Source organism: Diospyros lotus, chromosome 7 (genome assembly GCF_014633365.1).
Source record: "Diospyros lotus cultivar Yz01 chromosome 7, ASM1463336v1, whole genome shotgun sequence".
NCBI lineage: Eukaryota > Viridiplantae > Streptophyta > Magnoliopsida > Ericales > Ebenaceae > Diospyros > Diospyros lotus.
In genome coordinates this window covers 15,563,117-15,707,295 of record NC_068344.1, presented here as the reverse complement: position 1 = coordinate 15,707,295, position 144,179 = coordinate 15,563,117, and the positions used below count along the sequence as shown (strand labels likewise).

Genomic DNA, 144,179 nt, shown 5'->3' with positions numbered 1-144,179 from the left:
CAAACGAACCTTTGGGTGAGATCTCAGATAGGCCCTTGAGTGCATTTTCGATAGAGGATTAATCCATTCGGGAAGAGCCTCCTGTGTGTTCGGGGTAGAATTGCACTCACAAGAACAAGTTAGGAGGCACACGGGGATTCCTCACCCACATATGCCTTTCGATGCTTAAGTTAGTTTGTGAAGGAAATGGTTATCCAGGAGAACTTGTAGAGGTTCCACCGGGTGCACAATAAATAAAGAATGTAATTAATGAATATAAAAGAGGTACATTTTCCAATGAGATAAGGGCTTTTATAGTGTTTTTACTAGATGTCGAGGATGATCATGTACCCATTGGGCATGAGGACTGTGGTCCTAGGTCAAATCCGAATGGGCTTAAGAGGAATCCCCCTTGAGGACTTAGTGGCTTAGGGATTCCTCCAGGGGAAGATGATCCTTATGACGAGCTGCAGGAACAAGTTCTTAGCCTTTAGGTGGCTTGCCCAGGAAAAATTCTAGGATGATAGATGATGCTTTTAGGTGTTGTCTATTATTTTGAATTTAGTATGATATTTATGAGGTTACATCCCCATTGCACAAGGTATGAATTAATTCCTTCGAGAAAAGTTATAGTGCAACTAGATAGGCTTATAACTTAATTGATATCTCCCCATTTAGCTTAGTTAATTATATACATATTATGTGCTTAATTAATTATGTACATGCAATGTACTTATTAGTAGTGTCAGTGCCCTAATGCTAGATTTAGATGACATCTGGTGACTGTAATCATGGAACTAATAATGTAATTCTTACAAATGTAATAAAATATGTTTTCATATTTTAAGATCATATTTACAGTCGTATTTTTCCAACTGTTGTGCCATAGATTTTTCAGAAAAAAGTCCACCTAGGGGTATTTTTAGTGAATAAATACAAGTTAGCGTATTTCTAATGAATAAATCTAAGTGGGTGTATTTTAAATGAGTAATTCCAAGTTGGAGTATTTTTTTCAAAGAATAAATCATGAGTAAATGGCAAGAAAATAATTAATAATGCTTATAATGTAAATATTCATGATTTTGGGGGCAAAATGGTCCAAGAGAAAATGTGGCACTATTCCCTATAAATTGCATAGTAAATTAACAATATGGGGATTTTTTGGCATGGTTCCCAAAGCTCCTCCTTATCTTCTTGTCGCCACATTCCAATATTCCTATATTCCTTGCGATAGTCTGCCACTACATTCCTTCTAGCCTCCTTGTAGCAACATATCCTGGTCCTACATTCCTCCTTGCGACAACACATCCTCTCGACAGCACCTTCTTGCGGTAGTCTTGCCGCAACATTCCTTCTTATTGTAACGTTTCCCTTCGTACCTAAGTTTCTCTCTGCAACATTTTCCTTGTGGCAACCCACATTCCTTGTTGCAACTCCTCTCGATAAGGCAGCAATACAAGGGGTCTTGCGGCAACTCCTCTCGACAAGGCCTTCTCTCTCAACACTATCTTCCTTTTCTCAGCAATGACAACATGTTTTTCTTCCCCAAGGTTGTGGTTTTCTCCATGCCCACTTTTTTTCTTGCAAGGCCTCGTCACAAGCTTCATGAAGCTAGTGTGACCTTTTGTCCTAGTTGCTTCCAACCATCGTCTTCTTCATGCACACTGTTTCCCCTATGACAACCTCGCAAATTGCCTGTTTCCTCCCATGGCAGTGTGAGCCAGCATTCTCTTGCAAGCCACAAGTGCTGCCCCTCTCTTGTCGTGCCAAGCTTCCTGCTTAGGCCACGTGTGCTTCATGCCACCAATTCCAATAATTCCTCCTTCATAGCAAGCCATTTCTGTCCTCAAGCCATAATGCCTGGTGGGCCCTTTTAAACTATGTTATACCTTACAATATTCTAATTTCAATCCGTAATGATGTATATAATTAATTAAATATATAATATTCATAATCTCCCAAGCACTCCCCCTTGCAATCGGGTTGCACATGTATTACATTATGCCTTACAATATTCTAATTGCATCCCATAAATCATGTATATGATTAATTAAAAATATAGAATACATATCATATAGACTTACTCACATAGCATGCACCATTGATTGAATCCGTGCATTCCTCTCAGGCAAAGGCCCAGTGGGCCCACATTGGGCTTAGTTCATGCACTCTCCAATTGCCCTTCACATTTAATATATGTATATCGCATTGGTATAATTAATTAATTATACATTGTGTATGCAATTAATTAAGTTAAATAGGGAGGAATTAATTAACTGCATTGCGACACCTCCTAAAGGAATTAATTCATACTTTGCGTAAATGGGATGTAATCTCGAATATATGCTAAAATTCAGAGTAACATACAATATCTAGATGTATTCCCTGTCACCCCAGGGTTTTGCCCGGGTAAGCCACTCAAAGGCTAAGAACTTGCTTTGGCAGCTCGCCGTAAGACCCACCTTTGCCCCGAGGACTCCCTAAGCTGTTCAGTCCTCCAGGAGGGATTCCTCTTAAGCCTATCCGAGTGCTCCTAACATAAAGGTTCGTCTTTCGCATCTATTAAAACTACTATGACCGGATTCTCTCTTGCCAAGAAAGATACATCTTTATATTCATTAATGGCATTCTTTATTTATTGCACTATTTTCTGTCACGTACTGACTTAAGCATCAGAGGGTATACGTAGGTGAGGAATCCCTACGTGCTTTCTAACTTGTTCTTGTGAGCGCAGTTATGCCTTAAACACACAATAGGCTACTCACGGATGGATTAATCAGCTACCAAAAATACTCCCGAGGGCTTATTCAAAACTTCGCCCAGATAATAGTAGAACAGATCTACCTGACTCACACTTCTACAAGCAGACACCTGCCAGCTGTTCGCCTCCGTCTGCTACAACTCCAACATTCCCACATTTCAAATTATAATTATTATATTTTTGGTAACAACACCAATCAATCATATGAATGAACCCTTAGTTTTCCTGAAAATAGTCTTATTTTTAAGTGTTAAAAATATGTGATAAAGATTTTTGAGTTAAGGTTTTCTTAAAGGTTAATTCTCAGTACTTAGATATCTCAGAAGTGGGCTATGATTAATCAATTACGAATTGACACATGAACTATTATCTTTGATTAGTATGAGATATTAATGATAAAAGATGGTTAGTCACATGCCATAATGTATGCGATGGATATAGTAGACATGTGGGTAAATGTTAGTTGAACGTTTATCGAATGTGATGCATGTGATGGATCACATGGCTGAGAGGATCTATTGTAACACCCTTGATTTCCAGTGCGTTAAATAGCTTAGGATTTCAAGAATTTCCTTTTTTTTTTTCACCACATCCATTGATGTACAACTTATGATTCCTAAAAATCCCAATCTCACCATCTTAGCCTAACAAGCCCAATAAACAAATAACTAAAACAGGTGATATAATTACGAATACGGAAGCTAGATCGAACCTGATATTGTACAGAACCATAATGCTTTATTTATCATATAGGAAACCGTTCAAGATGTCTATAAAACGAATTACATGGATATCATCTCTTGAAATGATAACCGAACGTCTCAAATATAATCAAAACACACTAAGGTTCGCATTAACTGAATTTCTCATACATACTTAAAAACATGTTAAAACATGCTACAATCAGCAAAACTAGCTTATTCTTCAACCATTTCTTTTCCCTTAAAGCCATTTGTTGAACCTGGAACGTTTGAATATTCTAGGGAAACAGTCCAATTAGAAGATGAACCTTCTAGTGATAACTCCAAAACAGTTTATAAAAATGCATTAACAAGTATAAAACGTATGAGTAAACAACGAGGACTATTCCGAAGTGCCTCGTGAACATGTCATCCTTCTCTAACGAGAGCTTTTTCAACGGTGCACACATAGTGTCTCTTGGGAGGTCCCGAACCATTTCACCTCGACCAGACCTCATAGAACTCATGCAAACACCACATCCGTTGTCCCTTAGACTCACTGTCTTCCCCACGAGAGATTTCTCGATGGCGCATGCATAATGCCTCTCGGGGGATATCCATACTTTTGTCCTTGGGCAACAACAAATAGGTACAATAGTATAGCCACACGAATTTTATAAATGCAATAGTTGAAAGCCAACAACATATATTTCTAGTAAAACACATTTCATATATATAACATGATTTCATGCAAGAGAACAATAGGAGTTTTCATACAGGAATGTTACACAAAATATGTTTCATGTAATAGGACCTTTACACAAAAATTAGACTTTGAGTACCGAAGTCTCACCTTGAACTTAATTCAAGATTCCTCGAAATTCATGCCTGATCTCGATTCTCGTGCCTAGACGATTTCTTGGCTTCTGGCATGCCCCTCTAACCCCAAATAAATTCCTAGATTTTCCTGGAATTTCTCAAAAAATTTCTCCATTTTTCCTCATTTTCTTCTATTTTCTTTTTCCTGTTTCTTTTTCTTTTTTTTCTCTTTTCTTCTTCCTTCTTCTCTTTCCTCATTTCTTCTTCTTCCAGCACATTATCTGGTTCGCCATGCCCAGCCGCCGCATAACACTACCAACTATCCTCGCCGGACCACCGCCAAACTCGCCGACCATCATTGCAGCCATTGCCGACCGCCGTTGGTTGCTGTCCAGCCACAACAACTTGGGGTTATGGATGCTTCTTTCTATTGCGGCCCATTCCAGCTACCTTCGAACACCCTCTACCGGCCAACCGGTCCCTATCTTGACTGCCACCGGCCACCAACATGCCACTGCTACCTTGCATAGCTTGTTACCCTGCCATGACCGCCCCTGCTAGCTGCCTTCGTTGCTTCCATTTCCCCTCTTCTTCCTTTCCATTTCTCTCCAAAATCTCACAACTTCTTTGTAACTCCCCACTTTTCCAAATACGCAATAACTTGAAATATTATTAAAACATCACCTATGGGCGTTATGGAAACCCTTACCAAAGGAAGCATTGGATTGAACCTGCAAGCTTAACCAAAGCTGAATAAAGGGGTTTCCACTAGATTTCATTTCCAAGTACAAGAAATGCTTATGACTTCCAACATTCCAAAAAAATGACTCATCACATCATTATAGGTACAGATATAGAACACCCACATACACACACACCTCTTACAACCTTGAGTACCCTAACTGCTATTCACAATATATCACTTAGGTTACAAGGGTACATAATAAAACCAAAACCCCAAAGCTAGCGAAGCTCCATCTCCTTGCCCACGCTTTGAATCTTGCAACCTGAAACACTTGATACTTTTGACAAAGCTGGACGATGAATGTCTTAGGGGTATGAAACACCCAAGTTAGATAATTACATCTAAGTGAGCGGTACAAGGAAAGAAACTATGCATGCAAGAGCAATATGTAGCTTTTCCAGGAAACATGCAAAAATAAGTATAAACCTCCAAGATCATATCAATATAAAACCTCCCCGAGTCACCATCATCCCTCCCAACACTTGTGTCACACATCTCAGCCTCACCTCTAGGCTAAGCCCCACCTCTGGGCACGTGATCGTGGTCTAACCCCTCACGTCCGTCGGCACTTGTGTGAAACATCTCAGCCCCACCTGTAGGCACGTGATCGTGGTTCAATCCCTCAGCCTCACCTCTAGGCACGACCCCACCTCTAGGCACGAGATTGCTCCCCGATCATCGTGACATTTCACAAATAAGCAGCCAACCATCATATACAAGTTCCCGATCCACTAATAGCGACTATCACTAAATAACATGTTGAAGACAAAGTAGAAGGAATATGTACAAACTAAGAAATATTAAGTAGGCACGGCCTCACCTGTAGGCATGGTGCACAAACCAAGGAAAATATGATATGCAATCCACAAGTTACGAGCAAGAGTAGTCATGTTTAATCCCATCGTCGAACCATAATAATAAATTCCGTGATGTAAGCAAAATAGGAAAGAAATGCTCGAAAATAAGGAAACATGAGATGTAAGCAACAACCATCCACAAGTGGAAACCAAGAGTGATCAATAGGAATCAAGGAGCATGCACAAGAGGAAGGATGCACAAATGAAACCAAGAATGATCAAGAGGAAGCATGCACGAGAACCACTCACCTTGACCGTTTCCCCTTCGATAGCATGGTTTTACAGCCCGATTTCGAGCACTAGGGGTTGTTCTGCAGAAATCATGCATTTAGGTGAACCAAACCTTAAATATTTCTACATGGGGATTGTATATAATTAAATTAGGAGAATAACAGTGAAAATTTCAGGACAAACGGAGCCCGGACACGCCCTCACGTGCCCTCGGAAGGGTGGTCACGAGCCTCCTCCTTCCTTGTTTTGGATTTTGCAACTTAAGATTAAAACAGCTATATCTTGCTCATTTTAACTCCGATTTGCTCTCTATTTGAACCTACGGACTCCTATTTTCATGCTCTACGATTTTATGGAAAGAAAATTAGCTTACCTCTTCGAATTCCCTTCTGTTTTGGAGGTTTTCCATCCAAGTCTCTCTTTCCTTTCTTCTTTGGTTTTTCTTTGATTTTTCTTGCACTTACTTTCTTTCCTCTTTCCTTAGCTTTCGCGTGGCCTTAACTCCTTCCCTTTATATAGCCTTTAATTTCCCAGATCCTCAAGATTTTACTTGGCCTCCAAGTTTCTCATTTTCCACCCAAGTAATTATTACACTTTGAAATTCTTCCAATCTTCCAATGCAAGCTTCTACTTCTTCCAATCCTAGGCCTCCAAATATACCTTTAAGATAAGCTCCATCATCTTCTTCCTTTGCAAGCTAATTCCTAGCCAATCCTAATCTTCCAACTTTAGACTTTTTAGGATAAAAATCCATCATTACAAACTTTGAAATTTCCTTCTTTGATTCTATCTTCCAAAACAAGCCTCCATTTCTTCCAATCCAAACCCTCACGTGGCCTTAACTTGAAATTTCCTCTTCTTTTGCAAGCCAACACAAGTCTTCTAAATTAAGTCTTCCAAGTCAAGTCTTCCAAGTTAAGCCATTCCAAGACTTTTGGTGTAAGATTAATCATTACAATCATAAGACTTTAAGACTTTAGGAAAATTCTCAACCAATCCTATCTCTCCAACACATGGCTTCTAGGATAAGGATTCATTATTCCTTTTGTTGGGAACAAGCTATCCCTTTTACAAGTTGTGGTATTTGCATTTGGGTCCTAGAACCATTCATGTTCACACTTTAATTCCAAACTTCCATTTGAAATACTTTATTGCAACATCCAAGCTTTACATTAAATTTTGGCCACGCACACACGCACATATATATGTATACATTATACATCAATCTTGTCTTCAATCTTTTACCTCAACTACTCCAGATTTCTTATAGATTTTCGTCAAATCTTGCCGCTAATAGCTTACCATCTTGTAGCAAATCTTGGCCATTGAAGCTTCACAGAAGATTGGCCGCACATGCACATATATATTACACTATGCTATAAGGGAACTTACACATTAGAACCCAAATTTCATCCTTATTTCATTTAGGTAATTCTCTAATTGCAATTACGTCCTCAAACATCAAATTAATTTGCATTACGATACTTAAAATACAAAATTAATAACTCCAAGGCTTACTCGATAAGGATGATTCTGTCCTTGCACCCTCACAAGACCTTTGTTTCATCTCAAAACCACCTCAAGGTTGATTCTTACATAAAACTGGAGCCCCCTTAGGGTTTCATTGATTTCTCAGAGGTCCCTTATGATCATTCGATTTTCAAGGCTGAATCACAGTTGTACCGAAAACTATTTCGAATCCAATTTCTGTTGGCATCATAAATCTTGCCTTGAGATGCTCGTCAATGATATACCTTTTTCCTTAGGTATCAAAGCTCCAATTGATATTTTAAACTCACTTAAATTATGTGGCAACTGGGGGTGTGCGCAATACGATTTGATCAGTCTGAACCTTTTTTAGCATGCCAAACCGCTGGTGTGATTTTTTGACCAAACCAAACTGTCTAGTTTGGGTGCGATTTACCGTGGTTTGAAAATCTGGTACAAGTGAGCCTTAAAACCACTAAAAATGCTACTTTAAAATGGTAAATAAAGACACAAATATTGGTATATAGAGACAATCAAAGGTAAATAACTAGGTGCAGAAAATAAAGATAAAATAGTGTAATTCAACATACAACATTTCAATATTGAAAGTAGAAAATAACATGTTTAGCAATGAATTATGCAATTAACCTATTTAGAAAATAAACAAATTATCAAATTAACCTGTTTAGTAATGAATTATGAAAATAGCCTGTTGGGGATGGCTTTTATAATAATAAATTTTTTATATTTTCTTGGGCAGTTCAGTTTTAAACTGAACTGCCAATTGTACAAATCATGAACTGCGCGGTTTGTACAGCATTCAAACCGTTTTCAACTGCAAAATAAAAAATTGACTGGTTCAGTCTGGTTTGGTTTGGTTCGGTCTGGTCGGTTTTCGCGGTGCACTGGTTGTTTTGAACACCCCTAGTGGCAACCTCACAAAAATATGGGGTATTACATCTATGATCTATCACAGACTTTAATTGTGTTATTGTTAGACCAGAGGTGACACAATTGTCTTGTATGTTAGTGCCAAAAATTTGTCATTACTAAGAACCATCATGTTACTGGATGGGAGATGCATTGTGTGGTCTCTATGTAGTAGTGTATGGAAGTAAGTGATTGCTAATGGAATTCGTTGACCTCCGGCATGAGGTGAACATCCTATGCAATCAATGGTAGTTTTGATTGGAGAAATCCCTCTCCAGGGCACACTTGATTGGAAAGTGTTTTCATTGTCGAAAGGAGTTCCAATGTGTCATCTTAATCACACCACATTGATTCTTGACATAGTTATCGAGTTAGTGAGTTCGATAAGTCTATGACTCTCACTCGATCGAGATGTTAGTCGATGGAGGGATTATAGTACATGGGAATTAGAAGCCTTAATAGGTTCTCAAAAAAGTTAGACTTCATTACTGGTAGGGTCACCCAGACATAATGCTTGTTATCAATTAAGGTCTTTTAGGGTACATTGAGGAGATAGAGAGATCCTCATTGTAGACCAAAGTGTTTGGTAAGCGTCAAAGAGTTTGACATGTCTCAATTGCTATTTAGTAGTAAACTTAGAAGGTCACACACATATCTAGGTGTAGTAGTTGACTAAACGATGAAAATTGTAATCATCATTAAGAGTTAATGATGTCACCATTAAGAGTTAATGGATTAGGCTCAATAATTAAATCAATAGGAGCAATTGTCAAGAGTTAATAGGCATGCCGTTAATAGTTAACAGGGGGCCTCAATTTCATCATGAGATGACAAAAGGGTCATTAAGAGTTAATGGCGGGTCTAAATGCAATTTGCAAAAACTTGACAAAATTGGTCTACAGTTCCTTAGAAGTTGTTGATCGGTTCTTACCAAGCGGTTGAACTGTTGACCATTTCTATTGCAAAGGGTTGTGAATCTCACAACCCATTTTCTTGTTTCTACTTTGGAATGGAAAAGATAGCCTATGAGAGAATGATTAAGGGGATGGGGTGTGCTCTTTATGATGTGGGCTTGTCTCCCACTTTTTCCCTCTCTCTTTCTCTCCTTGGCTATTGACCGATTATTGAGCATATTAGGGTTTTTAAGGCTTGGTATATAAGAGAAGAAGAAGAAGAAGAAGAAGAAGAAGAAGAAGAAAGGTTTGGGGGTTGCGACTGCATTTGATGCCCTGTTTTTCTCTCTTGGTTGTTCTATCTTTTTCTCATTCTAGAGCCTACTTCCTTTCCTATTGCTCTCTTTCTTGCTCCACTAATCCCTTGATTCTTAGAGTAGCAATCCCATCCAAAGAGATTGTCTATTGGATCGGGTATCCTTTTCTGGAACCCATTTCCAGCTTGGATCACCAATAAGAAGCCTGGCTAGCACATATGAATTCTTGTTAGTTTCATCTTTTACTTGGAGCGTGGACTAACTAGGTCCCTTGTATTTTTGGGGGTAAGATTAGTCATTCGAATGAGTGTTCAAAAGTTATTTGAAAGAAAGCCATTGCTACCAAAGGGAGGATTCTAACCTCTACATTAGATGTAAAATCAACATGAGGTATATTACTAAACACCCTATGGTATGGTTTCAGTTGTAATGCATAAGATCATTTGATATCGAGTCTTGCAAGGTGATTCTAGCTTTTATTTCTACTACATTTGTATGGTTTATCTAAAAAGTTTTGAAAATTGATAAAACCCTTGCATTGATACACCAAGAGTTGGCTTAACCTATCAGTGGTATTAGAGCCTTGGCTCAATTTCATCGATCTATGGTTGTGTTTTTGCAATATGTATGTGTTTTTATGGAAAAATTGCTCTCTATTCTGAAGATCATGCACTGTCGGTCAATAGTTTGGAGCCATCGATCAACAGATCTTGGCTTTAACCTTGCAAATTTGTCGACTAGAGGCAGATCTATCGATAGTCAAAAGAGTATCGGTCGACAGAAGTTGTCGACTATTCCGAGCAAAACCTAGAATCGATTGATAGCTTACCTTAGATCGGTCGACAATTTCTTTGAACTATCGACCGTTATAAGCACTGTTAGAAAATTTTGAGATTTTTGGTTTCTATTTTGATGTAATGAGATTGCTATGATACAAAACTAATTAATGCTCATGATATGAGATATTAATAGCCCAAAAAATTATGCATATTACATTAACACGAATTTTATATCAAATTTCCATATTTTTCAATGCGATTAAATGGACGGATGATCATGGACTTAGATGCAATGTGATTGTATGTATGTATGAATGGATGGATGTTATAGGTATTTGAGAAATGGTCTGTAATAATTTATTTTATTCCATTCGGGATTGTAATGAGACATAAGTCATTATTTTTTTCAATTTTGTCTTAGAAAAATGTATGGTATGTTTCTCTATGTAAAATGAAGATAAAGCCATCAAGAGTTGGTGATGCTAAGGAGCAAGAAGGCCAAAAGAGTGTTGTGCTCATGAGATGTATGTCGTGCACATATGATGTGCATTGAATGAATGTCTCTAGGAATGCTATTAATTAAGTCTAGAGGCTCAGATTTAATTAATAAGCATAAAGTCAATGATCATTCTACTTTGTATGTATGTATAAGTTTGTTATGTATGAGATATATGATGGAAAACTTAAATGCACGTGCAAAGTGAAACCTCCAAAATAAATTAGATTTATTTTTGAATGCATGAGTTAGTTATATATGTGATACGTAATGAAAAAAAAAAAATTAATGCATGTGCAAAGTGAGACCTTTCAAAAATAAAGATCGAAATCTTCCCAAAAATGTGCAAACCAATATTAGAAAGGTAAATAAAATTTATCGTGGCCCTCCATCATCGTAGGAATTCGTCACTCGATTGGGTGGACCCAAGAAACCACCATGCATTGAGGGTGCATTTCGTGAGAGTTGACTGGATTGCCTATCTAAGTATGAGATGTTGCTGGTTAGCCCACATGGATATGGCCTAGAAACCAGCATAGTGTTGTGATCATAGGTGTTCAAATGGATCACTGGCTGAGACGATATGTCAAATCTAAACATGTCATCATCCTAAAAACCACCACAGTGTTGTGGATGGGTGGCATGGGGGTCAGTGGATCAAACCTCGCATGAGAAGTGATAGGCAAGAGTTGTTTACTTAAATATATGAGTATCCCTAGAAACCACCATAGCGTTGTAGGGTATTCATGTAGGAGAGAACTTTATCACCCGCCACGAGTCTCCTCAAGGATTTACGTTCTTCACCATGGGAACTGTCGGATTTGAAATATTGAGTAGGAGGTACCATTTGGTTTAAGATTGAAACTAAATCAATTATGCAAGATAAATCAAACTAACAATCATTTATTCATTTATGCAGTATTTTTCAAAAATGACACTTTCAAACCCTATCGCGCTTCTTTTAGACAAAAATACTTTAACTGGACTAAATTTCAAGGATTGGTTTTTCAACCTAAAACTTGTTTTAGAAATGGAGAAAATTCAAGATATTTTGGATAACCATGTCCTTGAGACTCTTCCTAAGGAGTCAAGTGAGGAGCAGTGAGCAAAATGAGAAATAATGAGGGATCAAGATCTAAGGGCTAGGGCATATATCTTGGCATCCATGAGTAACGAGCTCCAACATCAACATGAGCATATGACTAATGCAGCTAGCATGATTTTGAATCTGTGAGAGCTTTATGGAGAGTAGAGTCGAACAATTAGATATGAGATATCTAAGCAATTGTTCAAAGCTAGGATGGCAGAGGGCATTGATGTGGGAGACTATGTACTAAAGATGATCAATTTGATTGGTCAGCTAGAAGTACTTGAATTCTATATGGATGCCAAGCTATAGGTTGACCTGATCCTCCAATTTCTCTCGAAATCATTTGCCCCATTCATACTTAACTTCAATATGAACAAACTTGAACGCTTGCTCCTCGAGCTATTAAATATGTTAACAACTGCTCAGGCTCAGATAAAGGGCAAGAAACAAGAAGGAGATCTTTCTATAGCTTCATCATTAAAGACTTCTAAAAAGAAGAAGAGTTCTTCCAACAAAAAGAAAAAGATCGGGCAGAAGAGGAACATTTCCAAGAACAAGCACAAAGAGAATGAGGTAAAGGGAAAGTGTTTCCGCTACTAGAAGGATGGGCATTGGAAGAGAAACTGCCCGTTTTATCTCTATAGCTTGAAGGTCAAGTTCTTGGAGAACTAGGGTTCAAGTATACCTTATTTCTATGTTATTGAAATGATTAATGCGATTGGTGATTCTCCCATCTCATTGATTCTTGATTCAAGAGCAACTTCTCATATTTATGTTTGCTTGCATGTAGGATCTAGATGGGAGTAGTCCACTTGGGAAGTAGGAAGTTGTCCTCAGAGTGGGGAATAGAGCTCTTGTAGAGCCATTAGCTACAGGGATAAATTTTGTTTCTCTTCATTTTGGGCATGTAATAACTCTAAAAGACTGTTTATTTTTACCTAATACTTTTCAGAATGTAGTTTCCATTCCAAGGTTTGTATGAGACAATTATGAATTATCCTTTTCAAGCAATGCATGTTTTATTCATTATGGTAATGAGATGATTGGCATGGGCATTATGGTGAATGATCTTTATATATTAGAGTTGCATGAACGTGTAAGATAGAGGGATATAAAAGTTGCATCTTCTAGCAACAAGAAACGTTCTTGTGGTAATAGTGTTGACCCTAAACACTTATGGCATCTAAGACTCAGCCACATTAATGAGAGAAGGATAAGCGAATTGGCCAAAAGAGGATTAATTGATCCAGTAGGTTCTAAACCAGGGCCAACTTGTGAATCCTGTCTCTTCGAGAAAATGGCTAAGTTACCCTTTGTTGGATAGAGTAGGAGAGCCAATGAATTGTTAGGGCTAATCCACACAGATGTCTATGAGTCTTTGTCTGTAATGGCAAGAGGTGGTTTTCACTACTTCATTTTCACTACTTCATAACCTTTAATGATGACTTGTCACAGTATGGTTATGTGTACTTAATGAAGTACAAGTTTGAAGCCTTTGAAAAGTTCAAAGAGTTTAAGGCTGAAGTAGAGAACTAGACCGAAAATAGTATCAAAATACTTCGATTAGATCGATACTTGAGTAAGGAGTTCAATGACTACCTTAAGTCCAATGGCATAATATCTCAGTTATCTCCTCTTTCTACTCCATAGTTGAATGGTGTTTCTGAGAGAAGAAACTGTATCTTGTTGGACATGGTATGTTCAATGATTGTAACACCCCGCTCCTACCTACGGGCGCTACCAGTGAATAATCGCCCAGATTACTCACACGACAAACCAAGAACTGAAGGGTTGGATTATGTTTCAATAGGAAACGCCCTAGGTGGGCACTAGGCTTCGTCCTTATCTTCGCTCTACTCGAGGAATCGGTCCCAAACAAACAAGGAAGCACAACGGAACGGGATCTGAAACCTGAGTGAGCTTCTCTTTCTTCAGCTCGCCACACAGTAAGCCAAAAGTGACCAAGGCACAAAACTAGCGCATCAAACATCTACTGAGTCTTGGCTCCTCCAACTAAAGCCATATACATCATGCAATCCCACAATCACCTACCACATTATGATGATTACAATAACTAGATACATCTAGCGATCAACAACATTTACATTCAATCACATGACAATAACCATATCTTAGGCAACAACGCTAGTTGCCGTTACATCCTCCCTACTCCATCCTTGTTTGCATCTGGACATGAATCATCTACAACACAAGGTAAAACCTCATGAGTTATAAAGACTCAGTAAGGGTGCAATGCATGTCAATATGAATATAAACATGATTAAGTATGCCAAGTGCATGCAACTGAGGCTAGGTTATTTCATCTTCACAATTTGGCTTAAGGAATTGAGGATTTGTGTAAATTTTGAGGCTAGCACGCATATCGAGGAAATGAGATTTGTTATTTGAAGGTGAGTGGTACTACCCTATCTAGTGATTGACTTACCTATATTCACGGTATTCCATTTCAAATACTTTAGCTTGTGAGAGGCTTAATTGTTTCCACATTCATATTATTTTACGCATATTAATCATTATGTGATGCATTAACTGGACATGATATTTTGATATGCATGGCACATGATTTATATGTTATTACCATATTCAAATCATGCCATTGTTATGATCGGTGGGTCAGGATTTGGGGTCTCCTTATGGACGAGGCGATGTTCATTCCTATGAAAAGCGTGCGAATGGTGGTTCCCACATGCGGTGGCTAAATTACTTTCCAGGGATAAAGTATGCCAAGGTGATGTTCCAAGGTTGACATGTTGAGTCTGATTTATGCCATGCACATGATCACTCAGGCATTTCATGGAAATTGCTTTTATGCCATTCACTTAGATAATTCAACATCTAACCTGGGTTATGCCCATGGAATATTCAATGTTCCAACTGGGGCTTGCAGTAAAGAGAAAAACGTGGCCAATTAGTTGAAGAAAAGGACCAAGCATGTTAAATTACTTCCGTTATTACATTTTGTACGATTGGCATGTAATCCTTATTTTGGTCTTATTTTAATCACAAGATAATTATGTATGAACATGATATGTTAAGGTAATGCATGACAATCTATTAGAATTTTGATCCTATTATTTCCATTGTACACTTGAAATGCCTTACTTAGCTTCAGCCTTTAATCCTTCTTAGCTAAATAGGTATGGTTAGGGGATTTTTGGATTTTGGGCATGCGAAGATTGTGGTTTTTAAGATTGGTTGGATGGAAAAAGAAGATTAATAAATCTCTTGAATGTAAAAAAAAAAAAAAAAAAAAAAAATCTCGAGATTTCCCAAGTAACGGCTTGATTGGGAGAATGGGTCGTTACATTTGGTATCAGAGCTCTAGGTTGTTTAAGTACCTAGGAAGTCTAAGTTATGAATTTGGTGTACCTAGAATTGATTACAAAACTTGGGTTATGAATTTTGAACCCTAGTGCATCACTAAAAACTTGGGGAAAACTTTAGAGAATGGCTTGAGGATTCCCAACTAAGAATTTATTTATGAGACGAAATGGCTCATTTGATTTTATATGGACATTGGGCACACCGAATCAATGCTCAAGAGAATCCACTCGGAGAAGGACTTTTCGATTAACTAGATGACATTAAAGATCATAACTAGCCATTGGATCCATTCTTCTTCCAAGACTCAAGCACAACCATTGGATCACTTGGGAATTTTCACTTTATTTTCAATTAATTTAATTTGACCATTTTCAAGACAAGTCTTGAAAGACATAAATCACTTATTTCCCATTTAAGAAATTCTCTCCATTTTCACACCATTAATGGATGACTAATTTCTTTTATTTTTCAATTTCTTTTTAGGCAACATCACCATGGCTTGCGTTAAATGCTTGAAAGACCATTATCTCTCCATTTTTGAATTTTCTTTAAATGCTTATTCTTGCTCCAAAAGATTATGCCATGTGTCACCACCCACCATGTTCCAGTTTCTCATTTCTTTAATTTCTCCTTCTCATTAAAAGAGAATTTGCCATGTGTCACCACTAGACACAAGTCTTTGCCTCCAAGTTTCCATCTCAACCATCCATGTGGCTTCACCACATTAATCCACTATTTTAGGGAAAATTAATTATTTTCTCAAATAATTGAATATTTATCATTTTCCCTATTTTCCATAATCAAATTGCTTTATGGAATTTACTCCAAAATTACCAAAATACCCTTTATTGGACTTCATTATCCAAATTACCAAAATACCCCTCTCCTAGGGCACCCTTATTCTTAAGAATCCATTACCTTCTTAAGGGCATTTTTGGAAGTTTCTCACTTCCTTTCTTATTCTCTTAACACCGGTAACACCAAGTGTTACATTTAAACTCGAGCTTGGGACCACTTTTGGGGTTCACTCACCTAGGCTAAATGACAAAAATACCCCCAGATGCCCAATGACCAAAACAGCCTTAGGTGGGTGTTCGGGAATTCTATGGCATAACAAGCATGCATATCGAGAAAAGACGATTTGTTATTCGAAGGTGAGTGGTACTACCCTATGTAATGATTGACCTACCTATATTCACAGTATTCCATTTCAAATGCTTTAGCTTGTGAGAGGCTTAATTATTTCCAAATTCATATTATTTTACGCATATTGATCATTATGTGATGCATTAACTGGACATGATATTCTGATATGCATGGCACATGATTTATATGTTATTATCAATTGTTATGACTGGTGGGTCAGGATTTGGGGTCTTCTTGTGGACGCGGCGATGTTCGTTTCTACGGAAAGCGTGGGAATGGTGGTTCGCACAGGCGGTGGCCAAATTACTTTATAGGGACTAAGTATGCCAAGTTGATGTCCTAAGGTTGACATGTTGAGTCTGATTTATGCCATGCACATGATCACTCATGCATTCATGGAAATTGTTTTTATGCCATTCACTTAGATGATTCAGCATCTAATCTGGGTTATGCCCCTAGAACATTCAACGTTCCTGCCGAGGCTTGCAGGAAAGAGAAATTCGTGGCTAGTAGTTGAAGAAAGGGACCAAGCATGTTAAATTACTTCCGTTGTTACATTTTGTACGATTGGCATGTAATCCTTATTTTGGTCTTATTTTAGTCACGAGACAATTATGTATGAACATGATATGTTAAGGTAATACATAACGATCTATTAGAATTTTGATCCTATTATTTCCATTGTAGACTTGAAATGACTTACTTAGCTTGAGCCTTTAATCTTTGTTTGATAAATATGTATGGTTAGGGCATTTTGGGATTTTGAGCATGGGAAGATTGTGGTTTTTAAGATTGGTTGGATGGAAAAAGAAAATTTATAAATCTTGTGAATGTAAAAAAAAGAATCCTGAGATTTCCCGAGTAACGGCTTGACTGGGAGAACGAGTCGGTACACCAATTCTGTCTACCCATAGGCTGCCTTGGAACCCTTCACTGGACTCGTGTTAGAACCATCTTAACAAAGGTGAATGAGAGTTGGGACTAATCTTCCAAAGGGACTGTCCATGTCATGAACCTAAATAGGGATATCACAGAAGGGGCTATGGTTGTAAATGCACCACCGAAAACTCTTGCTAGATATGTAACACCATGCTTTTCCAAGGTGTGTCACTATGCTGGGATTCAACATATAAATACATATTCTCTTTTCACGATACCTCTCTTAACACCTTAAGTATTGTATTTCAAAGAAAATCCCAACATATCATCACATATGTGGAAGCAAGAATCGAAACATAAAGTATATCAAAATTTTAAAATGTTGTGCCATGGGAATCAGGGAGGAAGAAATTGAGAATTTTTAGAGAAAAATTACAATTATGATTGCAGCAATATGAGGCGAGCTGGCAGCAGTGTGCTACGTCACAAGCTCACGACACACTGCCGCAAGTAATAAGTAGGCAAGGGGACTTTCGAGTACCCTTGTGGCAAGCCCAATGGAGCCTTGCCGCAAGGGTCTTGCAGCAAACCAAGCAACCTTGCAGTAGGAAGCCTCTTCCAAGCAAGGCCAAGAGCCCTATTTAGCAAGCGCCACATGTCAACACCAAGCATCCTTGAGAATCGCACCCTATAAATACCCAACTATAGGACATTGAAATGAACTTTTCGATTTCGGTAAAATTTTGACACATTGACTGCATTTTCACGGTTTGCAAGAATAGTTATCTGCATTTGATACTGACTTAGGCATCGAAGGGTTATCATGGGCGAGAATTCCCGTGAGCCTTCTAATCTATTTCTGAATATCAACAGGTTAAAATTCTTGCGACGAGACCTTGTGGCGAAGTCAGATCCTAGCGGCAAAGTTAACTCCTTGCGCTGGAGTCAAATCCTTGTGGCAAAGGAGCTTGTGGCAAAATCCTTGCTGTAAGACAGACCCGTGGGGCAAAGGAGCTTGTGGCGAAATCCTTGGGGCGAGATAGACCGTTTGGGTAAAGGAGTTTGTGGCGAAATCCTTGTGATGGGATAGATCCTTATGGTAAAGGAGCTTGTGGCGAAATCCTTGCGATGAGACAAATCTTTGTGGCAAAGGAGCTTGTGGCAAAATCCTTGTGGTAAAGGATCTTGTGGCGAAATCCTTGTGTCAAGACATATCCTTGTGGTAATGGAGCTCGTGGTGAAATCCTTGTGGCAAGATAGATCCTTATGGCAAAGGAGCTTGTGGCGAAATCCTTGCGGCAAGACAAATCCTTGTGGCAAAGGATCTTGTGGCGAGCATCTTTGTGGCGAACTCTTATGAGGCAACTTCTCTCACGACAACCTTACTTCACTAGATGCCGAGCTTGAGCGGACCCCACATCATAAATTTTAATTATTGTATTTTTTGCAACAACACATAATAACATCAAACAACATTGTTCCCAACAGCTAATAGATTACAATATCCAGAAGGTAAAACAACATGTAAATCCACTTCAGACTTAAGATAACAACTAGATACCTCTAACATACTCAAAAGATACCTCCAAATGATATTGAACCATAACAATATTACATGATCATTTCTCAAACATCATTCCTAATACATAACGTTCTTTTATTTTATGAGACTGTTCACCAACGAAACATAAGTTTCTCAACATGACTAAAAAATATCTGAACCTTCATGAAGAAGCAAAATACCGAAACAACTTGCCAAACCCAATGGACACGTTGTAAAGGCCCGCCTCTTGAAGCCCCCGCTAGCATAGAGGATTCGTGAGAGAGTCGTTAATAGAATGATATAAAATCCACCTGTAACCAAATTCCCATACATGCCACACACAAACTCTCACATGCACCACCATAATGAAGTAACTACACATATACATCTTCCAAAAAGAAGGGTTACATCCTTTTTAACGATACATCATGTCACAAGCATCAACCATAACACATACATATACACACATTCTCGCTTGAGGGCCTAGATGACACTAGCCCCTCAACACAAAAGTCGCCAGGACCTTTTTCTAGGTGAGCTCTGTACACGCTTATCCACCCAAAGATCATCCCTTACTAGACTCGCGCTTGGCCTTATCCTTGTCCTTACTTGGAATGATGCAAAGCAAAGGAATGAGCCACAAGGCCCAACAAGTATAACAACGAAGAATATGAGATACGAAGAAGCATGGATAAGTTACAAAAACGTAATATAAGCAACCCAACCGGGTAAGATAGGAGTAAAGTCAACAAATCATGCCCATGTCATGCATATAAGAAACCACATGTAATTAAAATCATGAGGCAAATATTCCATCACACCGTAACTCTCTTCTATCACCACAACCGACTCTCGGGGCTAGAAAGCTCACGCCCAGGGCCGTGCTCCCTCGCCACACAACCCTACATAACATTCAGCTCCCACCTAAGGTCAAATCCATACCACATACCATAAGGTCATTGGGGCTAGAAAGCTCATTCCTAGGGTTATGATCCCTCGCCATTCAACCTTAGAGGAAATTCATCTCCTACCCAATGTCTTAATCTACCCACTTATCATACCACATACCATACAGTGGGATCCGTGCATGCACCTCATGCGCATTATCTTTTTCAGTAGCCACTTCACGGCCAGTGACCTCTAGCTTGCTCGGATACCCAATTTCTTCCTTCCTTCTTGGCCTATAGACTATTCCAAACCCCATGGAACCAACCTTGGCTTGAAACAACCGGCCGAGGTGGCCCAAATTGGCCGTTTACAATATGTCTCCGGCGAAGCTTTCTTTTTTCAGCCAAGCTTCATATCCCATCCAAAACTTGATGAAACTTGCTGAAATTCTCCTGAAACAACCCTCTAGACATGGGGAACAAAAGCCCCTTATCCTCTTCCCTCAATTCTTCCACAAAACTCCTGAATTTTTGAGTTTAAACTTTCAATTTTTCAATCATCTCTTAACCCTTATTTATACACGATTTTTCGCCGCAAACTATGTCCTGAATTTCCTTGTTGTGCGCCGCTCTCCTATTTCCTTGCTATGCACCGCTCTCCTATTAATTGAAATCACGGAAAGAAACCCAATTAATAAAAATCAGGATTTCATAACAAGTTTCATCTCAAACCCTAGATAAATAAAATTAGTTCATGATGAAATTATTAAAATAAAAATAAAAAATGAATGAAGAATGGAAAAGAGAATGTTCCTACGCCGCTGTAATTACATGAGCGGCTTTCACTATGTCCATCGTTCTCTTTTTTCCTTGTTGTGCACCGCTCTCCAAGCTTCCTCTAATCCGCATAAGTCTCTGCCTCCAGCCTCCCTACCAAATCAATTCTCCTCCAAGTCCCCTGCTCCCTTCTCTTATTATGTATATATATAATAATGTATGATGCACGACCGCTACAATCCTTCATCCCCTAACTACCTTTATTATTATATTATATATTTAAGATGCATATGGCAGCCCTAGTCCAAGTTCTCCATCTCACGCCACTGCCATAATATTATATATAAATAAATAATATTATATATATAAATAATATAAGATAATATATAATATGTAATGTAATACATATATATAAATATTATAATTTAATTTATAGTATAATATATAATATCTAATATACTATTAATTATAATAGCTTTGATTATATTATAATAATAAAAATTATATAAAATATTTATTTCTTTTTATTTATTTTAAAATATTAATTTTGAAATTAACTTTATAATCTTTTTCTCTTTTTTTTTTTCTTTTTACGCCCAAATCTTCGAAATAATATCAATTGTAGGGTTCCTACAAAAAAAGATTAAAATGATGTAAAATTCATATAATCACACATTTTATGTAGGAAAAATCACATAAGGTTAAGATGAAAAATAGATAAAAATATGCATACAATTAAGCCCTATCAGTAATCCAACCCGACATGAAACCCTAGGCAGTCATTTCCAGACTCCTGTACGTTATTCTGACAAACACCCTTGGAGAATTATGACAACACTATCAGGGCAACATCTCATCCCGACACAAGTATCGATATGCCAATAACATTATGCCAAATGAAATATCACAACTATCGATGAAACAATACATGTACAAATATGTCAAGATGCACATAAATTACATATAACTTTGCAACCTTCCTGAATATCATGCTCAATATAGGCAAAACATAACATGTATAAGTTTGTTGGGAAAACCACATGCAACAAAACTAGTCTTTGGGTAGAACTACTCATCTCGAACATATCTTAGAACATCTTGATTCTCGTGCTCAACCTCGATTTTCGTGCTAGACCTCAATAATTGTACTATTACTCAATTTTGAGCTTCAACGTACCATAGTTGTCATATTTATTCAAAAAAAATATCACCATCTATTTCTCATAATTTTCTCTTATTTTTTCCTGGATAATTCCAAAATAAATACATTCTCAAGGTTTTTTTTCCAATTTGTTTCCCACCATAATTCATAAAATAATTTCAAAAAAAATATTTTAAAAAAATTCTAGAATTACCCCAAGCTTCACCCACCCTTATGCGCTATCGTGTGGGCTACGGTGGGATCCGCGTGTGCACCTCACACGCATTATTTTTTCCGGCAACCACTTCACGATCGACGACCTCTAGCTTGCTTCGATACTTGATTTCTTGCTTCCTTCTTGGCCTACAGACTATTTCGAACCCCATTGAACCAAGCTTGGCTTGAAACAACCGGTCGAGGTGGCGCAAATTAGCCGTTTACAGTCCGTTTTCGGTGAAGCTTGTTTTTTTCGGCCAAGCTTTATATCCCACCCAAACCTTGATGAAACTTGCTCAAATTCTCCAGAAACAACCCTCTAGACATGGGGAACAAAAACCCCTTATCCTCTTCCCTCAATTATTCCTCAAAACTCTGGAATTTTTTAGTTTAAACTTTCAATTTTTCAATCATCTCTTAACTCTTATTTATACACGATTCTTCGCCTCAAAACGTTTACTCCTAACAAATCCTTTGCCCCTTTCATCATTTCAGCCATTTAATGGCCTCAGAGCCTCTTGAAATAATTGAGATTTACCTCGAAATGGGCTCAATTTTTCGACGATCTCATAGCCAAAATTTCGAGCAAATCGGCCACCCCCGTGGCCTATTCTCATCCAAGGGCTAGCCATAATGGCCCAAGGCCTAGCCCTGGAGCTCCTGCAACCTGTTGGAGACCCATCTATGATTGAAATTGGCGATGGGAGAGGCAGCTGGCAACTGGCAGTGTTCACATTCCTAGCTTTTTGAAAACTTACACTTTAGCCCTTTCAATTTTCTAAATTACAGTTTGGACCTTTTCTTGAAGCCCTTGAGCTATCCAACAATTCCATTAGGACCCATAAGTTCTAAACTCTCCATTTCATCCCCCAGAATTCAGGAATAACTTCTTTTAGACCTCTCTCGGGCAAAATTAAGAAATTACACTTAAGCCCGAATGTATGTTTTGACCGTGAATCTTTTTGTTTCATCCCGAAACCACTTTAGAGTTGTTTTTTATGCAAAACTTGAGTCCCAAATGTCCCTTACGATCATTCAGTCCTTTTGGGTGAATCACAAGTATACTAGAAATCGTATATGTTCTGACCGCTTTCTGTGCTATAAATCACATCTCTAGACACTCATCAATGACATACATTTTTCCCGCGATATTTACATACTGGGTATTTTCTGTAGTTAATTCGATCACTCATAACTGTGAGAAATTACACTATAACCTCAAAGCTTTTGAAAATTTTATTTTTTCCCCAAGATAAATTACTTTTGAGTCCTTTAGAAATTCTCAGGTATTATAGGATAGCCGCACCAGAAGCTCGTCAGAAACCCCAATTGTTGTCATCGTTGGCAACTCTTATTGTCACAACTACTGGGCTTGTTGGAGAACGAACCATAACCTCCACGGGCTACTTGTTATAGTACGCTATCAATCACTAGCAATTCTTGCCACACCATAGACACTGTTTGCTGGCTGCTCGCATTGGCCTTTTGCAATGACCACGATGAAATTTTTCGTCGGATCTTCTTATTGTTGTCCGTTCTACCAGGTATTAATTTTCTAACTGCATCTCTTCTTCTCTTAATAGATTGTCCAACAACCCCAACTTCATCCACCATCTTACCTCCCACATGATATACATATATATCGCATATATATAAAAAATAAAGAAGGAAAGAAGATGAAACTAAGAGAAGAAGACGTGTGAAAAGTGTCGGTCCCTTAGGATATGGCTACTCAAGAGAGGGTGCATTGAGTGTTTAAAATTTTTGGCAATTTACTTAATTAAAATTATTTTTATTTTATTTTAAACAAATTAAGCTTTTGTAACTATGTATATGTGAGTTTGAGATTAATGAATTGCAAGCTAGAAGATATAGCAAGAATAAATAAATGAAGCATAAGACAATTTATAGTGGCTCGGTATCTGCACACATATCTACTCCACTCTCTTAAAGTCTCAACTACTCTTGGGGTTCCACTAATCTCACCAAGGGTTCCATACTAGTTTACCTTGAAAACTAGATAAACTCCTAGATTACAAAGGGTTTTAGAAAAACCACCACCAAAGTTTTCTCCATAGCTTATATTGAAAACTAGATACACCTAGATTTTAATGGTTCTAGGAAACTAACACAATCCACAAGAACTTTTATGGATACAAATATTTGTCCATAATTGGACCCAAATAAATAAGCAATTATGCACAAATATACTAGGTAATGAAATATAAATAATTAAATCAATAACCTCGGTTGGAGAAATTTGGATTTGTCGTAGAACACTTGAAATGCTTTTTTGCTATTTCCTTGCGACTCTTTGATGGATGTGAAATGTAGCTTTGAGAGCTTTGGACTGCTTGAATTTTTATTTGAGAGCGTTTGGGAGCTTGTGGGTGCTTCAGATATGCAAAATGAGCAATGAATTGATCTCCAAAACGAGTTTGAGGCTATTTATAGACATTCTAAAAAATACTGTTAAAAAACGGTCGGATGTGAAAACAACCTTCTTGAATAGAGATCTAAGTAAAGAGGTTTATATGAAGCAACTTGAAGGTTTTGAGGTAGAGGGAAAAACATGTTAGGTGTGCAAGTTGTAGAAGTCCATTTGTGGGTTGAAGTAAGCTTCATGACAATGGTACCTAAAATTTGATGAAAAAGTTTCATCTTTGGGTTTCGTGGAAAACAAGGTTGATCAGTGCATCTATTTTAAGGTCAGTGGAAGCAAGTTCACTTTTCTCATATTGTATGTCGATAACATATTACTTGCCAATAATGACCTTGGTATGCTCTTTGAGATTAAACAAATGTTATCAAACAATTTTGATATTGATATGCCTTATAAAACAAGTGGACATAGTGGATTAGCAAAAGTAAACGAAAGAATCAAAGAAAGGAGACAACGTCATGTGGTTAGGCAGGGAGCCCCCGTATGCATAGCCACGACTTGCCATGCAGGCCTTATATAAACCATGCCTGCCCCCATGCCTGGCCAGCACCTCCGAGTGACGTCACCCAGAGTGCCTTGAGCCCGCACGGCCATGCGCAAATAAAGCTTATGAGAAAACTTTTATGAAAATCAATTATGTATGAAAAAACCTTTTTTTTTTTTTTATAAAACTCAATTGAATATTACTCAACATACTTTCAAAAACAATCGAGTATGTGAATTGGTCTGATCGACTATCATAGGTTCCTACTAGAGTATGTTATGCAAATTTTTGTTATCTTGAAACTAAATTGAGTAAGGATCTTTCATCACTCGAGTGAAATTTTCTGAAAAATTGAGTATCTCCAAAGCTATATAATCTAAGCACATTTTTACTCTAGTGAAGCTTATTTCTCAATTGACAAATGTATTTTATTAATTGAGTAAATATATGTTTTAGTCGAATAAAGATAGGTTGGTTTCTAGCTAAGTCTCTAGACCTAAATGCAATCAAGTAACATATGTTGGTACTCGAGTGAAGTCTTATATTAGTCAAGTAAAACTAGCCTTGTAATCAAGTGCATTATGAAAAGTTTTTGTGGCTTCTTTGTTAGTCGAGTAATGATTTAGTCATACTCGAGTAAGCCCTTTATAGAATTGATTACATTATATAGCCAATTGAGCAAACTTCTATATTAGTTGATTAAGCCAAAATATTAATCGAGTATTATGTGTCTTTTTTTGAAAAATATAGCCATTGGACTCATTAAATGCTTGTCAATTTCAACTTTTCAGTTCATTAAATGCATTTCAGACAACATGGACATACTTTTGTAAATTTATATATGTTGTTTAATGCTCATAGAGACAAAAAATGGCAATTGTGATACAATTGAAACATTTCAATTGTAACTGCCATGTCAGCTATCATTCAATGCAAAAAATCTATAAATAAGATATGAAACTGCTTGAAGAAGGTTAGAAGAATTGAATACAAACTAAAAGAGCTACCTTCAAAAGCCTCCAGCAAACATTTTCAAAATTCTCTTGCTTCTGACGAGCTTATTTGTAATGACCCTAAACTGGGTCTAGGTGTTTTTAATATTTAATTTTAGCTCAAGGGCATTGTAGATGTGGGTCTAAGTATTTTAATATTTAATGAAACTTCTTTGAGGGCGTAGCAATAATTTTAGGTTGAACAATTTTATTTTATAATTCATGTGGTCGAAAGATAAGTGTGTGGGTTTAATTTTTAGAATTTAGAAATAATGTAGTGGGCCACAATTAACTAGTTAACGAGGTCACGAGTTTGACCAGGGTTGGAAATTAAGCCTAATGGGCTTGATATATATATATATATATATGGAGTACATGTGGCTTGGGCTTAGGCCCATGGTGATAAATAATTCGAAAATAATGAAATTAGTGGTGTAATAAAAATAAAATAAAATAAAATAATAATAATAATAATAAATAAAATAAAATAAAGAAAAAGAAGAAAATAAATTAAGTTAGCATTTGTCAATAAAGCCCCTAGATATTTTTGTCTATTATATGAGAAGAGGGGCATGTTGGTAAAATTTCAGAATTGGCGTGCAATTTGCACATCCTTTCTGTGTGCAGAGATTTTCTACTTTAAGTGTATATCGCCCTTTCCTTTTCTTCACTGTGTCATTTCTTTCCTCACTCCCCACGTCTTCTTATACTTCACCTTCCCCTTCTATTTCTATTCAACTTACTGTTGCCTTCCATTTTTGCTCTAGTGGAGCTTTTCTTGCTTGCATCTTTATCAGGCAAGTTTCTTACTCAACCTCTATTACATTGTCTACATTTCGTACTTAACTTCTTAGCATTTTGCAATTTGCTAGCATGCTGTAAGCCCTTTGATGTAAATACATACAAATTTGTTGAGTTATAGTGGGGACTCGGATCGCCCTATTTATTTCAAGTGAATGGCTCCTTGGTAGATAAGGATGCAAATCTTCATTCATTGAATCCGTAGCTGCTAAATTATATAGAGATGTATATATACACATATTTATATATATGCACCACCTCTGTCGAATGCGTTAGCCAGAAGAGCAAACCCATTTGTATATATATATTGTTGTAGCTGTATCAGCCGTTGGATGTCTTGTTCCAAGCAAACCATCTATATTTACATATATATATATATATACACATACACAGTTCGGCCATGGATGCCCTGTTCCCAGCAGACCCATTTACATCTTCATACATATATACTTCTGTGCGTAACAGAGTAGCTGCTCACTGGAAGTTCTCTCTTTCTCTTTCTCTATATATATATACATATATGAACAACCATTGTTGCCCAGCCGAGTGACCCACTTGTATCTCTATATATATACATATACAAACAGCCTCCATTGATGGCCCAGTCGAGTGACCCACATATATTTTTGTATACATATACATACCCAATCAGCTCCATTATTATCCCAGCCGAGTGACCCACATATACATCTATACACATATACATAACCGATTAGCTATCTTTGAATGCCCTATTTTTATCCCAGCCAACCCATCATTTATATACTCATACATATGTTCAAATATGCGCGTCAGTGCAGCCTCTTTATCTCCCTCTCTGTTTTATTTAAATCCCTCCCAGCACACTCACTGTAAACGTAAGGCACTTAATAATATATATATATATATATATATGTTATGTATGTTTAATAGTCTCTGTAAGTTAAAAGTAAACATAAGGCACTTAAATAATATATATATGTTATATATGTTTAATAGTCTTTGTAAGTTAAAAGTAAACATAAGGCACTTAAATAATATGTATATATATATGTTATATATATTTAATACTCTCTATAAGTTAAAAGTAAGCGTAAGGCACTTAAAATATATATATTTATATATATATATATATATGTTTAATACTCTTTGTAAGTTTAAAAGCACCCAAATAATATATATATGTATACACATGTTTAACACCCACGCACCCATCTTATATTACCATGAGCATAATTTAATTATCGATTAAATAATTTTTGAATATGCCCAAATTTATGAGAATTCATATCAAAATTTTCCTTGCATTTTTTTTTAAATAGTCATTATAATGTGACCAGTAAATTAAATGCCACTTTGTGTAAAGATTAATAGAGCCAATGTACTTGATGTGGTTCTTTTAATTGCATGGGAACTCAAATCATAAATTTGAGACTTTTTGTGGAGGTGTACTTGTCATCAATACGTGGTATTAAACCATGTGAATACTTATTTATGCATTTGAGAGCATGACATCAAGGTGGGTAACATTGCGTGATTTCATAAATGGCATGTCAAAATATGATATATATACTATTGTTATTAAATTTTGTGCACCTATTATTTTGCGCGAAGGAAAGGGTACCCTAGAGCACCTAGCGCGGGAGGAGGTGGCCATAGCCCGACAGGTTGGCTCCATATTTATTTGTGAGTTTCTATTTACATGATGCACTTGGGCTTGGGCATGTGTGAATTGATGGCTTGCGAGCCTATGAGATTTGATACTAACATTAATTTATATGCACATTTGCATAATAGTACATGGTGTCATGATACATTTAACTTGGAATTGATCAAGTCTTAAATTGTGATACTTGTATACGTCAGTCGAGTTCTGGAGTACTCTTTTTGGTGTCACCTTACTCTTGATTCATGATCATTGTTTATTGTCCTAGAACTTGCTGAGCCTTGTGTCTCACTTGATCTTCTTTGCCATTCCAGGTAAAGGGAAAGCTATTATTGGAGGTGAGTCCAATGGGACTAAGGCCTAAGGATAGTGGTGTACAGGAACGAGTCCTAACTTGAAGATCCTGTTTAGCATTTTGGTGAGACTTGAGATGAAATGACTCTTATTTTGTTAGTTAACATTAGAGTCTCTTATCTATTTTGTATGGCCGTTGAGCCCAAACTCTTGAGATATTGGAAGTGTAATTGAATCTTAATTTAGTTTCCGCTGCTAGTAATAAATTGAGTGGTTTGTTTTATTATGGTTTGTTCTATATCATCTCTGTGATGACCTCCTTTCGAATATTCTATGCTAGAGGGAATATTCGAGAGTGGGCCCTTACATTATCTTTCAAAAATCTTTTAGTGAGACTATTTTTTAAGAGAGTGATGATTTTCATTCAAATCTTATAACTCTCATTCAAGAGAAAAACTTAAGTACTTATTGTTTCATTTCATATTTTTCTCTTGAGAAATCATTTCACAATATTTGTGAAACTTGTAAAAGGTTACATGATCCTTTGAAAGGCTATGTATTGGTTTTGGCTAAGCCAAGTATAAAAAGCCAACTATAATAGGTTATGCCTTATCTTGGAAAGACAATGATTGTGGTTGAGACTTGTGAGAAAAAACCAACTATAAAAGTTGTGTAGCTGAGCATGTTAAAAGTTACAAAATATAATAAAATATACTTGGTGTGTGTTTGTCAAATCCTTAGTTGTGAACCAAGGTAGTAGTTGTACCACTCAAAATTGGGGGAATTGAAATTTTTTTCGAACAAATAGAAAATGACTCGCGACAAGAAAGTTCTCTTTGGAGAGAGGTTCTCTTCGAAGATGGGTTGTTTTCGGATAGAGCTTTTCTTCGGGTATCGAGTTATTCTTCATAGAGAGAGTCTCTCTGGACAAGCAACCTGTTCCTCAAGCAAGCAGGTTTCTTTCCGGAGAGGGATTCTCTTCAGCTAGTAGGTTTTTTTTCAAGAGAATTCTTTCTGAGAAGCAACGTTTTCTCCGGAAAGGGTTTTTCTTTCAATAACAGGTTTCTTTCTAGAAAGGGATTTTTTTTTTTATAAAAGGATTCTTTTTGGGAAGCAAGGTTCTTTCCTGAAAGGGTTTCTCTTTGAATGTAAGTTTCTTTCCAGAGGGAAGGATTCTCTCCCCGGGCATGTCCACCCTTCTTGGGATGTGCGACACGTGATCCTCGAGAGCTTGGCAACGTAGCACACATGTCCCACTAAGAACCTCAGGATTTACGCCCTATAAATACCTAACTACAGGACTAAAAAAAGGACTTCCTCATTTGGTAAAATCTATACACATTTACTGCATTTTGATTTACAACTATCTATGTTTGGTACCGACTTAAGCATTGGAGGGTCATCGTGGGTGAGAGATCCTCGCGAGCCTTCTAACATTTTGTTGGTGTAACGACCCGCTCCCACTTACGAGCGCCATCGGTAAATAATCGACCAGATTACTCACCTATCAAACTACAACTGAAGGGTTGGACTATGTTTCAATAGGAAACGCCCTAGGTGGGAACTAGGCTTCGTCCTTCCCTTCGCTCCACTCAAGAATCGGTCTCAACACAAACAAGAAAAAATTCAGCGGACCGAGACCCGAAACCCGAGTGAGCTTCACCTCTCTTCAGCTCGCCCCATAGCAAGCCAGAGGTGACCCAGGCACAAAGCTAGCATAATAAACATTTCGCTGAGTATTGGGGATTTATGAGAACATACCTCGATGATTTTTACTCGGACGAAACTCGGCCTCTCCAACTAAGCCATATACCACGAACAATCTCACAATCATTTATCACACTACGATGATTTCAACCATTAAATACATCTAGTGCTCAATATCGTTTACATTCGATTACATGAATACATATAAAAATTACAAGAGATTACACAACAACACATCTCAGGCAACAAGCTAATTGCCACAACAGCCTCCCGGCACCATCCCTGCTTGCATCTGGACTTGTATCATCTACACATGAGGTAAAACCTCACGAGTCATAAGACTCAGTAAGGGTGCAATGCATGTAAATATGAATATATTCATGTTTATGTATGCCAAATGCATGCAAATGAGGATAGGTCCACTCATCCTCACAACCCACTAAGGTTTGAGGCATCAACCTATCAGCCCCCACCACACTAGTCCTCCATATGGCCACAGGTCCACTAGTTCTTGCATCACACAAGGTATAACCACTACATGCCAATGCAACATAAAAACATTATCAGACATATTTACCCACTTGCTAGGCCACCTCCACATGGGGCCGTCCCTTACCTGGCTCGAAGCCTTATCTCTGCCTCAGCGAGAACGCCAGCCCGAACTCCGAGCTCTTCTAGGATTATCGCCTTCCCGGTCGAACCTAGAGGCAAACACACAAAAACTCAACCCGTTAACATCCGGCTTTAACCCAATGCCCTCAATTTCGCCACACATCGCAAAATCACCATCAACACTATCTCCAAACAACCAACCACGGCATACATCAGCCGTTTAATAATTTCCAAACAACCCCACCCGAGGGTTCAATTCAATCAATACTACGCAATTCAGCATCTCAAATAAGGGGAAATTAATTCGAAAAGAATTTTAATTAATTACCTTAACCAATCTGGAGGACAATTTCGAAAAATGCCCAACCCGGCAATGCCTCATGGGAGGCCACCTTGTGCTCAAAACTCCATTTCCGAGCTTCTGGCATGCTCATCGAGCCCCAAAATACTTCTGAAGATTATTCCAGAATTTTCTGGAATTTTTGGACATTTTTCCTCTATTTTCTCATTTTCTTTTCATTATTTCTTTTATTTTATTTTTCTTTTCTTTTATTTTTCTCTTCTCCTTTCTTCTTCACCGCTGGCTTCTCCCCCGCGCGCACTATTCATCATCTTTTTCACTGCGCATGGCCGCTGGCCACACATGCTGCCGCCGTCCACTCGCTTCCGCCGGCCGCTCTTGGCTACCGCACGACCGCCCGCCACCATCGCCTTAGGCGTCAACCGCCGTAGCCCGCGTGCACAGCCCTCCAACGCTGCCTCTGATCCCCATTTGCAGCTACTGTGCGCTGCCATGGCCGTGCCTAGCTGCTGCAACAACAGCTTCGCGCTGCCATGGCCGCGTCTTCGGTCATCTCCGATGCTTCCTCGAGCCTTTGAGACTGCAACCAGCCTCCTCCGTGCTTCCCCTACCACTGACCAGCAACTAGAACAACAGCGAAGCTGCTGCCATGGCCACTCGGTTTTGCTGCTTTCCGCCCACATCGACGCCTCCGCGCGCCACCGCACGACCATGGCTGATTCCCCTACAAGCCACCAGTCACTTGCAGCCACCAAGCTTGCCGTCGCATCCCCCAGCCATGGCTGCCTCTGCTTCGCTGCGTTGCGGCTTCCATGACCGCCACCGATCATGATTTCAGGCCGGCCCATCACCATCTCGAGCAACTCTCTTTCACTCCCTCGCAAGCTCTCTCTCTCGCTCTTGCGATCTCTCTCTCTCTCTCGACTCTCCCTCACGATTTCTCACTCTCCCTCTTTGATCTTTGAATTCAAAATTTTAATTTTTGATGGCAGAGCCCGCGGCTCTCCTATATATATATTCACGCCTATATATATATATATCCATATATATCTTAATCACACACTTAATCCCCCCAATTTCTCAATAATTTCACTTTCCAATATCCTTAATCCCACTTAAGGGATTTATATTACACTTGAGACTTTTAATAATAACACTTTGACCCTCCAAGGCTTAATTAAATTATCATCAAGCCACACCACATCTCGATTTATCAAAAATTAATAGCCGACCGCTACTCGGGAATACCAACTTCGTCCCTACGCCCACACGGGACCTTTATTCGACCCGAAAAAACTTAAGGGTTGCCTTACTCAGAAAACCGAACCACCCTTAGGGTCCCCTCAGCTTCCAGGAGGTCCCCTCCGACTATTAGGTATTCGCATCCACTCGGGCTTATACAAAATTTATTTCAAAAATTATTCCCGATCGGACTGCTTTCAGCGCCATTATCTTCATCCCGAGATGCTCATCAATCTCTTGCCCACTTCCCTGGACATCCAAGTCCCGAGGCACTCCCAGTCGCCAATTCTGAAATTGTATTAATTAGTTTATCGGGATTGACCCTTGGGCTTTCCAGACCACCCGAGCCCTGACAAAATAATCAAAAATTATTTATTTTCAATACCATGCAATACCGGGTATTACAGTTGGTATTGGCAAGGATGTAGAGGAAGATATTCGAGCGAAAAATCCTTCCCGAGAGAAGGCAATTCTCTCAGAAAATCGATCACATACTTCTTTCCAGAGAAAAGCCAATCCTCTCCGGAAGCTAATCACATTCGTCCCAAGAGAAGCCCTTTCTCTTCGAAAGCCAACTGCATAATTCTCGAGAGAAGCTAGTTCTCTTCGGAAGCCAATCACCTCATTCTTGGAAGTACCTCCACTCTTTTTGGAAGTTATTCCTTCGAAGCAAACTTAACACAAAGAAGTACCCTTTCTAGAGAGACAAGCATCTCCGAAGTCATACTTCTTTACAGGTCGACTCATCTCCGAAGGCCCAATTCTCTCAGGTCATCGATCGGAGTCAACTATAGATATACAATAACCCTTCCCACGTTATAAATCTTGATTATTGTAGTTTTGGCAACCACAGTAATGAACTAAGCATTAAGGTTGAACCACTTTACATCTAGTGTATTCCAATTTTTTATTCTTTTTACTACATTCTTATTTCAATTCCATTTATTTAAGTTTAAATTTTAAAAGGGTGAAAAAGCTTAACTCACCCTCTCTCTTAAGCTAATATTTCTATCAAGTTAGTATTCGTCGTCGTGTGAATTTGGTTGGTATTCGCCAAAGAAATTTATTCTTTGTAATTTTGTTGGAAGAAATAATTATGAATAATTCATAATAAAGTGGAGCTTGTTATAATTGTGATTTAGAATTTAAATTTGACTGTAATTAAGATGTCAAATTTGACTGTGATTGGGACTACATCTACAATTGAAGATTTATATTTTTTTAAGCTCATCAAGATTTATCTTTTTCGTAGTTCATTTTCTGATTAGAATATGAATTTGTTTAAATCATTTTTTGTATACATCTATAAATGGGCGGTAAATTTTTAAATAAGTATCCAATACCCTAAAATCATCATTATTATTGTATCAATATCATAATAGTGATATTTTTGTTCTTTCTGCTTGTGATTTTTCCCAATTTGAGTTTTCCACATTAAATTATGTATTCATTTGTGTGGTCTGATCCAAAATCATAACAATCTATATATAAACAGGTCGATAAATTTTACTTGAAAACTTTCTTTAAAAGGATCATTAAGCATTCAATCACTAGATATCTCTCTCTTTGGTTAATAGTTTTGACAAAATCTATCGTTTGTTTTGAAATGGGAAATTAGCACCAAAAAACCAAACGTTTTCGGGTTTTTGCGATTATATCCAATCGTTTTAATTTTGGCAAAAAGTACCGATTTTATGAAATTAGTTGCAATTTTAGCCAGCTCTCTAAATCGAATTCTCGTGCGGCATATGTGGCACACCACGTGGCTTTATAAAAACCACGTTGACTGAAGTAAAAACAAAAGTAAAATAAAAAACCACATGGGTTAACCGCGGTTAAACCCACAGGGAATCAGAACATTCAAACCAAACCCTGGAAGAGAAAGAGCCTGAATAGTCGATCAACGTGAAGAGGAATCAGAGGCTGACGGCGATGTCCTTGAGGAAGCAATCGAAGGACGAAAAGGACGAGACCGAGGAGTGACATCGGCGAACAGATTTCTTAACAAGGTGGAGTAAGGAGATGAAACGTAAGTGGCTTACTATTCATCAGACTATTCATCATTGTGACTCTTTAGTCATTTTAATCTTCGTCCGAATAAGAGTTCGATCAGACTTGTCTACTTTTTTTTTTTATTTTGCATTAAATTTGTAAAAAAGAATTTATACATTTTTTTCTTTTGAATGTGGGATGAGATTTCAGTTTTGTTGAAGTAGTTTTTTGCATTTGTGGATGTAAAATACTGAAATGTAATCCAATCGGACTTGTCTTCAAGTTGTTTTGGTTGGGGTGTTTTTGAGAAACCCAAAATACCAAAATGAATCGAACAAAACCATTTGGATTTGAAAGTGATCGGAATAGTTCGATCAAGCAGATGGACAGTCCAATCAGAAATTATTCTTCTATTGATAATAGTCCGATCGGGCTTATTAATAGTTCGATCAGACCTTTAGGTGAAGTTGTTTTCTTGAGTTTTTTTTTTAATTTCTCTTCTACTGATAATGATTCTTCTATTGTTGTTGTTGTTAAAGTGGGGTTTAACATGAGCATTTGTGGCTGAAACGCATTATTAGTAGTTCTGATTATTTTCATCAAGAGTTCGATGACAATAGTTTGATCAGGCTTATGAATAATCCGATCGGTGAAGTTTTTTTGAGTTGAGTTTTTATTTCTCATTTAATTTATAAACTCTTGTATTGTTGTTGTTGTTGTTAAAGTGTGGTTTAGTATTATAATTTGTGACTGGAACTCATTAAACCATGGATCCGAAATGATTTATCAAGAGTCCGGTGACAATAGTCCGATCTGAACTTTAAGTGAATTTTTTTTTTGAGTTGATTTTTTTTATTTCTCATTTAATTTCTAAACTCTTGTATCATTGTTGTTGTTGTTGTTAAAGTGTGGTTTTAGTATTAGAATATGTGGTTGACACTCATTAAACCATGGATAGGAAATGATTAATCAAGAGTCCGATGACAATAGTCCGATCAGCTAATGAATAGTTTAATCGGACCTTTAAGTGAAGTTGTTTTGTATTTATTTCTCATTTAATTTCTAAACTCTTATATACTCTTATATTGTTGTTGTTGAGAAAGTGGAGTGGCTTAGCATTAGAATTTGTGGGTGAAACTCATTAAACCATTGATCGAGGAATGATTCATCAAGAGTCCGATGACAACAGTCCGATCGGGCTGATGAATAGTTTGATTGAGTTCGATGAAAATAGTCAACTCGTTGATTTTTAAAATTAATGTTTATTTTTTGTTTTTTGTTTTTTTTTTACAAATGGATGTTCAGAAGAAGAAACAGACATTTACTTATGTCCATGCTAGCTGGGTACCACCACCCGGTACGCAAGCAACTACTCACGTTGCATCAATAATCTTGCCTTAGTTTGTGAGTCCTTTGTGAAGTATGGTGTGTTGGAGGATTTCATTCGAGGCCCACTAGGACATTTGATGCAGATCCCCCACTCATCCCAAGCTACTGCACCACAATTGATTCTTCAGGTGCTTCTAAGGGAGGTGAAATTTCCCAGCGCTCGCCCCGATGAGATGTGGTTCGAGCTGGGCAGCGTGGCATGTCGATATGGGAAGTAGGAGTTCACCCTCATAACTAGACTTAGATTCGGCCCAATTAACTGGGAAATCTCTCAAGCGAGGCCTGCCAAGGATGGTAGTTTACGGGCACGTTTATTCCCACATAAAGAGGTTGTTTATGTGGAAGACATAAATGAACTACTTGATACGAAGCTTAACCTGGATAAAGATGATGCACTGAAGATGGGATACCTTGTCGTGGTCAACATGCTATTAATGGGCCACGACGAGTGGGCAAGTGTAGAAGATTTCCATTGGAGCTTGGTGGAGGATTTAGAATCATTTAGGTTGTTCCCTTGGGAAACGTACGTATATAGTCAGGGACTACATTACTTTTGTCTAGCTACCACCGGGTGGAAGTTGAATGCTCAGGTTGGGAACAAAGTCAACCTCTATGGATTTGTTTTGGCGTTTCAGGTACAATCCTCACTTGATTTGTATATACAAACATTTTTTTTTTTGGTTAGTTGAAATTTTTTATTATAATTCTTTCACATTTTACAGTGGTGGTTAATCGAAACAACCCCATGGGTGGCGAGTATGTGGGTTGTACCAATAAAAGGCATAGTCAAGATCTCTAGATGCATGAAGTGGTTATACAAAAAGAGACCCAAACAAATAAGTTACGATGAATGTCTTTCCATGTTGGTAAGTGTTTGACGTAAATTTCAATGAATGTCTCTCTGCCTATCTTTTTTTTTTTTTTTTTGTTTACAGAAATAGCTGTGTAAATATTTCAATATTACAGTCACTTAAACCAAGTTCGACTATCGAATCAACAGATACAGAGTGGGACACTAATTTTTGGAGGTCTTTTAACCCTCTGCACTTGGTTGGACCCGACATCTTTAAGAATGAGGGTGGGGGGAAGGATGTGGTGGAGACTAGTGGTGTTAGGGAGGGTGGGATTGAGGAGGAGCGTGATGGATGCAGGGAGGGATTTAAGGTTAAGGAGGAGGCTGATGGATGCAGGGAAGGATTTAAGGATGAGAAGGAGGAGGCTAGTGGGATGGAGAACGGGGAGGGAGTGGACAAGGAGAATGAGGAGGAGTCCGTCGGTAAGGGACTCCTTTCATCACGCAGCCTGTCCAGAACAAGCCTATGGTATGATTATTATCATAATGTTTCTCTTGTATGCAAACAATTCGCTTGTTTGTAATTGTTTTTAGTTTCGACTTTTAACCTTGTATAGGTGACTGAGATGCTCAGTGAGGCGCTACAATTGTTGAGGAGTCTGGAAGCACAGGTGGGCCAATTGGATATACGGGTGGACTGTTTGGACACATGGGTTGGCCAATTGGACAAATGGGTGGGCCAATTCGACACACATTTGGAGCGATTGGATACGATGGTTGAATCAGTGTTAACTATTTACTCACCCCAGCCAGTCCAGCTTTCCAGCAACACGTCGATCATGATGATAATTAGTATCGAGACGGTTATAATCAGCCAGTTGGTGGAGATCAGCTCCAGCATGTTCATGTCAATAAGGACCAGACACCTCTTTTTGTTGTAAGATACAAATTAACTTGTATATGTTAAAACCATATTCTAACGATTAATTTCTGTTGAGTTGTAGGAGTAGCCAGATAGTGGTGATCACACCCAGCCTGATCGTATGCACGAGGAGGACTATCCATGTAATGTAAGTCATAAGATGCAATTAACTTCGATGCACTTGCATATGATTACTGTGAATTTTTTGTTCAGATGCAGGAGAAGCTAGATGCTGGTGATAACTTCCTGTAAGCTCATGATCATGAGGCGGACCAAACATCTCCTTCTATCGTAAGAAAAAAAAATACATTTCTATATGACTACATATCAGTCAACTCTACCGAATTAACACGTATTTTTGTTGATTTGCAAGAGGAGGTGGACGAACGAACAGTACGAAAGCGGAATCCATCCAAATTTTGTCTAACACCATTCACCGATCCCATTCCACGAAAGAGGAGAAAGACAAATGTAGTGGTGGGGGAGATAGATCATGGTGAAAATATGATCGCCCATGAAGTATCCAAGCAACACATTGGGGCTGATGGAGAGGATGATGTTAGTCCTATACCCCCATCGGGATACATCCAGTACGTAGGCTCAAAAGATGAGATCCAGTATGTCAGAAAAAGTCTCTACCTTTTCTTTATACATCAGCAATATGAGTACCCATATATAATAATTCATGCTCGTTGTAGGCGTACCATTGGGCACATATACCACATTGTGCCAAGTATGCTCTGCCAGATAAAGGGAGAGATGACCTGGTTGGAAGGGCAACACTTTGACAACTACTTGTGTTGAATAGAGATATGCAGTCACCGCCTAGTTCTATATATGATGAAAACTACGCCGTTGTGTTGTCATCGCTTTTCGTTAGTGTTGAACTCAAATTATATTACTGTTTTACCTTTTTTGTTATTTGTTAGTAAAGTTAAACTTTTTTTTTCTTCACAGGGGTATATGCAATATGTATGGGATACCGAATTCGAGAAGGGAAATAAACACTTTATGCCTGATGAGGTGAAGCTCTCCAAGGAATGGTCTCGTTATGTCTCAGGGGAGAATGACAAAGATTTCCCCTAGTGGGCAGTAGACCACATAAGTGTTTTGCATATCATTTCGTTTTATTTATTTAGTAAAACATAACTAATGTGTTCATGTTACAAGCAAGCATGGCTCCCATGTGCTGTAGAAAACGAGCACTGGGTCCTGGCGAATATCTACTTCAAAGATAGGATAATCATTGTATATGACCCTGGGTCAATGTCCATTGAAAGCAGGCAGAAAAGACTCAAGAAATTGAAGCCATTGTCTAAACTCCTACCCATTCTCCTATTTCAGAGTGATTATTATAAGCACTGTACGGCAATTGGTCGTTCATACGAAAAATGGGAGGTGGATGTTCCTGATCCGGTGTAGGGGCCGATCCCTCAGCAGCAGGACGGGTACTACATTTATTTAAAGTATTGTAACTGATTCCCCCCCAAAAAAAAAAATTCTTTAACTAATATATTACTTTCATTATTTTTCTATTACAGGAGTAGCTGCAGGTGCTTTGTAATCAAATACGTGGATGACATATTGCATCATAGGGAGCATACATGGGAGATGCACCATATGAAAGAGGACACTCATAAACTTCGGAAGGTCATTGCCTTTTACTTGTATAAACATAGTAATCCAGTTGATGGGGATACATAGTAATCAAATTATTTTAGGCCGATAATTGTTGTTCTGTGTAAATGGGATGTATTGGTCTCATAATTGATTAGCTAGTGATTATTTGATAAGTGATTACAATCTCAATGGACTTATTTGTATGCGTTATCTGTAGTACAATGCGGACCGTGAATAGTCCGATCGGACTCTTCATGTGGAATGATCAGTCCGATCGAATAATGCACACTTAACAAACACTTAACACTTAAGTGTTAACAATTACTTGGAACTTTATTTAATATGAATTAATTTGAAGAATGAAAATAATTTAAATTATTTTTTGCAGTTTTTAGATATTCTAATTTAATATAATTTGATTTTTTTAATTCTTAAGCAAATGCTTACTTTTGATTAATTTCAAAAATTATTTGAGTTTAATAGATTTTTATATTTTTATACAAAAACTTTACAAATTTAGAAGGATTAGTCTGATCGGACAATTCACATTTACTTAATGCTAATGCGGACCGTGAATAGTCCAATCGAACACATGAAGAGGCCCATCACACATGAATCAAACTCTTTATGTGAATTATTAGTCCGATCGGACAATTCACTCTTCTTCACGCGACATGGATGGTTAAAATCCGATCGGACTCTTCATGTGAAGGATCAGTCCGATCGAATAATTCACACTTCACACTTAACACAGATTGTAGTCCGATCAGAGTCGATGAAGAGTCCAATCATGTGAAGGATCAGTCCGATCGAACAATTCACACTTCACACTTAAAGCTGACCGTGAATAGTCCCTATCGGACACATTAAGATCCCAATCGGGCTATACAATACATAAATAGTCTGATCGGGCTATACAATAATGTTCTCGTTTGAATGAATTGACAACAACACAATACTATCTCAAATTTACATAAATCCTCCAAATTTAAATTCATTCCAATCCCAATAACATAAATCTTCCAAATATCCAACACATCCAAATCTCAATACCGTCTAAAATTACACGTCCCAAATGACCAAATGTGATAAACCATCTCAAATTACACAACCTAAATGACATAATTACCAAAATCCAAATTAAAATTAGTCACCGCGGATCTTGTTGTTGTCTTCTTGGTCTTCTAGGTGCAGCAACTTCTGATGCAGTGGATGTCTGATGGGATTGCCCTATTGGTGGTGGTGTAAATGACCGAGCTTCTTCTTGAGACACCATGGGTTGTGATCCATTAGTTGCTTGAACTTCATGTCGTTGGGAGTGCAGCAGATTCCTTGCCACTGCAGATATTAATGCAAATCCACTTACATATCTAGCTCGTTTTTCCCCTGGCATTTGAATGGGAAAGAAAAAAAAGATGATAATTAGATGGCCATTATAAATGCTATTACATGGGCAAGCTTAGAATAAAGAGTATGTACCCTTGCATAAAAATTGCTTGATTCTGATGAGAACATCAATCCGTAGACTTGATTTGCCTATATAAGTTAAGGTGAAATATCATGTGTCAAGCTTGCATTGCAAATAATGAATATAATGACAAACTACCAAGTCTACCACAAAAGACACAAAACTTACTTTGATCTCTTGCCATTTGCCTTGTTTGCCTTGCTGAGGCCATTGCTGGGACGGTTGCTGAGGCACTTGCTATGACATTAGCGACAGCACTTGTTGAGGCACTTGCTGAGGCTGTAGCTATGACAGTTGCTATGGCTGTTGCTGAGGCACTTGCTGAGGCACTAGCTGTGGCTATTGCTGGGGTGCTTGTTGTGGCTGTTGCTGGTGCGCTTGTTGTGGCTGTTGCTGGTACGCTTGTTGTGGCTATTGCTGAAGGCAGTTGTTCATGATCTTGCCGAGGAATGTGATCTGCCAGTTGTTGGGGCTGTTGCTGATGCAGTGGATGTGGCACGGGGTCTGCCTCTCTTGGCCTATATTGTGATAAACATAGGGTAAACAAACAAACAAATTAAATATGCTAAAAAATGGACATGTGTAATTAGACTTTCATACCTTATGAGGTCTTGGTGCTGCCACCTTGTCCTTATTTGGGCAACCCCTCTTATTGTGGCCAGTTTCCAAGTAGTGTTGGCATGTCATTTGCATGCCATGCCGACTGGCCACATCCTGTATTTCTTCAGTTTCTTGAACATCCATCTTTTGATTCTTTTAGGTCTACCAGGCATTTTCTTATATGGGGGGAGGGGCAGTATAGAAGCAGCATCTATCCTTGGCCACATTGAAAACCCATTCAATGGTTTTAATGCATACTGGTATGCCTTAAAGAATTCTGATTTTCTATAATATCGATCTACATAGTCAACAGGATCATACTTCATAAAGTGTATACAGGCCAAAGCATGGGAGACCACTTAAGTCCCACTGTCTATAAGAGCATTTGTGTTCATCTAGACTAACCACATATCCTTGGTTCGCAATGCCAACTTGAAACTTATGTCCCACAACAGGTCTCACAATGCAATGCCTTATCCCCAGTTGTTCCCTTTCCAATGTATCCCTGATCCTTGGACAAATTTCATCTGAACACTTCTTCATCATCTCTGATTTATCATACATTCTTTCCATTAAAGATGTTCGAATCCATTCTAACATGTCTATTATTGGTAAGCATCTTGCCTTGTATATATAACCATTGAAGGTTTCAGACAGGCTGGAGGTTATAACATCACACTTGGACCAAGTACTAATGAATGCCTTGTAAAAACTTTTTGGATTTTGCTTTATGAAATCTTCATGTGCAGTGGCATCCAACACTTGCAATTCCTCCATGAAGCTAAAAAAACCTGCCTTGTGGGTTATATTAATCGCCCTCTAAAACAATGACTTCAATTGCTGCCCCTTGTGTAGCTTTTTCCTGTTCGCATAAATATGCCTTGCACAATTCCTATACTCTACGTGAGGTATAAGATCCTTTATTGCCTTGGCAAAACCCTTCTGTTGATCACTAATAAGTGTTAGGCCAAGTCCATCAACAATATTAATTTCACAAAAAAAAAAAAACTATAAAAACCATCTCCAACTGTTCTCATTTTCCCCTTCAACAACAGCCCAAGCAATAGGAAACGTTTGATTATTCGCATCTGTAACACCCCAAATTTCTTGAGCGTGTTATAACTTAGGATTTCAGGAATATAAAAATTTTTCATATAACAATAGCTGTCATACATCACACAATATCCCAAAAATCCAAATTTACACCTTCTCAGCTTAACAAACCCAATAATCGAATAGCTAAGACAGGTGTTAAAATCTTGAATGCGGAAGCTAGATCGAACCTGATATGGTTCACAACCATAATACTTTATTTATCATAAAATTGTTCAAGACGTTTACAAAATGAATTACATGAACATCATCTCTCGCAAGATATAACTGAACGTCTTAAACATATCCAAGACATACATAGGTTCGCATATAAATGAAAATATTCTAAACATGCTATAGACATCAAATTAAACTTATTCTTCAGCTACCTCCTTTCCCTTAGAGCCGCTCGTCAAACCTGGAACGTTTGAATATTCCAAGGACATAGTCCAATTAGAAGATGAATCTTCTAGTGAGAAACTCCAAAAACAGTTTATATCGATGCATGATCAGGTATAAAATGTATGAGAAAACAACGAGAACTACTCCGAAGTGCCTCGTGAACACGTTAGCCTCCTCCAACGAGAGCTTTCTCAATGGCGCACGCATAGCGCCTCTTGGGAGGTCCCTAACCATGTCACTTTGGCCCAACTTCATAGCACTCATGCAAGCACCACATCCGTTGTTCCTTAAGCTCACGGTCTTCCCCACGAGAGCTTTCTCGATGGCGCACGCATAGCGCCTCTCGGGGGATATCCGACTTTTGCCCTCGGCCAACAACAGATAGGTACAACAGTATGGTCACACGAATTTTATAAATGCAACAGTTAAAAAGCCAATAGCATATAATTTTCAGAAAAATACATTTTGTATATGCATCATGATTTCACGTAAGAGAATAACAAGCGTTTATGTGTAAGAACTTCACGAAACACGTCTCATGCAATAGAAGTCTCCCATAAGAGAATAAAAAATAGAATTTGGAGTATAGGAGTCTCACGGAGTCTCACCTTGTTGAGTTATCTCTTCGACGATATAATTTTACAGCAAACGGCCTAGGTTTCTGCAAAAAATATATGTTTTGGTAAATCTAACCTCAAATATTTTTATATAGAGTTGAATGGTATTAAAGTAGGGGCATAAATAGAAAATTTCATGTAAAAAGGACCTTTCACGCACCCTCACGCGCCCCAAGAATTCTGTCCACGCGCCCCCACGCGCAGCCATTATCCGGCGCGTGTAACTCACGCGCAGATACCAGATTCCGAACAGCAACGTGTCGGTTTGGTATTTCGGCCATATCTCCCTCGTTTTAACTTCGATTCGACCCTCGTTTGAACCTACGCGACCCTCTCTTCCCCCTCTACAAGATTATAAAAAAAGATCGGACTTACCTCGCATTTTTGCTGACTGATTTTGGTGAATTCTGGCGAAGACTCGCAACTCCGACGAGGCTCGTTCTCCGCCGCTTCTTCGCCTCTTTCTTCCCTCCTTCTTGCCGAACCTCCTTCTCTCTCTCTAGAGTAAGCTCCTCCTCTTAGAGTGCTTCACTCCTCAAATTTGTTTGGAATGGTTTGAGAGCAACTCAAGGTGCCTATTTATAGAATCCTTCAACCAATGGTGTTATGCCACTTGTCACAATCTTAGCCATGGACTCCAAAGACTCAAAGCCATAATTGAGTGGCTTTTGAAATCCAAAACTAGAATTAATCCATCTTTTGAAATCCAAGCTGAAACCCTAAACTTCTTTCAAATAACACTTTGGCCTATATTTCAAGTTTTCAACTTTAACATTTCACCACCTAAGCTCATAATTTCATCATTCTTTCATTTGGATTATTTCTCTAATTAGAATTATACCCTCAAATATCAAATTTATCGAGATACTTAAAATCCCAGAATTATTAACTCAAAATTACTCAATATATACGATTTTTCGGAAGCCCCTTACCATCATTTGGTATTTTTAGGTTATAACTTAGCTTAACCGAAAACCATTTCTGATTTGATTTCTTTTAGTGCAATAAGTCTCACCTCGAGGCGCTCGTTAAAATTATACCTTTGTCCTTAGGTATCTAAGCTCTAGGGCACTCCCTGCGACTGATTCGATCACTTGTTTCCATTTCAAACATATTTTTCGATATTTTAACTCACTTATAATACGTGGCAATTTCACGAAAATATAGGGTGTTATAGCATCCCTCCTGATTGCACTCAGCAAGGCACCTCTTATTAGGGTCTTCAAAAAACATCCATCAAGACAAATACATGGCCTACAAGCTGCAATATAGCCTTTCCTAAGGCCTGAAAATCCTATATACATTCTTCTAAACACATGCTGCCCATTAGGTCCAGAATTGTCTATCTCATATTCGAAGTTGCCTTCAGGGTCAACCCTTTTGAGTTCAGCCTTGTAAGCATGGAGTTTTTCATAATGAGAATCCAAACTGCCCCTAAGCATTTTGAGTGCATTCATCCTTGTTCTATAGCATGCCCACTTCAACACAATTAGTGCATATTTGTCCTTCATGTCAAGGGTCATGTCTTTTACACCATACGACAGATTTCTTCTAAATGTTTGGAGGAATTCTCTAGCTAACCAGTTCGAATTGGCCTGTTTATTTGTTAGACTTCTAAAACAATGATGTTCAGCATTGTATCTTCTCACCACAAATGTCCTCTCTCCTTGCTTCTTGGCAATATAGATGCTCCATGGACATCCACTTGTGCACACGCATTCAACACGTTCTTGACATGACCTCTTCTAGCCAATATCGAACCCATTGCAAATTCCATATTGATGGACACATTCTTTAAACTGTTTTGCATTCTCAAAAAACATGCCAATTTTGAAATTAATTGTAGTGTGGTCATAGCGTAGGTTATAAACCAAAGGCTTTTTTTTTTCTTTTTTTGTGTGCCTAACAAATCACTTTCGGCACTGCTGCATGGAGTGTCAAAGCCTTCCTCATCAGACTCCATGTATTCATTAATGTGTTATTCATCATCTCTCAAGTCAGAATCTACACCTAGCCCTTTACCATTGTCAACAATTGTTGATTTAAAGACTCTCTTATTATTTTGTGCAAGCAAAAACTTCTCATCATCGGTCTCACATTCCTTGACCCAGCTACCCTCACTTTCAGGGTCATCCCCACCAATTGTATTAATATCAAAATCCTCATCCTTTTCGGTGTCCTCATCACTGGTGTCTGGTGCATTATGTGCATCCTTTATGGCTATTTCAATTGGTGCTTCATAATGAACACCAACCTCAGAATCCTGTTGATCCTCATATACATCAACATCGTATCTTTCATCATCCTCGCTCATCTCCTTCCTACTGGACTCACCTGATTTACATTCAATGTAAATCTTAAGGAAACCAAACTCTATTTTCGCTTGCCACATCCTAAATACTTCATCATCATTATGGACTAAGGTTTGATGATCCCACCCCCCATTGGTTTGTAGTACCCTAACTTGTACAATTCCTCATAACCTTTCTCCTTACACTTCACTACAATATCTTGATAGGACATTTCAGTAATATTCTTCCACCCCCAATAAAAATGTACCACCTATATGCGTACGCAGTGGACCAGGAGTGAATTTCCCACCAACCTATACCTCAATAGGGCAACTGTTAACAAAAAAAAGAAAATTAAACCCCCAATCACTTAAACTTGCAATAAATCACCTAATCACTGAAACATACAAGACCATTCTAATTAAATTAAACGTAAGTTAACCAATAAACCCTAATCATTGTTTCCCCAACTTAAAAACCCTAATGCATATCATTGAAATCATAAATGGCGTTTACGAAGGTAAAGAATAATACTATTTTGACGGGAAGTAAACAAACAACAGTAAGGAAGCATACCGTGTTAAGAAATTCAGTATGTCAAGAAAGTTAAGAACTTTGTGCCGTCCTACACGAAGGAACATTGACCTTTTTTCCTTGTTGGGAGCACGAACGTCGCTTCCTTTACGACTCCCTTTGGTCATTGTGTTGTTTGAGAGATCTGCAAATTTGTTTCAACCCGTCGATTTCCTTGTTGGGAGCACGAATGCCGTTTTCTACGATTCCTCTCTCTGTCGTGCGACTCTTTATGATCTCAAGGACGTCGTCGTCGGCTTCTGGTTCTTCTTCGTGCTATCTATCTTCTAGGGTAAGGTTTAGGGTTTAGGGTAGGGTTTGAATGTCTATGGGTTTAACTGCGGTTAACCACGTAACCAACATGGTTTTAATTTTTATTTTGTTTTTTTCTTTTTCTTACATAGTAAATATATGTCCTATTTAAATAGACCACATGGCATGCTACCTGTGCAAAGGCACACACCCGGGGATTCGATTTAGAGAGTTGGCTAAAATTGTAACTAATTTCATAAAACCGGTACTTTTTGCCAAAATTAAAACGATTGGATATAATCGCAAAAATCTGAAAATATTTAATTTTTTGGTGCTAATTGCCCTTTAAAAAATCATTTAAAACTATTAAGACTTTGAGTACTTAAAACCATATTTCTTTTGAGCATTAAAAATCTATGAATTAAAACTTTGTGAAAATCAAATTTTCATTATCAAAACATCGTTACAACAATTTTCACCTAGGCCATTACGATGGCATGTAAAAGGCAAGAATAATTAGCCTTGAGAAGATGGGTAATTTAGTCATTCTGCCTAACATTCAAAATCTCATAAATTTATTTTTAAATTATAAGGGAAAAATGTTATTTCAAAGTCCAACATAATGACATACTAAAAAAAGGGATAGTTTTTCTATTTCTGAAATGTCAAGCATATTTCAAAAATTTTGCCAAATCTTAAGGGTGCTCTTTGCAAATTTTCCTTTTAATTTTAAAAGAATTTTATAATGGCTAAAATCCACTAAATTGGCTCAAAGTTTTTAATTTAGGACACTCAAAATCCTTATAGTTTTATTTTTGACCAAAAACCCCCATTGACATTTTCTATATAAAAAATTAAATTTAATGCTAGAAAAAAAATTGACTACAATGGCCAGTTAATCTTAAATAATTACACATAATTCTATTATTATAAATAAATTAAAAATAAAAATACCAAACTTACTCTTAAGTAGAAGAAAATGATGCCAATTGATGATTTCAGAGAAAAAAAAAAAGAAAGAAAGGCGGAAAAATGAAACCCCTAACCTTGATTAGTCCCTAAACACAAACAAAATTTCAAGTTATTTCTAAAGAAGTGCAAAGGCCCATTAGTTCATAATCTAAGGAAAATCTAATAATTTTTGAATTACAAAAATAAATTAGTCTTTAATTTATCTTTCAATTGTGAAAATAAAGTAATCCCCAAATAAATGAATTTTTTATTAACTTTTTTCTTTAGCAAATATTATTTTTGATTAAATATTCAAACACTATATTTGTGCGTCTAATTTTAAAATTTAAAATTTAAAATTATGTTGCTTTTATGATTCAAAGATGAATTGAACTTCTCTATGTTATGGATTGATTGACTTTTGTACTTTTTTAGAGATAAATTGAAATTTTGCTTGGGTTTAGAGACTATTTTAGTTTAGTGATTATATATTTTTTTATTTTTCCTCTCAAGTTATCAATTGATACCACTTTCCTTTACATAAAAGGTAAGTTTAGTATTTTATTTTTAATTAATTTATAATAATAAAATTATGTGTAATTATTAAGATTAATTGGGATATAGTCATCATTTTGTTATTCAAACATTTAAATCTAATTTTTATTTAAAAAATAATGTCAAAAAAATTATTAGTTAAAAGTAAAACACCGAAGAAATTAAGTATTCAAATGACAAAGTTTAAAAGGAATTTAATAAATTTTAAGCTTTTACAATTGCGTATAAAATGATGTGATTAGAAAATTTAGTCATAATTCATGGAAAGAGAAACGGAGGATCAAAGCTCAACAACCGAAGAAGGCAAGCGGCAGAAGGTAAGGTTTGCTTTAGCCGACTTATTAAAATGGCAATAAAAGCATGACAGGCCCTGCCTTCGTTTCCATTTCCCTGATTATTTTTCATCAGAAATATTTGACCTTCCAAAACTACAAAATCAATTCCATCACGGTTCAATTTCTATTCTATTCGACGATCGCGACCTTGGATTTCACAGAGAGAAGAGCCAGATTCCCAAAACACTAGGGTTCTCTGATGGCTAATTGGGCCTGACCGGGGAAGGTTAGTAATGGCCGACAAGATCAAGAACGAGGCCAGCAGCAGCAGCAGTAGTAGCGGCAGCGGCACCGGCAGCAGCAGCGGAGGCGAAAGCGTCGTGGTCGATGTTGGCCGCCGCAGAAGCTCTTGCGGCTATTGTAGATCCGGTGGACGCACCAGCATTTCTCATGGTAAGTGCTTCAATTTGTATTTTCAAAGTGCATGCGTAGGTTGTTTGACTTCTATTGCGTCTATTCTAGATCCGGTGGAGGCATCAGTATTTTTCCCGGTATGTGCTTCAATTATGTTTTTACTACGCGAATGCGTAGGCTGATTGATTTCTGTTTAGGAATGAGAGTGCAAGGGCTGGAACTTGAACGTCCTATCAAATTTGTTGATCGGTGTCTGAATTTTGCAATTATCCTTTCTTGAGGTCTTCAAGACTTCAACTCTAGCTACTCTATCACCTAGTGATAATGAGGAAATGAATTGTTTGGTTCCTACATGTAAACTATTTTATTAATATGTGTAAATTGGTATGTGAGTGAATTTGATTTTTTTTTTAAGGACGCCATAAGGCTATAGTTATGGGCTTGGATTCAGAAATGGCGCTCGTGTAAATGTGTATAGGTGAATTAATAAGATTGGAAATTGAGTCTCTTTATCCAACGGAATGCAACACAAGTTGCTGGGTATTGTTTCCCAGGGACTGTATACTTCTTGTTTGAAATTAGTCTGCTACCACGTTCATGAAAATACATGTATTTCAGTTTTGTATGCTTAGTTTATGTTGGTTGGCGTTTCAGCCATTCAGCTAATGTTGCTGGGTAACAAAGTGAGTCAACTGCATGTTCCGACCAATGGCTGAGTGTTAAGCAATGATCGTATCTTTCAAAATGTTCTGCTATCCAATTGCCTGTCTTTTCAAGACTGGAGCATTGAATTGCCAATTATAAGCATAAGAATATTTGGGGGGATAAAGAAAAATAATCATAAGAAAAGAAGCTTACGCTATTGAAGTTCTATCCTCTGGTGCCACGATAGGTTCTTGGGTTGTTTGTCCATATAATGCTCATTTTTTGACTCGGATATCGTCAGAAGGCTCTCACTGTTGCATTGGATGCCTTTGAAAGTTTTGCAAATATGTGGACTTTCAAGTCTCTTATATGGTCGACTAGTTTCATTTTATTTTTTTAACCCAAATATTTGAATACTTTCTATTCGGGAAATAATAATTTATTATTAATATATCTTACTAGGCAATCATGGTGGAAAAATCCTATTTTGAAACAACTTTCAATCAACATTATTCTAGAAGTCTATTACTTGTAGAAACTTAAAATTTTATTTCATAATATTTCTATCATTTTCTACCTATCCAAAAAATGATCTATTTTCACTTTTATTATCTAAATCATAATTTTTGTGGACCACTTTCACTTTTAATACGTTTTAAAGTTCCTGCTGCATGGCTAGATTTGAATTTATTCCGATGCCAAGTAACAATTGAATTCTGATGTATGATATTACATGCGGGCTTGCTTATTATGCATATTCAACACCAAGAGTGAAAGGATAGTAATTGAAAATAGAACTGCTGTGGCTTTCTCTGGTTACCTCTTATCAGGTTTTCTCACACACAAGCATAGGAACTTACTTGAAACGACAGAGAAGGAATAAGAACTTCTTGCATGAAGTTTACACACCATAAAGAAAAAAGTTATTATACTGGGTTAATTTCCTAACTAAGCTATTTGATTGTTGATTACTGACCAAGTAATATTGAATTCACATTTGTCTTTATGGATGCAGTTAGGCATTGCCATAGTTAAAATGTATATTTAGTGTTCTATGTTTCTCATAATTAGTACTCCCCTCATTTTTCAGGTTTGTGGGCACACAGTTTGACAGTTGATCACTACCAAGGTTTGGAACTTGGTTTATGCCATTTTTTTTAATCGAGGCTTGGTATGCATATGAATTGATGATCCTTAGTTGATAATGAATGTTATCATCTTGTCTTGTCCTGTCTTGAAATTAACCCGCTAGGGAAATACATAAGCAATGGTACCGTTAAACACAAATGTCATGCCCTTGTTAACCCAAATAGTTAAAACTCAAATGGCATGGTATTGCTTGCCACGGTAGATTTCATTGTTGCTCTCTCTCTATAGCTCACTCTTGTGTGCCTATGCATGTGCGCACATGTTTACATGCTTGCGAAGGAATTATGTTAAGACTTTCTTGTTGTAATAAGGTTCATTGCTTATACGTAAACACCAAAGTGAAGTTACTTGTCTTACTACACCAACCTTAGTGCTACATACATGAATACTTGACTTGATGGTAGTTAATTTGATTTGAGATCTGCTGAACCTTTAATGGGAAAGTATAACATGCTGTAAGTAGAATGAGGTGCATGATTATAATGGTACACTCTTTGCTTTCATAATGTGTAACCATTCTTTTTTTCTTTTTTGTCTCTGTGTTTCAGTTGTAGATGCATTCCACTTGTCTTCTATTCATTTGAAAATTTAGTAGTTTGTGGTTGGTGATTTGGTATTGTCATGGTGTTCATTCAATAGCTGTTAGATTTTGTCGTTGTGTTTCAGTAAATGATTTGTTAATTAAAATGCACTGGCATATTTTTAATGCTTCCACTATGTCTTCCTTTCTTCCCCTTCCCCTCCCGCCTTTTCTCTTTTAGCCCTTCTTGACAAAGGTTGGAGAAGATCTGGTTGTTTCCTTTACAAACCTGAGATGGAAAGAACATGTTGCCCTTCTTATACTATCCGCTTGAAGGCAATTGATTTTACCCCTTCTAAAGAGCAACTGCGAGTGTATAAGCGGATGCAAAGGTATGTTTTATTGCCTCTCTATCTAGCTTTCAGATGCTATTTCATTCCTATAGATGTATCTGTGCACAGATTAGATTCCTGAACAAACACAAGTGGTGATGTGTGTGCCCTGGCACTCTTAACAAGTTTAGAGCAAGTTGCATGTTAACCAAATGATGCAGGGGCATATTCTTTATTTATTAGTGTTTTTATTTGACTTTTATTTGTATACTTATGGATAGTATCTAAGTTAATAGGTTTTGCAAACTATTTTAGTATATTAAGTTATTAACTTCAATAAGTTGTCATGTGACTAGCATGTGAGTTTTAAAATATATGGATGGCTAAGATTAGAAGGATTCCTTTGTGATCAATGGCTAAGATTTAATTATTGTTGTGACCCTTATATAAATAGCCTTTAAGACACTTTTTTGGGCAGCCGCTTCACTCTAATTCAAATTTTGAGGTTTTCTTAGGCCCTAATTTTAGTATCTTTGTTCCAGATTTTGATCTTTCACTGTTTTCACCCAATTTTTGCACATGTTTTTGCCAATTATTCCTCTCACACTGCATCACCAGATCTATCAGGGGTTCTTGGCTTGGGAGATCTTGTACCAAGTAATTAATTGGTCTTCCTTATGTATTCTGTACATCTGTAGTATTTGTTAGCACAAAGATTGTAGAGATTTCACAAGAGTGGGGGTGACTTGGGAAATAAATTTTTTTCTTGAGAATAAAAAATTAGCTTAATATCTTTAATAAAAATCAGTCAGGATTGATTGAATTCTTTGAGTTGGATGATCTTTGATTTCTTTTTTATGTATGATCTTTTCAAAAGGTGGTTTGATATTCTGTTGCTTTTTATAAACTTTTTGCTCCTTGATGACTATTTAAATCAAAGTTCTAAAGTGAAGCAATATAAGTGAAACTAAATATATATGATTATGAAAATTTGCTCAAGGTTTTTGTTTTTCTTGTTCTTGTAAGGGTTTATATATGAGGGTGAAATGAGTCAACATAAAAAACAAAAAAAACAATTAGATCACAAAATAATTTTCTAGTGTTTTGGCCCATATCCAAGCCAACATCCATTCCTCTAGACCCCCTAGAGATTTTCCACTAAATCAAACAAGAGGTTTTCAAGGCACACGTTAAACCTTTACAAACAACTGGTTTTCCAAAGGCTCACCACTCAAAACTTACAAGTGATTTTCTTGGCTCATCACATAACCAAAAGAAACTTATAAACAAAGTTTTGATACACTTATAAACAACAACAACAACAACATATCAAGCCTTTATACGAGCTCCAGTGAAAAGCTCTTACAATGATAGACAAAGCTCAAGAATGAATTTAGAACTTGGAGGCTCAAGAGTTGGCTTTGAAACACTTTGAAGAAGTTGAGAGCCTGATTGAATGCATTGAATGTAACTTTTTGGTGTTCAAGTATTCCTCTATTTGTTGGCAAACATGAGGGGTTTTAAAATTTTTCCTGTCAAAGGCTTTTCCCCAATTAAAAGATAAACTTTTTGCACAATATTTTGATAACATCTTAATTGATGTTTCAAAACATGGCTTGAAAAGTTTCAAAACCTTTGTTCTGGTCAAACAAGAAATAATTGAGTATGCTTGAGTCATTAAAGATTCAATCATTAAAAATTCAAATATTTAAATAATTTTTTTAATCTTCCATAGTCTACTCAGTAATTCAATATATTTATATTAAATAATTTCAATGATTCAAAACTTGTTGCTCTACAAAAATATTTCTATTTCAAAATTTGGCATATGTTGTGTCATTTGTATTAGATTAGATTAAATGTAAACAAGTTTCTTTATATTGCTACATGTTTCTTTTTCTGTTTTAGAGTTAGAATTAATCTCCCTTCTAGAAGGTTTGTTTCTAGAAGGGGCAGCTGACCAATTAGGTTAGTTAGGTCAGTTGGGCAGCCGGTTTCATATTGTAACCCACGCTCCTATATCTTATAAATAGGGGTCATGGGATAGGAGGAAATTGCAGAGATTTTAGTGCACCTATTCTTGGTAAGGTTAGTTTTCCGGTTGCTGTCTTGGGTTGGGGATTGAATGCGAGAGGTAGAGAGTGGCTGTTTTAGCTTGTATTCTCTAGGATCCTAATAGCTTTCAGTGTATATGGGCGAGGGGGATTCAGATCTCGTTGTAATCATCTCGTGGATTGTTTCAAGATAGTGGATTAGATTGGTGCCTAGCAGTTTGGATGTAGGTCTTGTTTTCAAGACCAAACCAGGATAATTCTTGTGTGTTCTTGGTGTGTGTATGTCTGTTTGCGTTTCTCCTCTATGTGTTTTCATTATCGGTGTATTCTTGAGTTGGTAGTAAGCTAGTTGAGTTGAGAGAATCGGTAGAGTGTTGTGAGTTACTCTAACAGCATATTTTCTAACTTTCTGAAAAATTGTTTCGCAATATGAATGTGGATGTTTTGAAACTTGGTGATTTTCAGAACTCTTTGGAAAATTGTTTCAAAAACATTATCAAATATGTTACAAAACTTAGCTATTTTATAGACATTATGTTGCAAATGTTTTGAAACATATTGTCCTTGTCTCGAAAATTTTGTGAAATTTCAACTGTGGAAATGTTTTTATTAAGCTAAATGTCTATTCTCAAGAAAATATAGATAATTTTTCATCTAAAAAGCATGACATAGAAGCATTGTTTCATTGAAAAAAAAAGGTTCATGACTTATAGATATTTATTCAAAAAACTATTTCAAGATTTTCTACTTTATGAACTTGTTGCATTGGTTCTTCATCCTACTCCAACTTTTGAATGTATCTTGCTAATGTGTTCAATACAACAACAAGAACAATCAAAAGCCTTAATTCCACTAGTAGGGCTGGGTACACGAATTTTGGATTTCCAACCATTTGTATCTATGGCCATATCTTCTAGGGGTGTGCATAGCTTGGTTTGGAAGAATATAAAAACCAAACCACAGATTGCAATTTGAATATATTCCAAATCAAATAAACCTATTTTTAGAAGTGAAACCTAACCATAAAGTTATGGTTTGTTTGATTCAAACCACAGGACAATATAAGAATTATTATTGTCGAGAGGTCATATAAGCTTGTATTAGTGTACTATATATACTAGTCATACCTTTTACCTAGCATAGGTGGCTTGTACGTAGAAGTTACAATGTTATGGTATAAGTACTTGTAACCTTAGCTTAATAGTGATCATCTAATGTATTCTCAAAAATGCTTTTCTCCATGGTAAACTTCTTGAGGAGTTTTATATGGAGCAACCACCTGGGTTTGTTGCTCAAGGGGAGTCTTCTCATCTATTTTGTTACCTCGAGAAGTCATTTTATGGTTTGAAACAATCACCTTGGTGCTGGGTTGGTTGTTTTAGTTTATTGTTCAATCCTTTGGTTTAACTAGGAGTGAAACTAACCATTATGTTTTCCATTGCTATGCTCCTAGTGATGTTATGTACTTGGTTGTCTATGTAGATGATATTATTGGTGATGATGAGTAGGGGGTTTCTCAATTGAAGGCTCATTTGCATTCTCATTTTCAAGCTAAAGATTTGGGTCAACTACAATATTCTTGGGTATTGAGGTTGCTAGATTTGGGCATGGCATTTGTATCTCCCAAAGGAAGTATGCCCTTCGTATTTTGGAGGAGGCAGGCATGTTGGATTGTAGACCCATTGATATGCCTATGGATCTGAATTCTAACCTTGTTCTTGGATAGGGGGGGAGCCTATTCCCGAGACGTTATAGGAGACTAGTTGGGAAGTTGAATTATCTTGTACTGACTTGATCAGATATTGCATTTGCTATTAGTGTGGTTAGCCAGTTTTTAGATTCTCCTTGTGATGGTCATTGGTCGGCTTTGGTGAGTATTTTGCGAAATATTAAAAGTTCACCTAGTAAAGGTTTATTATTTGAGGATAAAGGTCATACACGTGTGACTGGTTATGCAAATGCTGATTGGGTAGGCTGTCCATATGGTCCACTTCTGGTTATTGTGTCTCAGTTGGAGGTAGTTTGGTTTCTTGGAAGAGTAAAAGCCAGCAAGTAGTTGCTCGGTCTAGAGCTGAAGCTAAGTATAGAGCCATGACATTAGCTACATTCGAGCTGGCTTGGCTGAAACAGCTTCTTAAAGAGCTGCAGTTGATGATTCAAATTCTATGTAGCTTAAGTGTGATAATCAAGCTGCTCTTCATATTGCCTCGAATCCTGTTTTTCATGAAATGACCAAGTATATTGAAATAGATTGTCACTTTGTGTGAGGAAAACTGGTTTTTGGTATGATTTCTACATCATTTGTTGGGACTATGGATCATTTGGCTGACCTGTTTACCAAGGCTCTTCAAGGTCCAAGGATTAAATATATTTGTTCCAAGCTATCTTGAGGGGGAGTGTTGAGAGGTCATATAAGCTTGTATTAGTGTACTGTACATACTAGTTGTACCTTTTAACTAGAACAGGTAGCTTGTATGTTGAAGTTGCAATGTTATGGTATAAATACTATTAACCCTAGCTTAATAGTGATTTGATTTAGTTCTTCCTTCCAATTTCTCTTTTCTTCTCTTTTGTTTTCTCTCAATTCTGTATATCAGATTTTCATTAATCAATGCAAAAGTAAACACTAATTCAAAATCAAGGGGCAGTCCCTACAACAAATTACGACCCAAAATTGCCATTCCAAAGACAAATAAAAAAGATAACCCCACAGCAAATTACAACAAATGACTAAAAAGGAGCAGGCCCTACAAGAAGTTACAACCCAAAATGGCCACCCAAAAGACAAAACCAAATGGATTTGTCCCTATGACAAATCTTAAATGGCCACCCAAAAGACAAAAACCAAATGGATTTGTCCCTACAACAAATCTAGCTTCCTGTTGCCCCTTAGGTTAGTGATATGACTTATGAGACAAAGGTTTGTGCCTTATTGCCTTTGTGGCACAAATTTGTGTGTTCCTGGCACTGCCCCATTGCTGATGTAACGAATGAACTAGGGCAGAAAATAGGATACAAAAGAGAAGAAAGAAATGCTCTGAATAATCTCTCAAATGAAGAGGAAAGAAAATCAATACAGAAAAGATAAGGCTAATCTGATTATATACTCAGCAAAAGCCTAAGTAACTGACATGATAAAATGTGCTAACATAAGCGCGATTCAAAGACGAAATACTACAACATACAACAACATATACACTCATAATTAAATAACAGAAACATTAAACAGATTATGTAATATTTGCTTTCACATTCCTCTTCAATTGAGACTCCCTTCTAACCAGCTGCTTTCCTGTAACATCTTGTGAATCTGAGGCTGCTTGAATAAGTGACTCTTTTAAACTGATTCTGTCACACAAATCCTGAAACTTGCTTCTTGGCAAACTCTTAGTGAAGATATCAGCTAATTGATGTAAAGTAGGCACATACCGAATTTCAACCTCACCATTTTCAACATTTTCACGCTCAAAGTGAACATCAATCTCAATGTGTTTAGTACGAGCATGAAAAACAGGATTTTTAGCAATACTTTTTGCAGCCATATTATCACTCCATACTATAGGTTTTGACCCACACTTATAACCCAACTTTGAAAACAGAGATTGCAACCATAATATTTCAGTCACCCCTTGCGCAATAGCTCAATATTCAGCCTCACCAACTGATCGAGCAACAACTGATTGCTTCTTTGAACTCCAAACTATCAAATTGTGCCCAAGAAGGACACAAACACCACTAGTAGAGCGCCTACTAACCTTACATCCAGCAAAATCCGCATTAGTATAGACAATCAGCGGTAACTCAAGAGATGCTGGTGAGAAAAAGAGGCCTAGACCAAGAGTGTCCTTTAGATATCTAAGTAGCCACTTGCAAGCTATCCAATGCTGCTGTTTTGGAGAAGATAGGAATTGACTAAGCTTATTGACAACAAAAGAAATAATCGGTCTAGTGTAGGTCAAGTATTGTAAGGAGCCAATGACTGTACGATATAGAGATGGATTTTTAAAAGAATCACCCTCATTAGTTAGTGAAACAACATAAATCATAGGAGTATCACATGATTTACAGTCTTGCATATCATCTTTCTTTAGTAAGTCCAAAACATATTTAGATTGTATAAGATATATTCTAGCTTGATTTCAATGAGCTTCAAAGCCTAGGAAATAATGCACTGATCCTAGAGTTTTTAGAGCAAAGTTTGTATTTAAATCATGAATAAAATCTCCAACGGCTGTCGAATTAGAACCAATGATCAAAATATCATCAACATACACCAGTGTTAACAAAACAAATTGAGAAGTTCTTTTGATAAACAGTGAGGCATCGGATACAACTCTTACAAATCCCCATGATTGCAAAGCAACTCTCAATTTGGTGTACCATGCTCTAGGTGCCTGTTTAAGGCCATAGAGAGATTTTCTAAGTTTACAAACATGAGAGGGAAATCGAGCATCAATAAATCCTTTAGGTTGGGACATATAAACATCCTTAGTCAATTCTCTATTTAAAAAGACATTATTAATGTCTACTTGCTGTATGTCCCATCCAAATGTAACAACCAAGGTAAATAAAACGCGAATAGTTGGAGCCTTAACAACCGGACTGAAAGTTTTAGCATAATCAACTCCCGGTGTTTGAAGAAAACCCTTGGCTACCAATCTAGCGTTGCGTTTAAGAATTGTTCCATCAGGATTACACTTAATTCGATACACCCATTTGCAGGCAATGAAGTTCATGTCCGTAGAAAAAGGAACTAAGTCCCAAGTTTGATTATGCTGCAAAGCTGTAAACTCTTCCTCCATAGCCTTAATCCATCGTGAGTCTAAAAAGGCCTCATGAACAAAACTAGGCACTAGGGAACTGGTTAGGACACGAGGAGATGTAAATTGAAATTGCTTGGCCTTGGACCTAGTGAGCATAGGGTGAACAAAAGGAAGAGGTGCATTAGTATGTTTAGAGTTATGTGTTGCAGGTTTAGAACAAGGCTGAGGAACAAGAGCAGCAGCTGAAGGAGTAGGAATTAATAGGGAATAAATCTGGGAACGGTGAAGGAACTGCAGTGTTTGATAAGGAAGAGGACAAGGGGGGGTGCTACTTTAGAGGAAGTAGGAGTAGATAGAGACTCAAAGAAAAGTGTAGAAAATCCACGTGAACAAGATTGAGATGCAGCAGTAGAACAGAACAATCGATCAAAAGGAAACTCATTAAGATTAAATTGAACATGGCGGGAGACATAAACTCGACCAGAAGGATGCAAGTATTTATAACCTGAATGTACATGACTATACCCAATGAAAATACACTTGGTTGAATGAAAGACAAATTTGTGCTTGTCATAAGGGTGTAGGTAAGGGAAACAGGCACAACCAAAAGATTGTAGCAGCATATAATTTGGTTGCTTGTGATGGAGAAGTTTAAAAGGTATTTTAAATTTGAGAGAAGAAGAGGGAAGAAAATTGATAATATGAACAGTTGCTTGAAAGGTTTCAACACAAAATTTTAATGGCATGTTAGCATGAGATAACAAAGTAAGCCCCATTTATGCTATATGCCTATGTTTCCTGTCAACAACACCATTTTACTAATGAGTATAAGGACAAGAAAATCGTGGTTGAATACCACAGCTATGGAGGTAGGGTAAAAATCTTTTAAATTCTCCCCCATTGTCTGTTTGTAAGGCCTGTAATTTGGTTTGAAAGTAAACTTCAGCAAATTTATGAAAGGTTACAAATGTAGACAGAGCATCTGATTTAAGTTTCAAGGGGTATAGCCATGTATATCTTGTATAGGTATCTACAAAAATGATATAATACCTATATCCTTTTATAGACAAAGTAGTCTCGGATCTCATAGGTCTGAGTATAGCAATTCAAGAGGCTTCTTTGTTGTAATTGGACAATCAGCAAAGGGAAGTTGACTAAGTTTGTCAATCTCACACAAATCACAAAAGGGAAATTTGAATGAGAATAAGGCAAACGAATTTTATTAAGAATCAAATGCAATACATTTGATGATGGATGCTCTAGCTTGGCATGCCATTGATGATACATCTTTTCAGTTTGTGCTGTATGAACATTAGGTGACAATCTGATAGAATGGAAGCTGTCCCTTACATTTATTTGATGGAAAAACATTACATTTTAACGAAGGAGGACTGCTAGAAATAGAATTAGACTCAATAGGCTGAGTTGAAGCACTGGACACAGCAGAATCAATTGCCGAACTTAGTTGATTTAGCCCATCCTTAAGACATCATTTGAGTAGCACTTCCCCGGTACTCTTGTCCTTAATCAAACAAGAACTAGAGTTAAATTCAACAACAAGATGGTCTCTCGTAAGTTGTGAGATACTAATTAAATTCATTTTCATGGTAGGAACATGCAAAACATTTGGCAAAGAAATAGTTGAAACTGGTGTGGTTTGAGTACACAAATGTCCAAGGCCAATATTTGAGATTGGAAGTTTCTTACCATTACGAACGGAGACTTTATCATTGCCGTTGTAAGGAGCATGGAGAGAGAGGTTGTTAAGGTTTGAGGTTATATGGTTTGTAGCTCCGGAGTCAACAAACCAAGCTGAATCTGTTAAAGAGGGCTGCGAGAAAGGTGCATTATCAACAGGTTGAGAAAATTGATTATAGTGAGTTCCTTGTATAGAACCTAGATCACTCTTGTAGGCCTCATTAGAATCACTAAGGGAGGCTACAAAGGCTCTTGAATCTGATTGGGAAACCATTGGTGGCCTTCCAAAACTTGAACTAGTCATAGGAGAATTTCTTTGAAAGGTTCTATCAAACCGATGATAGCATTTATCCACAAAATGCACTGGCTTGCCATAAAGCTAGCAATAAATCCTCTTTCTTGATTATCTACCTCTGCCTCTTCCTCCTCGGTTTACAAAACCACCTCTATTTTGAGAAAAACATCCTCTATTATTCACCAAATTTCCATAACTCCTTGGTGTATAACCAGCCATATTTACATGCATAGATGATGAGGGCATAATTGACTCAACATTGACAGTTGATGTATGTGCCAAATGCTTAGAGTTTAATCTTTGTTCATGCATTAGTAACAAGTATTGAACCTTCTCAAGATCTATATCATCCATTTGATAGGTGATAAGACTGACTACTGTTCCATAATCATAATCCAGTCCATTTAGGATTGCAAGAAGAAGATCCTTATCACTTAGAGGTTCTCCGATGGCTGCAAGCGAGTGACCTATAGTTTTGATCTTAAGAATGTAGTCATTTATAGACAATGAGTCTTTCTTAATTGACTTAAGCTGCTGCTTTAATTGGAAAGACATGGCAATTGTTTGATGAGAGTATAAATTTTCAAGTGTCGACCATACCTTAGCAGATGATTCATAATGAATCACTTGCAGCAAGACTTCTTTGTCAATTGTCGAGAAAAGCCACCCAAGCAGCAGCTGATTTGATTGCATCCAACTTAGAAATTCTGGATTCATCATAGGTGCTCCATCTTTGCTAGAATTAGGATCTGTGATATACTTAGCTGGAGGTGGTGATTTATTTTGGAACGATTGAAGATTGAATGCTTGAATTGTTGCTGAAATCTGTGCCTTCCAGAAAATATAATTGTTCGGATCGAGTTTGATAGGTATGTAGCTAAAAGCTTTTGCCATCGTAGCAAAGTCTGATTGCGAGGTAGAAGATAAAGATGAAGAAGATCGAGGAGGACGAAAGAAAGAGGCACTATGATCTGGATTAACCGCCATTGACCTTGGTAGCATTTAATCATTTAAGTATAATCGTTTTTATGTAAGAAGTTAAAATAAGAAATTGTTTGTATAAAATTTCTTTGCAAATTTTTAAACAACAAAATGGCTAAAAATTACATTAGTAAAATATTTTTGGTGCATGTTATAATTTTTTAGGTAAATATTGTATGATATATAATAAATATTATCTAATATATAAATGGTTTATGCTTTGGTTTTGGTTTTTTTGTGACGTAAACCAAAATCAAGCTGTAAATTGATCTTCCAATATTTTCAAACCAAATTGTTTTTGAAAAGCTTAAACCAAACCATAGTACTTGGTTTGTGTTAATTTAACATTCTGTACCAAATTAAGCACATTCCTAATATTCTTTATAAGATTTTTATGTCTTATGTCATGTTTAAAAGTTTCCCACTAATCCCTTTGGTCTTTTCCCTCTTTTGCAACTAACTTCCTCTAGTTCACCCACTTGCCTTATGAGTGCATCTATCAGCCTTTCTTCTCATATGTCTAGACTATCTTAGACTCTTCATTTCATTTTCAGTATGCATCACTCCAACCTTATTGCATATAATCTCTTTTCTTATTTTTTCTTTTTTTGTATGGCCACAAAGTAACATTCTCATCTTAGTTACCCTCATATTTTGTACATGTTAATGCTTAATTGTGCAATATCTTGAGCTACACAACAAAGATGGTCTTATAGAGATCTGATAAAATTGTCAGATCCTTGGATTTGACAGGAAGTTCTCATTGATTTGGTGAAAATCTGATTAAGAAATTAGAGGGAAATGAGAAAAATTCCAGAGGGGAAGGGAAGATAGAGAGATAGGAGGGAAATCACAAAGAGAGAGAGAGAGAGAGAGAGAGGGGGGGGGGGGAATCAGAAGCTTTTTTGATTAATTTCTTCTATGCCTTTACACTGAATGCAGTCAGTAATTATATACTGATTGTGCCTAGTATTTGGCACCAAAAGGGCCTCCACTTTCCGAAGTTACAACTTTCAAAATGTTGCAACTCTCTAACTTTCCTTCTAGAAGAATTGACCTTTGTAGAAGAAGATGAAACAAGATGAAAGAACTGTATATTGCTTGCATAATCTATTCTTGGGTAGTATGTGGTATTTATACACAACACCTAGATTATCTCCTATATTCTAGGAACATATTTGAATGTTTAAAATACTTATCTCCTATATTCTAGGAAGATATTTGAATGTTTAGAAGATAAAATACAACAACAAGAATTTAAAAAACTGCTGAGATATCTTGAATTATCTGCTGCCTTAATCCCTTTATTTTTGGAGTTTTCTAATCTCCAAATCATCTTATCACTTTATCCTTTTATCTCTTATTTTCCTGCCATAAGATTAGGAGAGAAATCCAACTATTACTCGAATTATCCTTTGAGTAAATTGTGATATTTCCAACACTCCGCCTCAAGCTGGTGAGTGGATTTCTCCATTCCTAGCTTGCATGTAATTTCTTCAAATCTAGTTGTAGGAAGACCTTTTGTAAAGACATCTGCCCATTGATCATTTGAAGAGACATATGGTATGGTGATGAGACTATTGTCTAATTTTTCTTTGATAAAATGTCAATCAATCTCTATATATTTGGTTCAATCATGCTGCACTGGGTTATGTGTTATGCTTATTGCTGACTTCTTGTTATAATAGAGCCTCATAGGTTCTGCTCCTTTTAATCCCAAATCGTTTTGAATAATTTTCAACCATAATAACTCACAAATTCCATGAGTCATTGCTCTTAGTTCTGCCTTAGCACTAGATTTGGATACCACTGGCTGTTTTTTACTACTCCATGAAACAATATTTCCTCCAAGAAATATACTACTATAACCTGTAGTAGATATTTGTCAAGGATCCAACATAATCAACATCTGTATAAGCTTCCACAGTCAATTTTCCTCTTTTAAGCAAGATTCCTTTCCCTGGTGTGTTTCAAATACTGTAAGATTTTGTGAACAACTTGCATATGTTTTTCTCTAGGATCATGCATAAATTGGCTAACATCCCCTATTGAGTAGGCAACATTAGGTCGTGTATGAGATAGGTAAATTAACCTTCCTACTAGTCTTTGATATTGACCTTTATCAGCAGCACTTCCGTCTTCTTGTCCTCCCAATTTCTGATTTTGCTCAATTGGTGTATTGGAAGCTCGACATCCTAGCTTCCCTGTTTCTTTGAACAAATCGAGAACATATTTTCTTTGGAAAATAAATATGCCTTGTTTAGAGTAGGCAACTTCAATCCCTAAGAAATATCTCAATCTTCCCAAATCTTTAATTTCAAACTCTGTACCCAGTTGAATCTTCAATTTTTCTTTTTCAGTATCATCATCCACAGTTACAATTATATCATTAACATATACTAGGAGGATAGTGAGCTTACCTTCCTTTAAGTGTTTGATGAAGAGGGTATGGTCTTCTTGGCTTTGTTAATATCCCATCCTTAGCATAGCTTCTGTAAATTTGCCAAACCATGCTCTAGGGGATTGCTTTAGTCCATAGAGAGCTTTCTTCAGATTGCGCCGACTTTGTTTGGCCCAAATTTATTCTCAAAACTTGGCGGTAATTCCATGAAGACTTCTTCTTTTAAATCTCCATGTAGGAACCCATCAGCTTTGTATTTGAGCGTATAAACCCATTTACAGCCTACTACCCTTTTCCCTTTTGGTTGATCAACCACCTCCCAAGTCTTGTTTTTGTCTAGGACATTCATTTCATCCCTCATAGCAAGAGTCGAGTTCTTATCTTTTAATGCTTCATGAATAGTCCTTGGGATAATTATGGAGTCAAGATTTGAAAGAAAGGCTGAATGTTACAAAGATAACCGATGAGAGGAAACAAATTGAAAAATAGGGTGTTGAGTACACTTACGGGTACCCTTCCTTAATGCAATAGGCCACTCAAGATCAGTAGGGTTCTGAAAGTTAGAACAACCAGGTTCCAAAAATTCATTACCTAATGTCAGGTTGGAATTGGTGAGTAGCGCTTGGTCCAACTTAGGTTGTGGTCTTCTTCAGTATACAAGTGTTGGCTCCTTATGCTTCTTTGTCTCTTGCTGATTTATAGGTTTCAATGGTGAGGCTGTCATAGGGGAGGACTGATTGCTGGTCATAGAGAGGTCATTATCATGATCAACAGCTATAGGCAAAGGCGAAGGGTGGTCTTGGGTAGTTGCTATAGTCAAGGTTGGCCTTGATTAGTGGCTATAGGCAAAGGCAAAGGCTGGTCTTAGTCAGCTGGTGAAGGCTGCAAGGGTTGATCATGGTCAGTTGGTGAAGGCTATAAGGGCTTATCATGGTCAGTTGTTGCAGGCAAAGGAAGGAGAAAAGCTTCATCTTCTGAATCGGAATAGTGCTCCCCTTGAAGATGAAGGTTGGGAGAAGGGAAAAATGGTTGATCTTCATGAAAGGAGACATCAAGAGATATAAAGAACTTCCAAGAAGGGGGGTGATAACACTTGTATCCCTTTTGAGTGTTAGAATAACCAAGAAATTGGCATTTAAGTGCCCTAGGGTCAAGTTTAGTGTGTTTGATTTTGTGGATATGGACAAAAGCGATGCAGCCAAAGACCTTGAGAGGTAAATTAGTCAAATATGGTAGGTGGGGGTAGGAAATAGAGAGTTTTTGAAGGAGACTTTGTTGGTCAAGGATCCGAGATGGAGTTCGGTTGATAAGTTGTGTAGCAGTTAAGACTGCTTTCCCCCCAAAATAAGATGGAACATGGGTGTCAAAGGGAAGAGCTTGAGTCACATTTAGAAGATGATGGTTCTTCTTTTCAACAACCCCATTTTGCTAAGGAGTGTCAACATAAGAGGACTCATGAATGACCCCATGGGATTGAAAAAAATGGTGTAGGGTATGATTAAAATATTCCTTACCATTGTCTGTGCGAATACGTTTTATGTGAACCCCAAATTGAGTATGGATGAGTTGAAAGAAGTGTTGGAGGATCTTTGGAACTTCAGATTTTTCTTTTAGCAAAAATAGCCAAGTGACCCGAGTATAGTCATTAATAAAAGTAATGGACCACTTAGCCCCATTTAGAATAGAGACTTTGGAAGGACCTCATACATCAAAATGAGCTAAAGTTTTTATTGATGAAGGTGGAAAAGATATACGATGGTGTTTAACAAGCTCACACACTTCACAATGAAAATCAGTATTAGAGACATGCAGGAATAAAGAAGGAAACATAGCTTCAAGAGAACCAAAATTGAGATGACCTAAAACGTCTATGGTGAAGCCAAATATCGAACTCTTTAGGTGATTTGGCTTGTGTTTCAGCAGACTGTTTCTTAGAAGCAACAAGAGTCTGCACATTATCAAGAAGATGCAGCCCATTCTGGTCTTTAGCAGCCCCAATCTTCATCCCCGTCATCCGATTCTAAAATACACAATGGTTGTCAGAAGAGGTAATAATGTAGTCTAGGTCTTTGGTTAGTTTAGAAATAGTGATGAGATTAGTAGTGAGTTTTGGTACATGAAGGACATTAGTTAAATGAAAAGAAGGCGTTAAGATAATGTGGCTTTCACCAGCAACAGTAAGAGAGGATCCATTGGCAACGGTGATTTTGTGATGCGCTGAACTTGGTGTATAGGAGACAAATGAAGTAGAATCACGAGTCATATGGTCAGTAGCACTAGAATCAGGTACCCAACAGTTAGGTGGAGATGTTCCAGAAGCATTAAAAGAAGAAGAAATAAGACACCATTCTTGGCAAATGAACAAGAACTAGAGGACTTGGAGAGTGTATCAAAGAGACTTTTCAGTCATTCAACCTCTTCTTTGATATCAATACCTGATGGGGAAGTTTGCCTTGGCTAAGAGTTGTCTTGATTAGTGAGATTAGCCTAGCCATTGGGAATTCCCTTAAAACCTCCCAATCTGCCAAGTACTTGTTCTTTTCCATGAAGTTTGAAACAATTTTCTTTTGTGTGTCTTGGTTTCTTGCAGTAGCTACACCATAAATCATCTTTGTTGGACTTAGATCTTGTTTTAGCTGCAACTGGAGTGATTTTGTTTACTGCCATAGCAGATCTAGCAAATGTTAGTGGATCAAGCATGGCAGAGCGTCGTATCTCTTCTCCTTGAACAATAGAGAATACTAATGAAATAGGAGGCATAGGATCATTTCCTAAAATTTGCACTCTTTACTTCGTCATACTCTAGGTTAAGACTAGCTAGAAAATTAGAGGTTTGATCTTTCTCCACAAATGTAGAGAGTGTCTAAGTATCTTTAGAGCAGATCATTGTCATATTTTGGTAATAATCTATCTCAAACCAAATACAAGTAAAAGTGTTGTAATAATCAGTCACTGTCATCCCTCCTTGCTTCATAGCAGCAGCCTTGGTTCGCATCTCATAGAGAACTACTGCATCTTGCTTCATTGAATAGCTTTTCTGGAGAGTCTTCCAAATGTCATGAGCAGAAGATAGAAACATATAGTTTCTACTTATTTTTGGTAGCATGGAGTTCCAAAGCTATGACATAATCATAGCATCTTCTTCATCCTATGTCCCAAACCTTGGATTGGTAGAGCTAGGGCCCTTGCCGGTTAGGTGAGATAGTTTTCCACGCCCATTTAGATAGGTAGAGACTACTTGAGAGACCATTGTAGATAATTCTTTCCATGGAGTTAATAAGCTGGATTGATAGGATGGAGATCACTATGATAGCTAGGTGTATTCTTAGTAGGCTGAGAATTACCCGAGAAATTAGTGGGTTGATCCCCTAATGGAAGATCAGAAGGATTTGGAGTGATTGCATCAGAATTTGTAGACATGGTAGTGGCGATATTTGCTAAATAGATGCAGTGATGAAGATTGAAACAAGGGAGAGGATTGAAGGTAGTGGTTGAACAACAACAAAGTTTGTAACAAGACCAAAAACTTTATGGATGGCGGCGGAAAAATTAGGGTTCCAAGAAAGAAGGCTTTGATACCATGTTGAAGAAGATGAAACAAGCTGAAAGAATTGTATGTTGCTTGCATAATCTATTCTCGGGTAGTATGTGGTATTTATACACAACACCTAGGTTATCTCCTATATTCTAAGAACATATTTGAATGTTTAGGAGATAAAATACAAGAAGAATAATTTAAAAAACTGCTGAGATATCTTGAATTATCTGCTGCCCCCTTTATTTTTGGAGTTTTCTAATCTCCAAATCATTTTATCACTTTATCTTTTTATCTCTTATTTTCCAGCCATAAGATTAGGAGAGAAATCTAGTTGTTACTCAAATTATCCTTTGAGCAAATTGTGATATTTCCAACAACCTTTCATCTGCCCATTCCTACTACTTGAAAATATATTCCCCTTAGTTATTAGGTACATGACAATTCCCCCTCCCCCACTAAAAATTTTCTTGTCCTCAAGAAATGTAGAGAAGTTGGGTTGCTTGAGGAAACTGTTGGGGCAGGTTCGACAAGTATTCCCATGTGTTGCTATCCGGGTGCAGGGTTAACCATTGACTCCTCTTCCTGTTCTACTACTTTTTCTCCTTCTAGCCAAAGTAGTTGCTTTCTACATTGATGCCCAGGAGTGTATTTGTCTTTTCAACGGAAACACTGCCCTACCTGCCTCCTTTGTTCCATAGTCCTTCCTCCCGATGCTTGAGTCGGATTATTAGTGGATGTTGCTGTCAACCCCTTTCACTCCAGGCTGAATTTGATTTCCTCCTTGCCATATCCCTCGTTTCCTTACTGGAAGGCCCCTAAACTTGTCCCTCTTGCTTCCGGTCCTTGTTTCTTTATTAAAGCCTTGACTGTCATTTCTTGTAACCTAGCATTTTCCAGTGTTCTAAAATGCGCTAGGCATTAGTCGGGTGCCGGGTGGGGGCCTAGTGCCTACGGGGCCTAGGATTTTTTTTTTTTTTTTTTTTAAACTTGATGTAATTTGATGTTATTTTCAAGTAAATCAAAGTTGGAAAGACAAGTGAAATAACGGACTTAAGCCTGAGAAAAATAAACCATATCCAAAGAATAATGCAAAAGCAATAATAACCATCCGAAGCAACAATATTTTGTAGCCAAAAATTATTGTTGGAAAGACAAGTACATCAAAGTTGGGCTAGAGAAGGGGGAGACGGCTGAGGGATAAGAGGGGGAGACGGCTGAGAGATGAGGGGTTTCAGAAATGAAGAAACCCTAAAACGACTAAAATTTATAGCTAAAAATTAACAGTCTCAGGCGACTAGGCGCCGCGCCGGCCAATTAATTGGGTCGGCGCCTAGGGGGGCCGACTAGGGTAAATTCGCGGCTGCTAGCGACCACCTAGTGCCTTGCCTGCGCATAGGCCAATTTTTAGAACACTGGCATTTTTTGTTGCTTCTTTCATAGTTCTTGGCCTGATTATTTTGATCGTGGCCCTCAGTTCTTCACTCAAGCCGTTGATGAAGCTTGAGATGAAGTATGCTTCAGTTAGATAAAGGTTAAGGTTCAACATAAGTGATTTTAATTCCTCAAACTTCAACTGATACACCCGCACTGATTCTTCCTATTCCAGTTTGTTAAATTCTTCGACAACTTCCATCAAACCTCTGTCTCTGAATCTTTCTTATAGGTTTTCTGCAAATTCTATCCATTGACAGCTGTCCCTGTCTTGACTCCAACCTTGAAACCAGGCTTCTCCCACATCATTAAGGTAAGTAGAGGCCAATGTGACCCTCTGTTGTTCTGAAATGTTCTATCCATTCTCTCGCACCTTCTCACCCCCCACCTAGGTTTTGTTCATCAAATATTGGGATTTCCATTTTAGGTAGGCCACATGGCTGGAATTGGGTAGTCTACACCCCTTGTCTCCTTCCTTCAAAAGTTTCCCTGCCAACTGGTTCTTCTTCAGTTTCAGAAGTTCCAGGAGGCTTGTGAACCATCCCACTTCCGGTTAATATTGGTTTCGATCTCTCCCTAGGAGGGAATTCGGGAGAGAGACTTACCTAGTTTTGTCTTGCAAACATAAGCATGAACTGCTGCATTTGTTCTTGCATTTGGTTATTTTGTTCCCTCTTCTGGCTTTCAATATCGTTCTTCAACCTTTCAACTGCACTGTCCAGCTTCTTTTCCACCCTTGATTCTATAGCAGTTTTGGCATCGTTGTAGCCATCTACTGCAGTTGCAACTCCATTTGGTTCATTTTGGTGCCTTTTGCCATTGGATGGGAAGATTCTTGCGAGATTACTGGCCTATGACTTGCTCTGATTCCAAAATGTCAGATCCTTGGATCTGACAGAAAGTTCTCATTGATTTGGCGAGAATCCGGTTATGAAATTAGAGGGAAATGAGAAGAATTCTAGAGGGGAAGGGAAGACAGAGAGATAGGAGGGAAATATGAGAGAGAGAGAGAGAAGAGAGTTTGAGAGGGAAATCAGAAGCTTTTTTGATTAATTTCTTCTATACCTTTGCATTGAATGCAATCGATAATTATATACTGATTGTGGGTAGTATTTGGGGCCAACAGGGCCTCCATTTTCCAAAGTTAGAGCTTTCAAAATATTGCAACTCTCTAACTTCCTTCTAGAAGAATGACCTTTCATCTTCCCATTCTTACTACTTGAAAATATATTCCCCTTAGTCATTAGGTGCATGACAAAAATTTCCTTTTTTGCTTTAAGGGGATTTACAATTTGCATAAAATGCTGGATGCAGTTCTCCCCTTTAACCATTTGGCCTTAATCTATGAGTAACATCCTCCATAATGCCCCTTCTTTTGGAACAACTAATTGAACATATCTAAATTTATCTTTCCCTAGATTAAGGCCATATGTTAATCTTTTTGTTTTTCTCCAAACGTTTCCATTAAATGTCCTAGCAAATGGATAACCTCCATTGTTGACCTGTAAATTTCTTTTTCCCTCTCTTTGTGTGTAGTTGGCTACGAGGTGGAATTGATCCATTTTTTAAGACCAATTATTGGCTTTTGTAGTTTTATTTTTATTTTTTGTAACTTCGGATTTTGTAGATCATTTTTAAGTACTTTTGATGCATGATGTAAGCTCTCCCTCCCTTGTGGAATTTGTTTTTACATGACTAGTATCTTCTTAGCATATTCTAATACATATATTATCTTATCAAATAACAAAAAAGTATATTATTACATCCATGGTTGTTAAAATCGAGATTTTAAGTGAGATCGTAAGAGGGTCTATAAAATTAGATCGTAAAATCGTAACATTTTACAGATAATTAAAAATACCCTTTAATTTATGTAAATATATGTTTATAATAACATAATGATTATTATAAATGATATACATGTACTTATTTCAAAATGAATAATGCTATCGGTACACCTTTGTGTACACCTTGGGCTACACAAAGGTGTACCAATGACAAAAATATCCCTCATAAGGCGCATAGAGGCGCATGGAGAGGCGCAGGGTATTTTGGTTATAATACCCCCTTGTGTAGCCCAAAATGTACAAAAATGATGTACATCTAGCATGATTCTTTTAAAATTATTTCATCTATCAATTTCAAAAATAATAAATAATATGAAATTTTTAAATATTAAGTCCATAATTTATCATTAATTCATCATTCATCAATCCATAATCAAAATTCCAAACAAGAAACATTATCATCATCATCGTTAACAAACATTGTTCTCAAATATAAATAAAAATACTAAGTCATAAATTAGAATAAAAAAAAAATTGTTTGTTTCACTTTTTTAATCACACTGCAAATGATAGTATATTCCTTACTTCCGAGTTTGGTTTTTATCTTTTTCTTAAATTAGTATCAAAACTTGGCGGGAGATTTAGCAAAACCCTTGTGTTGGGAATTAATTCCAGCACTCCCCCAAGGCTCGAACCTGCTACTTGCTACCCAAAAACCCTCACTTCATGCGTGCGACCACCAAGCTGTAAGCCTCCTAACCTATATATGCGCAGAGATTAATTTTATACCAAGCGCAAGACTGACTCGGTAAACTCAAACCAATTTTACATGTTTGACTCGGAAGTCGGGTTCGATTCTACCAAAACTCGATCCTACAAACGAGTTGACTTGTTTTATGCCTGATGACTCATAAACTTGCACTAGTCAACTCGTGATTTTAACAACAATGATTTCATCTATGTGAGATATCTTGAATCCTTGTTGTCATCTTGGTTTATAAAGTTTTACGAATCCCGTACCTCATAAAGGAAATTTTGTCTCTTCCCTATGTCATGAGAACGATTGTATATGGGGGGATTAATTGTTATTAGTCAATTGTTAGTTGATTGTAGAACAAGTAGGAATGGTGGTTAGACAATTAGGCCTAAAGTTTGAATTTGAATAATTGTAATTGGGCAAGTGGCAATTAGCATCTAGGGGAGCTGGATCAGTGTATAATACACTAAGTCCTTTCTCCTGAAGCATCTTTTGCAAATTACCAATTCGTCAATTCTCTCTTTCTTTCTCTCCTTCTCCTTTTCCCCTCTCAATTTTCTTTGTTTTGCCCTCTCAATTCCCCTGATTCTTCTTGGATTGAGAAGAATTACCCCTATCAGAATTCGGTTATGACATTCTAGTATCAAAGCAGTCTCTTGGGTTGCGATTTTGCCGAAATTCACCATGGCTGATGGTACGTGTATGAAACAAGTGGAGGCTCAACTGCAATAGGTCTTGGCGACTGTATCTGATATGCATATTTGAATGGGTAGTATGGAGTTGTCCATGTAGGCAGTGGTAGAAATAAGGATTGAAGGTGCTATGGATCGCTTGAGGAAGGAGAATTGGGAGCATCACAACCAATTACGCGATCAGATGTAGATGTTCATTCACATGGTCACGAGATAGAACCAGGTAAGGCTCTCTCTGGACTTCCCTCCCCGAGAAAGGTTTGATCCCATCTTACTTGGCCATTTCTCAAGGCCTCGAGCAGAGGATGCCTTTGAATTTGGGGGCGATGGTAGAAGAGAATCACATGGAGATGAGGCAGGGGAATCAAGTTGCTCCTCATTCGCCTGGATTCCCAACTCCAAAATTGGAGATCCCAATGTTTGATGGGACGAACTCGAGGTGGTGGGTGCGTAGGTGTGAAAGGATGTTCAATTTCTATGGGTCTCTGGAATAGCATCGTGTAACACTTGCCGCTGCCTGCCTGAACGATCCCAGGGATGCATGGTTTTAGGGGTGGATCGGGACTAAGGAAGGCTGCCAATGGGAGGAGTTTGAGGAGGATTTGGGAGAGAGGTTTGGGGTTCGGAATATGCTGGATGTGGTTGAGGAGTTCAATAAGCTCCGACAGGAGGGAACGGTCTAGGTGTACCAATTGAAATTCGAAGAACTCAAGTCCCTCATGCTCATTCTGTTCCCCCCTTAACTGAGGTATACTTCGTATCTAGCTTTGTGAGCAAGTTAGGGGAAGAATTGAGACCCTTTGTTAAGATGCACAAGCCTAGGATGGTGAAGCAAGTCGCGGAGTGCGCAAGGCTACAAGAATTGTTGGTAGAGGCATTGATGAGGAAGCAAAAGGGGTAGATAAGGCCCTGGAATGCAAGAATGGCTCAAATGGGGAGCAGAGGGAGAGAAGAAGGTAAGATGATTCAAGGGAGCTCAGGAGGGGGACCATCCTCTGCCGTAGTTCCTGTACCCCTTAATAGCGGGAAGTTCGCTGAAAAGTGGAGGAAGGTAGGGCTGTGCTTCTGATGCTGAGATCGATACACACCGGGACATCAGTGTAGGAGGCAGCTTTTGCTAATTGAAGGAGATGAGGAAATGGAAGAAAATGAAGAGGAGGAACCTCCCCGAGGAGATGGTGAAGAGGAAGAGAATGTGGAGATATCACTCCATTCCCTTCGAGGTCTTGCCAATAGCTATTCGGGTGGAAGGAAAAGCCAAGGATCACTAGCTTATGTTTCTAATTGACAGTGGAAGCATGCATAGCTTCCTTGATGAGGGGATGACCAAGAGGTTAAGGTGTGAACTGACGGGGACTCAACTATTGTTTGTAACGGTAGCCAACAGTAACAAGGTGCTGTGCAAGTTAGCCTGTGAAGGCTTTTGCTGGGAAATGCATGAAGAGAATTTTGAGGTGGATTTGAGATTGCTAAGGCTAGCAGGGTGTGATATAGTCCTTGGAGTGGATTGGATGAAGGGTGTTAGCCCTATCAGTTTCGACTTCAACAAAATAGAAATCACATTTGAGAAGGATGGAAAAAGGATGACCCTGATCGAGAGCCTTGAAACTGGAATTTGTAAGATGATAATGGGGAGGAAATTGAAGAAGATACTCAAATCCAAGTGGACCCAGGTAGCCCAGCTGTTTTCCATTCATGCAGTAGAGCATGCATAAGAGGGGGGAGAGTAGGAGACCAAGGGAAATTCCACCAACCAACAGCCATGGAAGGTACATGAACTAGACTCCCTTAATAAGTTGTTGATTGAGTTTAAGGACTTATTTGAGGAACCCAAATCCCTACCACCCCACAGTCACTATGACCACTCCATTATCCTAAAACCCACTCCATTATCCTAAAACCCAACACCGAGCCCATCAACATTCGAGCTTATAGATATACCCCTAAGCAAAAAGCCAAGATTGAAAACTTAATCAAGGACATGTTAGCTAGGTCACTTATTCGATCAAGCCAAAGCCCCTATGCTTCCCCCATCTTGTTAGTAAAAAAAAAAAAAAGGATGGTTGCTAGTGGTTCTGTATTGAATACTATCAGCTTAACTCCCAAACCGTAAAGAATAAATTCCCAATCCTAATTATAGAAGACCTTGTAGACGAACTCAAGCATGTAGTGGTTTTCACTAAACTGGACTTGAGGTCAGGGTATCACCAGATTCGAATGAACCCCAAAGACATACCCAAAACAACTTTAACCACTTATCAAGGGCATTACGAGTTCTTGGTAATGCCCTTCGGCCTAACAAATGCTCCAGCCACATTCCAAGCCTTAATGAACCATCTGTTTGAGCCCTATCTTCGTAGATTCATCTTGGTCTTCTTTGATGACATCCTTATTTACAGCCCCTCATTCCAACAACATCTATACCACTTGTGGGTTGCCTTAAAAGTCCTAAGACACAATTAATTGTTTATTAAGAGATCTAAATGTGCGTTTGCCCAGCTAATGGTGAACTACTTAGGCCATATCATATCTAGTGCTGGGATGAGCATTGGCCCAAAGAAGGTGGAAGCAATGGTTGCATGGCCAAGACCTACATCTATGAGGGCCTTAAGGGGATTCTTAGGCCTAACAGGATATTGCAGGCACTTTGTGCGGGATTATGGGGTAATCAACAGGCCCTTGACTAATCTACTGAAGGAGGGATTCATATGGGATGAGAAAGCGGAAGAGGCTTTCAGACATCTTAAAAAAGCTGAGCGAAGTACCCACCTTGGGACTTTTGGATTTTTCTAAACCATTTACCCTGGAGATAGATGCAAGTAAGCACAGGGGTGGGAGCAGTGCTATCGAAAGAGGGTAGACCCTTTTCTTTCATCAGCCAAGCCTTAAGGCTAAGGCATCAAGGCCCTAGTGTATATGACAAGGGACTAATAGCTATCCTGATTGCAGTAGATAAGTGGTGCCACTACTTGGAGGGGGGCAATTCATCATCAGGAGAGATCACGAAAGCCTTAAATTCCTCTTGTAGCAGAGGCTACACACAAATCTTCAGAAGAAAGGGATGACAAGGCTGATAGGATTGGACTATGTGATCCAATACCAGAAAGGGAAGGAAAACAGGGTAGCTGATGTATTATCCAGATGCACAGAGGAAGCGGTGGTAACCTATATCACAACAGTTGTACCTGACTGGTATCAGGAAGTTAGTGACAGTTATGAACATGATGATCAGGCTAAGGAGATAAGAGAGCAACTAACTCTAAATCCTACCTCGAGGCCGGGGTTCATGCTAAAAAATGGGGTACTGAGGTATTAGGGGAGGTTGGTGGTGGGAGACCATGAGGAGCTGAGGGGCAGGATTCTGGAGACACTACATGGCTCCCCACTTGGGGGCGATTCTTGGGCGCAGGGGACATATCAGAGAGTTAAATAGATATTTTTCTGGCATTAGTTGAAGAAGTATGTTATGGAGTTTGTGTTGAAGTGTGACACATGTAGGAGATGTAAGCACGAAGCAATAGCTACACCCGGGTTACTCCAACCATTACCCATCCCCACTCAAGCTTGGACCAATATAACCATGGACTTTGTGGAAGGGTTGCCAAGGTCTGAAGGTTGGGATTGCATTTTAGTGGTGGTTGACTGGTTCATGAAATTCTCCCATTTCATTGGCTTATCTCACCCCTTCACGGCATAGGAGGTAGCTCGCATCTTCTTGGACAGAGTGGTATAACTCCATGGTATTCCCCAATCCATAGTCTCGGATAGGAATAAGGTCTTTACCAGCCTCTTTTGGAAGGAGTTGTTCAAGACCTTGGGAACTAAACTACACACGTCCTCAGCCTATCACCCCGAATTTGATGGCTAGACTGAGAGGGTGAACCAATGTTTAGAGACGTACTTGAGGTGCCTATGTTTTCTACAACCTAAGTGGTAACATCGTTGGCTGTCCTTGGCCCAGTGGTGGTACAATTCTTACCACCACAGTGCCATTAAGATGACCCCTTTTGAGGCATTATACGGGTATAAACCTCTTGTACTACCGGCTATAGCAGGGGAAGTGACAATGGAATCCTACTTGCAACAATGGCAACAGGTGCTCAGGGTGTTGCAGAAGGAGTTGGCAAATGCCCAAAACCGCACCAAATAGTTTGTTGATCGAAGGAGGAGTGACCGAGAGTTTGAAGTAGGGGAAAGAGTTTTATCTTAAGCTCAAAAAGGCCTACTTGTAGACCTTGGCTCTAGGCCAACACTCCAAGTTGAGTCCCAACTTCTTTGGACCTTACCCTATTATGGCTTGGATTGGCAGCTACCCCTGGAGTCCCAAGTACACCCGGTATTCCATGTCTCCTTGTTGAAGAAGTCTGCAGGAGCCCATGCAACTAGCACAACCCTACCCACACTACTTTGGGACATTACAGGGGCTTCAACGCCTGTGGCTATTGTGGATAGACGCATCATACATCGACATGGGGCTCCTTTCATGCAAGTCCTAGTCCAGTGGTCCAACCTCCATCCGGAGAATAACACTTGGGAATACCTCCCCAACTTACTCAAGCAATTTCCCAAGGTGGCTGGTCAACTATGAACTTGCGGACAAGAAGTTGCTGAAGGGGTGGGGGAATTGTCATGAGAACGATTGTATATGGGGGGCTTAATTGTAATTAGTCAATTGTTAGTTGATTGTAGAACGAATGGGAATGGTGGTTAGACAACTAGGCCTTAAGTTTGAATTTGAATAATAATTGTAACTGGGCAAGTGGCCCTTGGTGCCTAGGGGAGCTGGATCAGTATATAATACACTAAGTCCTCTCTCCCAAAGCATCTTTTGAGAATTACCAATTCATCAATTCTCTCTCCTGCCGATTCTCTCTCTCTCTCTCCCCCCCCCCCCCCTTTCCTTCTCAATTCCCCTGATTCTTCTTGGATTGAGAAGAATTACCTGTCAGAATGGTTCTAACACCCCCTTCTCTTGGAGTTACAGATGGTGCTTGATTGTATTTCATACTGGCTTCTACTTTACAATATGATAATGCATATTTCTTTCCAATTTTGGTTATATATCAATATGCCCACGTACTATGCATTTGAGTTTTTTCACAATGATGTTAGAGAAAATGTACTGACAGCAGTAATGCATAATAGGTTTCTGGATGGCACATTGGATGTGAAAAGGAGAGAGGTCATGGATGAGCCAAATACTTCTAAGAGTTCAAGGAGCTGTGCCTCTGATCAAATCACAAGTTCAGCAGCAAGGGAATCCTCACTGGGTAAAGGTGAAGACAAGAACAAGGCTGATAAATTTATGCATTATTTGTCAGAGCAGATTGATAATGTGGTCCATGCATTAGCTGGAAGTGGAGAATTTCCTCGTAATATTCAATTACCTAAAGCTTGTGTCAAAAAAGTTGCACCCTCCAAAAGGAAGTTACTTATTCAAAGATCTGAAGATCTATTGTTCTCCTGCAATATCTCTTTCCAGATTGCAGCTGCACTAAGGCGGGCAGAGAAGGATGTAAACAATTCAAAATTGTCAGGAGATAGTGCAGGAAAAAATCTTCAGTCTCTTGAACTTTCACCAGAGCTGATTGCAGAAAAAGTCACAAATTTACTAAATCAATTGGCTGAAAGCTCTGGTGTGTCAATTAGAGCTTGCAATGGGCATATTAACTTCTATTCTGCTACAAAGCAAGCATGGTTGGATGAGGTGGTGGACGAAGTTCCTGTCTCTAAAGGGTCTCTTACAGGAACTGGAACTAAAGGGAGTTGTTCAAAGATCTCTAAATTTCCTCAGGGAAAAAGACGGAAGCTTGAGTACCGTTTAAAAAGGTCAAGTTTTGATCCAGAAGAATATGCCTTGTATAGGAAATACCAGATTAGAGTGCATAATGATACACCTGAGCACGTGACAGAAAGCTCGTACAAACGGTTTTTAGTTGACACTCCCTTGGTATTTGTTCCACCTACTGGTAATGGTTCAGTTGCTTCCTGTGGTTTTGGTTCATTCCACCAGCAATATTTGATTGATGGCCGTCTAGTCGCAGTTGGCGTGATTGATATTCTCCCTAGATGTTTATCAAGTAAATATTTATTCTGGGACCCAGATCTTGCCTTCTTATCGCTAGGCAAGTATTCAGCCCTGCAAGAGATAGATTGGGTGAAGCAGAGTCAACTCAGCTGTCCGAGCCTCGAGTATTATTATCTTGGCTATTACATTCACTCCTGCAGCAAGATGAGATATAAAGCAGCCTATCGCCCTTCTGAGCTTCTCTGTCCCCTTCGTTACCAGTAAGTTATCTGCATCATATAACTGACCAACTATAAACTGGGAATGTGAATTGTGTTTTTTGAGTATCTCTATAGTTTTGGTTGTAAGAGATGTTGCTTATCAACTTTAAAGTACATTTGTTTTCCAAATTTTCTACCCTGTTACGCCAGCAGTTTATTTGTTTGTCTTACCATAATAGTTCTGTCAGAGGATTTGCAAATATTAATGTTAGTTATTGTTTGTGATTCTACAATTGGGAAATTTTTACAGGCATATTTACTTTTTTATACGTAAAATAATGTAGTAAAAACTATATAATCTGAAAAGATGTTCAATCTCTGTTGGAAAATTATTTAAGTAGTTTAAATTTTTGAGTCGGTAACCCAATAGGCTTGGCTACCCAGAAGGCATACTTTAACTAAAAAGAGTTATACATTAACCAGGAACTTCAAAAGACATTTGTAAGTTAGGAAAGCATCCCAAGAGACATAAGAAGTCCAAAAGGTTTGCCTTCAAATATTAAACATTCATAATGAAAATACATGAATACACTATTAAAATATGGGGTAGATATATTTGAGGTTGAGAAGTACTTGGTTCCCATTGGTTAGTGCAAAACTGCAGGGAATGTGATCGAATCCGAGCCAAGTTGAATCCCAGAGTTGCTGTATACCTTGCACATTGGAAGGCTCTAGCAATCTTCAAGAAGCGTCATTGCGCCTCTTAGCAAGAGATTTGACATTTGTCTCAATTCTAGTTTTTTCTATGACAATCTCCTACCATCTGAATCTTAGGTGGATCATGTTACTTCATCAAAGATTTTCATTGGAGGCTGTCTACTTTATTTCGTAGGATAGGCATAATATGGGTCTCAAAAGAAAATTAGGATTTGTGTAGGAAATTTTAAGTAGTTTTGTTGGGGCTTCTTAAATTGTGTGACAAAATCATTTGTACTTTGCCAGCTTGATTTTACCCTTGGCTTGAACTAAGCTGCATGTGTGCACCGTATGTGCTGCTGGTTAATCTGGAAAAGCTCATGCTGCACTTGGCAATGAACAAATCTTGAGGTAAATGCTGCCTACCAAATCTATAATACCAGGATGGTTGATAAGCTACCTTTCCGGAATTATATGGTCAAGATTCCTGGGCGAATTAGACTTCAGTGTATTGATATGGTCCGTGCCCACAGCTTAGAGCTCCTTAACAAATGAACTTGGTGGCTCAAGGATTTGAAAATAAATCCCAAAGGTTATGAACCATCCTGCAATAGATATTGGTAGTGTACTGTGTCCAAACCTTTTTACTGGAGTGATCAACACAAAAATCAAGCATGATGACCATGCGTGCTGTTTGGCTGTGTTGTAGGGCAGCTTAAAAGTGTTTTTAAATTAAATATTACTTTAACATAGTTTTAATGGTATTTGGTCTATATAAATACTTTTATACATGGTAGAATTTATTTCTCCGTTGTGGAGAAGCAGGAAATTGGAACTTGTCACAAAATCTCTTTCACAAAGACAATTCTTGCAACAGTTGAAAGTTCACAGTAAAGCTAAATAAGCTCTGAATTTGCTTCTGATTTTTGGTAAGTGAAGATATGAGGGACAAAAATGTTTATTTGGAGGGTTAGAAGTAGTACCTCGAGTGTTTCCTCCCGTTGTAGCCTTATTGGTGTTGAGTACATTAGATGGATTGGAAGGTTGCACTCCTTGAACTGGCTTGCCTCTATCAAAAGCGACTTGTTTATTGTCATTCTCACTATACCGACGATAGTTGTCACTAGGCCTCTCACTCAACATTAACTCAGCCTTTAAACCCAAGTTCCTTGCTTCTGGCACACTCATAACCATCTAAACCCCAATTTTATCACGAATAGCAGGTTTTAACCCATTCAAATAACGGGCTGCTTGTTGATTGTCACTTTTTGACAATTGGTTTCTCTCCGCCAACCTTAGAAACTTAGAGGTATACTCATTTACACTCCTCATGCCTTGGGCACATCTCTGATAGGCATTAAACATGTTTTGTTCGTAGTTAGGAGGCAAAAACCTACCTCTTAACAATTGTTTCATTCGTCTCCATGTCTAAACTGGATTTCGGCCTTCCCTCAATATCGTCTCTCTCAATCGCTCCCACCAAACAGATGCTCCTCCCTTTAATCTAGCCACTAATTTAACTTGTCTTTCATATGAGATCTCCATGTATTCAAGGAATTGATCAACCTCAGTTATCCAATCTAGGAAGTCCTCAATATCAAGATCTCCGCTAGAGGTAGGAATATCAACCTTTAGTTTAAACTCATCATTTCCCCAATGGTTATTATGCTGCGCATTCCTCTTAACCCCTCTACCGTCATGATTAGCCATTACAAGACCAAGATCATCTTCATCATCACTATCATTCGTCATTGGTGGTCTTCTAGGATTAACAGGGATTGGATTAATGGCTGATCTTCCCAAGTTAATTCCTCCAACGTGATTCATTCCATTATTTTGGTCCCTATTATCATCACCTCGTAATAAAGTACCTAATTGGTTGCTAATTTGCTCCAATTGTTGTTGCATATTACAAGTTATTTCCCGCTGTTCTTCGATTACTCTCCAAACTGTAGGCAACCCCTGATCACCGTCGAGAGGTTAGTTGCTACCGCCTTCAAGATTGACCATCTGATTGGTTGATTTTACCGCTCTGATACCACTTGATGCAGCATGTGGTGTGTGCGTAGAGAACTAACACACGAATGATACTCTGAAAGCAACAAGTTTCAAGCACCGAAACTTGGTCTTGAGTAAAAGAAGAATACTGAATAGGTTGTTGGGAAATTGAAATCGGAAAAACTGTTTACAAATCCTAAAATCTAAGTACTTTTAGTGTTCGGCCACCCCATGGTAGTATTGTAAATAAAAATCAATTAGAATTAGAATCCTAATAGAAATAAAATTCTAAAATATGAAGTAGAATAAAATCCTAAAAGAATAAGAAAAATATAAAGTCTCGGCCCCTGTTTGGGCCGATTCTTGAACGGGCCAATTTGGACTGGGTCTTGAACGGGCCCTCCATCTTGTCTCAAATAGTGACCGCATCATCTTCTTCCCCTTAGAGTCTTTGGTTGTGTCATTTGTTCATATTCCAAAGCATCACAGGGACAAACTTGATCCTACGGCCCTTAAGTGTGCCTTTCTTGGCTATTCTCCTATCTAGAAGGGTTACAAATGCTATCATCATTTCTCTAAAAAGTTCTATGTGTCTAAGGATGTTACCTTTGTTGAATCTCAATCCTTTTTTTGGTCCTCTAGTCTTGGTCACCAGGGGAAGAATATACAGTGTGGGTGACCAAGGTGTTCTACCTAGCTTAGATTTGGTTTCTATGGGATCTAGTGAGATAGAAGTAGCTGCTGCTCAATCTGACTCACTTGCTCACTCACCCAGCTCAAGTGAGCATGACTCACCTAACCAAGAAGAGCAGGCATTGATCGTGTTGCCATCCCCGGTCAGGTTTAAAGGCTCCCCTTATGTGTACAAGAGAAGATCACAGTCTATTCTGCATCCTTAGCCTAGATCAACATCAGTTTCCAGCCCACGTACTGAAATCACTCATCCCTTGATTCCTTCTAACCCTATTCCTAATGACTTGGATCTCCCTATTGCTGTCAGAAAAGGGATTAGAAGTTGTACTCAACATTGGCTAACTATATTTCCTATCATCGTCTTTCCCAAAAGCACAAAAGCTTCCTAACTTCTATAGATTCCATTGTTATCCCTAAGATAGTTGATGAGACTTTAAAATATCAGAATTGGAAGCAAGCTATGTAGGAGGATATGAGAGCTTTGGAGAAAAATTAGACTTGGGAACTAATGTCTAGACCAAAAGGGGTTATTCTAGTGGGCTACAGGTGGAATTTTAACCTGAAATACAATGCAAATGGTACATTGGAGAGATATAAGACTCGTGTAGTGGCTAAATGCTACACTCAAACCTATGAAATTGATTACCTAGAGACCTTTGCACTTGTGGCAAAAATGACAACAACCCAGATACTCTTGTCTCTAGCAGCATGTTATGGATGACAGATACAACAACTTGATGTGAAGAATGTGTTTCTTCATGGGGATTTAGAGGAAGAAGTGTTCATAGAACTACCACTAGGATTCAACAAAATGAGACTCGAGTAAAGTTTGCAAACTTAAAAAGGCACTTTTTGGCCTTAAGCAGTCACTGAGAGCTTGGTTTGATAGATTCTCTAAGGCAATGAGACACATGGGATATCACCAAAGCAAGGGAGATCATACACTATTCATTAAGCACTCAATGAAGGAGAAGGTGATAGCGTTACTTGTTTATGTGGATGATATAATTATTACAGGTAATGATATTGAAGAACGAAGGGTCCTAAGGGAAAGTCTGGCCCAAATTTCTGAGATTAAGGATCTTGATATACTTAAGTATTTTCTGGGAATAGAAGTGGTCTATTCTAAGATAGGTATTTTTTTGTCTCAACGCAAGTATATCTTGTATTTGTTAAAGGAAATAGGTTTGTTGGGAGGCAAAGGAGCTGGAACCCTGTAGAGCCTAACATTAAATTGGGAGAAAATCCTAACAGTCAACCAGTGGACAAATGGACATATTAGAGATTAGTAGGTCGTTTGATCTCTCTCTCACATACCAGACCAGACATTGCATTTGCTGTTAACTTGGTAAGCCAATTTATGCATAATCCAATCGAGGAACACATGCAGACAGTGAGAAGGAACTTATGCTATCTGGAAACAACACCAAACAAGGGAATTTTGTTAAGGTCATGACAAGATTTGGATATTAGAAGGTACACAGATGTGGATTATGTAGGTTCCCTAATTGATAGACGGTCTACAATTGGGTATTGTGTCTTCCTAGGAGGGAATTTGGTGTCTTGGTGAAGATAGAAGCATGGAAATGCATGGGAGAAGAGGACATCTCCTGGCTAACGCAACTATTTAACGCCATCCTTAAATCAAAAGAGATGCCAGATGAGTGGAGGAAGAGTACTTTGGTTCCTATATACAAGAACAAAGGAGATGTTCAAAACTGTGAAAATTAGAGAGAAATTAAGTTAATGAGTCATACCATGAAACTCTGGGAGAGAGTAATAGAGCAGAGGCTCAGAAAGGAAACAAAGGTGTCAGAAAATCAGTTTGGTTTCATACCTGGTAGGTCAAGAATGGAAGCTATATATTTACTGAGACGTCTAATGGAAAGGTATCGAGATCATCAGAAGGACCTACATATGGTGTTTATAGATCTAGAAAAGGCCTATGATAGGGTCCCTAGAGAAGTATTATGGAGGGTTTTAGAGAAGAAAGGAGTCAAAATAGCCTATATACAAGCCCTTAAGGATATGTATCATGGTGTAGAGACAAAGGTCAGAACATGCGGAGGGGATACTGAACCATTTACAACTACAATAGGACTGCATCAAGGTTCTGCACTAAGTCCATACTTATTTGCCCTAGTAATGGATGAACTCACTAAAGATATTCAGACAGATGTGCCATGGTGTATGCTATTTGCAGATGACATAGTGTTGGTGGATGAAACAAAAGAAGGAGTGAACACTAAGCTTGAGTTGTGGAGAAACAATTTAGAATTTAAGGGATTTAAATTAAGTAGAAAGAAAACAGAATATATGGAATGCAAATTTAGTAAAAATGCAAGAGTGGATGATGTTATAATAAAATTAGAAGACCAAATCTTACAAAGAAAAGACCATTTTCGATATTTGGGATCAGTGATTCAAAAAGATGGAGAAATCCACGAGGATGTCGCACATAGAATTAAGGCAGGTTGGCTAAAATGGAGAAATGCATCGGGGGTGTTATGTGATGGTAAAATCTCATTAAAATTGAAAGGAAAATTTTATAGGACAACTATAAGACCAGTCTTGCTGTATGGCTCAGAATGTTGGGCAGTCAAATACCAGCATGAGCAAAAGACGAGTGTAGCGGAGATGAGGATGTTAAGATGGATGTGCGGACATACAAGAAAGGATAAAATTAGAAATGAAGTTATTCGTAATAAGGTAGGAGTAGTGCCAATCGAGGAGAAGATGAGAGAGACTAGACTAAGATGGTTTGGTCATGTGAGAAGGAGAGTAAGAGACGCTCCTGTGAGGAGAGTTTATGAAATGGAACAATTAGTCACAAAAAGAGGTAGAGGTAGACTCAAGAAGACTTTGGGAGAGACATTAAAATTTGATATGAAATATATGGATCTAAATGAGGATATGACAAAAGACAGAAATACATGGAAGTCTAGAATTCATGTAATCGACCCCACATAGTGGGATAAAGGCTGGATATGTTGTTGTTGGTGAAGTAAGAAGTAGAGTATTGTGGTTAGGTCTAGTGCTGAAGCAGAGTTTAGGGTCATGACTCTTGGTCTATGTGAATTGTTATGGCTAAGGATTATTCTAGAGGATTTAAAAGTCAGTACCAATGGGCCAATCAAGTTATTTTGTGATAATCAATTGGCTATTAGTATTGCTCATAATCCTGTGCAGCATGACATGACAAAACATATAGAGATAGACCGGCATTTTATAAAGAAGAAGTTGGAAGCAGGTTTAATTCATATACCCTATATTCTCTCTAAAAAACAATTGGTTGATCTACTAACAAAGGGGCTGGCTACTAGAAGATTTGAAGACTTGGTATGCAAGTTGTGAATGATAGATATTCATTTACTAGCTTGATGGGAGTGTTGATTCCCGTAGGATACACAGAGGAAAGGATAAGGAAGGATTAGGATTTGTAGCTGATCTAATATTTAATCTTCTTGTTGTTTAGAAATTGTTAAAACCAATTTAGGATACTTTCTTAATTCTAGTTTAGGATATTTTCCTAAACCTTGTATAGGTAATCTTTCTTATATTGTAATTCCTCATCCCTATAACTAGGGTTGTGATGTTGTGTGTAAAGATGAATAAAAATATTCCATTCTCACAAATACAGTTTTCTCCTTGCCAATTTGTGAATCTTGCACAGAGATCTCAACGCCTTAATGTTCATTGTTCTGCTTTGATGCAACAATTTGATCAAGAAAAACTTCTCACATCACCTTTGTAGTTCCATAAACTTTAACTATGCCAACTTCATTAATTTCCTTTTTCAAATCTAACTCTTGAATGCATTTCTTTGCACTATCATGAAAACAAATGAAGTTAAATTGATGTTTCTTTTCTACAATAACAATGCCAAAAAAATGTTGCCCTTCCAAATATCATCATGAACATCTTTTTCTACATTTTCTTCCTCAACCATCCCAATTTGCTCATTTTTGTTTTCACCACCTCCAATTTCTTCACTAACTTTGTTTTTATTCCCCTTTAATCTATCTTTGACCATGAGATTTTTCGTTTTTAATAATATTTCCTCCATATTGTCAATGTCTTCTTCAGTAATTTCTTTCTCGACTTCTTTCATCTTGTGAAGTTCTTTTTCTTTTAATCACATATTCTCAAATTCTTCACTTTCTATGGATTCCTTGGCAAGGCAACTTTTCTTCCTGAAAATACTCTTTTCCTTCTCTGAAACCATTGGGGCATGCCCCTCTATGGCTCTTTTCCTACATCTCATAAGTCACTTGCTTTGAGATAGCTAGGGAGCCTAATCTTCATTCCCCTATAATTTGAAAACAACAAATTTTGATCAAGGGTAGACATTCTTTCCTGGCCTTCAAAATCCTCTTCAAATCACATCAAGCTTGTGCTATCTAGACCTCTAATGCAGTAACCTCTCACTAGCGAGTTAGCACTTATATATGGCTGCTTTCTCACAACTGACCTAGCTCTGATACCACTTTGTTGGATACTGAGAGGGCTGCTCAGACACATTTCTAATCAAGTGAGAGAAAGAGGGTAGAGTAAATTAATTTACTTTGATTCTACCCCACACCTTGGGAATGCCTAGGAATCAAAGGTATTAATAGGTTCAATTAAGCATGTATCTAATCTAATACATGTATCTATCATAAATGTACACTTCTGTTGTTGTCTACTTTCATTTATCATAACAAAAACCATTCATTTATCAACTGAAAGGACATGTGACCATGCATAAACTAAAGCAACATACAACGTAGCAGCCCAAAAGATATACGTATACTATAAGCTAGATACAAATCAAGTTTACTATTTTAACACACTCCTTCCATCATGAACTTTGTGTTTTTATTACTTTTCTCTTTCTTGACATGCATTATTTCTCTGCAGGTGGGTGTCATTTGATATTGCAAGGCCTTTACTTGATAGGAAACTCTATGTTGTTCTGTCTGATTTCTCCAACACTCTGAATGGAGAGGCCTTGGCACCTATTTCTCTTGATAATAGCATGGAAGTCCAAACTGATTATGCTGGCGAAGAAGACTTGAATGACATGCCCGTTGATGATGATGATGAAATGTCAGAACTTGATTTTGAAGATTCTGATGATGAATCAGGTTCAGAACCCAGTGTTTTGACTTCTGTGCAAATGGAAGATGGAAGTGTTGGTGATATTTTGATTGGGTTAAAGGGATCTCGTGTGAGATATAAGGTAAATATACTCGAATATGGTTAATCTGAGTGCTTTTTAGACGTCTTTGTAGTTCAGAACTGGATATATATGTCTGTTTGGTAGATACATGCTCAATCTTAACTAGTTGATAGGCAAAATGTTAAACTGTAGGATGAAGGAAATGGCTATTTTTATCTTCTTTTTCTCTCTGCTTATTTCTCTGAGCAGAAAAAAAAAATTAAGGGGTTGTTAATTTGTGTGAACATTAGGAACAAAGATTAATTGAAATGGAAGTTACTCTTTGTATGTCCTTCTCTCCCCTTGCCTGTATATAAACTAAGTCTCCATCTCCTCTTCCTTTGGTCTCCTTTCTACCTTTGTTTGTATTACTTTTATATCTTCCCATATTTATTCTCCTCTTCTCCTTCCCCACTCCCATGTCCCCTTTCTCTCAACATAAATTTTTGAAGATCCAGGAACAAATTGTGAAAAAAATAGGAAGGGCATAACAGATATTTGTTGCTTTTTACTTGTTTTGCTTTCTCAATTTCTCATGCTTTAATAAGTGCCATTGTTAGACTTGATCACCAATCTGCACAATGTCTCCCAATTTTTGGTAGATGCATTGTGCATGCCCCAAATGCAAGAACTATCGTTTTTGTTCTTAGTCTGTCTTATATACAACCCCTTATCCCATAGTACCCCAACCCTTTGACGTAATCTAGGAGTGATTACACATGGACTGCCAAATTTAGTATGTTCAAGTTTCCAAGTACGGAAAGGATCTAGCAGGACAATGAGCCACCATCAGATTGAACTTTGAGGTTAAATTTGATGGGTAGCCATTTAACCATTTAATATTTAATATATAAGGTATAATGCCAATCAAATTTTGAAAAAATAAATATATTGTGGATTAAAAAGTGAATTTTGACCATAGGAGTAAAATGTAATTTTTGGAAAAAATATGGTATGATCTCAAAACAAATCAATTTGGAGGATAAAATTTGAGTGGCAACTAGCTTTCATTTCTAAATGAATATTGGAGGTAGAAAATTTGGAGTTTAGTTCCTAATGATGGTCTAGTTTAGAACCTTGTGTTGTTAGTTCTTATATGTTACCTATGAATCTTTGGACAAAATTTGATCAGTGAATAATGATCTCACTTATTATGAGACTAGAAACACCAATTTGAGTTATATAACTCAGGAAGGCCCTAATAATATGAATGAATTATAAGTACCATGCAATTTTATAAATGCGACTCATTTTCAAGCATTTCATGCTTGAAAAGTCTTGGTATAGATCCCACAATTTTGATATAACTTAAATGCTCCAAATTTACCTATTTTGGAATGGCATAAAGGCCTAAAGGAAGCCTATGATGGTTGGTATAGGAGGAGTATGTGGAAAGAATTATGCCATTTTTGGTAAGAATCTTCAACATCTTATTACCATTGGGTAAAGGCATCTAAACACTAATAAATTACAAAAAGTGGAACAAAAAACTAGAGAAAATTCGGCCAAGGGAAGTGTGCTACATAGATAGATAAATATTTTATTAAATTTGTTAAAAAGAATATACATATATATGAAAGTGTATATTCATGTATTTATATGTGCATGCATGTATTAATAGTTAATTCTCCTAACATTAGTCACTTGAAAATGATCTCTACAAGCTAAGGTGTTATCTCATGGAGGTGTTAGGGTTGAGATGAATGGCTAGGATTACAACAATCATAAGCCTTGATCCCAATAGGTGGGGTTGACTACATGAATTATAGACATCCATCTAGAACCATGGCCATGTCATATCCTCTATACAGCCATTCTATCCTAATTGATTAAGATGGTTAGGGTTTAGATGAATGGTTAGGATCAAGTTTGGAATTTTTAATGAAATTTTTAGTGGGTATGAAATTTCGTAATTTTCTCCCAAGTTCCAACTGTAAATGTGGTTGTATGGACCAAATTGGAGAATGAAAGGTTGCTAAATGGTGTTGGTAAGCCTATGCATGAATTCAAGGCAAGGGCACCCTCCTAAGGCTCTCACTTAAGGTCATGAGGCACACACCTTGTGCACTTTCTGGATACAAGTTATAAGCCTCTCTTGTCTGGGTTGAAGTCATGAAAATATAAAAACAACCAAATCATTTCTGGTCGATTGCATCAAACACCCTATTTACCTTCAGTTAGAATAAAGAAAACACTTCATAGAACAAGAGATAGCTTTTGTTAATCAAAGCTTCAAAAAAACACTTTGGTTGTACAAAAGGTGAAAAACAAGCTATTTTCAAGGATCAGGAGAAAAAAATGATACAAAACTGAGTGTAAGAATCAGATGGCAGGGTTTAGAAGGCAAAAAACAAACTATTTTCAAAGAAAAGTTTGTTATAGTCTAGTAGAAGACATTAAACCATAAAGAGAGAGGCTAACCAAATGTGGATTGAGGGAGAGAATTAACATCTCTTAGAATTGATTTGTTTGTATTCCTGGTAGGTAAACATGGAAGCTATTTACTTATTGGGACACTTAATAGAAAGGTCTAGAGATAAACGAAAAGATGTGAACATGGAATTTATAGACTTGAAAAAGCTTACAGCAGAGTGCCTAGAGAAGTCATGTGGAAGGCATTGGAGAAGAAAGTTATTGAAGACTTGTGTCAAGCAAAAATGTGTTATATGACCTAACAAAAAAAAAAGTGTGCTATAACTTGTGGAGGAGATATTAAGGCTTTCTAAATTACAGTTGGATTACATCAAGGATTTACATTAAGCCCTTATCTCCATTTTGTAGTGGATGAATTCACAAAACACATCCAAGAAGAAGCAACTTGGTCTTATATTATTTGTGGAGGATATTTTCTTTGATAGATCAAACAAAGGATAGTGTGAATAATAAATTTGAATTATGGACAAACACTTTATATTCCGAAATTTAAGTGAGGATGGTATTTTTGTGAAACTTGGTGACAAGTTATTCCAAAGAAAATTGATTTTGATAACTTGGATCAATTGTTCAAACAGATGGGGAGATTAAGAGAATGTTACTATAGGATTAATATGGGATGGTTGAAGTGAACAAATGCTTCCAGTAATTTATGCAATTGTAAGATTCCTTTAAAGCTAAAAGGGAAGTTTTATTATATGGCTATAAGAGCATCGTTGTTGTATGGCTTAAAATGTTGGGAAGTTAAATGCAAACATATGCAAAAATATGAGTGTAGCTAAGATGAAAATGTTATGGTAGATATACAACTATATAAGAAAAGACAATAAAAAATGAGATTATATGTAAAAGAGTTGGGTGATGCCCATTGAAAATAAGATGAGAGAGTCATGATTAAAATGATTTGGACCTGTGAGAAGAAGATTGATGTAAGCATTGGATGAAATGGAGGAGATGAGAATTTGGTGGGAAACCCTTAAACATGGTGTAGGATATGATGGTCTTACAGAGGATATGACCATGGATAGTGATAATTGGAGATCTAGAATTCATGTAACAAACTTAACCTAGTGGGATTAAGACCTGTTATGTTGTTGGTCAGGGTGTGCTAAGGAAGAAAGTGGGTGTCTTGTCAAGACATCCATGAGATCTAAAACTTTGAAAAATTGTAAATTCTTGACCAGAACACCAAATATAGGATGATTCTTGAGCCTATTCCACCTAAATTTTTTTCTAGTTTCTGGGAAAAGTCATAAGGAAATCTAAAAAGTATCATAGTTATCTAGATATAGTAGAATAAAGCAAGGCATATTTGGGAAACAGTGAATTGGAAGTGTTGAGAGCCCTGAATTTTGGAGATTTTTATCTCTAGATGGAAAGCTAGTTTGATGATCCTTTTTTTTTTTTTCCTTTTGGTTTTATGTCTCATTAAATGTAGTTTTTAAGAAAAATATAAACAAAAACAAAGGAGCTACCAAAATCCAAAAGTCAAAGCAATAATCATCGACTTTTGGAAAGTTTTATCTCCATTTGAAAAGCTAATTAGATGATTGCAAGGGAAGCATACTCTCTTTGAGCTTTTGGTTTGGTATGTCTTATTTGTGAATGGATTGTTGAACCTTGAATTAATAGGTCATGTTCTCTTGTTATGAAACTTTGATGTTTTGCATGGCATGAAAATTTCTCAGGGTGATTATGGTATGAATTGCGAGCCCATTGTCATGATCTTATTGCTTCCTTGAGTAACTGTTTGGCACTTAGCACAATCCAAGCCCCCCTGGTGGCTAAGTTAGTGCCCCCCCCCCCCCCCCCCCCCCCATCAAAAGGTCTATCCAAGGAAAGCTAGCCCATCTCTTTAGAGATATTCACAATGAAGCTTTCTTGAGAGAAACTCTACTACCATTTCATTAGAGAGAAGAGGGTGGACACGTAATGATAAGAGGGCATCCTTGTAATGACCCGTTAGTGGGTTTAGACCATTTATTTAAATTAGCATATATGTGTAAATTAGAGTTGAAAAGTTAAAGTTTCTAATGTGTGGAAATGGAAATAAATGGCCTGGGCCAAGTGTTGAAAGGCCCAATAAAAGTGGAGGTTGAGAATTAAATAAAATGGATTGGGGCAACTTGAAAAGTAAACCCATTGGGCCTAAATAGTATGGGTTAGATTATTGTGTGGGCTTGAGCCCATGTGAAATTATCGTTTTAAATTTAATAAAAAGGAAAAGAAAAGGAAATCAGGGAAATGTCCAAAAGGGGTAAGATATGTTAGTGGAGTGTGTGTTGTGTAGGCAAAATGGGAAGCAGAGAGAGCTGGTGGGGTGGTTGAAAAGTAGCAAGCAGGCCACTCTCCCCCCATTCCTCCTCCATTCCTCCTTTCTTCTTCTTCTTGCCTTCTTCTCTCCCTCTCCCGATTGTTTCTTCTTCTTATTCTTTTCTTTTTCTTCCGTCATTCTTCTTGATTGGAGCTTCAAGAGGTGAGGGTTTAAGCTTCTAGCAAATTGCTTCTTCTTTGGGATTCCATCATCAAGGCAAGTTCTTTTCTCTTCTCCATTTTTGGTGCAAGTTCTTCTTGTATCTCCTTTTGGTTATGCAAGTTCTTGATTATTTCTCTTTAAATTGAGCACACTTTGTTTCCTCCATTGCTACAATATCTTGTCTTTTGATAAAATGGGTCTCTCTTTTTGATTACAAACATTTTGCTAAATTTCTTATAAAAATAAATGAGTCTTGTTGAGGTTCAATTGGGGCTTGATTTACTACAAGAATCTTTCATGAAATGGCATTTTGTTGGTTAGATGCAAATGTTGTTGATTTGCATTGCATTCTTTTGTTCGTTTTTTGTTTCTGGGTCTCAAAAGTCAACTCTTTTGAGTGAAAGTTGACTCTGTATGTTAAGTTCTTAGTTGGGTCGACTAAGTTGATGTAGAAGTCGACTTTCTTCTTCCAAAAGTCAACTTTCAGATTCCAAAATTCGACTTTCCAGAAGTCGACTCTCCAATTTCAAAAGTCGACTTTCCATTTTTAGACTGCGCACCTTGTACTCTTTAAATCATAACTTTTTGTCCTAATATCGGAATTAAGATCCGTTTTTTTTGCTGCAACCCCAACTCGATAAGATTCATTTTGATATAGAATTTGGATCATTTGGCCAAGTTTTGAACCTGTAGGAGCCCTATGAAGTTCATGATTGAATTTGGAAATCTTTGTTTCGTCATAATGAGACCATGTCTCGGTTTGGAACATAATCTTTCTGTGGAGATGTCCAAATTGAAATCCGCCTTTTGCTCCATAAACTTGACTCCTTACGCTTTGTTTTGGCATAATTCTTGGATTATTTGGGTATGTTTCAAGCCCGTAGCAACCCTACCAATCCTTGCCCAGAATCTGAAATTTTTTTGTTTCAGGTAGTCCGTCTTTCTCCGATTTTTGGGAAATAGATAAATTCCTCGGGTTGTGATTTGAGTATGGTTGAGAGCCATTAATAGGCTACGTGTTTCTTCTTTTGTTAACAAATTTCTTAGAGAATTGATGGAGTCTTATCGAGCATTCCTTGTTGCACTTTTATTCACTAGCCAAGTAGGGCTTGTTCCTCCCTACATTTTTGTGTGGAATGATGCTGAACCTTAATGGGGTAGGATCCAGATGATAGTCCTTGGGTGGTGTTGTACTTCGATTTGTGTTATATTGCATTGCATGATGATGTTGGGCCATGGGTTGCATTCATTGGAGGTCATGCTTTCTATATGTTGGGAGCGTGAGCATTGACACGACACAGTTGGCCTATGAGTGCCGACTTGTGTATGATATGCGAGCATATGCATTAGAGTAGTCGTGTGCGTGGATTACTATGTGGGTGTAGCATAACTTGATGCTTGGCTTATGGGGGTCTTGTCATCACGTTCATGCTACAAAAGTCATTGCATTACCTATGTGTTGCATTGCATGATAGAGGTTATGGTGAAATAAGGGTGGCTGTGGTGAAATAAGAGTAGCGTGTAAGACTGTGGGTTTGAATCCCACAACAGCTTATGATGATGTAAGACGGGGGTTCGAATCTCGCCGCATTCTAATTGTGCTCACTTTACGATACTAGACTCCGACTCGTGACTGTGACATGGGAGATTGGTTCAGGTTGATATTATGCTAGCCAGTGCATGGCTGCAATAGGTTTGTATACAGGGTCTTGGACGCTATTATGTGCATTTTCTTATATGGGCCTCAAGGACCATATGTGTGCATTTGTACACGTTTACATTTATGGTTACACATCTTGAGATGATGATGCATGTTATTGTACATGGCATGGTTTGATATGATGCACAAGGCATGTTTGGAAATGGTTATGGGGAGTCAGATGTTATGTTGTCAGCCTAGTTATTCATTTTTCTTCTATATACTTGCTGAGTCTTGTGGCTCATCTTAATTTAACATCATTCCAGGTTAGGGGGGAAAGGCGAAGTTCGAGGTTATTTCCAGTTGCATTGATCTTTTTGGGGTAGTTATGTCTACTGAGGCAATCTCGACCGGAAAGATCCTTGGGGGTTTGGATTTTCAGGTGTAGAGGAATATATATTATGTTTTGCTAGATCTAATGTGCACCTTTCATGTAATTTGGAGAATTTGACCCTAGTGAATGTATTAAATGAAATTGATATGTATTATGTTTCCGTTGTGTGTATCTATATATATATATATATAATGAAGGAGGATTTGAGAATGTCTATATTTAAATTTTTAAATGACATCCTCCGGATTTTGGTGTGTTACAGTTTGGTATTAGAGCAAAGTTAGGTTTTGTCTCTGTACACATATGAGAAGCGGGTAGAGTTAAGAATGTGCCGAGTAGCCAGGTGTAAGTCTAAATAATGATTTTAATCTAAGTGTGCTAATTGTGTAGGAGGATGAGTGCATGATAGGGAGAGCCACCTACCTGGGGTCGAGGCCATGGTTGACTTGTGTAAGCACTTGCACCAGAGACTCCGGTGGAGTCTAAGGGAGACTTGTGTCAGATGATAACAGGGATGCTGAGGATCTCAGTAGCAATGGTGGGGATAGTGGATATGTTCACCAATGACCAGTTAGGGCAGAATTTAGTATAGTAGGGAGCTAGGGGTAACCTAGCTGGAGGCAGTAAGCGGTACGCAGCTCTGGAAGGGATGATCATCTCCCAAGGCTATGATGACGGTAGGAAAAGGAAACAGACAGGCAAGGATATAGTGGAAGGGATGACATGTAACTTTTGCAGTAAGAGGCAGAAGGGATCTTGCCAGTTTGGTAAAGGGATTTGTTACCAGTGTGGTTAAAGGGGACACGTGATGAAAAATTGCCCTTGGAATCAAGACGTGGAGGTGGCTTGTTTCCGTTGTGGTCAAACAGGACACATTAGGAAGAATTGCCCTCAGAATCTAGGTGTGACGCCTGCTCAAAATGTGGCATGTTTTCGGTGCGGCCGAGAGGGCCACAAAGCCAACACTTGTTGGGCGGGGACCACCATACGAAGGGCAGGGGTCTACAGTGTCCGTAGTCCAAGGTGCAACCTTGCAGCTGGCGTTGCCTCAGCCTCCTTGTCCTGCTAGTATTGATAGGTCCCATGTGTAGCCCATGGATATGGAAGAGGGGAATAACCCTAACTGAGGTATGTTTTTGTTGTATAGTAATTGATGTTAGTGTCCTCTTTGATGCAGATATGATACATTCTTTTATCGTGTCATGTGTCATATGTCATATGTTATGTTCTTATTCTCAGGATCTTGTGGCACTATTATCTATTGGGATTGTGTTAGGGGGCCTAGTACGGATGAGTAATGAGTTAATTGGAGGCTATGAAGTGCACAATAAGGAGCTACCTTGTAAATGAGGTCACGCCTCAAGCTAAAGGGCATGAGATGAGTGTTACATAGTGGGGTGGTGTTCGAATTAATATGAGGAAGATTGGGTGGTGCAAGTAATGGTTAGGGAAAAACAAAGTAGAAGGTTAAATTAAATGGTGCACGTATATCTAGGGGATTATATATATAGGATGTTTAAGGAGTGAATGCAAAAAGGAAGTGAGGAGGATGGTTGAGTTGGCAATTGATTGAAAAGAATTTGGGGGTTTGAAAAGGGAAGGCAGAGGTAAGAAGACACAGTAGGTTGTCGACTGATGGTGAGGAGCTGTCGACTGGTCGTCTGTTTCCTTTGTTCCGTCGGCTGTTTTCTACTAGGTTGAACTTCTAAGTCTCATGCCATTTTAAAGAAGTTAAGGATTAAATGTGAATGCCTGTAAAGTTGGAATTAAGGGAATTTAAGGTATGTTGGGGAGAAATTGTAGTTACCCAATAGTAAGTCTGGAGTGATTAGTGATAATTTATTGTATGTGTAATTATATTCTGTATCATTAGATTGAAGTGTTGGGAATACTTAAATTGTGGAGAAGAGTCTAAGATGAAAATTGTGTGAAGTGGTCATAGGAAAATGGCTTGGAAATGGCTTTGCAAATCCAAAGGTTGGGTGAGGAAAATTGATTACTACACCTTAGTAGGAATGCTAAGTTAGATATTAATTTAATGTTCGAGGTTATTGACCATGTGTTTATATGAGGCTTTGAAGGATGTGTATGCGTCGAACTAGAATTAGAATCCTTTAGTTGTTGAATGTAATGACTTGAGGAATATATAGGATTCACCATAGATTGATTAGTGAATCATACTTAATGAATTGAGAGATGGCCTAGTAACCAAGGAAGCTAAATGAATGAATACGTATACACTCCTGAGGAAGAATGTAAGGGAACCAACAAGGGGAAATTGGAAGAAGTTAAGTTATGGGAACTTAAGGTTACAAAAACAAGTTGGATAGGCAAGAGCTATATCTACCCAAACGAGCTCTTAAAAGTGCCATATGTGATTTGTGAGAAATGAGGTCACTATAAGTGGCGTGGCAGTTTATTTGCTTGAGTGGATGTTATGGTCGCATATTGTTGCAATTGTGGTTATAAGAAAATAAAGGTATGTGTATGGTATATAGCGATGTAGTGAAGTGGGAAACTTGAGAGTTGAAGCAATTCAAAAAACAAAAACAAAAAAATGTTGATGGATCCTTGCTACATGAATGGTGAAATAGTAATGGAATGATCGACTGTGTCTTTGGGAAGAATATACTGAGCATGTTAAACTTATTTAGTGAGGAAATCAACTTTGGTGTTAATATATTGCTTGAGGTCATTGATTGACTCAATGTATTAAGAGTGGTTACAATTGATATGAAGAAAGGTGCCTATAGTAATGCATTTATAATGAGACCTGGGGGGAATTATGATAGCCATACTTAATGTGTTTGATTGGGTAAAGAGAATGAATTTAGACTATCATATTTAAAGGGAAAGAACAATTAAGCAGTTAATTGCGAAGGAGCTAGAATATTTTTCAAGATTAAGTTAAGTGTAAGCGAGGTATTGAAAATAAGCTAGGAGCATGAAACAATCTTAGAATGATGTTGGACTATAACAAAACGATTATGATCATTTGATGATACCCTTAGACTTGATAATTAAGCTGGCATCGTTTATGGAACACATGAAATGAGCATCATAATAGTGTTTGGAGAAATTTAATATTGATTTGGTGGATGATATATTAGCATACCAACCAAGAGAGGGAACCCACCAGAAACTTCGAGGATAGGTACGACTATATTGGAAGAATAAAATAATTCGTTACCTAAAGAATCGCCTATTAGCATTCGAAGTTAAAAGGGGAGGTATTGAGGAACTGAAATACCCCTTAAACGAAGGCTTAGTAATAAAGCAATGTCATAGGTTGAGCCCAGTTACTAGGGAGCAAGTAAGGTAATAGGTTGTACTCGCCCGTAAGCATGTTAATAATCAGGTGCGAATTTCGAGGACGAAATTCTTTTAAGAGGGGGAGAAACTGTAACGACTCATTAGTGGGTCTAGACCATTTATTTAAATTAGTATGTATGTGTGAAATTAGAGTTGAAAAGTTGAAGTTTCTAATGTGTGGAAATAGAAATAAATGGCCTGGGCCAAGTGTTGCCCAATAAAAGTGGAGGTTGAGAATTAAATAAAATGGATTGGGGCAACTTGAAAAGTAAACCCATTGGGCCTAAATAGTATGGGTTAGATTATTGTGTGGGCTTGAGTCCATGTGAAATTATTGTTTTAAATTTAATAAAAATGAAAAGAAAAGGAAATAGGGGAAATGTCCAAAAGGGGTAAGATATTTTAGTGGAGTGTGTGTTGTGTAGAGGGGTAAAATGGGAAGTAGAGAGTTGGTGGGGTGGTTGAAAAGTGGCGGGCAGGCCACTCTCCCCCATTCCTCCTTTCTTCTTCTTCTTGCCTTCTTCTCTCCCTCTCTCGATTGTTTCTTCTTCTTCTTTTCTTTTTCTTCCATTATTCTTCTTGATTGGAGCTTCAAGAGGTGAGGGTTTAAGCTTCTAGCAAATTGCTTCTTCTTTGGGATTCGATCATCAAGGCAAGTTCTTTTCTCTTCTCCATTTTTGGTGCAATTTCTTCTTGTATCTCCTTTTGGTTATGCAAGTTCTTGATTATTTCTCTCTAAATGAAGCACACTTTGTTTCCTCCATTGCTTCAATATCTTGTCTTTTGATAAAATGGGTCTCTCCTTCTTATTACAAACACTTTGCTAAGTTTCTTAAAAAAATAAATGAGTCTTGTTGAGGTTCAATTGGGGCTTGATTTACTCCAAGAATCTTTCACGAAATGGCATTTTGTTATGTTGTTGATTTGCATTGCATTCTTTTGTCCATTTTCGTTTTTGGGTTTCAAGAGTCAACTCTTTTGAGTGAAAGTCTACTCTCTATGTTAAGCTCTCGGTTGGGTCAACTAAGTTGATGTAGAAGTCGACTTTCTTCTTCCAAAAGTCGACTTTGAAATTCCAAAAGTTGACTCTCCAATTTCAAAAGTCGACTTTCCATTTTCAGATTGCGCACGTTGTACTTCTTAGATCATAACTTTTTGTCCTGATATCGGAATTAAGATCCTTTTTTTTTTTTTGTTGCGACCCTAACTTGATAAGATTCGTTTTGATATAGAATTTGGATCATTTGTCCAAGTTTTGAACCTGTAGGAGCCCTATGAAGTTCATGATTGAATTTGGAAATCTTTGTTTCGTCATAATCAGACCATGTCTCGGTTTGGAACATAATCTTTTTGTGGAGATATCCAAATTGAAATCCACCTTTTGCTCCATAAACTAGACTCCTTAAGCTTTGTTTTGGCATAATTTTTGGATCAGTTGGGTGTGTTTCAAGCCCGTAGTAACCTTGCCAATCCTTGCCCAGAATCTGGAAATTTTCTGTTTCGGATAGTCCGCCTTTCTCCAATTTTCAGGAAATAGATAAATTCCTCGGGTTGTGATTTGAGTAATGGTTGAGAGCCATTAATAGGCTACATGTTTCTTCTTTTGTTAACAAATTTCTCAGAGAATTGATGGAGTCTTATCAAGCATTCCTTGTTGCATTTTTATTCGCTAGTCAAGTAGGGCTTATTCCTCCCTACATTTCTTTGTGAAATGATGTTGAACCTGAATGGGGTAGGATTCAGGTGATAGTCCTTGGGTGGTGTTGTACTTTGATTTGTGTTATATTGCATTGCATGATGATGTTGGGCCATGGGTTGTATTCATTGGAGGTCATGCTTTCTATGTGTTGAGAGCGTGAGCATTGACATGACACAGTTGGCCTATGAGTGCTGACTTGTGTATGATATGCGAGCATATGCATTAGAGCATTCGTGTGTGTGGATTACTATGTGGGTGTAGCATAGCTTGATGCTTGGCTTATGTGGGCCTTGTCATCACGTTTATGCTGCAAAAGCCATTGTGTTGCATTGTATGATAGAGGTTATGGTGAAATAAGGGTGGATGTGGTGAAATAAGAGTGGCATGTAAGACTGTGGGTTTGAATCCCACAACAGCTTATGATGATGTAAGACAGGGGTTCGAATCCCACCGTATTCTAATTGTGCTCACTATATGATACCAGACTTCGACTCATGATAGTGACATTGGCCAGTGCATGGCTGTAGTAGGTTTGTATACAGGGTCTTGGGCGCCATTATGTGCATTTTCTTATGTGGGCCCCAAGGACCATATATGTGCATTTGTGCACGTTTGCATTTATGATTACGCATCTTGAGATGATGATGCATTTATTGTACATGGCATGGTTTGATATGATGCATGAGGCATGTTTGGAAATGGTTATGGGGAGTTAAATGTTATGTTGTCAACTTAGTTATTCCTTTTTCTTCTATATACTTGCTGAGCCTTGTGGCTCACCTTGTTTTAACATTATTCTAGGTTAGGGGGGGAAGGCGACATTCGAGGTTATTTCCAATGGCATTGATCCTTTTGGGGTAGTTATGTGTATAGAGACAATCCCGACCAGAAAGATCCTTGGGGTTTTGGATTTTCAGGTGAAGAGGAATATATATTATGTTTTGTTAGATCTAAAGTGCACCTTTCATGTAATTTGGAGAATTTGACCCTAGTGAATGTATCAAATGAAATTGATATGTATTATGTTTCCGTCGTATATATATATAAATCAAGGAGAATTTGGGAATCTCCTCATTTAAGTTTTTAAATCATGGCCTTCGGATTTTGGGGTGTGACAATCCTTCTACCTCTTAGACCAATGATCGTGACCAAAATGATCAGATAACTTACAAAAGATCTCTTTTTGTGTTGCCATAATACAACAAATAAAACCTGTTTGTTTTGGGGTAGCTCAACAGAAAATTGGCAGGGCCAAGCGGAAGAATAGGGTTTGCTTGGAAGAGGTCATTCGAGGGGGTCCTGTGGAAGGGTGGCTTCGGAAAGGTCTTTGGGTATCTGAAGTTGTGGAAGGGTCTTCCTATTTGCAAGGTAGAAGACAATCAGAAGGCATGCGAGAATCTCTCTTGTTGGGCCCTTTGATGCCTAAGTCAGATATAGTCATAGTGTGGAAGTGGTTATGTGGATGCATTGCGATGTGGATGGTGCCTTCAAAAGAGTAGGGACTTTTGGGAAGAGGTGGACGTGGAAGAGTCGGGGAGAGGTCTTTGGATTCACTGGAAGGTGAAGGGTCAGGGGCTATTTATACCCCTTGAAGGACTAGGATATGTGGCAGGCTTGTACATGTGGCATGACCCCTTGGGATGAGGGTGTTCGGCTGTCACTTGGTCAGGTTTCAAGAGGACCTAGCCTTCGGGGTAACTAGTCCCCAAAGGGTCTTCGAAAGGGTACTTGGGTCTTCGGGGAAGTTGGTCTCCGAAAGGTCTTCGAAAGGGTCTTTGGGGAACAAAGCCCCCGAAGACCCTTCTTGGAGAAGGCGCTCTCTTGGGCCCAAACTGACTTTTTAGGGGGAACTCACACGGAGACCTTTCGAAGGAAACCTTGCGAAAGGTATGTTACAGCACTTTATAAGGGTGACCAATGGCCTTCTAGGTACCATATCCTTAACGGTACAAAAGACTACTAGGGAACCCTATAATTGTAGAAAATTCTAGGAGATACTAGCAAATACAAGAACAATGTGGATTGTGCCAAAGAAAACTAGAAAAGACTGGAATATTCTAGAGAAGTCTAGACTAATTATGCCATGTAGCATCTCAATTGCATCTGTCAAAAGTAGTCGGGACCCTGCATAGTTAACATCTGTATAGGCTTAAAGAGGCAACTTTTCCCCCTTCTTGAACAATATACCTTTACCTGGTGTCCCCTTTAAATAATGTAGGGTCCTATACACTGCTTTTAGGTGAGTTTCCTTAGGACTATGCATAAATTGACTAGCTACACTCACTGCATAAACAATGCTCGACCGGGTATTTGAGAGATAAATAAGCCTTCCTACTAGCCTCTAATAAGAACCTTTATCCATTATAGCATCTTCTGGAACATCTCCTAGATAGTGATTAGGTTCAATAGGTGTGTCAACAGCTTAATCAACAAATTATATATTTATGTTGAGAGAGAAGGATTCCTTACTTAGAATGAGGCACCTTAATACCCAAAAAGTATTTCAATATGTGTAGCTCCTTAATATCAAATTCCTTGACCAAGCAGCCTCTCAAAGTTTTCGTTCCTGCCACGTCATTGCTTGTTACTATGATATCATTCACATAAACAAGTAATGCAGTCACTCCCCTGTGGCCGAGTGATGTATAACCAGGGTGTGACCCTGACGTTGTTTGTATTCCATACCAAGCATGACTTTGGTGAACCGGCCAAACCATGCTCTTGGTGGCTATTTCAATCCATATAAAGCCTTTTTCAATCTACATACTACATTTTCCTCTTTCTTTGGTCCAAACTTGGGTGGTATTTCCATATAGATTTCCTCCTCTAAGACCCCATGTAATAATGCATTTTTGACATCAAATTGTTGCAGTTTCCAGCCTAGGTTAGTAGCTAAGGACAATAGCACCCTCACAGTGTTCATTTTTGCCACTGGAGCAAATGTTTCCAGATAGTCTACCCCATATATTTGTGTATATCCCTTAGCAACTAACCTTGTTTTATACCTTTCTAAGAACCCATCTGATCTATATTTCATAGTGTACACCCATTTGCATCCCACCTAGTTCTTTCCCTTTGGTAATTTCACCAACTCCCAAGTTTGATTTTTTTTCCAGTGTTGCCATCTCTACCTCCATGGCACTCTTCCAGTTCTCATTGCCTATTGCTTCAGAAAAGGTCCTTGGTATCGGGATTGTGTTTAGGTTGCTAAGGAAGGCTTTGTGCTTAGGAGATAGGTTTGAATAGGACAAGAACAAATGTAGAGAGTGCTTGGTACAGGTCCAAGTTCCATTCCTGATGATAATAGGTCAAGGTCATTGGGATCAGGTTTATCACAGTCACTTGGGTCAGGATCATTTGTAGGTTTAGTGGCAAGTTTTGATCCGAAAATAGGAATACCAAGGTTAGGACTTGGTTCAAATGATGGAATCTGCATAGATGGTGGAGCTGGTGCCTTTCTCCTTAAATATACTTGTAGTGGACAAGAAGAATTGGGTAACTGCCCCCTCTGTATCAAACCTTGTAAGTCCTTAAGAGTTAGAGACCAAAGGAGGAGAAGAAGGATTTAGAGAGGAAGATAAATCAAGAAGAAATAGATCCCTATTCTTGTCTTCCAAGAAGGCAGTCTCCCCTCGAAGATAAGGATGATCAAAATAGGAAGTATTTTCCACAAAAGTAACATCAGTTGAGACAAGAACCTTCTTGGTAGGAGAATGATAGTAGTTATAGCCCTTTTGAGTGGAAGAATACACAGCAAAGATATATTTGAGGGCACGAGGATCAAGTTTTCCTGGATGAAGAGTATGAATATGAACAAAAGATAGGCATCCATCGACTTTAGCAGTAAGTTCATTAGAGGCATTGAACCCATGACAGAGTTTTGCAAGAATATGAATTGGACTATGGGAGAGTCCTTGTGTTGGGTGTGAGGTGTAGGGAAAGATCACTGGGAAGTCTCAACGTTGATGAAACATGTTGAGGAAAGTCCTGTTGATGGCATAGCATGGCCCCATAATTTGAGAAATGGTCCTAAGATAAGGATATGTGAGATAGTTTGCCAGGGTTGTGGTTCTTGAACGAAGTATGATGCATGAAAGTGTTTTTGGACCAAATATGAAATGTTTTTTTGTGAATGATATATGCATGCAATGCAAGACTTAATATTTCTTACTGGGTTTGCTTATTGAACGTTACAACTCATATTGCACGTTCCATCTGTTAGACTTGAATGTAGGTACCAACAAGGGCAGAAAAAGGTCGTCACCTGAGACATATCATAGCTTATACTGATGGTCTAAGTTTGGGATTTTGACGAATTGCATTTTGACATTGTATTGTTCTATCTTTTGGAGGTTTTGTGTATTATGAATCTTGTAACTTGGTTTGTAGTAGACACATTGTGATATGAATATATTGTAACTTTGAATATTGTAAGTCATATTCCAAGAAGTAAGGATAATCTTATTAGGATTATGGAAACATATAACTAGGTTAAGGGTTAAGAATGCCTTAATTGGAATGGGATTAACCCAAATAGATTTGTGGAACATAATTAAGATACAGCTAATGGCTTCTAGATAGAGGGGGGTTTGTCAACACCCCCCCCCCCCCCCCCCATCCACACAGCCAAAGGGAGAGAAACCCAAAATTTTTAGTTATCCGTTCCCTCTTTTGTTAAAAAATATATATATATGAATCCTTCTTTTAAGGTAGTTTCTGCTCGCTTGCTTGTCAAATATAAAAAAGAAAAGAAAGAAAATGAATCATATATTTGTCCAATGTCTAAAGTGTGAGCCTTAAAGTGAGGTAATGGTTAAGGTCCGTCCACCAACCTAAAACTAAGACTTCCCTTTGGGGTGTGTGGTGGGTCCTGCCCATATGAAACTCCTATTCGCGTCTTGTTTTGTGGATATGGAATAATACGTTTATGCAAAAAGAAGTTGCCGGAGTCCTTAATAGGAGCTGTTTCTTGTATCTTGACCATGAAGACTGGAAATATAAAAAGGTGGTACTTGTTGCGATTGACTCCCTTTTTCTGTTATCACGAGCTATTTTTATTGGTTCCATGTGGTGCTCTCAATGGGGATTTGTTTCTTTGCTTCTTGGCTAGGAAGATTTGAAAAGTACAAGAAAACAGTACTTGTTGCAACTTCTTCATAGGTGACCTAATTGATACTGTAATAATTGGCCCCACCCATGTTGTTTTTGTGTTTGAAGGATCTGCAACATGCTTTTGTTCCTCGGGAAAGAGGCTACTTGGAAACTCAGTTGCACAAATACATGAGCGCGGTGGGCACGGAACTCTCTAAGCAAATGCTTTATTCACTAGGCTGATTCACAAGTAAAGGGGATTAGATGGTGCACTTTCTTCTTCTGTAGTCGAGAGATTATGCATACGTGTCTGTATCCGTGATCAAGTTGGAGCTCTAGATGCGGCTGCTGACGCCGGCGTTGCATTTTCAAGGTTATTCCTCAAAATTCTTGGTTAAGTGTTGGGTTCATCTTTCTGGAATCAATTAGCAATGGATTTGCATCTTCTGGTTGAAAAAAAGATGTTGATGATGTGTTTTGGACTAGTTAACTGCCTGGACTTCTTATTGGATAAATTGATAATGATATTATGTGGTTATATTATTCCTCCGTTTACTAATCTATCATCGCCTTTTGATGTGTTATGTTGTTGGAAATGACCAATACTATAAGTACATCATTGTGTATATCTTGCACTACACAATGTATCACAAATGATAAAAACACATCTCACACTTCATCGCATCGCCTCGCCTCACCGTGCCTCAACGCCTTGAGTGAATGATATTTTACTCATGTGTTCCATTGTCTCATGCCGCCTCACTATCTTGAGTGAGGGGTATTTTAGATATTTTAGCATTATTGTGTAGTTTAAGATGTACACAATGATATATAAATAGTATTTTTTTTTAGAAATGTATAAATATGTGTGTGGAATGTCTGACAGCTAATTTCATGCAAGAGGTCTACATGATGACATGAGCATGATGATGGTATTCTTTCTTTCAATTATTTAAGGAAAATGTTATTGGTACACTCATTTTGTATATCTTGGGCTACATAAGGGGGTATTATGACAAAAAAACCTCTCATAAGGCGCATAGAGGCATGTGAGGCGCAGGATATTTTGGTCATAATATTCCTTTATGTAGCTCAAGATGTACAAAATGGGTGTACACCTAATATGATTCATTATTTAAACATTTGAATTTGGATTTGTATGAGATGAGTTGTTGGTCGGTTTGGCCGACTTAGCTAGATAAAGGCAGGCTAGGTCCTGGGGAGTACGCTCTAGTGACAATAATAAAAGTTTTTCGTATGTTGTGTTCTTTATATGTGAAAAATATCTTTTTTTTTATTTATTTATTAGTTTCCTCATTTTTTTGGTTTTCTTCTTTTGTTGCTGAGTAGATGCGAAATTATTTTAGGTGACGAGGAGACTTAGTTTTCACTTTTTATGCCTCCGTTTAGAAATGGAATTTCTGAAAACAAAAAGAAAGATGCCAACATGAAAATAATGTTCTTTTCTTTTTCTTTCCTTTTCAGTGAGAAATTCTCAATTTCAAACTTAAATATGAATCATCAAAGTAAAATAAATGCAAAATAAAGAAATTTAACAAAAGAGCGGCCAATGAAAATAAATATTACTTGGATATTTAAGATTTACAACCGTGTAACATTTTTATATTAGTTATTGTAAAATTTTTATTAATTATAAATATAATACAATATATTAATATAAGAGTCACATCAAATATTATATCTAAGTGTTTACTTAATATTTTTTTATAGATAAAGATATTAAAAGAATTTTGGACAAGACCATAGTTAAATTTGGGACTTGTGCATCTTAGGACTTCTGCTTTGTTGTCCTTTGATCGAGGTCTCATTGTCAGTCGTGCTACTTAATACAGCAAATTATGAAAAACTTAATTGACCTTTAAACTTTGTTTTAAGTTTTGAACAAACTTTTAACCTCTGAACTTTATTATTTGTTTTAGAGTTAATTGCACTCGACTCTTTTTGGGTTATTTATACAAACATTTTTTATAGTTTAAAATTATTTTTTAAAGTTTTTACAGTTTAATTTTTAATTATTTTTTTATAGATTTTGCAGTTTAGAACCTATGCATTGTCTATTGGAGGAAAATAGTCAACAATAAACGACTAAATCTAAACTCAGAAAAGACTTGAAGGAACCATTCGCCTGTAATTTTTTTTTTTTAGCTACCAATGAAATCTTTCTGGTGGCTAAACAAGTTTATTTTTATTATTATTATTAGTTAATTTCAATTCAATTAACTTAATTTATCTTAATATTTATTCAATTAGTTTATGGTAACTAATTTGCTAGGCTTGAGTAAGCAATGGCACCACACACCTAAAGATAAAGATGGTTTGAATTGAGTGTTTATATATTTTAAAAATTTGTGGAGGTTTTCAAAAATATATAGTAAAATAGTGAAATGTAAGTAAAAGAAACAATGAAAAAAATGCTAGATATAAGAATTTTAGAGTGATTTAACTGAACTTAGTCAACTCAACTACTTTAACTCTGCATTAAATATTTTAAAATCCACTGTATCCTTATATTTTATTAAGTGAGCCCTCTAACATAATTTGATAGGAAATACAACTTCTTACTTATACTAAAGTAGGCCTCTAGCACAACTATTAAGAAATGTACAAAAACAATTATAATGAGATAATTTGAGAGGTATAAACTCTCAATTACAATGATCTCCCAAATGAAGATACAAGGCTAAAACAAAATAATACAAATGATATCCATAGCTTTTTGAGAGAAAAAATGAAAACATGAGCATTAGTGAGAAGATGAATAATTCTTGTAAGCTCCAATCACTTCATTTCTATCCATTAGTCTCTCTAGTGTATCATTGGGTCGGTATTTATAGCCTTCTCACAAGCATTGAAGAAAAGTATTGTTAGGAGTCGTTGAAGTCTGTAAAAACTAGTTGTTAGATCATGTTAGTGAAGGAAATGGTAAATAGTTTACCAAATGGTCGACAATTTTCTTCGAGAAATTTGAGAACAAATTTTGGCTTTGGGAAAATGGTTGAATTTTAGAAAAAAAATGGTCGACTATTTTGACAACAAGTTGACATTTTATAGTGACAATCGACATTTTTTAAACTTACACGAGAAGAACAGAAAGTGAAAAATTGCCTGATTGACAATTTTTGCATAACCCATTATCAAAAGCATAAAACGGTTGACTTGTGGCTGTGTTGATATATATGTATGTGATATGTATATATTATTGGAAGTGCGAGAGTGGGTGAAGAGAAGCTATTGGCTAGAAGGTTTAAGGGACAAATAGAAGCTCGTGTAAAAAATTAATAGCTAGAATAACAGACAATAGTGTGCAGATCCGACAAAGGAGTTCATCATGGCCGTTGAAGAGACCAATGCGAATAGCTAGAAAGCAGTATCTTCGACACATCAGGAGTTACCGGTTGCCGGCGATGAGTTGTTGTAGGTAGCTAGTGGCAGTCTTGGTTCATTATTCGACAGTTTCAACAGCTGTGATGGCTATGATTCCTGGCGAATTTTCGACGACTGTCAAAGAAGAGTTGCCAGTGGTGGATTTATAGCCATAGCCCATTTGTTATATCTCGCTTCAAAGTCCATGATGTTGGACCCTTAGGATATGGCCACTCAAGAGGGGGGTAAATTGAGTGATTAATTTTTTTTTCAATTTTAATAAATATTCTTGATTAATGATTTTATTGGAGAATATATATTTGATAAATATAATAAATTATACTTGAGATTAATCATAAATGTAAGCTACAAGATATAGCAAAAATAAATAAAATGAGGTACAAGACAATTTATAGTGGTTTAAGTATCTCCACACATACATAATCCACTTTCTCAAGGTTTAACCACTTTTGGGGTTCCACTAAACCAATTTCACCAAGATTTACACACTAATTCACCTTGAAAACTAGATACACATTTAAATTACAATGTGTTCTAGGCAACCATTACACTAAGATTTCCACTCTAACTTACCTTGGAAATTAGATCCACCTAAATTTTAATGATTTTAGAAAATCTATACAATTCTTAATAATAATTTAAATATTTACAAATATTTTGTACACACTTAGACATAAGTAAGTAATTAAAAATAAATTATATAAGAAAATAATATTTAAATAAATAAATTGGTGATCTCGATTTTGATGGAGAAATTCAGAGTAAACTTGAAAATATTTTTCTCTTCTTGCCTTGCAGCTCTTCGATTGATGTGCAACAATACTTCGTGAGTCTCGGATTGATTGGATATTTTGTTTGAAAGTGTTTGAGAGCTTTCGGGTGCTTTGGATTTGCAATGGAAGCACTTGAATGTCTCAAAAATGAGTTTGTGAGGTATTTATAGGTATTTTGAATACTATTGCAATAGTCAAAATTTTAACCGTTGGGGGCGAGAGTTGACTCTTGTTTGAAAGAAAGTCGACTTTCGCTGGCACTTGTTTGGCAAATTTTGTAATGGTAAAAAGGTTGACCATTGGGCATCAAGAGTCGACTTTCCTCATTCCAAGAGTTGACTTTCGGTCTAGATTTTGCAAAAATTATTTTTAAATAATTTTTATGCATTTAAAATTATTTATTAAATTTTTTTAATAGAAAATAATATTTTTGGTAATACATATGCTATGAAAAAATATTTTATAAATTAATCAAAAATAATTCGATACTACAATTAGTATATTAAGAAAAATACTCTTTTTATTAATCACCAAAAAAACTATAATTTGTTTAATAAAAATACATTTTTTTGTTAATCATCAAAACTTCATTAATATGAACAAGTTAGCTCCACACATGAGATGGAAAGCCCTTTGGAAGAACGGTCCCACCTCCTATTCACGTTCTTTGAGATGGTCCTAGCACGAGTCCAGTGAAGGGTTCCAAGGCAGCCTACAAGTGGACTGACTTAGTCTCCTATGCTAGTGGGGGTGGCTTGGTCAGCAAAGGATAGGTACTAGAGTGGACCAGGAGTTGGTACGTGATGGGATCGTTGGGGCTCAATCGGGACACCAAATTGTTCGAGTTAAACACGCAACAGAAGCAACCGACATGCTCTTTAAGCCTGAGGTAAAAGTTGTTGTTTGTTTCATTTCCATAATGTATGGTTTTGTTATATGCATATGGCTGTTATCACTGTATCATGCAAGCAACGATACATTTTCGCTACTTATTTGTATGGTTTTTGAAAAAGTTTTGAAAACCAGTTTTATCTTCTTACACCTACTATTAAGCATTAACGCACAATTGTTACCTTTCACTAGGAGCTTACTCATGACTAGTTGGGGATCCACCCCCAAGGCCATCTAGGAATTCACCCCTAAGGCCAGTTAGGAGCTCACTCTCAAGGCTAGCTGGGAATCCACCCCCAAGGTCAGTTGGGAATCCACCCCCCAGGCTAGTTGAAAATCCATCCCTAGGGTTAGTTAGGAATTTACCCCAGGGCCAGTTGGGGGATCACTCTCAAGACCATTTGGGAATCTACCCCTAAGACTAGTTGAGAGCTCACTCTCAAGACTAGTTGGGAATCCATCCCCAAGGCCAACTAGGAATTAACCCAAAGACTGGCTGGGGGATCACTCTCAAGACCAGTTAGGACTCCACCCCTAGGGCCACTTGGAAATTCACCCCAAGGCTAGTTAGGGGATCACTCTCAAGACTAAATGGGAATCCAACCTTAAGGCTAATTGAGAATTCACCCTTCCATAGAGTCTCCTCCCAAGACAGACATTGGTGCTCAGGTATATCCGAAGACTCCTTCCACGAGACTTCTCTTGCTCCCCAGGACAGCGGTTTGAGCCCTACAGTTGTTGAGCTCCCTTGGAAAGCTCTTGTTCACTTGTCTTGCCTGGTTTTGTTGATTGTTTGTTGAACTTTCTACACATACAAATTCAATTGTTGTAGTTTGGAAGCAATAATTTAGTGTCGTTTGTGAGAAATTAACAAAAAGTTAATCACAATGGAGAGAAGGACAAGATCTACTTGGGGTCGAGGAGCCGTCTCAGCCATTATAACTAAAGGCAGCCCCAGCAGGCCATATTAGATGATAGAGGGTCTCGATTGAAGATTGGCCCGCAGTTACTCTTCTAAGATAACAAACACCTGAACACACAATAAACACCATTGAACAAGTGCAAGGAGATCTAGAAGCTAGCTAGCAATATTTCCCATAATAGGGCTAGTCAATCGAACATCATTCTCAAGGGCACAACTCTTTAGCGTTGCTTGGATGTTTTTCCAAACAATGAAGACATCCCTCTGAACCTATTCTTGACAATTTCTGTGGCATGAACTCCCCAGGTTATTCCACTACCTTCGAGGGAATTCTAGTAGTTCAGACTAGAGCACCAGGGACTTCTGGAATCAAGATGCCCCTACCTGTACCTTTGATAGAATACTAGGAGTTGGCAAGATAGTGTGGAGAGAAGCATATCTTCCTACCTACTAGTGAATTGACCTCGAGGCGTAGAACCTTAAGACGGATCCACATTAATTCACCTCCTAGGCAAACTCCTCCTAGACAACCCTCGCCTGGTCAAGCGTGTACACTGTAGCCACTCTCTTAAGCTCAGCAGCCCCGTGTGCTTACCCCTGAAGAATTATATAGGGAGCAATGTAAGAACACCAAAAAGGGTTTAGCGTAAGAAGAGGTAGTAGACAGCACAACCTCTACTAAGGCTTCTCAAATGCCAATATGGGACCCCCATCAGGTGCCCGCCAAAGTTGTTTGGGAAACGTCCCTGAAATTGAAAGTCAGGAAACTTGTAGAAGAAATTCTGGGGCAGAGAAGGACAACACCAAATCATGACAAGATGCACCAGCAAAGAACTCCTTTTTCAGCCAAGCTACTAAGGCATCCAATTCCCTCATAATTCAAACTCTTGCACCTTTTAATATATTTAGGGAGAGGAAACCCCAATTATCACGTGGAACAATATGAGGCGTTGGCTTACCTCCATGGTTGGGACAATGCTCTAATGTGACGTGCCTTCCCCAACTCTCTGCCAGATTACACATGTGCTTGGTTCAACGAGCTACCACGCGGAACGATTTCATTTGAGAAATTATGTAGGGAGTTTATCATAGCCTTTGCCATCAATACTCCCAGAAAGAAGGATCCAACTTACCTCCTTAGTATTCGCCAAGAGCCAGACAAACTGTTGAGATAGTAGATCCACTGATTTCGAAATACCACCTTAGAAGTGCAAGAGTTACATGTGGGTATGGCAGCCGCAGCCTTGTTCTAGGGTACTATCTTCGAGCAGCTACAAAAGTCTTTGGCTTATAACCAGCTAGTGTCATTAGCTGAGTTATTTGCCCGTGCCAACAGATTTGTGGACCAGATTGAAATCTTCTAAGCCTTTAGAGTATCATGAGACCTAGATAGGAAGAAAAATGGAAGGCTAGCTGGCGAGGAGGCATGAGATAAAGGCCCAAAAGCCTAATGATTTTGCTAAGACCATATTCCAAAAATATACGCCCTTATCAAATTCCCATATTGCTATCCTTTCCACTATGGGGTATACTAGCATGAATAACTTTCCTCCTCCCTCTGAACAACCCAAAGGCAAAGATACCAATGCCTTCTACAAGTTCCATCAATACCCAGGCCACTCGACAGAGGATTGTCGTGGTCTACGAAAACAAATTGAATGGCTAATCAAGGAAGACAAACTAGACCAATTCTTGCTCGATAATCCCTGATAGTCTTAAGGGTAGCAAATTGGGCCACAACCAAATAATCAATGACAAGGGGGAAAGCCTCCCAGATCTAACTGTTGCAGCAATGGGTGGAAGAGGAATGATAGCAATAATAAGGGTGTTGTTGCCAAACTACAACAATTAAATTTATTTGTCATGGTATCAACCAAAGTAGAGTCCCTTGGGAAAACAGAGAGGTTCAAAATGCTGCTGAAGGATCAACAGAGACTGGGGCTTAATCTGGGGTCTGGGAGGACTGAGGCTTCAGGGCCCCTAGAGGGTCGTCAGAATCTTTGGGGGATATTGCCCCTAGGAGGTCTTTAAGGAACAACCTCCAGAAGGGTTCGAAAAGGGTCTTCAGGGAATTGTCTCGAGGGTCTTCGGGAATTGGTTTCAATGTGTGAGAAATAGTAGACACCTAAGAGGGGGAGTGAATTGGGTTTTTAGAGACTTTTCTAGATTTTAATGAATCTTTGAATAAAACAAGTTGAACTTTTTCAAACTAATGCTTTGAATATATCCTTGACAAAAAATAGTAAGTATAAAATAAATTCAACACAAAAAGATTGATCATTTGAAATTTTAGAATTCTATTACTGAAAGTGTTAAAATTGACAACAATTTTACTCAAAGAAAACACTTGCTGAAAGAAGAATAAGGTTCTGAAATGAGAGAAAAATAAACAAGACAACACACAACAAATTTATAGTGGTTTGACTCAATCAACCTAATCCACTCCCTTGGCTCCTTTCTAGCACTAGTCATAGGTCCGAACTTTTGTGGAGACATCCTTACGTAGAGTGGGCCAAAAGAATCCTACCCTTAAAACTTTAGCTGCTAATGCTCTTCCCCCGAGGTGTTGTCTAATATCTCTCTCATCTACTTCATCTACCGCCTGCTACTCTTCTTGCAATTCCAAGCATTTCAACAGTGGCATTGAGAAGGCTCGCTTGTATAGAGTATCATCTATGACTATGAAACAATCTGCCCGAATTTTCACTATTCAAACTTCTGCAAGGTTAGTAGGGAGCTCCCTAGTGAGCAAATATTGCATAATGGGTGACCTCCAATCATTGGCTATGTTAATAAATTGCACTGTCCCTGCCTCTTTACCTTCTTCCATACTGGGCCTTAGAAGGCCTGGGAGTATCTTTGGTCATTACCAACTTGGATAAGGCATCAACATGTTGGTTGAGAGTGCAATTGATTTGGACCAACTAAAAATCTTGGAAAGAGTGGGTTAACTCTCGCAACCTCTATAGGTATCGAGTGAGCGTTGGATCCCTGGCCTCATAGGTATCTTGAAATTGTTGTACCATGAGCTGAGAGACGCTAAGTGTCACCACCCTTTTCATCTCCAATTTTTTGGCAATGGCTAGGTTAGTGATGAGGGCTTCGTACTCTGTCACATTGTTTGAACTAGGAAAAGTGAACCGTAAAGAGTACTCCAAAACTACAGGGAAAATTAACACCATGCTGGCTTTACTGCCCTGCACATTTGAGGCACCATCCACGAACAACCTCCACTCGGGTGGGGATTCTGTCTTAGATCCTAATGCATGAGTGCATTCCACTATGAAATCGGCTAGCGCCTGACCTTTGATAGCTTTTTGGAGCTTGAACTAGAGGTCATACTCACTGAGCTCAATGGCCCATTTGGTAAGCCTTCCTAAGTGTTCGGGTCGCTGAAGAGTCAAACGCAAAGGTTGGTCAGTAAGTCTTACAATGGTATGCGCTTAGAAATCTAGCTTGAGTTTCCAGGCTATCATAACTAGCATGAATGCCACTTTTTTGGCATAGGGGCAACGGACTTTGACTCCACAGAGCACTCGACTGACATAGTACATAGCACGGTCTACTTGATCATCTTTCTTTAACAACACCACATTGATCGTTGCTTAATTGACCCCTAGATAAAGATAAACGTCTCTCATGTCTCTAACCTGGTGAGCAGCAGTATTTCTTGGATATAGTATTTTAGGGCCTGAAATGCTTGCTCACATTTATCATCCCATTTGAAGTTTCAACTGCCCTTTAGCACCTGAAAAAATGATAGAATCTTTTAGCGAACATGGAGAGAAAACAATTAAGGGCCATAAGATGACCAGTTAATCGTTCAACTTTCTTGAGACTAAAGGAGGATTGCATGTTCAAAATAGCTCGAATTTTCTTTGGGTTAGCGTATATCCCATGCTACATGATAAGATAACCAAGGAACTTGCCTGACTTGACACAAAAGGCGCATTTGTTGGGGTTGAGCTGCATATTGTATTGTCGGCACACTGCAATAACTCGCGTCAACTTTTCCACGTGTGGATCCTCACTATGGCTTTTGACCACCAAATCGTCAACATAGGCCTCCATAATGGTTCCTAACAATTCCTGAATACTTTATTAATCATCTGCTAATAATTTTCTCCTACATTCTTAAGTCTAAAAGGCATGACCTTATAATAGTAGGTCCCCATTATTATAATTAATGAAGCCTTTCAACATCGAGTGGAAATAAACTTATTTGATGGTACCCAGAAAAGACGTCCAAAAAGCTTACCATGTGGTACCCTTGAGGTGTCGTCCACTAACTGGTCAATTTGTGGTAACGAATAAGAGTTCTTTGGGTATGGCTTGTTCAAGTCAGTGAAATCTACATAGACTCACCATTTTTCACTAGGCTTCTTCACCATCACAACATTAGTGAGCCAGTTAATATAATAGACCTCACGAATGAACCCTACTTTTAGGAGCTTGTCCACTTCTTCTTCAAGGGCCGGTAACTTGTCAGGCACTATGTTTCTTTTCTTTTGCTTAACGGGCTTAACTCCAGGCTTTATATTTAATTAGTTGGAGATCACTTGGGGGTAAATTCCTGGCATGTCTGCGGGCGTCCATGCAAAAATATCCATATTATCCCATAGGTAACGTATAATTTCCTGTTTTTCTTTCGGTGACAATTGGCTCCCTATGTAGACTATAATACCAGAAAACTTTTATAGGCTCAAGTGAAAATTTTTATGGGATCAAGTGAAATTTTTATGGACTCAAGTGTAATTACAAAGGGGTTAACGACCGCATGGTTAGCCACCGGCCATCGACGTCCCATCGCCATTTCAGATGAGGGATGGGGCCACCATGGTCTAGGGTAGGCCTTGTGCTGCAAGGTAAGGCTGGGATTGGCCATAAGTGCGGCCAAAAATGGTTATAAATAACTGTGTTGGTGGCTAAGAGTTTCATCGAATTTTAACCAAGAAACCAGAGTGTTTGAGAAGAAATTTGAGGGTTTCGATAAAGGGCTTTTTGATCTCCAAGGTGAGGGGAGAATTTCTAGAGAGTTTGAGGGATTTTGGAAGTGATTTGAAGGTGTTACAAAGCTTGGCCGAAAAATTACGTCTCGCTGGAGTTGAGGAATAAATGGCCAAATCGAGGGTGTTTAGCCGGTTGTTTCGAGCCAAAAGTTGTTTCAATCATGTTCGGAAGGTCGAATAGGGAAGGAAATAAGAAGAAATCAGGAGTAATCAAAGAAAATCAGGTCACCGGCGACAAAGAAGCAATCGGAGAAGGGGTGTGAAGCACACGTGCGAGGCGTGTGGGTGCAAGTGCGTGCAGGCAAGGAAAATTAAGAAAAAAAAAAGAAAATATAGGGAGAAAAAGGAAAAATATAGAGAAAAATTCTTGAAAATTGAGAAATTTAGTTTTATTAATTTTTCAAAAAAATTAGCAAGGAAATTATCAAGGCATGAAAGGCTCAATCAATGTGAGTGGTTTTGTTGAAAATTTTATGTGATATGAATTGCCTAGATAAATGAGTTTCATAAAAAATCTGCAAATTCAACATGGTTTACATGCATCTTGCCATCCATATGTTTATTTACTTTTGTTGCACTAGATAATTTAAATACAACATTTAGCATGAAAATCATTAACATATTGACCGAGGTATGCATGAAAGGTTGCCAAGTTGCCTTGGTATCATAGCCGCATTTCCCCAAGTGAATTTTGCTGAAAAACCACAAGTGTCTCCCGTGCCGGGGAAGGATTTTTCCCGAAGTGAGAATTGTCGGGATGACTGCCTAGAGTTCTGTGCTAGGGTTAGAATACTGGTGAAAGCTACACTAAGGTGTCAGTTTATTCACGTCCATGCATCATTCATTCATGAAATTTATTTTAACCCTCAATTAGAATAGTCATCTTCTAATTTGGATTTTTATCCCCAAAATATTCCACATTTAAGGTGAATCGAGTAGTAAGAAGGCAAAAGGAGTGGCTGAAGCATAATTTAATTTTAATTCATGATATTCCCTATGTTTGAAACACACTTTATATGTTATCTCACTTATCAAATATTGTAATTTATTGGTTGTTAAGAACAGTAGTGTACGTTTGTGTTTGTATGGAATTACGATATCCTTCATTTTTCGATTCTAACTTCCGTAAGTGTTTAAGTTACCATTCCTTAGCTTACCATATGGAATGCATAAAGTATTTATATATGGGGATTTTATATTGAGGAATTTGTGATGATTAAAAAATAATAAATCTCGAGAATAACGGCACGCCGGGGAAGGGTAGGTCATTACATAGACCACCTTTTAATAATTACTTTCACAAGGCTTGATAGGCTCAAGGGCTTCCACCGGTTGTGGCTTCAATGATGCTTGTCTGGAGATGGACATGGTCTCGACTAGGGCGGCGGGAACTTTCTTACCCTTTGCTAACTTAGTGGAGGAGACATAACAAAGCCTAGCCTTTTTCTAGTTGCCTTTAACCTATCCTACACTACTAGGAGTTGGGAATTTCATTAGGAGATAGCTTGGATGTATGACTGCACTCATGTTATTGATAAGCAATCTCCCAAGAATGACGTTGTATGCTGCGAACAGGGTTTGGACTACCGTAAAATTCACTTGGCGGGTAATGTTGCGTGGATGTTAACCTAGGGTTATTGGTAGTTGCACAAAACTCGTCATAGTATGCCTCACCAGTAAAGCTAAACAATGGTGAAGATACGGGCTAGAGACGATAGTGGGCGATGCACATCTGCTCCAAGCAATTCTAGTAAATCAAGTTAATGAAGCTGCCGCTATCCACTAGGATATAGCCGATCGGATGCTTAATAATGACTGTAGAAATGACCAGAGGACCATCGTGGGCCATGAGTATATTTCCTTGGTTCGAGGGGGTGAAGGTGATGGGCTCCTCGTTGAGCATTATGTGGGTCACGGAGTCCACGTGTAAGGCTTGGTGCGCGTATGATTTTCGGGCTAAGAAATAGTTGCCGGCCAAAGTCCCAATGCCAAAAATGACATGACTATGATCTCGCATAGGCTTATTATCCATAGGGGACGTAGAGGTTTCTTACCTTTGGAGCATTCTCTACTGAGTTGGTGGGGCCCTATTTTGTTGATTTCCACCACCTTTGGGTCGTCCCCTCCTTGTGCCACGATCTGTCCAAAAAAATTTATCCTGCCTCAAGGGGTTGTTGTATGGGGGTGCCCTTTGTTGAATCGGGGCAAGTCTAGGTCAATTCAAGAGGAATTGATAGATTCTACCCTCCTTGGCTAACTTTTAGATCTGCTCGTGAAGCGAGAGATAATTTTCTATGGCATGGCTCGGGTATTGGTGAAGCTGATCGAGTCTTTCCCTTTTTCTCATTAGGGGATGATGTGATAAGCCCTGTTTGTGGAAGGGTGAGAGCAGCATGTGTTGGAGTCCTGACTAAAAATGGCACATACGTTTGATGGCAATGTTTGAGGTAGTCATTAGGCTTGGGGATCTTCACATCATATTGTCTACCTCTGTCTCTTGCAGGTCGACTTCTTTTCTTTATTTTTTTGTCAGGTTGCTCAGAAGGATCATAGGTGCACAAAATGTTTAGCTATACAACGTACTTATTGGCATGTGCAAACAAATCATCTAGTGTGGTTGGTTGTTTGAGAGCTAAGGACTCCCTCAAAGGTACAAGGGTAGTTCCTTGTAAGAAAGTCGACAGTCCCACCCCGATTGGAAAATCTTGCACTTACAACATCACATTTCGAAAGCGATCTATATACTGTCTTAGTGTCTCCTTGGGTCCTTATCGGATGCTAAGGAGATAAGTGGGGTCCTTATTTCTTAAAGCATGAGCTAGGAAGGCTGCGATGAATTCCACTTGTAGTTGCTCATAAGTGATATACCCGGCTGGTAGTTCATTGAACCAAGCATGGGCACATTCTGTCAAAGATTGTGGAAAAACTAGGCACATGGTGGCGTCACTCCATTTATATAGGTATGCCAAGGATTCAAATCATTAGGCGTGAAGAATTGGGTCTTCTTTCCCGTTGTATTTGGGCAAGTGTGGGAGCTTAAACTTAGGTGGCAAGGCATGGTTGATCCTGTCTTTGGACAAAGGGACCCTCTTTGGTTATCTGTCATCGGATATTGCACCTGCCACTTTCTTCTTGAAAACTTCCTCAATTAGCTTTCTAATCTGCAGGCCCCAAGAGGCTGGAAGGGACCCTGACCTGGCATCTTGCTTAGGCTTGTGTACCTTTCTAGCTGAGGTTGTGTTATCCACTTTTCTATGTATAAGACTTCTCCAGTAGGGGCACGTTGTTGAGATTTTGGAGGGGTCGCTGGTGACTGATTGTAATACCTAAGAATTTCTAAAGGACTTAAGAGTAAATTATCTTGGGGCAAAAATGGAATGTACAGATAAATTGAGGTTATAGGGTAATTTCTTACCGTTATGAATGACCAAATCGATTGCAGGGAGTGCCCTGGAACCGAAATGACTAAGAAAAATGATATGGTATTATCAAGCATCCTGAGATAGGATTTATGGAATCGAAAGAAATTGGATCAGAAATGATTTTCGGTACAACTAAAATACAACTATGATTTAGGATGAAAAATCGAATTATAGTAGAGGACCTCCGGGGAATCAACGGAACCTTAAGGGGGTTTCGGTTTTTCATAACGATCAACCTTGTGGTAGTTTTGAGATGAAACAAATGTCTCGTGAGGGCACAAGGACGAAATCGTTCTTATCAAGTAAGTTTGAAGTTATTAATTTTGCATTATAAGTATCGTAATGCAAATTAATTCCATGATTGAGGGTATATTTGTAATTAATGAAATACCCAAGTGCAATTAAGGAGAATTGGTGGGGGTAAATGTATAATTTGTGTGTGTATATATATATATGTATATATATGGGCATGGTTGCCATTGGATTCTCTTTCGCAGATCCTGGATCTGAAATTGGAGAAAGAGAGAATGGTTGAGAGAGTGCAGAGCTTAGGGCGAGCTTGAGAGCAGATTGAGAGAGATTGAGGGCTGGCCGAGGGCCGATCATGGATGGTGGCCGGCCTGAAGCAGTGGCCAGCGATCGAAAATGGCCTGAAATAGTTGTGGTTGTGCTATCGTTGATGGAAGCAATGGAGGCCGGTTGTGGTGGCTGGCGAAGCAGCCGAGGTGGCAAAGGCGGCCAGTGGTGGTCGCGGTGTCCGGTGGCGATAGGTTTAGCCGAAATGACTGGTTGCAGCGACTGGTTGGGTTGGCCATGGCAGCTAATGTCGTGCGTGCAGAGGCAACCGCGGTGGCTTGTAGTGCAGGCTATCGGCGGTGGTGGTCGTGCGATGGCGAGAAGCAGCTGGCGGCAGTGGTCGTGCGACGGTGAGAAGCAACTGGCGGAGGTAGCGAGGGCCAGGTGAAGGCCGGCGCTAGTGCATGTAGGCTACTGGTGCGCATTGTGCGCAAACGGGAGAAGAAGAAGGGAGGAAGAAGGAGGAGAAGAAAGAAAGAGGAAAAGAAAAAAAGAAAATAAAAGAAAAGAGAAAAAGGAAAAAAAATGAGAAAAATCCCAGAAAAATTTCAGAAAATTCTAGAGATTTGGGGTTTGAGGAGTATATCGAAGCTAGGAAATTATTCTGGGCATGCATTTCGAGGTCAGATCACGCGACCCGCGTGAGAGTGCATGGAGCCTAAGTGAGTTTTAGAATATTTTAATTTTCTTAGAAAATATTTTATGAATTTCTATGCAAAAATATTTGGTGAAATATTTAAGTAGATATTTATTTTAGAATATTAGTGAGGAAAAATGGGTGACAAATAGAGAAAAATACAAAAAACAAAAATTATGAAAAAATAGATTTTTAATGTTTGTTGGAATAAATATGATGAATAGGGTGCTTTGAGGCTTAAGTTGAAGTTACTCGTGCAAAAATCGAGGTCGGGCACACAAATCGAGGCGGTGCGCATTTTCGATGCTTCCTGAATTTTGTTCATCAAGTGAGTGGTTTTATCTCAAAACTTATATGTGTTATGTTTTGTCTGTATCGAGCATGATATTTATGATGGTTGCTAGATCATATGTAATTTATGCATATTTTGTCATATCTGTACATATATTGATGCATTGGTAGTCATGATTTTTCCTTGGCATGATATTGTTGACATATTGATATTTGTGTCAAGATGGGATGTCACCCTAATAGTGTAGCCGTAATTCTCCAAGGACAATTGATGGAATAACGTTAGGATTATCCTGAAAGCAGGTCAGGATTCTGCCTAGGGTTCCGTGCTGAACAAGAGGGCCAGGGAAGTTACACTAGGAATACGGTTGTTCATGTTTTTGCATCATGCATTCATGTATCTATTTTTAAACCCTCACTAGAAGATTCATCTTCTAATTGGGTTATGCCCCTGAAACATTCAAACGTTCTAGTTAGGATTTGTAGCTATGGCAAGGGGATGATTGAGATGTGACGGTAAGTGATGACGTGTCCGATGGATTCAGTATGTGGTTTCGATATTTTCTTCTTCAGGAAGATTTGATTATGTTTCAATCATGTTGAGAGATTTATGATCCATTGATGAATTGTCTTGTTAAATGTGAGAATGTATGTATTATGATTAATGTTTTGAGAAATCGATCATGTAATACTATTTAATGTTGTTTAAGGTATTTATTGATTATGTTGAGGTATTATTTGATTGTAACAGAGGTGCTTAGTTGTGATCAGTTGAGAAATGAAAATGTATAATCGTTATGGTTCGATGTATATTTGAGATATTTAGTTATTATCTCTTAATGATGAGTCTCCATGTATTTAGTTTTGAAGAGGTACTATGGTACAGATTCTTATGTTATCATTTAAGTGAATTCGGTTATGTACCATATCAGGTTTCGATTATTAGCTTCCACATTTATGGTGATTACTTGTCTTAGTTTGTTGATTCTTATTTTTGGTATGCTGAGAAGATATAGTGCAATTGTTAGGGAATGATTTATAACGAGTTTATGTTAAAAAAAATATATATTTATGAAATTCCTAAATTATTTAACGCCCTTGAAAAGGCAGGGCGTTACACTGATAGAACTGTTTTGGTGGTGGCACTGAATTACTAATGTGAACACTCCTAGAGGTAAGTGTGCTAGGGGCTTGGATCTCTTCGTGGATGGGTAGGAGCACATGCCGCAAATTAGTTAAATTATGCAACATCTTAGACTTCTCCTTATCACTCATTTGCAAATCCTTATATCTTTGCTTTAACCTCTGGAATTCGTTGAGGGATATAGTGGAGGATTTCTTAGCTCCAGAGGTGCTAAGCATGTTGGCTTTTGGTTAGTTATCTTTAGCTTTACTGGGTAGGACTGGGTCAGAGATTTGATGCGCAAGAGACGTGGGTGCAAGAGATGATTGCCTAACGGACCAGTTAGACGCCTGTGAATACTGCTCATCAGCTATTTACCACTTCTTGGATATCATAGGTTTCGAGGATAAGATTGGTAAATGCTCCCTAGTAGTGGTTTCGTGTTGCATAGGAAGATTGGAATGAGTTGCTTCCGACTAGGATCCTCTTAACCGAGTGAACCTCATTCCCTTAGCCATTGGGAATGACTTTTTTCTTGTTTCCTATAGACGACGTCAAATTGTTGTTGCCAAACTACAACAATTAAATTTATTTATCTTGGGAACAGGCAAAGGAGAGTCCTTTGGGAAAATGAAGAGGTGATCTGTGGCCCGAGAGGACTGAGGCTTTGGGTCCCTTGGAGGGTCTTTAGAGTCTTTAGGGGATACTGCCCCAATGAAGTCTTTAGGGAATAACCTCCAAAAGGGAAGGGTCTTTCAGGAACCGTCTTAAGGATCTTCAGGGAACTGGTTTCAATGATATCTACAACATAAAGACAATTAGAAGGCACACATGGATCTTCACCACGCTAGCCCTCTGATGCTAAAAGCAGACTCTGATGTCTGAGGATTGAATGAAGATGTATGCAATGCATACATTTGTGGTATGTCCAATGTAGGTCTTCGGAGGAGTAGGCTTTCAATGGGTCGTATAGGATCCGGAGTCTTAAGACTTCGAGAATATGATCTCAACGATCTTTGGCCAAAAAGGTCCGTCTACCATGGAATAAGCGAGTATTTATACACACTTAATGGGGTCCACAAATGAGAGTCTCCTGACTCTCTGGGGAAGATGCACTGGGTGAGGCTGGAGGGCTTGGAGGTATCTTTGGGGGTAAAAATACCCCGATTAGTATGCTCCGGGTAGGTCCAAAGACTTTTTAGAGCCACTGAGTGAGTTGAGCCTGAAAGACTCTGGGTGAGTCTTTGGGCAAAGCATGATGAGGCTAGACCACCCCGAAGACTCTCTAGTGGCTCAGGAGGACTCTTGTCAAGGAGACTCTTTGGGGTCATCTGAGTTTATGCAAATTACTTCAATTTTTTTATTTTTGAATTTTCTTAGGGTATCCCACAATAAGGGGTAATATTAGCAATCAATAGCAAGGCAGTAAACATTAGTAGGAACTGTAGTCTCAATAGTAAAAGGGAGAAACTTTTGGAGCCCCTGTGGACAAAGAGCCCACATAGGAACACATACATGTCATTATAAGAGGACAAAACTTGGTTGATGATTCTTCATCAGCAAGAAAGGCGTATGCTCACCAAACCCTCCACGTGGACTTAATGGCTCATGTTAAACCTAATGAAGAGCCTATCACTTTTACTCTTACAGATCAAGGGGATATTTTGATGCCTTATGATGACCCACTTGTTAGAACCATTGTCATCGCAAGCACCTTGTGGACAAAGGAAGCTCTATCAACCTAATATACTAGAACTGTTTTGAGCAGATGCATATAACATATGATAGGTTAAAGCCAATCTCCTTTCCTTTGTATAGTTTCATGAGAGAGGTTGTCTCTGTGGCAGGTTTCATACAACTTTTGATAACCCTGGGCACTCATCCCTAAAGTGTCACTCACCAAGTGAACTTTATGGTGATAAAGACAACGCCCACAACATTTAACGTCATCCTTTGGAGGTCACTCATCAATAACATGAGGGCGATTATACACCTTGTCTATCTATGAATGAAATTCCAAACCCCAAACGAGGTGGGGCAAGTCCATGGCGACTAGAAAAAGGCTTAGGTTTGTTACATCTCATCTACAAAAGGATCAAGGTGTAGACAGGTGGTTACTATCACTATGGAAACACTTTCTATTTCATAAAGAACCATGGCAAAACCCCAATCAATTGAGGCCCTTGAGACAGTGAAATTATGTGATGACGACGAAGAAAAGCAAGTGTATGTGGGAAGCCAATTAATGCTAGAGGAAAAATAATCAATTAATATTGAGGAGTGGACCATACAAGTGGTGCCGCCCTAGAAGGTTTAGCCTCATCCATCGCCAACCACCTTGCATCTTTTAATAGATCATCTACTATAGAAGGCTTGAAAGGACGATTAGCCCCCATCGAATTAACTAGCAAACACTATCCATGTTAGCCTCTGTGATCAACTTCACATTCAGGACTTGAGGTACGTTCGTCCTTTTTTTCTCAATGCACAAATATCAGGGGGGGGGGGGTATCTCATAGGAGGAATTGCCACCAACCATCTAAACTCGAAGTTCTCTATTTTCTTTGGTGGATTAACAAATAGGGAAATGCTTGACAATGCTTTTTGGATAGTGGCAAACTTCTTGAGTTTAGTGACCATGGTTACTCGAAAGAAATAGTTGAAGAGGTCAATGGTGGGCTCCACTCCTCTTTCTTGGAAAAGAACGAAGAAACCCACCAGTTGACCCCATTTGTTTGGGTGCAATTGAGCTGGCGTTAGTTGGTACTCTTGAAGGAACAGAATCCTGAACGGATGTAGGAGGAACTTGAGTCCCATTCTCAAATTATCTACATGAAAAACCACTCCTCTTCCCTCAACAGTAGCAATTATCTCACTCTAGTGGGGTCTCCTAGGTGTCCATGAGGGCGGAATATCAAAAACCTTAGCCACCTGCTCCACGTCTTTCTCCCTTAGCACAAAAGTTTTATACCTTGACGATGTTCTACTACTCAAACCCCCGAACCTAGATGACACGTTGTGTTTAGCCATGAGAAATTACCTTGGAAATCTTGAGATTCAATTGCCAAGAGTCTTTGGAGGAGTAGCCTTCCAAAGGGTACCTCCGAGCGATTAATGGAAAAGTAACACGGGTGAGAGTCTTTGGGAGAGTAGTCTTCCGAAGAGTAGTCAATTGTGAGCATGGATTGGAGCCTTTGGTGTAAAACCAAAGCGACAGGGTATTAGTAATGTATGCAGAAGAGAATGCACGGAAGCCTACCCAAAGTGTTTATTCATGGAGCCTTAGTACGCGGATTGACACGGCCATGATTGCATGTGTGACCCATTGGTGCATGTGTGCCTAACACAATAACATGTGTATATGCACATGGAATCTCACGTGAGTCTCTTCGCCTTCTCACATGACTCATCCATATGACACAAAAGCCTTTTCGACACACTCACAAGGGCCTTTGCGTGACTCATCCGCGCGATAGGGAAGACTCTCCGATACACCTGTACGGGTCCTCGTGCGACTCATATGTCCTAGTTGCAAGTTTCTCTAGGCCATGCGCAGATGTCTACCCAGCATCTGCAAAGATCGAACACCTCTCTGGAGCAATTCCCCATACTCAATTATACTTTTCCTTGTGACTTTTAGCCAAAGACAAGAGCATGGAGCTATTGTCATAACCTAGCTATCAGGGGAGATTCCCTTAGAGAGGTGTATTGGTCCCTTAAGGTATGCCCACTCACGAATGGGAGTGAATTGAGTGATTAAAATTTTTACAATTTTAATAGATATTATTGATTAATGATTTTATTGGAGAAGATATATTTGATAAATATAATAAATGATGTTTGAGTATGATAATAAATGTAAGCCACAAAATATAGCAAGTCATAGGCAATTTTAAGTGATTTGGTGTCTTCACACACATAGTCCACTTTCCTAAGGTCTAACCACCCTTGTGGTTCTACTAAACCAATCTCACCAAGGTTTCCACACTAGCTCATATTGAAAAGTAGATACACACCTAAATTACAATGGGTTCTAGGCAACCACTACACTAAGGTTTCCACCCTAGCTTACCTTGAAAACTAGATTCATCTAGATTTTAACAGTTATAAGAAACCTATACAATCCACAATGACAGTTTAAATGTTTACAAATAATTGTCCACAGTTGGACACAAATAAATAAGCAATTAAGCAGAAAATATACAAGGTAATAATATTTAATTAAATAAATAAATTGGTGACCTCGGTTTGAATGGAGAAGATCGGATTTAGCTTTGCAATTTTTTTTCTCCTCTTGCATTGTGGCTCCTCGATGGATGTGCAATGTAGCTTCAAGAGCCTTGAATTACTTGAATTTTTTGCTTGAGAGTATTTGAGAGCTTCTAGGTGCTTTAGATGTATAATATGTGCAATGAATTGATCTTCAAAATGAGTTTGAGGCTATTTATAGACATTTTAAAAAATATTGTTAAAAAATAGTCGAATTTACTGTTCACAAAGGTCAAAATACTGTAGCACTGTAGTGCATTGTAGAGCACGTTGGCTCAACATTCTCCCCCTTTTTGATGATGACAAAAACATGATTTTTGAGATGATTAATTTTATAGAAAATATTTTGATCTCCCCCTTAATTTTATACTATAGGCTCGCCCTTTTAAAAATATTGATAGCATAGGTAAATAAAATATTTTAGATTTAACTTAATAGATTAATAGATAAAATATTTTGTAAAAAGGAAAAAGTAAGGGACCAAACCTGTTCGCCTTGATTGCACCTGTTTTTCAAACTTAATTGCATAGCTCTCATATATACAAATCTATTATTCTCATATATAAAAAATCTCTCATACATTCTTCTCCCCCATAAATAGAATATATTACAACTCTCATAAATAAGATCTTTCTTTCATCTCATAAAATTATATTCTTCTCCCATTTTTTGTCATAATGAAAAGAGATATTGTTAGTGGAGAGAATAAAGATATAAATAATATAAACTATGAGAGAAATTATCCAAGCATAATAATCCATATGAACATGATGGATAATAAATGAATGATACTGATTATATAGAAATGTCGAGAAGCACCAAAAACAGTATATTATAACTATCATAAAAGGTATCATAAATGTCACATTAAAATATACAAAATATAGTAGCAAAATAGATCATGATACAAAATACATTAGTCGATTGATGAGAAAGATATAGTCAACTATTTTGATATAATAATTCCCCTTTAATTTTAAAAACCAATATGATTTGAATTTTTGAATAGAAATTGTAATACCCTTGATGAGTCATGATAAAATTGTCAATTAAGAGAATAAAGGTATATAGAAATTTCCATAATTGCCTTTGAATCAAAGAAAGGCACATATATATAGGATGCCTTAAGAAGAGCAAAACGGTAATTTGGAGTCCTGTCCCATAAAGGTAAATTATTTTTGTGGAGAAAATATTTATAAATTGGGGAATTGGATTTGTTGGGAGAATTTAATTCTTGTTTAAATGCATGGATAATTAGGAATTAAAATGGAAGCTAAGTAGAGTAGATTGGTGACACTTGGCATGATCTTGTGAAGCAAGAGGAAGATTAAAAGAAATTCAAAAAGAAAAGGAAAATGGTCTCTCAAACATTAAATGAGAGTCATCATTAAAGTGATTAAAGAAAATATAAAAGAAATTGGATATTAGTCATGCATTTATGTGGGAAAATAGTGGAAATAAAGTAAATGCAAATATAAAGGATTATGTCTTTCAAGAGTGATTTAAAGTAAATCAAAAAGAAATAGAAAGTAGTCTCCATTAAATGCTTGAAAATCTAGGGGATTTAAATTAAATGAGAAATGTTGGAAAATAGTCAATCTTGAAATTAGTCAATATTTCTTAATTTTGATAATTAGGTAATTGTGGGAATTGGAGCCTTGATCCAGTGGTTAAGGATTTAGCTTGGAGAGGATCAAGATCTAATGGCTTCAATTGATTCTTGGAAGTGGCATAGATTGCCAAATTTGCAAATACATAAATATCTAATGAGCCTAATAAAAAGAATGGCTGATGGAGATTTAATCTCTAGTTTATCATTAAGGGTGGAGATTTAAAGAGGCTAGATGGCAAGGATTGTGCTTTTCTTTAAGGGTGGAGATTTAATTTCATCTTGATTTATGGCTAAGAATAAACCCTCTTAAAGCACAAGGATTGTGCTAGTTTCAAGGGTTAGGATTTGTTCTTCAAAATAATGATCAAGGGCTAGAAATTAGTCTTGAATTTGTGAGATGTCAAGACATTTTATATAAAGAAGAAAAATCTCTAAGTGGAAGTTTTGCTTGGTGGAAGAAATTAGAGAACAAGGGAGAGTTCTCTTGTGAGCTTCCAAAGGAAAGGAAGGTAAGTTTTGATCTAAATCTTTTCTAGAAGAAAGAAAGAAAGTCTTCATTTCTCCTTTCATTCCTCTAGTCTTCAAGATCATCTAATGCTCTAAGAATCCTTTTCTTAAGGTGGTTGAAAGCAAAAGAAGTCTTGGAAGGAAAATCTTGTCAAAGCTCTCAAGGGAGAAGAGGTAAGGGATGACCCCAAGTGGTGGGGTTTGCTTGCATTTGTAAGTGTCTTGTATGAGTTGCATGTAATGGTCACATTTGCATGATTTGTGTTCTAGTGTACCTATGACCATATGGAGGACTAGTGATGTGGGAGGGGTTGGTTGGTGCCTTAACCTATAGAGGTTATGAGGGCATGGAAGAGTACCCATTTATTGCATTGCATTTGCATTACATGTTTTTCTCATGTTGCATTTACTTTTGCATAGCACCCTTACTTAGCAATGGCTCATAAGGTCCTTTGACCTCTTTGTAAGTGGCGAATCTTCTAAAGGAAAGAAAATGTTGGAAGGTTGAAGGAAGTGGAGCAAGAAAAGTGTGTGTGATGGTGTATGTTTTGTCTTATGTATTGATGTATTTATTTAGTGGAATATGTATGTATGTTTAATGTGGATGGATTGAGGAAAACTTGGATGTTTTGGAAGGTATTTGAGGTGTTTAAGTATTCTGAAAAAAAATTTGGGTTCAAAAGGAAAATAATAATAATAATAATAATAATAATAATAAATTATTTTGGTGAAGGTTGGGCTAGCGAGGCCGAGGGCGCGTCTGGGGTGCGGCTAGCGCAGCCGCGCGCCTGCTGCGCGTGGCAGGCGGCCAACGCGCGCGTGGCCTGTGCATGTAGCAGGCACGCGGCCGGCGGGCAACGCGCGCGACCTGCGCACTGGGGCGCAGCTGGTGTTACCGCATGCCCCTGCTACTATTTTAAATTTTTTTTATTATTTATTTATTTTATGTATGCTACTTTGGAATTTCTAAAATAAAAGAATGTTTAAATAAATAAATAAATGAGGATTTAAGCCTCCAAATTAATTATTAAAATAATGTAAATTTTGAGGTATTTGTGAAAAAATTCTTATATTTTAGAAAATAAATAAGGGAGTATTTTCCTTGAATTTTGGAAAATGGATGAGGAAACTTGAGGTTTGAATTTCAAAAAAAAAAAAATTACTTCCTAAAGGTTGGAAATTTGAGGTATTTTTGAAATAATTAAGAGGGAAATAAATGAAGATTTGCTAAGGAAAAATTTATTAAATTTTTCAAAGGAAGATTAACCCAAATATTTTCAAAAGGATTTGGAAGTGAGAAAATGGGTTAATAATTGGGCCAAATTTTATTTTCTAATAATTAAGGCCTTGTGCCGTAATTTAAATCAAGCAGGTGTGATTTGCTTATTTTGTCGTATCCTGGGAAATGTCATCCTTGGCTCTTCATTAAGAGCTAGAGAAGGGTGACGCTTCACCAAGGTTTCGGGTTTTATTTCTGTGAGATCTTTCAATTTTTTCCCGGATCCTTGAGTGAAGCGAAGTGAAGGGCGAAACCTAGTTCCCACCTAGGGCGTTTCTCATGAAAACATAGCCTGCCTCTTCATTTTTGTCTTAGCGAATGAATAGTTAGTTGATTATTCACGAGTAACACCCGTAAGTGGGAGCGGGGCGTTACAGAAATTTTCAAGCAAAATCATAAAGGTAACACATGATTCAAAATCATGAAAAACTCATCATAAATATGGAGAGTTGAGAGAATATACTACCCAAGGTTTAATTGATAAACTCTTTCTTACTCTTGGTTGGCAATATATCATTTTGGGGTTGAATTTCTTCTTCATCCCCTTTTCCTCCATGCTTGATTCTTCCATAAAAATTTCTCTTTGAGTTTCATTTGGATGTCAAACAAGCCTGGAAAAATGAATTATCCACAAGATTTTGGTGCCCAAACAACTTTGGGTTCACCATTATTAACATAGATAGTTCCCTTTGGGACTCATGATTGCTTAAGTTTTATGGGATAATTTCTCATAAGATTTTTATAAAACTATACCAATAGTTAGGATATGAAGCAATGAACATTTGTTTTCTTTTTATGAAATTGGTTTTCTTTTCGAACACCCATGTGGTTCCTATTATGGATTTATCTTTAGGACTAGGAACTAGTTCTCATACTTCATTGATCTAATTCCTCTTGCATATCCAAGATTCATCTTCTAAGGCTATATTTATGCAAGTTGGCTTGACATTAGATATGAAGGCCACATTTTTGCAATATTGATGCAAGGATGCCCTGGTCCTCACACCTTAACTCGGCTCTCCAATATTTTGATTCATAGGATGATTACAAATTTATATTATTGGGAAGCTCACTTAAATCTTCTTAGATGGATCTATTGCTATCTCCTCTTTATCTTTATTATTATTTTTGGCTCAAAGGATTCGTTAAATTTAACATGAATGGATTGGTCCAAAGAGGTTTGTTCTAATATTACACATTCTATAAGCCTTATTAGAATTTGATTATCCACGTAAGATTCATTGGTCACTTTTAGTCTTGAATTTTCCTACATTGTCCTTCGTGTTCAAAATGAAACACTTACATCAAAGACTCCAAAATAGGATACGTTAGGATTTTTCTCTAATGCATCTCAAATGGTGTTTTTTTTTATGCCTGGCCTTAAAATAAACCTATTTAAAATGTAACAGGCAATATTAACCGCTTTGGCCCAAAAAATAGGTAGGCAATATATTCTCCAAAAGCATGGTTCTAGCAATCTCTTGAAGAGTCCTATTTTTTCTTTCAACAACACCATTTTGTTGTGGGGTTCTAGGTGTAGAGAATTGATGAAGAGTCTCATGCTCTTCACAAAAATTCATGAATAATCTATTTCCATAATGATCACGTCTTAGAGAGACAATTTTATCATTTCTCTCTCTTTGAATTCTTTTAGCTAGCTTGACAAAGCTTTGAAAGCTTCATCCTTTGAAAGCAAAAACATAACCTAAGTAAACCTAGAGGAATTATCCACTACAACATATACATAATGTTTTCACCCAAACTCCTAGTTTGTATGGGTCCAAATAAATCCAATTGCAAGAGTAAAAGTTATAGGGGTTTATTAGTTGGAATTTCATTTTTGGATCTAAATTAAACTCCAATTTGTTTACTTTGATAGCAAGCATTATAGAAAAATTTTTCATTGAATTTCATCTAGGAAGCCTAACAACTAGATCAAAATTTTCCTAATTAGGTCTAGATTTACATGACCTAATCCTTTATACCACAAAAGAATATTTTTATTCTTTACCATTTGGCATTATCTTCGAAAGTGACAGACTCTCTATCTTTAGGAGTGAGATTTATAAATAGATCTCTCTCATCAGTCATGTGTTGTGAGCATCCACTATTCATATATTATTTACTGCCCATTGTGGCCCTCACACACATCTATCCTTTCAAAATCAACTTTTAATTTTGGGCACCCATCTATAGGAGAGTCCCTTAAATTTTTCTTCATTTAAGTAAAATGCTTTTGAAGCATTTACATGAGGCTCATTTACAGAATTTGAGATCTTATATTCTAAAGATCTCAATTTTTGGACTACCCTTTTTGGTATCCAAAGTTGGACCTTGTTCCTCTTCCTAGGCTGGGGTTTCCATATAGGTTGTTTCCATTTTGTCTTATACCTTCGTTTCAATCTAGAATTTTTGTTTGAAACTAATGAAGCTAAGGTTCTTTCAATGGCATTCTTTTTTACTGATAATTTATTATTTTGAGTTTCTAGAAATTTGTTTTCATCTTGAAGTTTGATTAATTGATCAATTACCTTATTTTCATTTTCTGTCTTCAACTCTTGTGATTTTTCTTCTAAGTTCTTTATTTCATTTGTTAATTTCTCAATTTCTTCTTTGTAGGATTTCTTAGAATTTCTTAATTCTTTCTTAGTGGATTGAAATTTTATATATAATTCTTTATATGCCTCTTGGAGTTCTTCTAACTCCATATCTTTTTCTTTATATGCCTCTTGGAGTTCTTCTAACTCCATATCTTTTTCTTCTTCTTCTTCTTCTTCTTCTTCTATACCCATATAGCACACATGTGCCTTCTCTTCTTTTATTTTTAGGGCTAAGATTTTCTTATCATTTTTTACATTCATGTCTTCATTCATTTTATTTAACACTACTTCATGAGTTAATAGATTTCCTATAAACTCTTCCATTGTTAACTCTTTAAGGTTTCTTGCTTGGGATATTGCAGTTACAAAAGGCTGTCATTCTAAAGATAGGGATCTAAGAATTTTCTTAACTTGATCTACTTTTGAAATTGTTTTTCCTAGCATTGTTAGGTTGTTTATGATCTTTTGGAACCTGCCATTCATTTGACTAATGTTTTCATTTTGAAATAATTTAAACTCCTCATATTAGGACATTACCAAATATTTTCGGGAGGAGAAAAGGTCCTGTGCGGGCACAAGGACTGAATCGGTCTTTTTGAGTAAATATTAGTTATTAATTTTTGAAGAAATCAAGATTTTATGGCTTAATGGTAATTAATTTAAGGCCTTGGAGGGTCCAAGTGCAATTAATAAATTTCTAAGTGGAATTAAGGAGATTTTGAAGTGGAGTAAATGTGTAATTATATATATGTATGTGAGAAACTTGGGGCCAAGTGTGTTTTAGTGAAATTAAAATTTGAAATTGTTTTCTCTCATTTGAGAGCAATGGCCGAGAGATGGAGTGAAAGAGAGAAAAAGAGAGGTAAAGAACAGATGCGAGAGAGAGAGAGAGAGAGAGAGAGAGAGAGTTGGGAGTCGAGATGGTGGCTGCAAGCGGCGACGGTGGCGGTGGAAGGCGGCTGCAGCCAAGAGCTTTGGTAGCTGGTGATGGCTGAAGCAACAGCGACAGTTGATGGATAGAGGTGTAGGGAGCCAGCTACGGTGGCTCGAGGCCGATGGCGGCGGTTAGAGGTAGCCAGGGATGGCCGGCAGAGGCCCAAGCGGTTGCTCTGCGCGCAGGCAGGCTGTGCACGTGAAGAAGAAGAGGAAGGAAGAAAAAAGAAAAGAAAAGAAATAAAAAAAATAAGGAAAAAATAGCCAAAAATGAGAAAAAAAAATGAGAAAAAATTTGAAAACTAATTTGGGGCTCGAGGAGTGTGATAGAGGCTCTGAAATGGGATCTGAGCACAAGGTTGCAACCAAAGAGGCAACGCTAATGTGGGCGTTTGGTTGGATTTCTCCTCTAGATGGGTTAAGATAAATGAATTAAATTATTTCAAGTTATTTGCATTATGTGAGATGATGTAGAATAAAAGTTGGTTGGATTAAACCCTTGGTTGGGGTTGTTTGAAAATTGTTAATAGGTGAGTTTTTGTGAGGTATGGTAAAAGCATAGGCCCTAGTTTAATTTCTGATATAGTTGGGTTTCTGTGTGATTGCATATAGGTCCTACTAGGAGGCGGTGATCTTAGAAGAGTTCGAAGTTCAAGCTGACGTTCTCGCTCTTGGCAAAAGAGGCTTCGAACTAGGTAAGGGATGGCCCCAAGGGTGGGCAGCCTTCCAAATGTTTGGTAAAATCGATGAATATATGTTATGTGTAGTTTCTTATTGTGCATGTTCTATAGATGGTCTAGTGGAGTCATGTGGCTATGGGGATACTAGATGCATGCTAGAGGTAAAATGAGAGGTTATTGCCTCGAATAGGTGGGTTCAGAGGGCAGTGATACCTTGTTAGTCATGCATTCTTACTTGTCATTGCATCTCATATATTATCTTGTTTACATTCATTTTCACCCTTATATTGAGTCTTTATGATTCATGAGGTTTTATCTCATATTGTAGATTTTGCGAGTCCAGATGCAAGTAAGGATGATGTCGGGAGGATGAAGTGGTGACTAGCGTTGTTACCTAAGTTTTGTATGTTGTAATTATTCTTGTATTTTTTCTTGTGTGTCGAATGTATGTGCTGTTGGACACTAGGTGACATCTAGTTGGTTGTAATAAGCATAGTGTATATGTGATTATGCATATTTATTGTTATATGTGGCTTTGGTTTGGTTGCGCCAAGATTGAGATTGTGTAAGGATCGAAAATGAATTTCCCATAAACCTCCAGTACTCAGCAAATTTGTAATATATTGTTTTGTGCCTGGATCACCTTTGACTTGTTGTGAGACGAGCTGAAGAAAGGTGAAGCTCACTCGAGTTTCAAGTTCCATCTCGTTATATTTCTTTTTATTATTTGGGGACCGATTCCTCGAGCGGAGATAAGGGAAGGACGAAGCCTAGTCCCCACCGAGGGTATTTTTTTTAATAAAACATAGTCCATCTCTTCATTTATGGTTTGATGTGTGAGTAACCCGATCGATTATTCAATGTTGGCACCCGTAGGAGGGAGCGAGTCATTACAGAAACCCATAACGTCCTTATTGTGTTGCTTTTATCTTACTTGCACTATTCGAGGAGGAAGGAATTCGTGTCCTTCTAGCGGACGCATTTTAGGATTAAATTGTTTAGAGATAGACCTTAAAATAGAAAATTTTGAGACTAGGTGGATAGTGGTCACACTACCCGTGGGACGGTGGGGGTTATCGCGATATTGGCACATTGAAAGACTGAGGAGCACAAGGTGTGATTGGGCAGAAGAAGATTCATTGCTGAAATACCACCAAAATGATATCAATAAAATAGTCGAATAAGGCTCAATAGTTTTATCGAATTGAATAAATGATACACGCCTTATCGAGGCTGGATGAATGGTTGTTAAAGGGCGTGATGGCATTGGTCCTTCAAAACTTGCTCAAACTCAGACGGTCGTATCCTCCTTGTAAGGTCCCATATTTGTAATAAATAAAACGTATCATGTTTCATTATTCTGTGATGTTAGAATAGTCGTATTCAAGAATCTAAAAGACAGATTGTCAATCTTGGTCAACCGAATTGATGGAGGAAAATACCCAGGATGTAAGTATCCAAAAATAAAGGTATATCTATGCCAAGTGTTTCAAAGCAAGATTTTTGACACTAAAACAAACCAAATTAGAGACAGTTTTCGGTACAACTATGACGTAGGCTGAAAAATCAAATTATCATAGGGGACTTCCGGGAATTCAACGGAACCCAAAGGAGGTTCATATTTAGTATGTAGAACAACCTTTCAGTGGTTTCGGGTTGAAACGAAAAGGTCACGGTTAAAACATAGATTCGGGCCTAAGTGTAATTTCTTAATTTTGCCCGAGAGAGGTCGAAAAGACATTGTTTCTGAATCTTCGGGGATGAAATGAAATATTTAGAGCTTGATGGTCGTAATGAAACTATTGGGAAGTTCAGGGGCTTCAAGGAAAAGATCAAAGAGAAAATAAAAATTTGTAAGAGGGTTAAAGTGCAATTTTTGCAAACTTGGGTATGAAGAGACTGCCATGGCCGACTAGCCACCTTACTGGTCGCCGACAGCTACTTTTAGGCCATGAGAGGCTCGAGGAATGTGATAAGGGATGCTTAGGGTCGGGCCTAGGCTGACATTAGTCGCAAATATGGCCAATTTTTTTCATGTTTTTCGAACGTTTTTGGCAGGATTTTGGTGAATAATTTGAGGGTTGAATGATGATGTTTTGGCTCGATCTGGAGAAGGTAGAAGCCTTAGAGGCTTTGGGTTGAGCAGCCATGAGCATTTGAGAGCTTGGGATTGCCTATAAATAGAGGTTATGGGATGACTGAAATTCTTTAAAAATTTATCTCTAAAATTCGAGAGTTTGGAAAAAAATTGAGAGAAAATGATAAGGGGCTTTTGTTCTTTTTATTTTTAGGATCATTTCTGAAAAATTTAGCAAGATTTCATGTTCATTTGAGTGGATTTTAAGAGTTTGTCGGAAAATCGAGGGAGTCTTAAATCTACATGTTTGAGGAAAAATTGAGGGAGAAGGGTAATAGGCTTTTGTTCCTCATATTTTTAGGATAATTTTAAAAATTTTGATGAGATTTCGTGTTCATTTGAATGTGTTTTAATAGTTCGCCTGAAAAAACGGGCGTCCCCAAAGCTGGTTGTTTTTTCGAACATCCAAGGGCACCATTGTGATTGGATTGAGGAGATCTTCTAGGAGGTGAAGTCAGATCGAGCATCGGAGCAAGTCGCAAATCGCCGTCGTCGGAGAAGATGACTGGAGAATGGAAGAAAATAAGGGAAAAAAAGAATAAAAAAATGGAAATAATAGGAAAAAAATCTGAAAAATTTTCAGAAAATTTCAAAAATCCCAGAAAACTATTTTAGGTATTATTGTGGAGAAAAGTTTGGGAAATGATGTGAGAAATATTTATTTTTGCAATTTTGGAGAAAAAAAGGATTATGGAAATTAGAGAAAAATAGGATAAAATCCAGGAAAAATCTGGAAGAAAATCCAGATTATCTGGAATAGTATTTTATGAATTTTGGTGTGAAAATATTTGAATAAATATTCGAGTAGGTATTTATTTTAGATTTTCAAAGAGAAAAATAGAAAGAAAATAAAGAAAAATGCAAAGAAATTATGAAAAAATGGGCCTTGATGTTCATTTAAATAAATATGATGAATACGGTGCTTTGAGGCTTGAGATGAAGTGATTTGTGCAAAAATTGAGGTTGTGCACGAAAATTAAGGTCGGGCACGCAAATCGAGGTGTTGTGCATTTTTTGAGGTATTTTGAACATCGTACAAAAAGTAAGTGGTTCAACCCAAAACTAGTTTTATGCAAATGATTATATCATATTGGCATGCTATGTTATGTTACGCATCATGTAGAGTGCATTTACATGTATTGATGATGAATTATGCATAAGTTCACAATGATATTATTGATCATACCACGCATAAGGGTTTGGGATTAAGGACTGGCGCCGCTACTCTGCCAAGGGTGCACCCATACACCTTGGTCTGGTAAGGAAGCTGTTAAAATAGAGAGTAACGGTTTGGTGCGATTGACTCAAACGAAAGGAATGATGTTATGTTGCATTGCATAAACGCATGAGATATGAATAATGTACCCTTACTTAGATGATTCATCATCTAACGTGGGCTATGCCCCAGGAACATTCAAACGTTCCAGATGAGGTTTGTAGCGAAGGCACAGAAATGGACGAGACGTAACGATTCAAGTTGTCATGGTTTTGATAAAGATGTTTCTCTGCATTTTACTTCTTCGTGAAGAACCGAATATGTCCTGGTTATGTTATGTTTCAAGTCATGTTGAAAAACTTATGTTATGTTTCAAGTCATGTTGAAAAACTTATATTCTGTTGATGAATAGTCTTGTATTATGGATTATGTTTGAAATGATCATGTAATATTAATATGGTTCGATGTATGCTTAGGTTCGATTCATGCTTTCGCTATTGGTGAATACCTAGCCTAGCATTTATGATGTATGATGATTCTCATGCTAGGTAGGTAAATGGAAAGTTTGAGAATTAATATGATGTTGAGATTGTTCTTAAGGAAAAAAAATATATCCCAAATTTCTTAAGTTATAACATGCCCAAGAAAGTGGGGTGTTACACTCCTCATCCCCTTCGTCAAATGATAACGAGAGATGGAGAAGGGCGAAATGTGACGGAGATGACAAAGAGGTGGATATTATAGGGGATTTATATGCTGCTAGAGAGGAGGAAGAAGGGTTGGAAGGGGAGTCAGACCCTAGGGGTGCTCACCTTGACCCCTTATCTTTTTACTTGGCACTTTGAAAATTTTTAAATATTGATATTCAATTGCTTCACTAAAGATTTGATTGAATGTGCAGAAATGAGGCAGCTTTAGAGAGTGGCACAGGCCAAGAAGCAAGAATGAGCACGATAAGAGCAGGAGGCCCTTCAAAGGACACAATTATTGGCAACCCCAGCCCCATTTTTGAGAGAGGCTGAGGAAGAGAAATCTTTACAAGCTCGGAGGAACAAGAGGGCTAAGACAGATAGAGAGGCCTAGGTTAGCAGGGATTTCTATGGACTCGCTTTTAGAGGACTTTTTCAATTTCTCTATAGCAGACCTTCCGTCATCCCCTACACATGATGATAGGGCTACTAAGGGAGAGATCCTAGTGCCGTCACTATTGAGCCCAGGGGCCTAAGAGGCTATAGTTGTTGTTCAACGTGAATGGGAGGCTAGGGCAAATGCCGAGGCTCAAGTAGAGCTAGAGAGACATCATGGCCAAAATCAGGCCATTAGTAATTTACTTTTTCCACAGCCGACGGAACGACTGGGAAAAAGTGTGCTAGCTTCAGAGGCTAGGGTACACCCGCCCTTATTTCCAAACTTAAGCCCCATCTAATGAGGAGTGGCGTAAGAAGGCGCCAGCAAGCAGAGGGCACAAGTTTTTGGCTCGCCCAGGGCTCCTGGATACAAATACTATTTTGGAGCTAAGGGTTACAGGGAGGCGTATATCTCAATAATGTCGCGAGATGAGGCAAGTTTTTTAGGGGACATGCTAAGCTAGCTTGACACGGTGGAATAATATTTAATTGAGGTATGGAGAACTTTAAATTTTCTTTTAATATTTCCCTAATGCTTATTGCGACTTATGATATTGGGACTTTTGGTTAATAGGGAATTCAACGCTAAGTGATGGCCACGATGAAGGCTTGGGCTGACATGTTCAAAGCCTAGGCAAACAAAGATTGGATGGTCTCCCACACTCTATGCTTACAAAGCAAAGTGGGGGACCTAGAGCACGAAGTTAAGGACCTCAAGGAACATGAGAGGCGGGCCTCCTAGGTCGAGCCTGAGGCGGAAGAGGCGAAGAACAAGAACAACTCCTTGACGAGAGACATGGAGCATCTCTAGAAGGCGTCGTTGTCAGAGACTAATTTCGAGCTCTCTGTCAAGTTAAAGCGAGCCTTACAAGAAAGAGATGATGCCTGCTCCCAATTTTTGGAAGAGAAAAGGCGGGCTGATAAGCTATCCGACTAACTCGAGGGAATGAGTATTAAGGCCATCAAGGCCGAAACAATAAAAAAATATTGGTCGTCCCGAGTATGTTTGAGGAGAAGGAAGAATATGCTTTGAGTTTTATGAAGTATAGGTTTTATTTAGCCTGGGAGTATTTAGAGAGAATGCACTCGGACACTAACTTTTCAAATGTCATCTTTACGGGCAAAAAAAATAGGAGATATTCACGATTGGTTGTTATTTGGGGACCCTGATCCTATATCGCCTAAGGCATTTTTCAATGAGGAGGTGAAGGTGTTAGTATTAGTGCCCTAATGCTAGATTTAGATAGCATCTAGCAATTGTAATTATGGGACTAATAATGTAATTCTTGCAAATGTAATAAATTAAATTTTCATATTTTAAGATCATATCTTCATTCATACTTCTCCAATCAATCATATAAATGAGCCCTTAGATTTCTTGATAATAGTCTTATTCCTAAGTGTAAAGAATATGTGACAAAAACTCTCAAGTTAAGGATTTCTTAAACATACTCCCAGTACTTAAATTCCTCAAAAGTGGGCTATAATTAATCGATTATGGATTGGAACATGGGCTACTACCTTTGATTAGTATGAGATACTAATGACAAAGGATGGTGAGTAGCATGTCATAATCCATGCAACAGATATAGTAAACATGGGGTAGACGTTAGTTGAACATCTACCGAATATGACACACGTGATAAATCATATGACTGAAAGGATCTATGATCTATCACAGACTTCGATTGTGTTACTAGTCCTTAGACCAGGGGTAACACGGTTGTCTTGTATGTCGGTGTTAGGGAATTGCCATTGCAAGAACCATTCGGTTATCGGTGGGATATGCATTATGTGGTATCTGTGTAGTAGCATGTGGAGGTAGATGATTGCTGATGGAATTTGTCGACCTCAGGTGTGAGGTGAACATCCTATGCAATCAGTGGTGGTTTTGATTGTAGAAACCCCTGCCTAGGGTACACTTGATTGGAAAGTGTTTTCGATGTCGGAAAGAGTTATGATGTGTCGTCTCAATCACACCACACTAATCTTAGCATAGTTATCGAGTTAGTGTGCTTGATCAATATGTGAATCTCATTTGATCGAGATGTTATTCGATGAAAGGATTATAGTACATGAGAATCGGAAGGCCAAATAGGTTCCCAAAGAAATTAGACTTCATTACTAGTAGGATCGCCCTAACATAATACTAGTTATCACTCAGGGTCTTTCAGGGTATATCGAGGAGATGGAGAGATCCTCGTTGTAGACTAAACTGTTTGGTCAGCATCAAATAGTTTGACGTGTCTCGATTGATGCTTAGTAGTGAACCTAGAAGGTTACATGCATATCTGGGTATAGTGGTTAACTAAGTGATGAAAGTTATAGTCATCATTAAGAGTTAATGATATCACCATTAAGAGTTAATGGATTGGGTTCAATGATTAAACCAATAGGAGCAATTGTCAAGAGTTGACAGGCATGCCGTTAAGAGTTAATGGGGGCCTCAATTTCGTTATGAGATGATGAAATGGTCATTAAGAATTAATGGTGAGCCTAAATCTAATTTGCAGAAACTTGACAAAATCAATCAACATGCTAAAGAACCTGTCTATCAGTTCATACCACTGTTTCTGTTGCAAAGGATTGTGAATCTCACGACTTGTTTTCTCATTTCTACTTCGGATGATAAAGAAGGACGATGGGAGAATGATTAAGAGGATGGAGTGTGTTCTTTATGATATGGATTGTCTCCTACTTGTCTCGTCTCTCTTTCCTTGGCTATTGACCGATTATTGAGCATTCTATGGTTTTTAAGGCTTCATATATAAGAGGAGAAGAAGAAGAAAAGAGGTGTGGTTATGACTGCTGATGTGAACCCGCGATGGGACAAGACCAAAGGAACCCACAAAAGATTGAAACGAGCCCCAGAAAAGCCAAAATCGGGTAGAAGGCAAAGAATTCCCGACCCGTTAATTCACGAACCAAGAACCTAGACTATATTAAAATCTAGACCCGTTGATTATACGGAAGCAAGAACCAAGAATTGTTGAACGCCACAAAGACTGCCCAGATCTTTGATAAGTTCGGGTTTTGAACGTCACAAATGAATCACTTCATTGATAAGTTCGAAATTTTGTTCATTGAAGAACAAGATAAAAGAGATAAATCTCTCAAATTCAAAAATTCATAATAATTTCTATCTAATGTTTACAATGGAAAAGCCTTTAAATAGGCAAATAATTAAATCCTAATTCTACATGGAAATTAATAAAAATCCTAAATTACATAGAAAATAAATAAATAACTAGATCTGATCAATCAATCAATCATTCCTTTTATATTCCCAGATCTTTTCAATCAATCAATCAGGTAATCAATCAATCATCCATTCCTTTTTATGCTCTCAAATCTTGTCAATCAATTAACTAATCAATCAATCAATCATGCGCCCAAATCTTGCAATCAATCAATAACCATTCCTTTTTATGCGCAAATCTTGTCAATCATCCAATTCCGACATGGTTGACGAGGTTGACTTGTCCGATTGCATCATTGTCAGTCGGCCCTCTATGATTCTCATCATTCCCTCTCTCTTCAAGACGATTCGTCCTCGAATCGTGAACTGGAAGGATCAACTTGTAGGTAATCTCACAAATAGTCACATCCCCAAAAGCCTACAAACTTTTAAGCATTTTTTTTTTTTTTGTATGACTCTAAGAAATATCAAACAAAATGACTCAAGAACGAAATGTGAGGAATAACGAAAAGAACAGAACAAGATACCAAAAGAAAAAAAAAAATCTCTTTATTTTAACTTTCTAATACGGATGACTCTAGAAATTTCGAATAACAAGACTCAAGATAATGTGACGTAGAATCAAAAGAAGGAATAAAACCTTAGGATGTGAATATTTTTTTGTATTTTTAAATGATATAAGAATGAAAAAAAAAAGGATAGATAAATACCCGATTTTAGAGCCAAAGCTTTGATACCAACTGATGTGAACCCGCGATGGGACAAGACCAAAGGAACCCACAAAAGATTGAAACGAACCCCAGAAAAGCCAAAATCGGGTAGAAGGCAAAGAATTCCCGACCCGTTGATTCACGAACCAAGAACCTAGACTATATTAAAATCTAGACCCGTTGATTATACGGAAGCAAGAACAAAGAATTGTTGAACGCCACAAAAACTGCCCAGATCTTTGATAAGTTCGGGTTTTAAACGCCACAAAGGAATCACTCCATTGATAAGTTCGAAGTTTTGTTCATTGAAGAACAAGATAAAAGAGATAAATCTCTCAAATTCAAAAATTCATAATAATTTCTATCTAATGTTTACAATGGAAAAGCCTTTAAATAGGCAAATAATTAAATCCTAATTCTACATGGAAATTAATAAAAATCCTAAATTACATATAAAATAAATAAATAACTAGATCTGGTCAATCAATCAATCATTCCTTTTATATTCCCAGATCTTTTCAATCAATCAATCAGGTAATCAATCAATCATCCATTCCTTTTTATGCTCTCAAATCTTGTCAATCAATTAACTAATCAATCAATCAATCATGCGCCCAAATCTTGCAATCAACCAATCAATCAATAACCATTCCTTTTTATGGGCAAATCTTGTCAATCATCCAATTCCGACATGGTTGACGAGGTTGACTTGTCCGATTGCATCATTGTTAGTCGGCCCTCCATGATTCTCATCATTCCCTCTCTCTTCAAGACGATTCGTCCTCGAATCGTGAACTGGAAGGATCAACTTGTAGGTAATCTCACAAATAGTCACATCCCCAAAAGCCTGCAAACTTTTAAGCATTTTTTTTTTTTTTGTATGACTCTAAGAAATATCAAACAAAATGACTCAAGAACGAAATGTGAGGAATAACGAAAAGAACAAAACAAGATACCAAAAGAAAAAAAAAATCTCTTTATTTTAACTTTCTAATACGGATGACTCTAGGAATTTCGAATAACAAGACTCAAGATAATGTGACGTAGAATCAAAAGAAGGAATAAAACCTTAGGATGTGAATATTTTTTTGTATTTTTAAATGATATAAGAATGAAAAAAAAAAAGGATAGATAAATACCCGATTTTAGAGCCAAAGCTCTGATACCAACTGATGTGAACCCGCAATGGGACAAGACTAAAGGAACCCACAAAAGATTGAAACGAACCCCAGAAAAGCCAAAATCGGGTAGAAGGCAAAGAATTCCCGACCCGTTGATTCACGAACCAAGAACCTAGACTATATTAAAATCTAGACCCGTTGATTATACGGAAGCAAGAACCAAGAATTGTTGAACGCCACAAAGACTGCCCAGATCTTTGATAAGTTCGGGTTTTGAACGCCACAAAGGAATCACTCCATTGATAAGTTCGAAGTTTTGTTCATTGAAGAACAAGATAAAAGAGATAAATCTCTCAAATTCAAAAATTCATAATAATTTCTATCTAATGTTTACAATGGAAAAGCCTTTAAATAGGCAAATAATTAAATCCTAATTCTACATGGAAATTAATAAAAATCCTAAATTACATATCAAATAAATAAATAACTAGATCTGGTCAATCAATCAATCATTTCTTTTATATTCCCAGATCTTTTCAATCAATCATCCATTCCTTTTTATGCTCTCAAATCTTGTCAATCAATTAACTAATTAATCAATCAATCATGCGCCCAAATCTCGCAATCAATCAATCAATCAATAACCATTCCTTTTTATGCGCAAATCTTGTCAATCATCCAATTCTGACATGGTTGACAAGGTTGACTTGTCCGATTGCATCATTGTTAGTCGGCCCTCCATGATTCTCATCAACTGCACTTGAGCTTAGCTTTCTCTAGGCTAGTGCTTCTTCTCCTCCTTCCAAAGCCTACAATCCTTTCTATTGCTCTCCTTCTTGCTCTACTCATCTCTTGATTGCTATAGTAGTAATCCAATCCAAATAGATTGTCTATTGGATTGGGTATTCTTTCTTTGAACCCATTTCCAACTTGAATTACTAATAAGAAGCCTGGCTAGCACATAGGCATTCTTGTTAGTTTCATCCTTTACTAGGAGCATTAACCAACTAGGGCCTTTGTAGTTTCAAGGGTCGAATTAGTCATTCGAATGAGTGTTCGAGAGTAACCCGTTGCTGCCACAGGGAGGATTCCACCGTTAATGTTAGATTTGAAACCGCTGTGAGGTATACCTTCTTACCCCCTATGGTATGGTTTCAATTATAACGCGTATGATCATTTGATATCGAGTCTTGCAAGGTGATTCTCGCTTTTATTTTTGCTGCGTCTATATAGCTTTTCAAAAATATTTTAAAAATCGATAAAACCCTTACATTGATACACCAAATGTTGGCGTCACTCTTCAGAAGGATCTCGACATGCCTGTCGATCCTTGGAGCCCATATGTATCAGAGTTGGACATGCCAACTTACACAAGGACTTCTTAAGGGATGGAGGCGATTGGTGCCCTGGAAGACATTGAGTTTACCGATTTGGACTTTATCAAGGAGGCTCCTGGTCAAGAGGACAGGTTTCTTGGGGCTTGGATTTAGGAAGGATTAATTCCTACCCTTTTACCCTCTTTTTTTCTTTTTTAGGTTCATTATTCTTTTTGCATTTTGAGAACATAACATATATCAATACAATGAGCATTCTTTTGGGGATACATATTTGGATGACCAATTAAGAGCCTATCATGCGTATGAACTATATGAATGCATGGAGCGTGAATCAAGAGTAAGGAAATAATGTAATTGTTATCATTGAAGACAGGTCCTCCTTTGGACTGAAGTCCTAATACCTGTGTGCCTGTCGACATATAAAGATAGTCTAGCTCCAAAGACGGGGGATGCTGCTCTTTCCCAACTCATAAAGGGTGAGTCAATCAATTATGTGTGTGAATTTATGGAAAGGACGAAAGAGATAATGAAGTATTTTCAGAAGTAACGGTATACATGTCGGGGCAATAGGGAATATCTGGCCCCAATAAATATATAAAATTTGAGATTAAAGTTCATAGATCCAAAGCAAGACATGAGACATCCCACGTCTTACATCATCTGGGAGTACTACTGTCGCCACTTGCAACTAGGGGTGAAACGTGTGTTCGAGTCCATTGACTGCCTTTTACCAGCCAGTCTCATTTGTAGTCGGGAGGTCGCCACTGTGCCCCAA

General features: G+C 37.8%; 1 protein-coding gene and 1 long non-coding RNA gene across 4 annotated transcripts; one reads left to right on the top strand and one right to left on the bottom strand.

Moving 5' to 3' along the window:
• Positions 1–42,669: 42,669 nt before the first annotated feature.
• Positions 42,670–44,111, bottom strand: LOC127806992 (uncharacterized). Its single transcript, XR_008024558.1, has 3 exons — positions 43,576–44,111; positions 43,407–43,459; positions 42,670–42,814 (listed from the first exon to the last, which is right to left on the bottom strand). It is a non-coding gene; the product is annotated as an uncharacterized LOC127806992 (long non-coding RNA).
• A 4,189-nt stretch (positions 44,112–48,300) lies between these two features.
• Positions 48,301–104,187, top strand: LOC127806126 (arginyl-tRNA--protein transferase 2-like). Of its 3 annotated transcripts, XM_052343184.1 has the most exons (7): positions 48,301–48,354; positions 48,534–48,765; positions 50,462–50,500; positions 51,282–51,432; positions 76,915–78,057; positions 86,284–86,605; positions 103,755–104,187. In XM_052343184.1, the coding sequence occupies exons 2-7, from the start codon at positions 48,606–48,608 to the stop codon at positions 103,869–103,871; spliced, it is 1,932 nt and encodes a 643-aa protein (XP_052199144.1). In that variant the 5' UTR covers positions 48,301–48,354; positions 48,534–48,605; the 3' UTR covers positions 103,872–104,187. The 3 variants fall into 3 exon arrangements, with proteins under 3 accessions (XP_052199144.1, XP_052199143.1, XP_052199145.1); XM_052343183.1 differs by lacking the exon at positions 48,301–48,354 and having other exon boundaries at positions 48,366–48,765; XM_052343185.1 differs by lacking the exons at positions 48,301–48,354; positions 50,462–50,500 and having other exon boundaries at positions 48,366–48,765.
• Positions 104,188–144,179: the final 39,992 nt, after the last annotated feature.

Bases quoted from the DNA above. Each gene is read 5' to 3' on its own strand.
- LOC127806126 (XM_052343184.1), top strand. From the start codon at position 48,606: ATGGCCGACAAGATCAAGAACGAGGCCAGCAGCAGCAGCAGTAGTAGC. The intron at 51,433-76,914 runs GTATGTTTTATT...AATGCATAATAG, and splicing joins GTGTATAAGCGGATGCAAAG to GTTTCTGGATGGCACATTGG. The intron at 78,058-86,283 runs GTAAGTTATCTG...ATTTCTCTGCAG, and splicing joins CTCTGTCCCCTTCGTTACCA to GTGGGTGTCATTTGATATTG.